Below are 144,179 nucleotides of genomic sequence, written 5' to 3'. Positions count from 1 at the left end.
GAAAGGATCTTATCGGTGGAGAAGAATATTTAATCGGTGGAAATTGGGAGAAATCCCAGATAATGAGCTGAGGTTTAGTGTGTGTGCGTGTGATCGATGCGAAGGTATGAAATTGCAAGGAGAAGGTGAATCTAAGATGTGGATCGGTGGAAAATGACTTACGATGAGGTTCTGCGTGGACAATATGGATCGTGGTGGAAGAGCACTCTCTCTCTCTCGAGAGGACGTAGATGAAGACTACGCGAAATGAAGATGTGATGTTGTGTTGAGGAGAACTCGCGAGGGGAAAATTCTCGTGGCAGCGATGGCGTAAGCAATCCACGCGGCTGAGGCAAAGTGGTGAAAAAATGGTTGTGTGGAGGTGAGAGAGATCTAAAGTGTAAATGGGAAATAAAACATGGAGCGTGAATGGAAGGTGGCTAGAGGAGATCCTTTGGGATTCTCTGGCCTTGACTTTGAAGGTAGAATTGCTCTAGAGTGCTCTCAACAGAATAACAATGCATTATGCTCAAAAGTTTCTTAAAAGAAGTGGTGACATGTCTATATATAGGCCTAAATGTCCCTACTATCTACCACATGCCTAACACATTTTACACATGCTTTAATAAAAGTAAAAGAAATACTACACTAAGATAATTGGGCTTGGGCCCCGTCTATCATCTCATGTATTTGAATTTATTCCAATTTATTTATGCTTCTTTCATTAATTGTTAGGGTTATTCTCCTTTGCCTTATGCTTGTTATCTTAACTCATTCATGGCATGATTATTGATTTTCTTTGATATGGAGACATATAGAGAAACCTAGAATTGGAGAATTTCTCCCATTGGAACTATTACCTAGACATAGGGATAGAACCCTTGGTTGTCTTAAGGTTCCGTTCGTAGTGCAAAATTAATTATTAGGGAGACAAGACATTGTAAACTAGTAATTAAGGATAAGCTTTCTTTGCCCAGACATCGGGTTGTAAGTACTTTAGAAAGTGAAATTAACAATTAATAAAGAAGAAGAATTCATATATGCATGAGAGTTATTGGGTGAAATGTAACCCCCAACAACATCTTCCTCTCATAGTTTAAACATCATTCACTTTTGCGTTTCTCTTCAATTGATCAAAATTGCATTCATATTTACTTTCTTGTTTTTGCATTTAAAACCCTAAATTGTTCTTCGAAGTCTTAATTAGTTGAGTAATCACAGGACTGTTTAGTGTCGTGAGTCTCTTGGGAAATAATATTTGGTCTTACCATTTATTATTACTTGATACGATTTGGTACACTTGTCGAGGTCTTAATAGAAACGCAAAAGTGAATGTTGATGTTGGTATTATGAGATGAAGATGTTGTTGGGGTTTAGATTTCACCTAATCACTCTCATGCATATATGAATTCTTCTTCTTTATTAATTGTTAATGTCACTTTCTAAAGTACTTAGAACCCGATGTCTTGGGGAAAAAGGCTTATCCTTAATTACTAGTTTACAATGTCTTGTCTCCTTAATAATTGCTTTTGTATTATGAACGAAAGCTTAAGACAACCAAGCGTTCTATCCCTATGTCTAGGCAATAGTTCCCATGGGAGAAATTCCCCAGTTCTAGGTTTCTCCGTATGTGTCCATATCAAAGAAAACCAATAATCGTGGCATGAATGAGTTAAAGATAACAAGCATAGAGCAAAGGAGAATAACCCTGAATAACCCTAACGATTAATGAAAGAAGCAAAAATAAATTGGAATCAATTCATACATGAGAGTTTAGAAGTTACATCTTCCCCAACAACAAATGAATTTAGTTCCCTCTTGTCATGGAGAAACTAGATGTACAATGGAATGAGAATGAAAGAGAAACCCTAAAAACCGAAAAGGAGAGCTTCTGCATCCAATTCTGCCTTCGGAGAGCTGAATGTCGCCAACGCTCAACGCCCCCACTTAGGGCGCCCATGCGAGCTTGCGAGAGAAGTGCGCTCAGCGCCCTAGGAAGGGTGTCGAGCCGTGACACGGTTCTTGAGAATTGGCGCTCAGCCTCCCTAAAAGGGCGCTTAGGCGTGAATGCGAGACTTCCAGCATTGAGGGCTCTAGAAAAGGGCGCCCAAGCATCCTGCGAGCTTCTGCAACATTCTCTTCTTGTGCTCTTTTTGTCCTTTCTGAGTTCCAACTCCTTGATATTTTAATCCTCTTCAAATTCATTCCAATTTCCTACAAAATCAAGGGAATTGAGTGATAAAATCCTCAAGTATAACCTAAACTCTCTTATTCACACAAATAAGCTACAAAGATGAGTTCAAGCAAGCTTCTAAGTTAAAAAGGGTTGATTTAGTATCAAAATTGCTTCACAGATAACGATATATTCAACTATTATCACTAAGGTTTCACGAAAACTTGACCTCGCGGGAAGAATGGTCTCTTGGTCTGTTGAGCTTTCAGAATTTGGTCTTCGATTCGAACCGCGCGGGTTAATTAAGGGGTGGAGGAGCATACATTATTTTAAAAGACTCCAGTGGTGTTGTGATCGAACAAGGTTTAATTTTCAAGTTCCAGATTAGTAACAATCAAGCTGAATATGAAGCATTAATTGCGGGACTGACAATAGCAAAAAAGTTAGAAATCACCAGTTTGGAGTGTTGAATGGATTCTCAATTGGTAGTCGGCCATATGAATGAGACCTTCCTGGTCAAAGACAATCATTTATTGCGATATTTTCATAAAGCTAGTGAGTTGTTCAAAATTTTTCCCAAAATAGACATTGTACACGTCCCCAAAGAGGAGAACTCTAGGGCGAACGTCTTATCAAAACTAGCCATTCGAGAAGCAAAGGGCAATTGTCCTCTATTCTCAGAGTGGCGCTTGACAAACCTGTGATTGAGGTCTTTGCTACCGAGATAACGACACATGAAGCCGATTGGAGAGATGATATCTATGCCTTAATAAAAAAGCAAGAAAGTGGAGAGAAGGTTAGTATTATGGACTCCAAATGCATTGCTCGTTTTTTCCTTGTTGGGGAAGACTTGTATAGACGAGGTTATACGGCTCCGCTGCTAAAGTGCTTATCTAAAGAAGAGGCAAACTATGTATTGAAGGAGCTTCATTAGGGTATATGTGGCTTGCATTCTGGCAAGCGCACTCTTAGAGCTCGCGCATTGCGACTCGGGTACTATTGACCAACTATGGAGCATGATTGTGATTTATTTGTAAAGAAATGCAGATCTTGTCAAGAGCATGGCAATGGCATTAGAGTACCTCCTGAATAGTTGCATGATATTGTTTCCCCATGGCCGTTCATTCAATGGGGAATGGACATAGTTGGCCCACTTCCAAACGGTCGCGCACAAAATAAATTCCTCTTATTGGCTGTGAATTACTTTACAAAGTGGATTGAAGTTGAACAAGTGGTGGTAATCACTGCTCAACGTGTGCAAAAATTCATATGGAAACTTATTTGTCGCTTTGGGTTACCTCAAAAGATTATCACTAATAATGGACGATAGTTTATTGATAAAGGACTCAGTGAGTTTTTACAAAACTTGGGAATTAAGCATGTTACCAGTTCCGTGGAACATCCTCAAACTAACAGACAAGTAGAAGCCGCCAACAAAGTTGTGTTGACAGAACTCAAAAGGAGATTGGGTGAAGCTAAAGGTTCATGGGTAGATGAAAACCCTGAGGTGTTATATGGATACATGTGTTCACCGCATGGTTCTATAGGGGAAACCCCATTTAATTTAACTTATGGTCCATATGCAATGCTTCCTGTAGAAGTTGGCGAGCCCTCACTAAGGTGACGCATTGAGGATATGGATCTTAACATTGATTAGTTGAATGTTGTGATGAACAAATTTTCAATCCCCGAAAACGGAGTCAAAAACTTGTTAACATTGATTAATTAAGACTTGTGAACAAATTGTTGTAAGTTTCAAATGCAAAAGACTAAAAAGTAAATATGTATGCATGTGATGATCAATGGGCAAGAAGAAACAAAACACGTGAATTGAAATCTATGGATGAATATGTTGTTGGGGTTTATAATTTCATCCTTTTCACTCTCTTGTATTTAGGAATTCATCATTCTTTTCATTAATGTTAATGCCACTTTCTAAATTACTTTAAACCCGATGTATCGGCGAAGAAAGCCTAATCATAATCACTAGTTTACAATGTCTTGTCTCCCTAGCAATTAATCATGCATTATAGTGAACAAAAGCTTAAAGGCAACCAACTATCATACTCCCATGTCTAGGTTTGTAATATACTGTTGGGAGAGATTCCCCAGATCTAGATTTCCCCGTATGTGTCCATATCGACAAAACCAATAATCATGACATCAAATGACTTAAACAATGCATTCTTTGAGCAAAGAGGAAAATCCCTAACTATTAATGAAAGAAAACATGTATCATAAAAATGATCTTGAAGAACAAATTCCATACAAGAGAGTTTCTAAGGATTTACATTGATTCCCCAACAACAAAATAAGTTTAGTTCACCATATTCATGGTGAAACTAGATGAACAATGGAATGACATAATGAAAGAGATAGAAAAACCTAAGAAAGAGAAGAGGAGAGTCGTCACCATCTCGAATTCTACCCCCAAGGGGTGAAAAGTGTGTTTGTGCTTCGTCCCAGCCAAAGATGCTTGACCTAGGTTAACTAAAACCTTATCTAATATTCTAAAAAATATAGAAAAGTAAGCCCAAGCCCAGAAAAGTGCCGCTCAGCGGTAATAGCGTGTGACCACTTCTTCCCCTCAGCGGTGCCAACGGGTCTTTGAGAGTCTCGCTCAACGGTCATTTGCGCTGAGCGATACTTTCGGTTTCTCTTCTTTTGCACTTTTTGTGTCCTTTTCTGATTCCATCTCTATCTCTTTTCACTTCTTTCATCAATTTCATCTAAAAACCTGCAAAAATAAGGAAATCAAGCATAAAACCTGTCCAACTCTGGTATTTCCAACAATTCAACAAAATCATGAGTTCAAGCTAATTTCTAAGTCATAAAGGTTGTAATTGAAGTCAATTTTAAATATAAAAATAACAGTTTTTCAGCTGTTATCACAACCCCAAACTTAGAACTTTGCTTGTTCTCAAGCAAATAAGATGTAACTTAATCTTCTACCAATCCATTCAATGGTTCACCACATTCAAAAATCCTTCTTTCAAGATAAGTAAATACTCAATTTAGATCATCAACAAGACTAAAATCAAGTTGTGCACATGCTTTCAGTGTTCACTCAATCACATAATATCCAACAAATATTATTTTCATGAATGATCAATCAACTAAGCAAAGATGTTCTTATGTGTTAATGGAATTTATCCTCACTAGATAAAGTGTTTCACTCAAACACACAAGTGTATAGGAGATATTCACTCATTCACTTTACTATCACAATGTCACATGAATCAACTTTGTCTTTCATTTAACCAAATAAAAAACATTTACAAGTAAGCATCATCACAAGGACTTTTCAATGGCTTATAATGTGGTTGGGTTAACAATAAAAATTGGTTTTTCTGGATCGCAAAACCCTTGAGTTAAGAGAATCACAACCATTCTTAATTATCCCCAACTTTCTTTTGCATTGAGCTTTTCTTTTCTTTTTCTTCTGCTTTTCACATACTTAACTTTTGGCTCAATGCATTTTATTTTCCCTTTCTATTTTCCAACAACCCCAAACTTGAACATTTATCAGTACCACAGAATATTTTCAACTTAACTCAAGGTAAAACTTTTCAAAAAGGGTTTTCAAATCATGTTCAAGGATAAGGGTTCAAAGGATAACACACTTAGTGCTCTCTTTTAGTGGGCTAAATTCATGCATCTGGCTAACAAAAGGGTTACCAACAAATGACCTTGATCATATGATGCAAACAAGCAAGTGATTCAATCATAGAAAACCTAGGCAAAGTCATTCATGCTTTCAAAGTAATAACATTCAACAACAACTCTAGAGCTCAAAATCTTACATATAAGCTCATTCACATTCCACATAAACATCCTGCTTAGCATCATAATCACAATCATAACATCATGCATTTGTTCACAAGGCTTGTGAACCACCTGTATAAGCATATAATGTGCACATTCTCAATCATCAATCAAGATCCAAACATCATCAAGCAATACTTATCATGCAATAAGTCATAAGCAAACCATCATAATAGAAAAGTTCAAATTGAGTACATTAACCCTATTCTGAAAACAGAAGCAAATAAGTTCAATATTACAAAACACTAGGTTGCCTCCCAATAATCACTTGTTTAACGTCACGAGCTTGACCCAAAATAGTTCAAGGATCCGCCAACTTCATCACTGTGGATAATTGCTCTACTTCTCCTAAATTATTCTTAAGACGTTGACCGTTCACCACCCAGCTTCTTTGTTGATCACTAGCAGCTGGATCAACTAATTCAATTGCTCCATGTGGACGCACATTCTTCACTATGAAACATTATCTAACCTAGAAGACCTATATGAACTATAACAAGACATCTTTGTTTTTTTTAAAAGTTTTCTTTATGTGAAAGGTATACAAGATTCACACTTACACAAGTCCCAGGTCAGAGAGGGGAGTCATGAAGACTGCTTAAGTACCAAGTCTTACCTTGCCAGAAATGTCTTAGGTTACTACTAGTTACCCTTTAAACAAAAATCGCCTTTAAAATCAAAGAACACAACTCACAAACAAACACATTCAAAGACTAGAATCCTAATTACGAACTCTAATGTGGTAAGGCTTAGAGTTTAATCTCTTTTACCTATCCATCCCTAAAACGTGAACATATCAAAAATTCAAAAAATCAAAACAAATTAAGAGACCAGCGGACTCTAATAACCCCTACGTGAAACACAAATCAAATCAATATTTAAAGTCTACTCCTATGGTGAGGCTTGTAGCTTTGGCTAATCAAGACACATTCACCTGTCTAGCTATGCTAAAATTAAAGCAAGTAAAGTTGCCAAGAGTTTGAAAGAGCACCAAGGACTCTTCCAAAGCACTTGGACTTTATAAAAGGCGTTTTTACAAAACAAGATAAAGCTAACAGTAGGCTAACACAAGCCTATTACAAACAATTTCAACAAATCAAATGCAAAGAAAACAACTATGTTAGGCTGCTACGATCCTGGTCCACTTCATTCAGCTTTGTTGCTCAAATTTTTGTGCTTCTGCTATCAATTCTCTTGGTCTCTCCTGATCAGTTTCCTACAAAGGCAAATGCACAGATCTTCAATCAAAATTTCCTTAGCTAAAACAGATTACACAAGGTGATGTGTATATATATGCCAGTAAGCACTTTCCTTTTCTCGGTCTTGTGCCCTTGATGCAGTTACAAAGAAAATGTCTTTTGCTCTCTAGGAATAAACTACAAGAAAATCTCACCCAATTCATCAGAGCAACCATCAATGCTATCAATTTCCAGCTAAGACAGAAACAGTTAAGCAATCCAAAGGTAGGAAAGTTAAGCAACTCCCCTAATTAAATGGTTGGTCTAGCTTGCTCTAAACTCTACTGAGATTCTGCTGCTGCTTAAAATTCTTGACTCCAAATATTTATCAACTCTGCACACAACAACACACCTATTCTACACTTTTTCCCTGCACTGATTCAGTTCAAATATGCACACAGAAATTACACCAATTCCAGCAAAATACACATAAACATGGATATTAAACCAGATGCAAATGTATGGAGTTCAATCCTTAGTCCAACTGATTAAACAACCAACCCAAGCTAATCAAATCAATGGAGAAAGATTAACATGATGCAATGCAGAAATTGGCAGTTAAAACAGTGTTGATGCAGAAATGAAGAAGCTCAAAACTAATTCAGAGCAGCATTTGCAATTCCTGATGCATCTACCAAGTTCCCATAGGTCTTATCAAATCAAAATCAGCATTCACATTCAAACAATTAATATACCAATGATTCCAGTAGACAATTTATAATCTAAAATGAATGCAATAGCAGATTAAAATGAAAACAATCACAATTGCTCTAGGTTGATCACTCAAACTCCTTTTCCCTACACAATGAACAATCACAAATAGTTAGATTAACAATGAATTCTCTATTTCAAAGTGCCAAGGAATTAGGCCAAATTAGCCTCACTAAACTCACTACACTCAGGTTTCTCTTTTGAAATTTAAAGCACATAAATGAAAAGGTTTGGAAGGGAGATTCTCCCTTGGCAGTTCAAGGCTTGAGAGTCTTTTAGACCACCACCACCTAAGATGCTACCAAGCACAGAAACCTTCTTTCAAATTCCAGAAACCAAAGTATAAAAGCTTCTCAATCAAGAATGGCTAGGCTAAGGTCAAATTTAGAAACCAGAACAGAACAGGACAGCCACAAGCAATGGAATGATAACACAGAAGAGCAACAGACTCAAGATCAACTCTAGACCAGATTACAAAAGCAAACAAAAACTTCAATTAGGAACAGCAGATCAGAGTTTGCACGTGAAAGACAAAACCAGAACAAGCAATAATGACAAACATGAAATAAGGCTATTGTTCAAAGTAAGCACAACAAATAGAACCTAAGAGATAGAACTAGAACAGATTATTAAAGCAAGAAAAAAGACTTAAGTTGAACCAATACTGAACAGATTTGATTTATAAATTGGCATACCAAACTGTTTGACATTGTGCCTCAGAGAAACTTGTTTTATTTTTCATATTTGATGTTCTGAATTAGAGGCAGCTATTGTGAATTGCACTAAGTCCTTCAACTCTTTTTTTTTTAACTTGTAACACTAGGATTAATCCTTAATTGCTTCAAATGTTATTGACTTACAGCTCTTGCTACAATCCACAATAGACTAAGATCAATGCAGTTTACAAATCAACAATTGGTTTCATTGATAACTTTTGACTCTAGCATCAAATTTCACTCTTAACCAAAATTGTAGAAATTGAACTTGAATAACAAAACAACAAACACAAATGACTCTTGAATATGATTGAACTAGAAGCTTAGCAATGAACTAATACCAAGCAGAACAGACACACACTCAAAACATTAACACAAACTTCAAAGAAAAACCAGTTCGGTGTAGCTGGCCAAATCACAAATCTTCTGATTAATCAATGTTCAACCGAGCTAGGCTGGGCCTTTCATTGCTCACTTGGTATGCATGTGTTACTGATTAGGCAGAAACCAAACAAAGCTATCATTAAACATTAACAGATTCAAAAAAACATGAGATTCATTATCTCTACCACTGAAATCTGCCACCAAGGTCATTAATCCAATGTCATTGCTTATATATGGTGAGCAGAACTTACTCAGTGCAGGCAACTCAAACGAATCACAAAACATAAGCAACAACTAGTTAAGCTCGAATTCAAATGACAATTAAAACAAACCACAAGACTAGAACATGACAGAATAAGATTCAGAAAATAAAAGACTCAAACAAATTGGATTCACCGAATAAAATGATAAAAACACTAACTCAAGGTAAAGACTCAAACCCAGAACAAGCAACCTTATCAGAATTTGGAAACCTAAACACATGAAAAAAAATTTGACTGAATGAAGATGCACGAACAAAAGTTAAACACAAGACAGTAAAGAAATTAACTAACAACGCGAAAATGAAAGAAATTAAATGCACAGCGTTAAACCAGAACATGAATCAAGCAGCGGAATGGAAGGACAAACTCAGGATCAAGACAGAATCAAAGCACAAAACTAGAACAAAGACAGAGACACGAATCAACTGAAACAAGAATTGAAACAGAGATACTTACCTTTGACGCGTGAAGCACGGACGAAACCTGGCTCTGATACCAACTGATGGACAAACACCCGAGGAGATGACGATAGAAGCTGTGCGAGCACGATTCGAAGTCCTCGAGCCTTCCTCGACGAGAGAAGACGCATCGAATATGTAAACGAAGCTCTAGATTGAGAGCTGACTCGAAGGAAAACTACTAAACTATGAACAAACTCAAGAAAACCCTAGAAAAGGGGGAAAGCTCAAAATGAACCGATTAATCGGTTCAAACTCAAGTTTGAACGGTGGGAAAGCTAGTTTGCTCAGTGGAAAGTGGATTAAACGGTAGAAAAGGGAAAACAATCGGTGGAAAGTCAGGATCGAAGGTGAAACAAGGTTTTAATCGGTGGAAATTAAAAGAAATAGTGGAAGAAGATGGATTTGTGAGGAAAAAGAGGATTACCGTGATGGAAGCAATGGTTCATGACGATGAGAGCTCTCGAGAGAGAGTGAGATGCTCTGTGATGTGCAAGGGATGCGCGAGAGTGAAAGATGTGGTTTCTGAGATGTGGAGAAATGAAGATCTGTTTTGTGGTGGAAGAAAACGCGAAAATGAAGTGCAATGAAAATGTGGCGATGGTGTGTGCAAGAGAAAGGTTGACGCGTGGCTGTAGAGCGCTGACGCCACTAGTATGAAGCGGATTGGAATAATGGTAACGTGAGAGAGAAGCACGGTGGAAATTGGAAAATGGAAGTGAGAGAGGTGCTTAGAAGATGGCTAGAGGGAGTCTTTGGACTCTCTAGCCTGACTTTCAAGAGAGAATAATTTTTGATGTCAGAAAATTCAATTCTCATTAATCTCAAAAGTGCCCATTACAATAGAGAAGTTGGGTATTTATAGTAACCCATGCTCCTTACAAGCTAACCTATGAAAGGTAAAAATACAAAGAAGGACTACGTTGGGCAGGATTACATCAACAAATCACATAACGTCTAGGCCGTGAGTCCTTTGGGAGAATGATACTTGGTCTTACCAGTTTTATTACTTGATACGATTCGGTTACACTTGCCGAGGGTTAACAACCACACAATGATTTTCAACTTAACTCAAGGTAAAGATTTTCACAAAGGATCTGTTTAAGGCTTGAGGTTCAAAAAGGGTAGAAAACTTCATGCTCTTTTTCATTTGGGTACAAATCATGCATTGGCTAAGAAAAAAGGTAATAAAAAATGGCCTTGATCATGTGACACAAGCAAGCAAGTAGTTCAATCGTAGAAACCTGGGCAAAATCATTCATGCTTTCAAAAGAATAGCTATCTTTCAAACAAATACTCTAGAGTTCAAAACCTCTCAAAAGCTAATTCAATGTTCCACATGCACCAAATAAATATCCTGCTTAGCATCATAGTCACAATCATAACATCATGCATCTATTCCCATATTTTGTGAACAATCACATGTATATCAAGCATCCTGTGCATCATCTCAACATCAATCAATATCAAAGCATCATCACGCAATACTCATAACACACAAATCAATATCAAACCATCACAATCAGATATAGGTCTTAAACTGAGTACATCAACACCTATTCTAAAACTGAAGCAAAATAGAGTTCACAAAACAAAGATAAGAAACATCATGTTCTACTGCAAATAGTATTCATCAGTAAATGCTATCATCATCAATATGAGTCCTCATCTTCATCATCATCTTCATAATCATCATCTTCCATAGTTGAAGCTTCAGTTGCTTGTTAACACTCGACAAGTGTACAAAATTGTATCAAGTAATCATAAAATGGTAAGACCAAGTATCGTTTCCCAAAGGACTCACGACCTAAAGAGTTGTATGATTTCTTGATTAAATAAGACTTGTAAAACAAATTCTTGTAGGTTTAAATGCAAATACCAAAAAGTAAATATGAATGCATGTATTGATCAATTGAACAAAAGAAGAAAAACGTGATTAAAATATATGGAATGATAATGTTGTCGGGGTTTTCAATTCATCATATCCACTCTCATGTATTCAAGAATTCATCCTCTTCATTAATGTTAATGCCACTTTCTAATTTACCTTAAACCCAATTCTTGGGGAAGAAAGCCTACTCCTAATGATTAGTTTACAATGTGTTGTCTCCCTAGCAATTATTCATGCATTACATTTGCACAGAAGCTTAAAGGCAACCAATCCACATATCCATATGTGTAGGCAATATTACTATTGGGAGAATTTCTTCATGTCTAGATTTATCTATATGTGTCCATACAAATAAAATCAATGATCATGCAATTGAATGAGTTAAACAAAGCATGCATAGAGTATAGCAGAAAAACCCTAACAATTAATGAAAGAAAGCATATGAATTAAAGAACCAATTCAATACATGAGAGTTTCAAAGGATTACATCGGTTCCCCAACAACAATGAAGGAATGAAAGATAGAACCCTAGAATCTGAAGAGCGGAGCTTGAGCATCCAAAATCCTCCTCTAAGGGGTGAATAAAGTGTGATTTTGCTTTGTTCTGCCAAAAGATACTAACCCTAGGTCGACTAAAACCTTATATAGACTCCTAAAGATTATAGAAAAATGGCCCAAGGCCCACTAAAATGGCGCTTAGCGGTAAGTGTGGTTCTTCTATTCGACGCTCAGTTGCAGTTTACCCCTCAGCGGTGATTGCGGGACTTCAGAGTGTCGCTCAACGGTAATTTCCACTTAGCGATACTTGCGACTCTTCTTTTATGCACTTTTTCTTCCTTTTCTAACTCCAACTTATGGCTACTTCACTTCTTCCATTCAATTCATCTTAAAACCTGCAAAAACAAGGGAAACCAAGCATAAAACCCATCCAACTCTCTTATTTCCAAAACATAAGCAAAAGCATGATTCCAAGCTAGTTTCTAAGTCATAAAGCTTGTTTTCTATGTCAAAATTAAGTATAAAAATTACAATTTTTCAATTGTTATCACTGCTCCAGCTCCACTAGCCTATGCCTGATCCTCTGGCCATTGCACTACAGTGTTGAACTTATCCATCGTCCACTATCGGCTAGGAGATGTATCATACAACCCTATAATCATCTCAGCAGTGGCCACCTACCCTTTATGCAATGCCTGCATGCTAGACACAATCAGGGACATATACATATCGCTCATCTGAAAAGGCTGTGCATCTTGAGGTGGTTCCTATGCTGGTGGAGGTACCCTCCTATGAACTGTAGGAGGATATGGTGGTGGCACTTGCTGGGCTGCCTCATCCATCATGCAATACTGGCTGTAATATGAATCATCAATCTCCTTCCTTGGTCGCTCCATCGGCGGTGTGGAAGTATTCACCCCAGCTAATTCACACAGATGTGTGATCAGAGATGGATGCCCTAGAGGTGTTTTGTTATTCACAGAACTGGCACAAGTCTGAATCTCATTTGCTATGACCTGCCCAATATTAATATTCAGCCCTTTTAGCACACAATACAGGAAGATAGCCCTATGAACATTAATATCAGACACATGAGAACAAGGCTGAATATTGGCATGAGTGAATGCCATCCAGTATTTTGACAAAGGAGTCAACTGAGATCTCCTAATATGGATGGGTACATCATTCTTATTCCTTTGGAAGCATCCTCTAGGTACACACAATGTCCTCTCCACATCATCAAAATCTACTCCTTCATCCATACTTAATGCAAACTGACATTGTTCACTGCCCATTCAGCATGCAAAAACCTGTTAATAGTATCAGGATCATACCGAATAATATTTCCTCTCACATAACTCATGTAATTCTCTATGTGAGTGTTGCCAAATGGCCTTGCATTGGTGTAAAATTTCTTGACCACTTCTATGTTTGCTGGTTTAGGGTAAGCAACTAGTTTCTCCCATTCTCTTCTTTCTACTTCTTCCCCAAATTGTGGGGCCAAGGATGGTATCCACCCCACTTTTCTCTCCATCAAGAGCCTTCGATCTTGAACTGTCATGAAATGTCGCTCATCCTTATGAGAAAGGAACTTGTTTGAATAGAACCATTCCAGATCCTTTCTCTTGTTTCCCACAGTTTTAACTCTCTTCCCTGATGATGAAGCCATTCAACTCTCTTATTTCTAAAACATAAGCAAAACATGATTTCAAGCTAGTTTCTATGTCATAATGGTTATTTTTTTATGTCAAAATTAAGTATAAAAATAACAATTTTTCAACTGTTATCAGGTGCCACTCTTACACTCTATCATCACAATGTCACATGAATCAACTTTGCCTTTCATTTAAAAACATCAAACACACTCAAAAGCAAGTTATCATCACAAGGACTTTTTCTAGGCTTCTAACATGGTCGGGCTAAGAAAAAAATTGGTTTTTCTAAACAACAAAATTCCTTGAGTTAAAAGAGTGAACAATTTACTTCATGATACAACATTAATCTCTCTTTATCCTTTTATGTGAGAAACTAATCTTGAACTCATTCTCAACTTTACTTGCATTGAGCTTAACCTTTTCTTTTCTTTCTTTTCTTTCTTTTCTTCTCTTTTCTTTTTTATTTTTCTTTTTCTTTTGCTCAATGCTCTTTAAAGATTTTCACAAAGTTCTTACCGATTTCCCACAACTCCAAACTTGAACCATTTTCCATTACCACATAAACATACTCTACTCAACTCAAGGCAAGGATTTCAAAAAGGTTTTTCATATTTAGGCTTAAGGTTCAAAGGGTAGAACAACATTGTTCTTTATTGTGTTCACATATTCGCATTGGCTTATATGGGAGAAGAAAAACATGGCCTGGATCATGTGTAACAAGAAAACAAGTGGTTAAATCATAAAAACTCAAGCAAAATCAATCATGCTTTCAAAGCAATAACACTCAATCAAAAACTCTAGAGTCCAACCTCTCACAGGTTAACTCAAGTTCCACAATTTGATAAACATCCTGGCCAACATATTAATCACAATTGAAATCATGGATATGTTTTTAACACAACTATGAGTAACCACCATCTATGCTTCCAAGATAAAGCAATCATTAACTCAACCATGCATCTCAAAACAATAGACCAAACACAAGACAATATTACTCATCACAAAACAGTTCATCACCAAACACCAAACCATTGCACCATAGTTTATTTAGTTAGCCAAGTACATAGTTCAAACTGAAAACAAAATCAACAAAGTAAAGAAAAGAAAAGAAAAATCCTGATCTAGCAGCATCCATCAATAGATGTTGTCATCTGAATCCTGTGGTCCCGGACTTGCCAGTGCTATGAAGTGCGAGAAAAGTAACATCCTAGCATCCTTCAGTAGATGTTATCATCTGACTCATCATCCTCTGCTATCATCTGAGTCTTCATCATCATCTTCATCCTCTTCATCTTCTTCATCTTCTTCTCCATCATCTTCCTCATCCTCATCATTATCATCATCCTCCATGGCTGCAGCTCCAGATGCTTCATCTCCTCCACTAGCTTGGGCCTGATCAGTAGGCCATGCAACATGGTCATGAAAGCATCTTGAGACATGAACTGGCGCTCATGAAAAGCAAATGTCAGGGTCATCAGTAATGCCTGCTCGCCTCTATAAAGTGCCTCAATCTTGGACTCCATTAGAGACATATACATGTCTCTCATCTAAAAAGGGGCAACATTCTAAGCCTAATCCTGCTGAGCTGCCTGTGGTTGTTTAATCTCATTTGCTATCACTTGTCCCACATTTATGTTTAATCCTCTGAGCACACAATATAAGAAGGTGGCTCTATGTGTTGTAATGTCTGATACATTAGAGCATGGTTGAATGTTTGCATGTGTAAATGTCATCGAATACTTCGCCAGGAGGGTTAACAAAGATCTCCTAATGTGAATAGGCAAATCCTGCCTATTCCTTTGAAAATGACCCCCCTGTATGCATAAGGACCTTTCCACTTCTGCATAATTTACATCCTCTTCAATTGTAGAAGCATTCTAGCATTGTTCCCCTATCTAGACAATGCCTAAGAAAGAATTTATGGTAGCAGCATCATAAGGGATCTTCTTTCCCCTCACATAACTGGTGTATATTTCATAATCACCACCAAAGGACCTTGCATTTGTATAGAATTCCTTACCACTACTATGTTGGCAAGCGCAGGATAGGAAACCAACTGCTCATCATTGAAGACATTGAAAGTCACCTCCTCATCTTGATCTCTCAATGTTAACACTCCATCATCTACATCATTGACAACCTTAGTTGTCTTCATAAATGGTCTTACAAGAATGAGCGGGATTTCCACATTTTCGTCCATCTTCATCACTACAAAGTCCACCGGGAATTTTAGTTTATCAATTTTAACCACTAAATCTTCCACTACACCATAGGGTTTCTTGGTAGACCTATTCGTCATTTGTAACACCATCTTTGTTGGTTTAACCTCAAGACCTCCAATCTTCTTTAGCATAGATAGAGGCATTAAATTGATGCTAGCCCCTAAATCAATTAGGGATTTTGATTAAAAAAATTTTAATCCCCGAAAACGGAGTCAAAAACTTGTTAACATTTCGGCAAATGTACCGAATCGTATCAAGTAATAATAAATGGTAAGACCAAGTATCGTTTCCCAAGTGACTCACGGCACTAAACAGTTATGTGATTACTCAACTAATTAAGACTCTAAAGAACAAATTTTGGGGTTTTTGAATGCAAATGCAATAAAATAAACATGAATGCAATTTGATCAATTGAGGCTAAACAAAAGAATGAATGGATGAAGTTGATGATATTGTTGTTGGGTTTAGATTTCACCTAATTTACTCTCATGCATATATGAATTCATCTTTCTTCATTAACGTTAATGTCACTTTCTAATTTACCTTAAACCCGATGTCTCGATGAAGAAAGCCTAATCCTAATTACTAGTTTACGATGTCTTGTCTCCCTAGCAATTAATCATGCATTACATTTGCATATAAGCTTAAAGGCAACCGGTTCTCCTATTCCTATGTCTAGGTAATATTGCTTCCGAGATAATTCCCCAGATCGTGATTTGTAAGATATATCTCAATAATAGTCCTAGGGAGAGAAGAGGAGAGTTGTCACATCCCCAAATTATCCAACCCTAGGAGTACAAAATCTCTTGATACTTACAAATCATAAGATTTATGCCATACATGAATAAAACATCACAAGCATTTGAGCAAAGAAGAATATCTCTAACAATTAATGAAAGAAGCATATATCAATAATAAGAATAAATTCAAATACAAGAGAGTTTAGAGGTTAAATATTTCCCAACAACAAATAAGGTTTAGTTCTCCATCATCATGGAAGAACTAGATGAACAATGGAATGAAAGAATGGAAGAGATAGAAAAACCCTAGAAAGAGAAGAGGAGAGCCATCACCATCTCCAAATCTACCCCCCAAGGGGTGAAAAGTGTGTTTCTTCAACCATTCCATATGGATATTTAAGAGACCTATCTGCCAGTTGAAGAGCCATTCTGGTAGGTTTGATTTCCAAACCCTCAATTGTTTTAAACATGGATAGCGGCATTAAATTAATGCTAGCTCCCAAATCAATCAATGCTCTTCCAACTTCCAAGTCTCCTATGGTGCATGGAATAGAGAAGCTTCCTGGATCTTTAAGCTTAGGAGGTAATTTCTGTATGATTGCACTGCAGTTACCCTGTACCTTGATAGTTTCCTTTTCAATGTACTTGTTTTTCTTTGTAAGAAGTTCCTTCAAAAACTTTGCATATGATGGCATCTGTTGCAATGCTTCAGAGAATGGTATAGTAATCTCCAGCTTCTTAAACAACTCCATGAATCTTTCCAACTGCTTTTCTTTCTCCTTCCTTGAATAGCTCTTTGGATAAGGAAGTGGGTTTTCAAACTCTTTTTCTTTTTGTCTCTCATCTCTCTCTTCTCTCTCTTTTTTTTCTTTCTTCTCATCTTCTTCTTCTTTCTTTTTCTCTCTCTCAACTCTTTCTTTCCACTCATATGTTTCTTTTTCACTCTCATTTTCTTTCTCCTCTCTTTCTTTTTTTCTCTCCTCTAACACCTTACCACTTCTGATTACAATAGTCTTACACTCCTTTCTGAGATTACCATTTTTCATCTTGTCAACTATTGCTCAATATGGATCTTCATATTTTCGAAAGCAACTTCCACATTCTTACAATAAGATGCATTCGTCTTCAAAAACTGTTGGAAAGTCTCGTCAAGTTTTATTGTCTTCCCAGATGGAGTAAATTGCCTTTGCCATTTTTGCTGCTGCCATTTAACCATTGAAACATTTTGTATTTCTTGTGGTAATTGAGAAAGTGTCATAATTACTTCTTCCAACTGTTGAGAAATAATTTTATTTTGAATAAGCAGGGCATCATTTGATTGTAGCAACTCCTTCTGACAAGGAGCTCCTCTTTCACTGTTTAGGTCATTATCACTTGTAGCCATATTTTCAATGATTTCTGTAGCTTCCTCTGGAGTTTTCCATTTGATATTTCCTCCTGCTGAGGCGTCAAGCATCATCTTGGTTTGTGAACCAAGACCTCCAAGGAAGATCAGGACTACCTCCACTTCGTCAAATCCATGCGTGGGAGTCTTTCTTAATAAGCTTTTATATTTGTCCCATGCATGACCTAGTGATTCCTCCATGCCTTGCCTGAATGATGAAATCTCTTGCTTTCCTTTATTTACCTTTGATTGTGGAAAGTATTTGTTTAGGAACTTTGTCACCACTGCTTCCCACTCTGTAAAGCTTCCTTCTGGAAAAGAATTCAACCAAAGCTTAGCATTGCCTCCTAATGAGAATGGAAACAAGCTAAGTTTGATTGCTTCGTCTGGCACCCCATTTATCTTTACTGTGTTGCAAATCTCATTAAAAGTTGTAAGGTGCTCATATGGGTTTTCGTGAGACAACCCATTAAATTGATTACTCTTCACCAGTTGGATTAATGCTGGTTTCACCTCCATATTAGCTGCATTGACTCTTGGTCTTGCTATGCTATTGAAATGCTGAGGTCCAGCTATATTACTATAATATGCAACAGTTCTTCTGGCATTATTCTCCATATTCTCAGTGCTATGGTCAGAACCTTGTGGTGATGGTTGTAACAGAGTTTCCGGAGAAGGAAAAAGTTCTCTAGATGTATGGATTCTTCTCCTTCGTCTACTCTCGTCTAAGCCTTCAAGAAGAGGTTATGCAGTTTTCTTGCTCCTAGTTTGGATTGCTTCCTGCATACACAAGAAAACAAATCCCTAGAAAAATTGGTTAGCACAAAAAGATATAGAAGAAGATATATGATCAGAGATAAGAAGATAAAATAAAAACAGAAAAAATAAAAACAGAAAATAAAATAAAATAAAATAAAATAAAATAAAAACATAAATTCAAATTTCAAAATTCAAAATTCAAGTCAAAGATAATCAATAATCACACAAATGAACTAGTTAAACCATGAGTCCCCAGCAACGACGCCAAAAACTTGATGACAAATTTATGAACACCGTAAAACGGCGCCATAAACTTGTTTAACAATCGCCAAGTGTGACCGAATCGTATCAAGTAATAAAAACTCGGTAAGACCAAGTATCGTTCTCCCAAAGGACTCACGGCCTAGTTAGCTATATGATTTGTTGATTATTTAAGACATGTTAACAATTGATTGTAGGTTTAAATGAAAAAGACAATAATTAAACATGTATGCATGATTTGATCAATGGAAAAGAGGAATACAAACACTTTAATGAATTAGATGGATGAATATGTTGTTGGGGTTATCAGTTTCATCTTATCCACTCTCATATACTTTTAGGAATTCATCATTCTTTTCATCAATTGGTAATGTCACTCTCTAAATCACCTTGCAAGAAGGCCTATCCTTAATTACGAGTTCATACAATTCCTAGCATCCCTAATAATTAATTCTGAAGTGCAGAAGCTTAATGGAAACCAACCCTCATATTCCTATGTCTAGGCAATATGCTATTGGGAGAAATTCCCCGGATCTAGATTTCCCCGTACGTTCCCATATCGACAAAATCAATAATCATGGCATTGAATGAGTTAAACAATGCAAGCTTTAAGCAAAGAGGAAAAACCCTAACTAATGATGAAAGAAAGTATCTATCTTAAAATAAGATGTTAAAACACAAATTCCATATATGAGAGTTTCACAAGACTACATTGATTCCCCAACAACAATACAAGGTTTAGTTCACCATATTCATGGTGAAACTAGATGAATAATAATGAAAGAATCAAAGATAAAACCCTAGAAGGATGAGTAGGTAGCCTCAGCATCCAAGATCTTCCTCCAAGGGGTGGAAAAGAGAGTGTTTGTTTCGTCTCCAGCCAAAAATACAAACCTTAGGACGTCCTAAAGCTTATATATTATTCTAAAATATACAGAAAATTAGGCCCAAGCCCAAAATAGTGCCGCTCAGCGGTAGGTGCGTGAGTTGTTTCTTCCCCTCAGCGGCATTTTCACCCCTCAGCGGAGCCAACATGGTTTCCTAAGTGCCGCTAGCGGTAAACTGCCGCTGAGCGGTAGTTGCGACTTCTTCTTTTGCACTTTTTGAGTTCTTTTTTGATTCCATATCTATCCTTCTTCACTTCTTTCACCAAATTCACCTTAAAACCTGCATAAAACACTGAAATCAAGCATAAACCTGTCCAGCTCTCTTATTTCACAAAATATGAACAAAAACATGATTCCAAGCTAGTTTCTAAGTGTTAAAGGTTGCTTTTAGTATCAATTTTAAGCATGAAAATAACAGTTTTTCAACTGCTATCACTGATCATTTGTCACGGTTAGTGAACAAGGAGGTCACAGCAAGGAATCAGAGATCTGGGAATCTTTTTCAGATGAAGCACTCATGTATATTCAGCAGAGGTTATGGTTTGCTGATATGGCTAATTTCAAAGCTGCAAAGGTCATGCCAGAAGATTTAACTTGGCAACAAAGAAAGAAATTTTTGCATGGTGCCAAACAGTTTGTCTGGGATGATCCTTATTTGTTCAAGATTGGAGCAGATAATCTTCTGAGGAGATGTGTGACAAATGAAGAGGCAGAAGGAATTCTCTGGCATTGTCATGATTCACCTTATGGGGGGCATTTTAATGGAGAAAGAACAGCAGCAAAAGTCCTTCAATCAGGATTTTATTGGCCAACTTTATTTAAAGATGCTCATAATCATGCTAGAAATTGTGATAAGTGTCAAAGAGCAGGGACGGTCACTAAACGTCATGAGATGCCCTTACAAGGCATTTTAGAGGTTGAGGTTTTTGATTGTTGGGGTATTGACTTTGTAGGACCTTTTCCTCCATCTTTCAAGAGTGAATATATTTTGGTAGCAGTTGATTATGTGAGCAAATGGGTGGAAGCATTAGCTTGTCCTAAAATTGATGCTAGCACGGTGATTAAATTTTTAAAGAAGCATATATTTTCACGATTTGGAACTCCAAGAGTGTTAATTAGTGATGGGGGAGTTCATTTTTGCAATTATCAGCTAGAAAAAGTACTCAAACATTATGGAGTGAAACATAAGGTAGCTGCACCTTATCATCCACAAACCAATGGACAAGCTGAGGTATCTAACAGAGAGATAAAAAGGATCCTGGAAAAAACAGTAACCTCATCAAGAAAGGACTGGTCACTAAAGCTGGATGATGCTCTTTGGGCTTATAGGACGGCAATGAAGACGTCTATGGGACTATCACCGTTTCAATTAGTCTATGGGAAAGCATGTCATTTGCCAGTAGAGTTGGAGCATAAAGCGTTGTGGGCTTTGAAATTCTTAAATTTTGATCCGTATGAAACTCAAGGCACACGTAGAAGGCAGATTTTGGAGCTTGAAGAAATGAGATTACATGCATATGATTCATCCAAGGCTTACAAAGATAAGATCAAATTCTATCATGACCGGAAGTTGGTAAATAGAGTCTTTAATCCAGGACAACAGGTACTATTATTCAATTCAAGATTGAAGATATTCCCTGGGAAGTTGAAAACAAAATGGTCAGGACCATTTGTAGTAAATGGAGTGCATCCACATGGAGCAATTGAAATCCAGCTACTGAAGATCCACAGAAGAGTTGGGTGGTGAATGGTCAACGTCTCAAGCCTTATTTACGGGGAGAAGTGCAACACTTCTCCATAATGATGCAGTTGGTTGATCCTTGAGCTTTATTGGGTCAAGCTAGTGACGTTAAAAGAGCACTTGCTCGGAGGCAACCCAGTGATTTAAGAACTTTTAATTTTTGGTTTGGTGATGTAATTTTGAACTTTTGGGTATTTTTGTTTTGTTATAAGTTTGTTACAGGGTTTACATCTACTGATGGATGTTAGGCAGAAGAGTATCTACTAAAGGATACTATGTTTGTATACACCTACTGATGGGTGTTGGTGAGAAAGATTTGCATCTACTAAAGGGTGCTGGAGGATTTTGGGTCAGGCTCGTGACGTTAAACAAGCGCTACAGATGACAAATTTATGAACACCGAAAAACGGCGCCACAAACTTGTTTAACAATCGGCAAGTGTGACCGAATCGTATCAAGTAATAAAACTCGGTAAGACCAAGTATCGTTCTCCCCAAGGACTCACGGCCTAGTTAGCTATATGATTTATTGAATATTTAAAACTTGTGAACAATTGACTGTAGGTTTTAAATGCAACTGACAATAATTAAACATGTATGCATGAATTTGATCAATGGAAAAGAGGAATACAAACACTTTAATGAATTAGATGGATGAGTATGTTGTTGGGGTTATCAATTTCATCTTATCCACTCTCATATACTTTAGGAATTCATCATTCTTTTCATTAATTGCTAATGATGAAAGAAAGCATATATCTTAAAATAAGATGTTAAAACACAAATTCCATATATGAGAGTTTCACAAGACTACATTGATTCCCCAACAACAATACAAGGTTTAGTTCACCATATTCATGGTGAAACTAGATGAACAATAATGAATGAAAGAAAGATAGAACCCTAGAAAGATGAGGAGGTAGCCTGAGCATCCAAGATCTTCCTTCAAGGGGTGGAAAAGAGAGTGTTTGCTTCGTCTCAGCCAAAGATACAAACTCTAGGAACACCTAAAGCTTATATACTATTCGTAATATTATAGAAAATTAGGCCGAAGCCCAAAAATAGTGCCGCTCAACGGTAAGTGCGTGAGTTGATTCTTCCCCCTCAGCAGCCTTTTCACCCCTCAGCGGCCTTTTCACCCCTCAGCGGAGCCAACGTGGGTTTCTGAGTGCCGCTCAACTGTAGACTGCCGCTGAGCAGTAACTGCGACTTCTCCTTTTGCACTTTTTTATGTCTTTTCTGATTCCCTCTCTATCCTTCTTCACTTCTTTTTCCAAATTCACCTTAAAACCTGCATAAAACACTAAAATCAAGCATAAACCTGTCTAACTCTCTTATTTCACAAAACATGAACAAAAGTATGATTCCAAGCTAGTTTCTAAGTGTTCAAGGTTGCTTTTAGTATCAATTTTAAGCATGAAAATGGAAGAACCCGAGCCCATTAGGGTATTTTTATACCCTAAGTCACGATATGGCCTCTATTTTCAGATTCTTCTCTGCACACACACTCCTAAACACTTTTCCAAAGGTTCTCTACATTTTTCCCTTCATTCCTCTTTAAAAAAATCTCTCGTCCACTCACTTTCTCACTAGTTTTCCATCTAAGTTTGGGGTTGGGAGAGAGCATCATTGATGGGGCTGAGTCTTAGAGCGGGATTTGTTTCATCAATCACTTTTGTTTTTAGAATAGGGTTTGATGTACTCAATTGGAAACTTTGTCTGTTATGATGGTTTGCTTATGATTGTGATTGTTTAATAAGTAATGCTTAATGATGCTTTGATATGGATTGATGTTGAGATGTGCACATTACATGCTTATACAGGTGGTTCACAAGCTTTGTGAACAAATGCATGATGTTGTGATTGTGATTATGATACTAAGCAGGATGTGTATGTCGAATGTGAATGAGCTTATATGTGAGGTTTTGAGCTCTAGAGTTTTTATGATTGAATGCTATTACTTTGAAAGCATGAATAACTTTGCCCAGGTTTTCTATGATTGAATTACTTGCTTGTTTGCATCATATGATCATGGCCATTTGTTGGTAACCCTTGTATTAGCCAATTTCATGAAATTAGCCACTAAAAGAGAACACTTTGTGTTCTATCCTTTGAACCCCTAACCTTGAACATGATTTGAAAACCCTTTGTTGAAAAGCTTTACCTTGAGTTAAGTAGAAAATATTTTGTGGTATTGACAAATGTTCAAGTTTGGGGTTGTTGGAAAATAGAAAGGGAAATTGAAAGCATTGAGCTAAGAGCTAAGAGCTAAGAATTAAGTATGTGAAAGAAAAAAGAAAGAAAAAGAGAAATAAAAGAAAAGAAAAAGCAAAGCTCAATGCAAAGGAAAGTTGGGAATAAGTAAGAATGGTTGTGTTTATATGATTCTCTTAACTCAAGGGTCTTGTGATCTAGGAAAACCAGTTTTCTTGTTAGCCCAGCCACACTATAAGCCATTAAGAAGTCCTTGTGATGATGTGTGCTTGTAAGTGTTTTTGATTGTGGTTAAATGAAAGGCAAAGTCAATTCATGTGACATTGTGATAGTATAGTGAATGAGTGATTACCTCTTATACACTTGTGTGTGAGTGAAACACTTTACTTAGTGAGAAAATATTCCATGAACACATGAACATCCATGCTTAGTTGATTGATCATTCATGAAAAATAGCATTTGTTGGATATTAAGTGACTTTGTGAATACTAAAGCATGTGTATGACTTGATTGAAGTCTTTGTCATGAGTTTAATTGAAGCTTTTACTTATCTTGAAAGGAAGATTTTTGAATGGAGTAAACCATTGTATTGATTGGTAGAAGATTGAGTTACATCTTGTTTGCTTGAGGACAAGCAAAGTTCTAAGTTTGGGGTTGTGATAACAGTTGAAAAACTGTTATTTTCATGCTTAAAATTGATACTAAAAGCAACCTTTAACATTTATAAACTAGCTTGAAATCATGTTTTTGATCATATTTTTATAAATAAGAGAGTTGGACAGGTTTATGCTTGATTTCAGTGTTTTATGCAGGTTTTAAGGTGAATTTGGTGAAAGAACTGAAGAAGGATAGAGAGGGAATCAGAAAAGACATAAAAAGTGCAAAAGGAGAAGTCGCAACTACCGCTCAGCGGCAGTTTACCGCTGAGCGGCACTCAGGAACTCACGTTGGATCCGCTGAGGGGTGAAAAGGCCACTGAGGGGGAAGAATCAACTCACGCACTTACCGCTGAGTGGTAGTTTATCGCTGAGCGGCACTATTTTGGGCTTGAGCCTAATTTTCTGTAATATTACGAATAGTATATAAGCTTTAGGTGTTCCTAGGGTTTGTATCTTTGGCTGAGACGAAGCAAACACTCTCTTTTCCACCCCTTGGAGGAAGATCTTGGATGCTTAGGCTACCTACTCCTCTTTCTAGGGTTCTATCTTTCATTCTTTCATTATTGTTCATCTAGTTTCACCATGAATATGGTTAATTAAACCTTGTATTGTTGTTGGGGAATCAATGTAGTCTTGTGAAACTCTCATATATGGAATTTGTGTTTTAACATCTTATTTTAAGATACATGCTTTCTTTCATCATTAGTTAGGCTTTTTCCTCTTTGCTTAAAGCTTGCATTGTTTAACTCATTCAATGCCATGATTATTGATTTTGTCGATATGGGAACGTAAGGGGAATTCTAGATCCGGGGAAGTTCTCCTAATAGCATATTACCTAGACATAGGAATATGAGGGTTGGTTGTCGTTAAGCTTCTGCACTTCAGAATTAATTATTAGGGATGCTAGGAATTGTATGAACTCGTAATTAAGGATAGGCCTTCTTGCAAGGTGATTTAGAGAGTGGCATTAACATTCATGAAAAGAATGATGAATTCCTAAAAGTATATGAGAGTGGATAAGTTGAAATTGATAACCCCAACAACATACTCATCCATCTAATTCATTAAAGTGTTTGTATTCCTCTTTTCCATTGATCAAATTCATGCATACATGTTTAATTACTGTCTTTTGCATTTAATACCTACAATCAATTGTTCACAAGTCTCAAATAATCAACAAATCATATAGCTAACTAGGTCGTGAGTCCTTTGGGAAAACGATACTTGGTCTTATCTAGTTTTATTACTTGATACGATTCGGTCACACTTGCCGATTGTTAAATAAGTTTTTGGCACCGTTTTTCGGTGTTCATAAATTTGTCATCAGTACCCCACTGTTTTGGGTTGTTATCCCAATGATCCTCACGTTTTTTTACCATCCAAAGACCTACGCCACAAGTTAACACCACTAAAGCCAAAAGGAGTCCAAGAAAAAAGCAAAAAAGAGTCTAAAATGAACAAAGGCTCTTCAAAAGGAGTTTTACTTTGACAAAATCATGAATGCTTAGAAGACAATCAAGAAGTTAAATGGTAAGAAAGAAAGGTTATCACAACAAAAAGAGTTACTTAAAGAAAGGCACTAGAATGGATCACAAAGAAAAACAAAACTACTAGAAAAACACAAGGTGCTTTTGTTCTTTTGCAAGCTAGACCAAATGATGCACTAAGGCAACCTTTTTAAGTCATCATGGTTGCTAGAACAACAGGTAGGGACATGAGTTTCAGCTCCCAAATCAACATCAAAGTGCTCACACAAAAGTTGGTTACATATGGTACATGCATGTGCTTTTACTTTTACTTTTTGCTTTTGCTTTTTGTACTTTTTGTATACTTTTGTTTTGTACCTTTTGTCTACTTTTCTTTTGTACCTTTTGTCTCTTCCTTTTTTTTAATTTTTAGCACAAACACACACCAAATCAGATCTCAAATCTGGAATATTACAAGGAGTTTCAAGTTATACAAGCTTATAGCACCAAAATGAAGAAAACCTACTAGAATCAAATATAGCATGAAACACAAAAAGTGACATAATGGAAACAGTTTTGAAATTTATAACAACAGGTATGAACTCAAATATATAACATAAAAGCACTCAAAGGCACTCAAATGAAACAGTTTTGAAATTTACTCAATATGTATTCTTGGTGATTTTTCAAACATTAAACATGGAAGTAAAGACATGTAAAGGACTAAACATGACTCTAGACAACATCGATGGATTCAAAAATAAAAATGACACAAAATAAGCTTATAAGACCAAACAAAGCAGCAAGGAATGACTCAAAAAAAGAAAAGGCACAAAAAAGTAGCCAAAACTACCAAATACAAACTTGAAAAACGCACATACATTAGCTCATCATCCTTGGACCATTTACCACCACATTTCCGCACCATTCATCCAATGAACACCCCTCCAAGCACATCTCCTAGCTTTGGCCCAACCTAGCCAAGGAGGTTTCCATCATTTCCTCCCTCTTGAAAAGGATTTGCCCTCAAATCTTCAACATGGAACAAGACAAAGTTCCTTATCTTCTTTAGAGTTTTGTGTGCTTCTCCACCAAGGTCAAATACCTATTTTATAACACAACTTAGAACAAATGTTATAATAGTTAGTAAATGAAGAATATAGCTCCCAACAATGATACACCTTAAATCAAATGAATTATCAAGGTCTTGAAGAGTAAAAGCATCTTTGAAGCTTTTATTTGTCTTGTGTTGGATGTATATGTTTGAAAGACTATCGATTCCAACACAAGACTTAATTTTTAGGGATATGCCATCACAATCTTTCTTTAGAGAAGTTATTTTCTACCAAGAATGTGCTAAGTCTCTCATACCAAGACCTAGGTACATGTTTAAGGTCGTACAATGCTTTCTTCAGTTTATAGACATGATCAGGAAATTTAAAATCTTCAAAACCAGGAGGTTTATTAACATACACTTCGTCCTTTATAAAGCCATTCAGAAAAGAACTTTTCACATCCATTTGGTATAATTTAAATTTCATTAATGATGCATAAGCAAGTAATAGTCTAATAGCTTCTAACCTGGCTACCGGGGCATATGTCTCATCATAGTCTATACCTTCGTCTTGACAATAGCCTTTAGCAACAAGTCTTTCTTTGTTCGTAGTGATGTTTCCTTCTTCATCCAACTTATTCCTGAATACCCACTTTGTACCAGTCATTTGGTAATTCTCTTCTCTAGGAATGAGTTCCCAAACATCATTCCTTTCAAATTGGTTCAACTCTTCTTTCGTAGCAATGCACCACTTATACTCTTGAAGAGCTTCATTTATTTTCTTGGGTTCTATTTGAGACACAAAAGCAACGGTTAAACAAAAATTATTTAAGTTATGTTTAGTAGCTACCCCTTGTGAGATGTCTCTAATGATGTTGTCCAAAGAGAGGCCTCATGGTTGTTGATAGCTTCTTTGTTCAATTTCTTGATGCACAATTGGATCTTCAAAAGTAGCATTCTCATTTAAGTAAATTTCTTCAAGGGCTTCCTTAAGTAATCTTCATCACCTACAATGGGCTTCATTGACTCAAGAGGGTTGTCCTCAAGGTCCACAATTTCATAAAAAAACAACATGCATGGACTCTTCAATGATCAATGTTCTTCTATTGAATACCCTATACACTTTGCTAGTTAGTGAATAACCTAAGAAAAATGCTTCATTAGATTTTGCATCAAATTTTCCTAAGTTATCTTTGCCATTGTTTAATACAAAGCATTTACAACCAAATATTTTTAAGTGAGATACATTTAGTTTTCTACCTTCAAACAGTTCATAAGGAGTTAATTTCAGAATAGGCCTAATAAGCATCCTATTCAACACCTAATAAGCAGTACTAACTGCATCAGCCCAAAACTATTTTGGCATGTTAGACTCATTCAATAAAGTTCTGGCTAACTCTTCTAAGGATCTATTTTTCCTTTCAACAACCCCATTTTGTTATTAGTTATGAGTTATGCCATGTTCATCACAAAACTTTTCAAAAGACTCATTTTGAAATTCTCCACCATGATCACTTCTCAAAGTCTTGATTTTCAAATCCTTTTCATTTTGAACTTGTTTAGAAAAAGTTTTGAATGCTTTAAAAGCTTCACTTTTCAAAGTTAAAAAGAATGTCCAAGTAAATCTAGTGTAGTCATCTACAATCACAAGTGCATAATAGTTTCCACCAAAACTCTTAATTCTAGAAGGACCAAACAAATCCATAGGCAATAGTTCTAAAGGTTTTGATGTAGAAATCATGCTTTTAGATGGAAAGAAAGATTTGGTTGCTTTCCTTTTTGACAAGCAGCACATAGTTTGTCTTTCTCAAATTTTAATTTAGGCAAACCAATCACAAGATCTTTAGAAATCAATTTATTCAAATGTGGCATATGAATATATGCAGCCCTTTTATGCCATAGCCAAGGGTTTTCCTCTTTTGCAACTAAATATGTTATGTTATGACTAGATGCACTCTCAATGTCAATCAAATATATGTTATTATGTCTAACACCTTGTAAAGCTATATCAGAAGAATTCTTAAAATAGACAATGCATTTATCACTTTCAAAGGTTACCGTGAGACCTTTGTCACATAACTGACTTATCCTTAGGAGATTGTGCTTGAGCCCTTCAACGTAAAACACATCTTTGACGGTCAATGTATTTCCTCCTCCAATGTCTCCGGTTCCAATTATTCTTCCTTTGTTGTTATCTCCATACGTAACAAATCATTGTTTCTTCTTCTCAAAGATATGAACCTCTTCTTGCCACCAATCATGTGTCTTGAACATCCACTATCAAGGTACCACAATGACTTCTTTGACTTTCAAGATTTCTTCAAGACAAGTTAAGCAAGAATTTAGGTCCCCAATCTCATATGGGTCCTTGGGGTTAGTATAAATAAAGAAACATCATTTCACAGTTTTAAGCCATGCATACTTTTCATTTGGCACACCAAAATGCTTAATGTTGCATTTGTTAGAAGTATGACCATGCTTCAGGCAATAGAAACAACAAACACTATGCAGTTTGTTTTTCACAAAAGTACCTTTTTCAACCCAAAATTTTACGAGTTCTTTTCATTTGAGGTTTCATGTGTTGATGTACATTCTTGATTTTAAGATTATTCATTCTAATGCCATTGTTAACATGTGAAATAGATTTGGTTGCTTTAACAAGTAAGTTGTCAAGTATATCAATGTCAAACATATAACTCTTACAAGACAAGAATTCAATAGGATTTACCACCACATTAGATTCAGACTCTTTCATTTCAAGATTACTAATCTTATTTCTTAGAATCACTTCTTCATCTAATGCTTTTTCATATTTAAGTTTTAATTCATGAAATTCTTTTTTCAACTTCTTATGTGCAACATCCAACTTTTCAGATTCATTCATTAACTCAAAGAAGGCTTTTTGTAAATCTAATTCACTAGTTTCATAGCTAGAATCACTTACTTGACTTCCAGCATCATCAAAATCAGCCATTAAGCAAAGATTTGCTTCCTCATCTAAGTCACTTGAGCATGAAGAACTAGAGTCATTCTCTTCCCAAGCTATGTAAGCTTTCTTCTTTGGGAATTTATTTTCTTTCTTTTCTTCACTTCTTTTGTTTTTGGGACAATCAAACTTGACATGTTTTCTTCAAATCCGTAGCACTTGATGCTTGATGAAGATCCTTGATTGTCCTTCTTTTCACCACTATACTTGTCCTTACCCTTTGCTCTCATGAATTTAGCAAACCTTTTTATCATGAGGCTCATATGTTCTTCATCATCTGAATCATCATCATCATCCCTTATTGAACTCTTCCCTTTGGAGATTTTGGATTTGAAGGCCAAGGTCTTCTTCTTGCCTTGATCTTCTTCCACAATCAATCTGTTCAGCTCAAGCTCGTGCTCATGAAGCTTTCCAAAGAGTATTTCCATCGACATTTGGGATAGGTTTTGGGATTTTGAGATGGTTGTCACCTTCGCTTGCTAAGACCTGTCCAATGACTTCATAAAATTTACATTAAGCTCATCAACATTAAAAGTCTTACCTAACCATGTTAGATGGTTCACGATGTGAGTAAAGCGCTTATGAACATCAACTATTGTTTCTCTAGGTTGCATCCTGAACATCTCATATTCCTGGATAATTGTAGTCTTGCTTGTGCGTTTCACGTCATCAATACCTTCATGAGTGACTTTGAGTACTTCCCACATCTCCTGCGCTGAAATTCTATAGAACTCATCAAGCACCACAACAAAAGATATAATATTACGAGCTTTAATATCTAATTGAGCTCTTCTACTTTGCTCAGCAGTCCGTGAAAATATGACTTTTCTTGTTCAACCCCATCAACAATTCTCACAAGAATGTAAGGACCATTTTGAACCGCTTCCCAGATGCCAATGTCAACAGACACCATAAATATTTCCATTCTGACTTTCTAGAATGAATAGTTATCACCAATAGTTCTGTTGATGGAGGCACCCTTAGCATAAACTTAGTTATGAACGGCCATTTTCAAAAATTTTGAAAAACTATCAAAGCAAGCTCTGAAACCAATTGTTGGAACAACTTGTATCGCGCAGCGGAAAGGTTTTAAAGAGCGTGTATCGGTCAAAAGTCAAGAGGGGAGGGGTAAATTGGTTCTTTTAAAAATTGTGATTTTCTTTTAGGACTTTTATCAAACAGTTGGTAAAGTAAAAGTGCAGAGATAGAGAAAACCACACAAAATGTTTTATCCTGGTCCAAATCTAAAGATTCTACGACCAATCGTTAATCACTATAAACAATGATTAACCTTTTTCCTCTAAAATATAGTTACAAATTACAATCAGATAGAAAATGTTAAAGAATAGAAAACACATTCCTTTGATAAACGAATGGAAGAACTTCAAATCAATCAACTTGAAGAGAACTCCTTCGACCTTAGACACACTAAGAGCAAGCTTCTCATTTTCACAAGACTTGATTTGAGCACACTAACACTTGAGAACTTCCTCAGAGTTTTTCTGTATTCACAAATGGCATAGTTAAACCTCTAAGAGGTTTAGGAAGGTGTATATATAGTCCAAGGGTTAGAAACTAAAAAACCAACTCTCAATTGCTAGTGATAATCCATTACCAAAAGTGCTAATCGATTATTTGTGTCCGTTATGAGGTTTTCAAAACGTAATAATCGATTATCGTGAGCAATAAATGATTATTTGCGCGACTTGGGCAATATTAAATCAAACAGTGATAATTGATTATTTTGTGAAATAATCGATTATTTGTGCGAGCAATTTTTCTATTTTGGCTTGTGATAATTGATTACCACACGAAATAATCAATTATTTGTGCAAGGTTTCTCTAAAATGGAAAACTTCTAAGTGCTCTTTCATCAAAAAGCTATTCCTATACAATTATTTCTACAAAAATGCTTTTAATGTAAATGCCACAAGAGTCTTCAATTCTTCAACTTGTAACATCATCAAAACTTCAATAGCTTCAAGATACCAATGCTCCTCGTTGGTAACATTTATTAACCCAAGATTATTGGTTTTAAGTTTGATGAAACTTTCATATGGATCTTTGATCCTGGTGGAAAGATACACAAATTAACTAAATAATAAGAAAAAGGTTTTTGTCATAAAGGAACAAGAAGATTTGAGGGCAAATCCTTTTCAAGAGGGAGGGGACGATGGCATACCCCTTGCCATGACCTAGCACATTCATGAAGTGTTGGAGGCATCTATGAAAGATGGGACTAGACTCTTTCTCTTGGGCCACCTTAAGTCATCATGAAGATTTAGTAGAGTAAGAATAATTTTGGGCCAAGTAGTCTAGATTTTATTTGGGCTTTGTATTATGAGCCAAGTAGTCTAGATTTTATTTGGGCTTGGTATTATGGGCCTAGTAGTGTAGCATTTCAATTGGGCCTTGTATTTTGGGCCAAGTAGAATAGGATTTTGACCAAACAAGTCAACAAAGGGTCAAGGCCCAAAGTTGACTATGCTTGGACCTCCAAAATGGGTGTGTTGACCAAGGGGTCAACATTTTGGCTAAGCTTGGAGAACAAGGGAGAAGAATTTCGTTTTAGACATGTGGAAGCTTCCCATTGGAGAGTTTTCCTCCTAGTTAGTGGTCATGTGTCACTCTAGGAATGGAGAGTTTTTCCATAGGTAGTGGCCACATGTCACTCTCTCATTTGAGAGGAATTTTGTCAGTTGTCTCCCTCCTATTGGAGAGGATTTCTCCTTGCTCTCCAAGACAACCAAGGTGGATCTTTTAGGTTAAAGTTTCAGCCCATTTTTAGACACCTTAGCCTATAAATAGAGGTGCTCTCCATCATGTAATCACCTTTGATTTAGAGTAAAGTTATGCTGCAACTTTTGTGTCATACTACTCTTTTAAGGTCACCTTAGGCTAGAGCAACCCAAGTGGCCTCCTCTAGCCACCTTCCTCCAAGCGTTGGCCCAACCTCTCTTAGAGAACCACCAAACACACCTTCCATCACCATTGAAACACCCAAAACCATGAGCTATCAACACCTTTCACCACCACCAAATTCCGCAATCTTCATCCATGAACTTATGGCTTGATTTGCTTCTAGATTTGGCTTGTCCTAGCTAGAACATTGTCATCATTCATGGTGGAAGGAATGTTGGAGTGGTCAAATTTACTCCATCCATCGTCTTATTCAGCATGTCTTGATTTTCATTAAATATCTGCAAACGATGGCCATTAACCTTGAAGATTCTATCAGAAGATTCTTCCTTGATCTCCAATGCTCCATAGGGAAACACTTCTGTTACAATGAATGGACCTTCCCATTTGGAGCGTAATTTACCACTCATAGGCCTTACCCTGGACTTGTACAATAACACCTTTTGACCTATGTTGAAATCCTTTTTGGTCACAAGCTTTTGATCATGGAATTTCTTGGTTTTCTCTTTGTAAAACTTGAAGTTTTCATAGGCTGTGAGCCTAATCTCCTCTAGTTCTTGCATTTGGAGCTTTCTCTCTTTCCCTGCTCCTTCCATGTCCAAGTTACAAGCTTTCACAGCCCAATAGGCTCGGTGTTGAATCTCCACGGGTAGATGGCAAGCCTTTCCAAATACAACCCTGAAAGGTGACGTACCTATTGGTGCTTTGTAGGTCGTCCGATGTGCCCAAAGTGCATCATCCAATCTTGTGGCCCAATCTTTCCTATTTGGCTTCACTAGCTTTTGCAATATCTTCTTGATCTCTCTGTTAGAGACCTCAGCTTGTCCATTAGTTTGGGGGTGATATGGTGTAGCAATGTGATGCGTCACCCCATACTTTTTCAACATATTCTCTAACAGCTTATTGCAAAAGTGGGTCCCCTGATCACTAACGATGGCTCGTGGTATTCCAAACCTACAGAAAATGTTAGACCTGCCAAAACTCATAACAACTTGAGCATCATTAGTCCTTGTAGCTATGGCTTCCACCCATTTGGAAACATAGTCTACAACAAGCAAAATATAAGAAAACCCAGAAGCAGAAGGAAAAGGACCCATGAAGTCAATACCCTAAATATCAAATACCTCACAATATAGCATAGGCTATTGAGGCATCTCTTCCCTCCTGGTGATGGATCTGGCCGCCCTCTAACATTGCTCACAATTTTCATATATCCTTCGTGCATCTTTATAGATGGTAGGCCAATATAATCCACAATCCAACACCTTTCTACCTGTCCTTTGCGTGCCATAGTGTCCTCCAAAAGGTGATGAATGACAAAATTCAAGCACATAAGGTATCTCTATGTCAAGAACACACCTCCTTACAACTTGGTCACTACCAATGCGCCATAAGAATGGTTCATCCCATACATTGTACTTCGCCTCACTTTTCAGTTTGGCTTTCTCAAATTTGGAGAAAGATGGAGGAATAGCAAAAACAGGCAAATAGTTAACAATGTCAACAAACTAAGGTTCAGGATACATACCTTTTACAGAAGTCAATGCTAGTAGGACTTCATCAAGAAAGTCATCCTGAATAGGAATTTCATCTTTTTCTTTTTCAATCCTACTAAGATGGTCTGTTACTAGATTATGGGCTCCACTTATGTCCCGAATCTCAATGTCAAACTCTTGGAGCAATAACATCCATTTGATCAACCTTGGTTTGGAATCTGCTTTCTTTAGAAGGAATTTTAATGCAGCATGATTTGTATAAACAATTACCTTGGATCCAAGTATGTATGATCTAAATTTATCCAAGGCAAATACAACAGCTAGTAATTCCTTCTCAGTTGTGGTATAATTTGCCTGTGTAGTGTCCAATGTCCTAGAAGCATAGTATATCACATGTGGTAGCTTCTCATTTCTTTGTGCAAGTATCGCCCCTAATGCAAAGTTTGATGCGTCACACATCAACTCGAATGGCAATGTCCAATCAGGTGGTTGGATGATGGGAGTGGTAGTGAGTGCCCTTTTCAAGGAATTAAAAGCGGCTTTGCACTTCCCTCCAAAGTCAAATGGTACATCCTTTTGAAGTAAGTTGGAGAGAGGATTAGCTATCTTGCTAAAGTCCTGTATAAACCTCTTGTAAAACCCTGCATGACCAAGAAAAGATCGAACCTCTCGTACAGAAGAGGGGTAAGGCAATTGTGAAATAACATCAATTTTAGCAGGATCTACAGATATACCATTCCTGGAGGCAACATGACCCAAAACTATACCTTGTTCCACCATAAAATGACATTTTTCAAAATTCAAAACAAGGTTAGTTTCCTCACATCTCTGCAAAACTCTTGCAAGATTAGCCAAATAATTATCAAAAGATGAACCATACACACTAAAATCATCCATGAAAACCTCAATACAATATTCCAATGAGTCTGTAAAAATACTCAGCATACATCGCTGAAATGTACCAAGAGCATTGCATAAACCAAATGGCATTTTCCGATAAGCATATGTACCAAAAGGACAAGTGAAGGTAGTCTTATGTTGGTCCTCCGGGACTATACAGATTTGAAAATACCCAGAGAATCCATCTAGAAAACAATAATGTGACTTACATGCCAAACGGTCTAGCATCTGATCCATGAATGGCAAAGGAAAGTGGTCCTTTCAAGTGACTTGGTTCAATCTCCTATAGTCAATACAAACCCTCCAGCTATTCTGAATACGAGTAGGAATCAACTAAACCTTCTCGTTTTTAACCACTGTGATTCCAGATTTCTTCTGAACCACAAGTACAAGGCTCACCCAAGTGCTGTCAGAAATGGGATATATAATACCTACTTGTAGCGACTTAGTTACCTCTTTCTTGACAACCTCCATCATTTGAGGATTCAGTCTTCTCTGAGGTTGTCTCACAAGTTTAGCACCTTCCTCCAAAAGTATTTTGTGCATACAAAATGAAGGGCTAATACCAGGAATATCTGCCAAAGTCCAGCCTATTGCTTTCTTGTGATCTCTGATAACCTGTAAAAGTTGTTTTTCCTGCTCATCAGTAAGCAATGCAAATATAATAACAGGGAGTTTCCCATCCCTCTCAAGATAAGCATATTTCAAATGGGATGGTAAAGGTTTTAACTCCAAAACGGGTGGTTGATAACAGTTGAAAAACTGTTACTTTTATACTTCAAATTGACTTCAATTACAACCTTTATGACTTAGAAATTAGCTTGAACTCATGATTTTGTTGAATTATTGGAAATAATAGAGTTCGACAGGTTTAATGCTTGATTCCCTGGTTTTTGCAAGTTTTTAGAGGAAATTGATGAAAGAAGTGAAAAGGGATAGAGATGGAATCAGAAAAGGACAAGAAAAGTGCAAAAGAGGAGAAAATAGAAGTACCGCTCAACACCAATTACCGCTGAGCGGCACTCGCAAGAACCGTTGGCACCGCTGAGGGGAGAAAAGCTGTTGAGGGGAAGAAGTGACTTGCGATACTACCGTTGAGCGGTATTTACCGCTGAGCGGCACTTTTCTGGGCTTGGGCATACTTTTCTGTATTTTTTAGAATAGTATATAAGCTTTAGGACGTTCTAGGGTTTGTATCTTTGGCTGGGACGAAGCAAAAAGACTCCCTTTCACCCCTTGGAGGAGGATTTTGGATGCTAAGGCTCCTTTCTCAACTTTCTCAGGTTCTATCTTTCATTTCTCCATTGTATTTCATCTAGTTTCACCATGAATATGGTGAACTAAACTTATTTTGTTGTTGGGGAATCAATGTAAATCTCTAGAAACTCTCTTGTATGGAATTTGTTCTTTAAGATCATTTATATGATACATGCTTTCTTTCATTAATAGTTAGGGTTTTTCCTCTTTGCTGAAAGCATGCATAGTTTAACTCATTCGATGTCATGATTATTGGTTTTGTTAATACGGGAACGTACGGGAAAGTCTAGATCTGGGGAATCTCTCCCAACAGTATATTACCAACCTATAGATAGGAGTATGATGGTTAGTTGCCTTTAATCTTCTGTTCACTATAATGCATGATTAATTGCTAGGGAGACAAGAGATTGTAAACTAGTGATTATGATTAGGCTTTCTTCGCCGAGGAATCGGGTTTAAAGTAATATTGAAAGTGGCATTAGCATTAATGAAAAGAATGATGAATTCCTAAATACAAGAGAGTGGAAAAGATGAACTTGGTAAACCCCAACAACATATTCATCCATATATTTCAATTCACGCTTTTTGTTTCTTCTTGCCATTGATCATCTTATGCATACATATTTACTTTTTAGTCTTTTGCATTTGAAACTTATAACACTTTGTTCACAAGTCTTAATTAATCAATTAATCACATAAGTATCTAGGCCTTGAGTCTCTTGGGAAACGATACTTGGTCTTACCAGGATTATTACTTACTACGATTCGGTTACACTTGCCGAGAGGTAAACAAGTTTTTGGCGTCGTTTGCGGGGACTCTGGTTTAACCAGTATATTTGTGTGATTTTTTTGATTATTTTTGACTTGTTGTGAATTCTGTTTTTCTGTTTTTATTTTTCTATTTTTATTTTAATTTTCAATTTTCTTTTTTTATTTTCTGTTTTCTGTTTTTATTTTTATTTTTTTTTTTCAGTTTTTATTTCCTATGTTCTTATCTCTTCAATTATATCTTATCTTTTCTACCTTGTTTGCTAACAAAAAGTTTTCTAGGGTTTTGTTTCCTTGTGTATGCAGGGTAATATTCGGATTAGAAGCAAAAAGATTTTTGAACCTCTTCTTAAAGGCCTACACGAAAGTAGAAGGAGGAGGAGAATTCGAACTTCACGTGAACTATTCCCTTCTCCTGAGACACTATTACAGCCTTCACCTCCAAGGTCTGACCATGACACTGAAAACATGCCAGAGGAGAATAATGGCAGACGGACTCTATCAGATTACACCACTTTTGTTGGCCCTCAACATTTTAACAATATAGCAAGGCCAAGGGTCAATGCCACAAACATGGAGGTGAAACCACCGTTAATACAGTTGGTGAAAAGCAATCAGTTTAATGGGCTATCACATGAAAGCCCGTATGAACATCTCACTACCTTCAATGAAATCTGTAACACTGTGAAGATAAATGGAGTGCCAGATGAAGCAATCAAGCTTAGCTTGTTTCCTTTCTCATTGGGAGGCAATGCTAAGTTATGGTTAAATTCTTTTCCAGAAGGTAGTTTTATAGACTGGGAAGCTGTGGTTGCAAAGTTTCTAAATAAAAAATTCCCACAATCCAAAGTCAATAAAGGGAACCAAGAGATCTCTTCTTTCAGACAAGGCATGGAGGAGACATTAGGTCAAGCATGGGACAAGTACAAAAGCTTATTGAGAAAGACCCCCATGCACGGTTTTGATGAAGCAGCAATAGTTCTACTTTTCCTTGGAGGTCTTGGTTTACAAACCAAGTTGATGCTAGATGCCTCAACAAGAGGTAATATTAAATGTAAAACTCCAAAGGAAGCAACAGAATTGATAGAGAACATGGCTGCTAATGACAATGAAATGCATAGTGAAAGAGGAGTCTCTGTTCAACCGAAAGGGGTTCTACAATTGCAGTCAAATGATGCCTTGCTTGCTCAAAATAAAATTATAACTCAACAGTTGAAGAATCTAGCAAAGACACTTGCTCAATTGCCAAAGGAATTAAAAATTGTTATTCAAGTTCAACAACAGATGTGTGAACTATGTGGTGGTGACCATATCAATGGTCAATGTGCTTTTCCAATGGAGGCCCTAGAAGATGTAACTTTCATGAACAATCAGTTTCCGTACCGCCAAGGTAATTTCAATCAAGGTTGGAAATTGATGGACAAATTTATGATCACCAAAATATGATGTCACAAACTTGTTGAACAATCGGCAAGTATGACCGAATCGTTTCAAGTAATAAACTCGGTAAGACCAAGTATCGTTCTCCCAAAGGACTCACGGCCTAGTTTAGTTATGTGATTTGTTGATTAGCTAAGACTTAAGAACAAAATAATTGGATTTTACTATGCAAAAGACGAAAATAAACATGTATGCATGAGGTTGATCAATGGCTAAAACAAAAGACAAGCACTTTCAATGAAATATATGGATGAATATGTTGTTGGGGTTTATCAAATTCATCTTATCCATTCTCATATATTTTAGGAATTCAACATTCAATTCATCATTGTTAATGCCACTCTCTAAATTACCTTTCAAGAAGGCTTCTCCCTAATTACGAGTTCATACGATTCCTAGCATTCCTAATAATTAGTTTATTTAGCACAGGAGCTTAAGGCAACCAATATACTTATTGGGAGAAATTCCCCGGATCTAGACTTCCCCGTACGTTCCCGTATCGACAAAATCAATAATCATGCATTGAATGAGTTAAACAAAGCAAGCATGCAGCAAAGAGGAAAAACCCTAACTAATGATGAAAGAAAGCATAAATCTTAGATTAAGATGCAAGCACAAATTCCATATATGAGAGCTTCAAAAGATTACATTGATTCCCTAACAAACATACAAGGTTTAGTTCACCATATTCATGGTGAAACTAGATGAATAATAATGAAAGAATGAAAGAGATAGAAAAACCCGAGAAAGAGAAGAGGAGAGTTGTCACCATCTCCCAATCTACCCCAAGGGGTGGAAGAGAGAGTGTTTGCTTCGTTTCTGCCAAAGATATCAACCCTAAGACATCTAGGTCTTTAAATAGGACATAAAAATAATAGAAAACGGGTCCAGGCCCAAACAGATCATAAAATCGCATAAAACTGGCCCAAAACTCGTCTGGTTGACTTTTTTCGTATTCTGGTTGACTGGTTGACTTTTTGGTTGACTGGTTGACTTTTCTGGTTGACTGGTTGACTTTTCTGGCTTCTGGTTGACTTTTCTGATTCCATCTCTCTCCTTCTTCACTTCTTTCACTAAATTCACCTTAAAACCTGCACAAAAACACTTAAATCAAGCATAAACCTGTCCAGCTCTCTTATTTCTGAAAATATGGATAAAAGCATGATTTCAAGCTAGTTTCTAAGTGTAAAGGTTGCTTTTTGTGTCAATTTTAAGCATGAAAATAACAGTTTTTCAACTGTTATCAGAAATCTCACCCAAGCGTGGGTCAAGGTCAAGGACAAACTGGGCAATCAGGACAATTTAATAGGCTACAACAACAATGATCATTATGGCAACAAATGTCTACACTCACTGAAAAACATACAAAGTTGGAAGAAACTCTTAACCAGTTTATGCAGGTAATCATCTCCAACCACAACAGCACTCAAGCATCCCTTGGTGGATTTTGTTATCATGGAGATGAAGGATGAAAGGATTCCTATTATTCTTGGAAGACCATTTATGAAAACGGCTAAAGTCATTATTGATGTAGATGAAGGAATAGTGGTGTTTCAAGACCGAGAAAAAAATGAAGTGATTGATGTTTCCAAAGAGGAACAGGGGACGAAGACTAGTTATAAAGCTACATGTCAAGATGTACTCATGACTAATTATACAAGTGCAAAGCCAAGCTTAAAAGGTAAAAATTATTTTTTGTTGCAGGATAAGGAAGAAGAACAAGAGAGCAAAGGAAGGACGGTTCATGATGATTCAAGGCAAACACAACCCAAACCTGGTAAACATGTGAGATTCAAAAACAGGTTATGGATTGTGAAAAACTATAAAGAAGATTGAGTGATAGAAATTGAGTCTCCATAGTCAAGAAGAGTCAAAAAGGTGGACCGGAAGCAGCTGATGAGTTGGTGTGATGATAGAAAGATAGACATCAACATTAAAGATGGAACATGAGCTTTACTGGGTCAAGCTAGTGACGTTAAAAGAGCGCTTTTCTGAGAGGCACCCTAGTTGATTTAAAAACATTATTTTAATTGTTGATATTGGTTGTAATTCTTGGACATTATTTTTATGTTGAAACTTTCAAGGTTAGCATCTACTGATGGATGCTAGGTGGTTAAGTATCTACTGAAGGATACTAGGTTTATTGACAGGTTTGTTACACCTACTGATGGGTGTTGGTAAGGTAAAATTGCACCTACTGATGGGTGTTGGTGGATTTTGGGTCAGGCTCATGACGTTAAACACGCGCTACCTGGGAGGCAACCCAGTTGATTTACTTTGATCTTATTGTTTATTTTGATTCTGCTTTAGTTGCATGATAGGGACTAAATATATGAGTGATTTGAGAACTTAAATGCATGAAGGGAGTGAGAGGCATGAGTAGAATGCACCTACGGTAAGCTAGGAAGGAATAAAAAACATTTGACGCAGGTGCCGCTCAGCGGTAATATTGTAGAATTATTTTTTCGGGTTGCCCTTAGCGGGACCCGAGCCCATTAGGATATTTATATACCCTAGGACGCGATTTTGGGTTCATTCTCATATTTCTTTCCTCTCACACACTTCTAAATACTTTTCTAGGAGTTCTCTACATCTTTCCCATCATTCCCCTTCACAAAATCCCTCTTCCACTCACTTTCTCACTAATTTACCATTTAAGTTTGGGGTTTGGAGAGAGCATTGTTGTTGGGGCTGAGTTCTTCATATTGGTAGAACATTTTCTACTCATCTAGCATCTCCACCCAAGTAAGTCAAGCATTTTTCATTCTAGGGTTCTTGAAAGTATGAATTGGTATGAATTTGAATGTTCAAAGCATGATTTTTAGGGATTTTGATTTATATGCATGATTTGATGAATTAATTGAAGATTGAACCGATTAAAATGCTTGATTTTGGTCTGGAAGTATGAAAATCACATGTGGGTGGAGTTAGGAAGCATAAAAATTGAATTTTTCAAAAATCTACACAATCGCCGCTCAGCGGAAATTTTCGCTGAGCTCGACTCTGCCAGAATTTTTTTTGGCTTCTTTGTCTTGCTGACCTGGTGCACTCGTTGCGCTAAGGGGTTCTTTTGACCCTCAACGGTGGCTTAGCATAGATTTGAGGTATTGTTCAGGGTTTACTAATCATTAACAACATGTTTTGTGGTTTTTTAATTTGAGTTTGATGTAGGGATGGCATCCTCTTCAGGCAAGAGATTGAAAACCATAGCCTCCAAGAGAAAAGACAAGGAACCTGAACAACCTCATTCTAGTAGGTTCCTATCTTGCAAGCATGAGAAGCATCTTAAGATTGTGCAAGATAGGAGACTCCTGATGGAAAGGAAAGCTGGAATGATACCCAACTTTGCTCCTCAATTTGGAGAGCAATTGATGGGAAGAAATTGGAGGAAAATGGCAACATACCCTGCACCAGCCAATATAGCAGTGGTGAAGGAATTTTACACCAACGCCAGAAAGATAGGTGATTATCCAGCTGAGGAGTATCTAAGCTATGTTAGGGGCCACGCTATTAGGTATGATCCTACCTCTATCAACAACTTTTTGGGGACTGAATGGGTTGGAGAGCAGTGTCAGTTTACTCTATATATGGAGGAAGGTACTAATTTTAATGATGTGGAAAGTGTTTTATGTCTACCTGGAGGACACTTCCAAAGGAATAGAAATGGGGCAGTGGTGAATATCAAGAGGACTGATCTGACTTCTCTTGCTAAATATTGGATGGCATTCCCCATGCCAACATTCAGTCATTCTCACATGTTTCAGACATCACTCTCAGCAGGGCACTTCTCCTCTATTGTGTGCTTACAAATATGAGCATTAACATTGGCCAAGTGATTGTCAATGAAATACAAATGTGTGCCAACACGATGAACAGCAAGGCACCTTTAGGGCATCGTTCCTTGATTAGACACCTATGCAAGATAGCTAGAGTGGATACTTCTGCTCCACCATTTGAAAGGCCAAGGAAATCCATTGATGAGTCTTATTATAGGCAGTATTATGGAGGAGAGGAGGCAGCTTAGCCAGTTCCACCACAACATCCTCGCAGAGAAAGAAGACCAGCATAGAGTCAGGCATCTGCAGAGACTTATGAGGCAGAGCCATTCCAGATGAGAGACATGTACATGTCTCTTATAGGTGCATAGATGCAGTCCATCCAAAGAGGACAAGTGGCAACTACTGAGATGATTATTGGGTTATATGATACACCCCCAGCACACAGGTGGACTATGGATGAATTCCATAGTGTGGTGGATTGGCCAGAGGAGCAAATCCAAGGCAACAGAGCTGGAGCAGCTGAAGCTTCAGCCATGGAGGAAGATGAAGATGAGGATGATGACGCATTTGAGGATGTTGAAGACAATGAAGAGGAGGAAGATACAGATGACAACACGGGTTGATGAGGAGTTAAGATAGCATCTACTGATGGATATTGTCAACACTAAAGCAGGATCTTTTCTATCCTTTGTTTTGTAATTTTGAACTTATTCGCTTTTGTTTTTAGAATAGGGTTGATGTACTCAATTTGAAACTTGTCTGTTGTGGTGATTTGCTTGTGACTATTGTGTGATAAGTAATGCTTGATGATGTTTTGATCTTGATTGATGATTAAGAATGTGCATATTATATGCTTATACAGGTGGTTCACGAGCTATGTGAACAAATGTGTGATGTTATGATTATGATTATTGCTAAGCAGGATGTGTATGTGGAATATGAATGAACTGATATGTGAGATTTTGAGCTCCAGAGTTGTTGAATATTATTACTTTGAAAGCATGAATGACTTTGCCCAGGTTTTCTATGATTTAATCACTTGCTTGTTTGCATCATATGATCAAGGCCATTTGTTGGTACCCTTCTATTAGCCAAATACATGAATTTAGCCCACTAAAAGAGACCACTATGTGTTCTATCCTTTGAACCCGTAGCCTTGAACATGATTTGAAAACCCTTTTTGAAAAGCTTTACCTTGAGTTAAGTTGAAATTATTCTGTGGTATTGATAAACGTTTAAGTTTGGGGTTGTTGGAGAATAGAAAGGGAAAATAAAAAGCATTGAGCCAAAAGAGCATGTGAAAAGCAAAAAAAAGAAGAGAAAAGCTCAATGCAAAAGAAAGTTGGGAATACTTAAGAATGATTGTGTTTAGATGATTCTCTTAACTCAAGGGTTTTGTGATCTAGAAAAACCAATTGTTATTGTTAGCTCAGCCACATTATAAGCCATTGAAAAGTCCTTTTGATGATGCTTGCTTGTGAGTGTTTTTGATTGTGGTTAAATGAAAGGCAAAGTTTGATTCATGTGACATTGTGATAATAAAGTGAATGAGTGAATTTCTCCTATAGACTTGTGTGTTGAGTGAAACACTTTATCTAGTAAGGATAGATTCCATAAGAACATCTTTGCTTAGTTGATTGATCATTCATGAAAATAGCATTTGTTGGAAATTATATGATTGAGTGAACACTAAAAGCATATGCACATCTTCATTGAAGTTTTGTGATGAGCTAAATTGAGTATTTACTTATCTTGAAAGAAAGATTTTTGAATGTGATGAACCATTGAATGGATGGGTAGAAGATTGAGTTACATCTTATTTGCTTGAGGATAAGCAAAGTTCTAAGTTTGGGGTTGTGAAAAATATTGGAAAATTGTTATTTTTATACTTCAAATTTACTTCAATTACTACCTTTATGACTTAGAAATTAGCTTGAACTCATGATTTTGTTGAGTTATTAGAAATAATAGAGTTGGAAAGGTTTTATGCTTGATTCCCTTGTTTTTGCAGGTTTTTGGATGAAATTGATGAAAGAAGTGAAAAGGGATAGAGATGGAATCAGAAAAGGACAAGAAAAGTGCAAAAGAGGAGAAAACAGAAGTACCGCTCAGTGTCAATTACCGTTGAGCGGCACTCGCAAGAACCGTTGGCACCGCTGAGGGAAGAAAAGCCGCTAAGGGGAAGAACTGACTTGCGATACTACCACTGAGCGGCACTTTTCTGGGCTTGGGCCTACTTTTCTGTATTTTTTAGAATAGTATATAAGCGTTAGAACGTTCTAGGGTTTGTATCTTTGGCTGGGACGAAGCAAAAACACTCTCTTTCACCCCTTGGAGGAGGATTTTGGATGCTAAGGCTCCTTTCTCAACTTTCTCGGGTTCTATCTTTCATTTTTCCATTGTATTTCATCTAGTTTCACCATGAATGTGGTGAACTAAACTTATTTTGTTGTTGGGGAATCAATGTAAATCTTTAGAAACTCTCTTGTATGGAATTTGTTCTTCAAGATCATTTATATGATATATGCTTTCTTTCATTAATAGTTAGGGTTTTTCCTCTTTGCTCAAAGCATGCATAGTTTAACTCATTCGATGTCATGATTATTGGTTTTGTCGATACGGGAACGTACGGGGAAGTCTAGATCTGAGGAATCTCTCCCAACAGTATATTACCAACCTAGAGATAGGAGTATGATGGTTGGTTGCCTTTAACATTAATGAAAAGAATGATGAACTCCTAAATACAAGAGAGGGAAAAGATGAACTTGATAAACCCCAACAACATATTCATCCATATATTTCAATTCACGCTTTTTGTTTCTTCTTGCCATTGATCATCATATGCATACATATTTACTTTTCAGTCTTTTGCATTTGAAACTTATAATACTTTGTTCTCAAGTCTTAATTAATCAATTAATCACATAAGTGTCTAGGCCTTGAGTCTCTTGGGACATTCATCTGTATAATGGTTAGTTGAAATGCAAATTCCACACTTCTTAGCAATTTGTGGAGTTGAGGTTTTAAACAAACTTGCAATCTTGTTGAGTTTTCTTTCTAGCTTATTCAATCTTTCATCTATCCTCTTTCCATCAACTGCATCATTATCAATTTCATGCACTCCCTTCAACAAAGTCACTGAATTTTCTCTTGTGCCATACTGTTGATTGTCTAGTGCCTTCCGTTCTATTCGATCTATACCATCTTTTGGTGACCTGTCTAAGAAAGATCCTCTGCTTGCAGCATTTGCCCATGACCTATCAGTAGGACTTAAGCCTTCATAAAAGCTTATAATAAAATCTTTCATTTGGAGCTGAGGGCATGAAGAACATAGTTTCTTGTATCTTTCCCAATATTCACTAAGATTCTCTCTAGCTCTCTATCTTATATCTTGAATTTCTTTGCGGATAGTTGATAATCTAGATGCAAAAAAATACTTCTCAAGAAAGAGTCTTTCAATAGTTTCCCAATTTGTAATACGTGCAGAGAGATAATACCACCAATCTTGAGTTGCTCCTTGAAGTGTAAATGGAAAAGCTCTCATTTTAAGGCTCTCTATTGTGATCCTGGGAGATCTAAAATTTTCACACAACATGTGAAATTGTCCCAAGTGCTTGTGTGGATTCTCCCTTGATAACCCATTGAACTTTGGTAAGGCATTTAACAGGTCAGGTCTCAACTCCGACACCTCATTAGGATATTCAATGTTCCTTCGGATAGCTGTATTGTGGGAGGTGGCTAAATGTCTGATGGTTCTTTGTGCCATATTGTTTGGGTTAGGATCAGGTAAAGGATTGGATGGTATGTTTGTGATGGGAGATAATGAAGGTGGAATGACTTCAGATGTAGAAAGTGTTCCCTTAGTAGAACACCCAAATTTCAATCTTCTCCGCAGCTTACGCAAATTCCTTTCGACTTTCGGGTTAATTTGATAAAATTCTCCCAGGTTAACTTTGGTCATGCACTACGCAATCTGCTGGAAGTTGTTTCTCTGTTATTTTTCTTTTTCTTTTGTTCTTGCTTTAGAGAAAGATTTCAAATAAGAGATAAGAGAGACTTGTTGGTTCCACTCCCAAGAAAGAGAGGTGCGTCACAATGGACAACTTAAGTACCAAGTCTTTCCTAGCCAGATTGTATTCACACTAGCTTCAAGTATTTCTCAAGAGAAATTCTTAATTAAAACAAGAATAAAGATTTTTGCTTAAACAAGAATGACTAAAGACTACAAAATAACTCAAATTAAATTAAACGTATGTGCGTTAAAAAAATAAAGATAAAAAAAATAAAAATATAAATAAGAATCAAAATATTCAAAATACTAACCGTACTCCCCGGCAACGATGCCAAATTTGATACGCTGTCGTTGAAGCTATCAAATTAATACTACTTTTCAAGGCAACTTCAGTATTGCCAAGTAGTATTCAAGAAAGTAGATAGGGTTAAAGTAACCTTGAGTCTTCTATCAATGAATACGGAATTGTCTTTCAATATTTCAATCTTATGAATGCAATGCAATAAAGAATAAAAGGAATGTTTGGAGAATGTTTAAAGAACAAATAAGAAACTTAAAAATAGTTATGAATTTCAACACCCAATTTCGTTCGGATTGACTCTAATAGGTTTATTTTATTTATTGTTGTCTTATTTTATTTTATGTTATTTTCTTTCATTTTTATTTTTATGTTATGTTTTAATTTTACTTATATATATATATATATATATATATATATTAATTATTTCACTTTATTTGATTTAGTTTTTTTAAAATAAAAAAGAGAAGAAAAAGAAAAAGAAAAAAAATGAATGAAAAGGTTTTTGGTAATTTTACGTTAAAAGTTAACAAAACAAAAATCTAAGAAAAAAGAAAAAGCAAAAAAAAATAGAAAATGCAAAAGTCAACTAAGCCTTTTAGGAATACCAGACTTTGCTTATCCCCCATTCTCAGTCTAGGCAAGCACGAGTTGAGCTTGTAAACAATTCATACTAAAGATTCGATAAATCTAAATATCTCAAACAAGCACATTTAATCATATTCAGATTTATAAGAAAGAAAGCGAAAGCAGAAAGACCAACCTCCAGCCATTGTTGTATGCTTGCTTAAATTCTGGTTTCTGAACCCTTGCTCTTAAAACACGATGGTGATGTATATGAAGTAAAGAGTAGGCTCAGTGACCTGATATGAAATTTTCTATAGTGCTCCAAAAAACCATCACAGAGTATTTTTTATAACGTTAAAAGAGATTGTTGTGGGAATAATGGCACACCCACACGTTTGAAAACGGTTTTTATTTAAAATGGACCACTTTTAGAATATTAACTGCTTTTAAAATATTAACTGAAAAGGAAACAAAATAAATGGGATAAATATATTCTTAAAATGTAACCTCTTTTCTGTATAAGGATAACATTCTCCCACTTGGTCCATTTTATTCAACCATCAAACGTAATAAGAGATCAAATATATGAATCATGGTGACAGTTCCTCTAATAATGAGTATTATCTCCCATGTATTACGATGTATTTAGTCTCACATCACAAGCTCTTAACTCTAATGAATAAACCATATGTCTATTCTAGGTCACAATTAAATGAGTTTTCTCAAAATAACTAATTATGTGCACAAATAATTGAGAAAACATTAAACTGAATAAGAGTTTTATCAAAATGAAAATACTTACAATGATTGTCATATCATGGAACCAAGTCACATTCGTGTTACATGATCCTTAAAATTCTTTGGTGGCATGCCTTTAGTTAAAGGATCAGCAATCATCAACTCGGTGCTAACGTGCTCAATGACCACTTTCTTTTCTTTAACACGTTCTCTTATGGCTAGATATTTAATATCGATGTGTTTACTTCGACTTCCACTTTTATTATTCTTAGCCATAAAAACAGCAGCAAAGTTATCATAATACAACTTAAGTGGCCTAGCAATTGAGTCCACAACTCTAAGCCCAGATATAAAACTCTTCAACCATACACCATGTGAAGTAGCCTCAAAACAAGAAACGAACTCAGCCTCCATAGTAGAAGTAGCAGTCAAGGTCTACTTTTTGCTACTCCAAGATACAGCTCCACAAGCTAGCATGAAAACATAGCCAGATGTAGATTTTCTAGTATCAACACAACCAGCAAAGTCTGAATCAGAGTAGCCTACCACTTCCAAATTATCAGTTCGTCTATACATGAGCATGAAATCTTTTGTTCCTTGAAGATATCTCATTATTTTCTTTGCAGCTTTCCAGTGGTCAACACCTTGATTACTCTGATATCTTCCTAAAACTCCAACTGCAAATGCAATGTCAGGTCTAGTACAAACTTGAGCATACATAAGACTTCCGACAACTGAAGCATATGGAATATTTTTCATCTGTTCCCGCTCAAGATCATTTTTCGGGCATTGACTTAATTCAAGTTTGTCACCCTTTACAATGAGAGCTACACTTGGTGAACAATTCTTCATGTTAAACCTCTCTAAAACTTTGTTGATATAGGTCTCTTGAGACAAACCCAAATTGCCTCGAGATCTTTCTCTATGGATCTTAATGCCAATGACATAAGATGCCTCTCCCATATCCTTCATGTCAAAGTTCTTTGAGAGAAATTGTTTCACTTCATATAGCAAACCCTTATCGTTGGTTGTAAGCAAAATATCATCCACGTATAATACAAGGAAACAAATCTTACTCCCACTGACCTTTTGGTATATACATTGATCCATGACGTTTTCTTCAAAATCGAATGAAGTGGTAACATCATGAAATTTTAGATACCATTGGCGGGAAGCTTGTTTTAATCCATAGATGGATTTATTAAGCTTACATACCAAGTGCTCATTGCCTTTAGAAGAGAATCCTTCAGGTTGTTTCATGTAAACCTCTTCCTCTAGATCACCATTAAGGAATGTTGTTTTCACATCCATTTGATGTAACTCAAAATCAAAATGAGCTACTAATGCCATAATTACTCGGAAGGAATCTTTCTTAGATACAGGAGAAAAGGTCTCTGTGTAGTCAATTCCTTCTCTTTGAGTGAATCCTTTGGCAACAAGTCTTGCCTTATGTCTCTCAATGTTGCCTTTTGAGTCTTTCTTGGTTTTAAAGACCCATCTACATCCAATGGATTTTACACCATCAGGCAACTGAACGAGATCCCAGACTTTGTTGGATGCCATAGAATCCATCTCGTCTTTCATGGCATCATACCATAGTTTTGATTCTTTAGAACTCATGGCTTGTGAAAACGTTTCAGGATCATTTTCGGCTCCAATGTTGTAATCCGATTCTTGTAAATACACTTCATAATCACTAGAAACTGTTGGTCTTCTGATTCTAGTAGATCTTCTTAATGTTGTGTCAACATCTTGATGAGAAGCTTGTTGTTCAACATTTACTTGTTGCTCCTCATCAACAACTTGATCTATATTATCATTCTCAGCAATTTGTGGAACTTCAATTATTGGCTGTCTAATTTGCTTTTGAACTGGAGGAGCGTGAATGACTACCAATCTTTCATTTGATTGAGAGATTTGAGCTTCATAGTGATCTTTTTCAAGATCAACGTCTTGATTTAAATCACTCCCACTAATCAAATCATTTTCAAGAAACTTTGCATTTCTTGATTCCACAATCTTAGTGTTATGAGTTGGACAATAGAATCTATAACCTTTGGACCTTTCAGCATATCCAATGAAATACCCACTAATAGTCCTTGGGTCTAGTTTCTTCTCTTGTGGATTATAAATTCTCACTTCAGACGGACATCCCCAAACGCGTACATGTCGTAAACTAGGTTTCCAACCTTTGAATAACTCAAAAGGTGTTTTTAAAACAGCCTTAGTTGGGACTCGATTTACTATATACACAGTCGTCTTAAGTGCTTCAGTCCACAAGAACTGAGGAAGTTTTGAATTACTCCTCATACTTCTCACCATATCCATCAAGGTTCGATTTCTTCTTTCTGCTACACCATTCTGATCTGGAGAGCCAGGCATGGTATATTGGGCAACAATCCCATGTTCTTGAAGAAATCTAGCAAACGGACCAGGTGCTTGTCCATTCTCCGTGTATCTACCGTAGTACTCTCCACCTCTATCTGATCTCACAATCTTAATTTTCTTTCCACATTGTAACTCTACTTCAACCTTAAAAACTTTAAAGGCATCTAAGGCTTCATCCTTAGAACGAAGTAAGTACAGATACATGTATCGTGAGTAATCATCTATAAAGGTGATGAAGTATTTTGGACTACTTGTGTCCATATCCGGACAACAAATATCTGTATGAATAATTTCTAGTAAACTTGAACTCCTCTTAGCACCTCTTTTGGACTTGTTAGTTTGCTTACCCTTAATGCAATCCACGCAAGTCTCAAAATCAGTAAAATCCAAAGTACTAAGTACTCCTTCATTTACTAATCGCTTAATTCTCTCAATGGAGATATGTCCCAATCTACGGTGCCATAAAACAGAAGAATCCTCATTCATAACACATCTTTTTAACCTAGCGGAAACATGCATAGAACTATGAGCAGCGTTGTTTTGCAATTTAATAAAGTAAAGACCATCGCATAATTCCCCAAAGCCAATAACTTTGGATTTATTCAATAAAGTAAAACCAGAATCCATAAAATTAAAGGAAAACCCCAAAGGTGCAAGTTGTGAAATAGAAATCAAGTTCTTGGAAAAACTAGGAACATAAAAGGTCTTTTCTAAACATAAAACAAAACCACTGCTTAAAACTAAATTGCACGTCCCAATGGCTTCAACATGTGAACTCATCTTGCTTCCTAAATAGATGTGTTGCTCACTTCCCATCGGTTTCCTTAGGTTTTCCATACCCTACAAGGTATTAGAGACATTGATTATAGAACCAGAATCAATCCACCATGTGTTATGATTAAAACTAGTCAAATTAGATTCATAACAGACAAAAGCAAACAAATTACCTTTCTTTTCAAGCCAATCCTTAAACTTTTGACATTCCTTCTTCATGTGACCCTTCTTTTTACAAAAGAAACATCTGGACTCCTTCTTAATAACTGGCTGAGCAGGAATCTTTCCCTTCTTATTAACTTGGTTCTTCTTATTCTTAAATGAAGTGGTCAAGTTCACCTACTCCCCTTCTTCAATCAATAGCCTTTCTTCTTCTTGAACGCACATGGTCAATAATTCATTAATCGACCACTTGTCCTTATGTGTGTTGTAAGAGATTTTAAAGGGAGCGTAATGGTGAGGCAAAGTGCACAAAATATAGTGCACTAGGAAAGAATCAGACATGGTAACTTCCAAACCTTTTAGTTGAGCCACAATGTCCCTTATGCGCATGATATGATCACGCACTCCCTTAATTCCAATGAGCTTTAAGGATGAAAACTGCATTATAAGAGTGCTGGCAAGAGATTTATCAGATGTCGTAAACTGCTCATCAATAGCCCTCAGTAAATCCTTGACATTCTCATACTGATCAACCGAACCCCGGATTCCAGCGGAAATATTAGTTTTTATGAACGTTACGGAGAGACGATTTGACCTCTCCCATTTTTCATAAAGTTCAATGGCATCTGAAGTGCTAGTCTCAGTAATACCCGGTGGTTCAGGTTTTCTAATAGCATAGTCTATGTCCATCCAGCCTAAATGAAGAAGAACTCTCTCCTTCCAAATCTTATAATTATCTCCTTTCAACTCGGGAATACCACACTTGATATCAGAAATATTCACAGATTGAGAAACTGCAAATTCAAAATATTCATGTTCATTATCATAATTTGAGACTAAAATAAATGTCATGTTTTACCAATGCAAAACATGTCTTTACCAATAAGTCTATTAACATAAAACTTGCTTGTGGGCTAAAGTCTTACTCAATTAGACTCATTTAACCTTATGATAAAACTATTAAATTATATCACATTCTTAATTCCTGTGGGAAATTTAAGAATTATAATAAATATTTTATCCTAATTAATCATACAAATGTAAGGAAAATCCTGTGGGTATATTTCATCACATTATATATAATTAATTACAATTAATGTTTCAATAAAGTGATCTTTATAATATAATTTAATTAATTAAAGATGCTGTGGATACTCTCTAATTATTAAAAATTATATTTATCACTAAACATTAAATTCTCTCTTATATTTAATCTAAATAAAATATAAGAGTCATATTATAAATATATAATATTAAAAATTATTATACTAATATTTAATGTTAGTATAATATCCATGCATTACAGTGCCTGTATACCTAATTGCCTGTATACCAGTGCTATATATATTATATATATTATATATATTATATATATTATACACATATAACAACAATAAGAAAAGGAAGCAGCGTGCATGTATATAAACCAGAAGCAGCGTGCATGTATATAAACTAGAAGCAGCGTGCAGTATTAAAACTCTGGATTAAAACTAAGAAGCGTGAAATATTAATTAAAACCAGAAGGAGCGTACCTTCTTTCAATCTCTAGTGTGCGTATGTATACAGCAAATAAAGAAGAAAAATAAAAACTGAATATAGTTTTCTGAAAGATGCCTAAATTGAAACGCAAAAACAAATGTCGTTTCGATCATCTTCAACCTCCAGCATGGTTCCAACAAGGCGTATTCAAACACGAACCCAATAATATGTGAGGCACAGAAAATTTTCTTCTTTCGATTTAGTTTAAAAAAAAAATTGATAAAACTAAAAACACAATACGCAGAGGAGTGAACCAGACAAGGCAGAGGAAAAACTGCTATGATACCAAATGTAAACAATTCATACTAAAGATTCGATAAATCTAAATATCTCAAACAAGCACATTTAATCATATTCAGATTTATAAGAAAGAAAGCGAAAGCAGAAAGACCAACCTCCAGCCATTGTTGTATGCTTGCTTAAATTCTGGTTTTTGAACCCTTGCTCTTAAAACACGATGGTGATGTATATGAAGTAAAGAGTAGGCTCAGTGACCTGATATGAAATTTTCTGTAGTGCTCCAAAAAACCATCACAGAGTATTTTTTATAACATTAAAAGAGATTGTTGTGGGAATAATGGCACACCCACACGTTTGAAAATGGTTTTTATTTAAAATGGACCACTTTCAGAATATTAACTGCTTTTAAAATATTAACTGAAAAGGAAATAAAATAAATGGGATAAATATATTCTTAAAATGTAACCTCTTTTCTGTATAAGGCTAACAGAGCTCTCTTTCCTGCAACATACCACAACTCACAGCATGTTGTTTCCCCTACAACAAGGTGCTCACAGTGTACAAGCCCAAAAATCCCTACGCAGAGCCACAATAATACATCAAGGGGGAAAGGATCTCTGATTTGCTTTTCCCAACTGATCTAATTTAAACATAAAGAAAGAAAAAGACAAGGAGGAAATCCCAAGTCAAAGGATATGCCCTGATCTTTCGGAAAGCAGTGTGGCAGAGAGGAGCGTTGGTATCAAATTGCATCATGATCTTTTTTTCAAAGGGGCAGTCTCAGTATAAGAGCGAAGAAAAATAACCTTTTGTTCTTTCAACTCCTTTGACCTTTGTTGTCATCTAAGAACCCTTGTTCATGTTCACCATAACTTTCTGGCATTTGTAAGAACATTTGTAACAAAAAGGAAATTCAATTCATGAGAGCAAAGGAGACTAGAACAAAAGGAAAAACATTTTTCTTGAAGCTAAAAAGGTCCTCTTACACTACAAGACTCCCCATTCTCACCAACCATCATTCACTAACCCTACTGGAAAAAAGAAGGCCAACCACAAGGAAGAAGAATCCATGTGAGGCACGAGGTTAACAAAGAGCGAACCAAGCTTCAAGAGGTACACATTGCCTTGCACATCTTTCATCATGTTTTTTAGTGAGTTGTTTGTTGCATTTGATATCTCAGGTTTCATTTGCTATTGTGAATATTACTTGCTATATTATTCATGGTTGTGTATGATTGTTGTGTGAATCCATTCTCCATCATCCAATCTTAAACCATCATCCATACCCTACTGCAACTCTCATTCGCCTAAGCTCCAAGAGAATCAGGAAATCCCTCATACAATCTCGATTCCATTCACCCACAAAAAAATTCCTCATTCATCATAACTCGTCATCCCCTCCCCTTCATTTGGTCCAGCACCTAGAAAAAACACAGAAAAAAAACCACTCACTCACTACCTCTACCACCTTTCCCATCACCACCAGCACCGGATCATCACAATTTAGGAGAGAGCCTCATTCATCCTGTCACACCAGCCATAGTAAGGAAGCTCCAAAAGCAATTACAAACCAAGTCAGATGATGGAATCCTTGCTTCTGTTCATCTCAAGCCACCAACAAAGGAGTTGACCCCTAAGCAATAAGCACACACTGAACAAACCCATAAACTCTTCTTCATTCTTGAACACGGTCCTGCTTGATACTCCCTTCGACATTGTCAGTAGTAGGAGATAAGAAATTCGTTTTTTTTCGAACCTTCTTCTCTCGTTGCTTTAAGGTGTTACGGTCAGGGCTTCCCCAATCGGCTAACTGAGTGTTGAACTCGTAGCCCTTGGTGACGACGACCACGAAGCGAATAGGAGGAGAAGAAAGAACCTGGTGTCATGCCGGCAACGACTCCAACGGCAAGCTGCATCACTAGCACGACCTTTGGTTCACGGCTTAGGGTGGTTGGCCTCGTCGATAGCAGCTTGGGCGTGGTGCGGAGAGGCGAGAGCTTCTCACTTTAGCACGCGGAGGAAAGGTAAGGAGGGAGAGGTCGGCGCGGCGGCCAGTAGCGTCTTTGACGACGATCAGTGACGCTGGCGATGATGACCAGTGGCTTACGACGGCTATTGCGGTGGCTGTCCTATGAGCGCGCCTGAGAGGAGAACGATGCCTCTCTAGGTTTCCTGCTTCGCGGAGGAGCTCAGCTCCCTTTGGATTCAAGGGGAGGAGGAAAGGGACCCTGGGTCATTGAGTGCAAATGGTGAAATGGGGGAATTGTGTAGAACCCCTACGGTTTCTGATTTGGAGTAAAGGGCTCTGGACCTAGCTATTGGGTCGCATCCTCTCCTCCTGCCACCTCCTCTTCTCATCCTGGCACCCCCCTTTCCATTTTCTTTTTCCTTTTCTTAGTTGGGCCTCAAGCCCATAGGCAACTACGGGTCTGTTTCCTCTATGCCGCTACCCTTTTTTAGGTTTTTACCTCCCCATTAACATTTTGGGCCTTTCTCTTTTTAATTTTCAATTTCTTTTATGTCTTCCATTTGCCATTTTGTTTCTTATCTTATTTTATTTTCATTTTATTCTATTTTATTTTATTTTATTTTGTTTTATTTATTTATTTTTCTTTTTTCTCTTTTCTGTTTTAAATATCTACCTACTTTTTAAATATATAAATATTAGAAAAAAAATACTAAAAAAAATATTTTAAATATGTGATCGTCGTCTTTGTGCTAAAAACCTTTTCTCTTTCTTTTATAAAAAATACCAAAAAATATATTTTAAAGGTTAAGTACATGTCTGATAGCTCGCATCGTCCTTGTGCTGAAAACCTTTTCTCTTTCTTTTATAAAAATTACCAAAAAACATATTTCAAAAGGTTAAGCACATGTGTGATCGCTCGCATCGTCCTTGTGTTGAAAACATTTTCTCTTTCTTTTATAAAAAATACAAAAAAATATATTTTAAAGGTTAAGTACATGTGTGATCGCTCGCAGCGTCCTTATGCTAAAAACTTTTTCTCTTTCTTTTATAAAAAATACCAAAAACTATTTTAAAGGTTAAGCACATGTGTGATCGCTTTTAAAAAAAACAATCAAAAAATAACAAAAATAATGTTCTAAAGGTATGAGTACTCGTGTGACCGTCCATGTCAGCCTAGTACTGATTACTTTCTTTTTCTCGAAAATATCAAAAAATATAAAAATCATCAAAAGCTAAAATCATCAACACTTTCAAGCAAACAAACAATATTTCGGCCAAAACTATGTGATCCTTGATTCTCCATAAAAAATGAAGATACGTAGGAGCAAGGTTAGCCCTTGTTAGGTTCCCTTCCCAAAAATCCAAAATTATCCATAATCATTTCCAAACAAACTTTCCAAATAGTTTCCAAAAGAACTACGTAACCCTGATTTCTCATTCTGAATGAGAATACGTAGGAGCAAGGTTAATCCTTGTCGGGCCCAAAAAAGTAAAAAAATATATTTTGTTTTAGGGGATAGTTAAACATTTTGAAAACCACATCATATTCGCGTATTGTTGTAGGATGCTAATACCTTCCCTACACGTAACCGACTTCCGAACCCAGAATCTGGTTTTTCCTAGACCATGCCTTATCCTTTTATGGTTTTTCCGTAGTTTTCCAGAATAAACTATGGTGGCGACTCCAAATCTCTTTTTCAAACTCGTTCTGTTTTTGGATCGTCGTCCCGTCGTGATTCCGGTTGCGACAATGATGAAATAGGCTAATTCCACTCCTTTTCCAAGATAGATTCATCATCAGTTATTCACAAATAATTGTTCAATTGATTATTATTTAAGTTTCAAATTAATTAAAGTACATTTTTAATTAATTTGAGGGCGATCATGCAATTAACCAAAGTAAATGCTCAATCAAATGCAAAACATTTCTAGATTATTCATAATAAATTCAACCAAAATACATTCTCAATCAAATCCTATTGTGTTTAATCATGTTTATTCTTAAATCTCCTAACTAAGTTAAAAACTAATCAATCAAAGTAAATTCTCAATTGATTATAGTTGAAATTATTACTACCAATCAAAGTACATTCTCAATTGATAATAAAAATCATTTAATCATACGAAAGTTTCTAAATTAAATCAAAGTAGATTCTCAATTAAACCTAAAAACCCTAGAACTCTTATAATCAATATGCATATAGATTCAAACACATTATGATGCAAAATCTTTGCTTTTAATATGATAGAGAGATGAAAGACATAGAGAGAGAACAACTTAAATCAATAATCAAAATAAACAATTGCATTAACTCAATCTAACCTCAGAATCCATAATGAAATTACAGAAGAATATTCCTAGATATTTAGCTCTCCATGAATGAAGTTGAATACAAGATGAAAGAAAAGTGAGAGAAGTGGTGAATGAATGAATGAAGTGAAGTCCCCTTTATGCCTCCCCTGGATCTCTTTATATAGGGCTTGATTGGGCTTGGACTCTGATGAATGCATATTTATGCCCACATTTATGCTTTAAAATTCAAATTTTTGATGAATTCATGTGCTTGAATGAGTGATTTAAAGAGGATTTTCTATGATTGGATATACTGTGTTTGGAAATAAAAGGGACTTAAAAAATGATTTTTAGTTGCATAAATTATTCTTGGATATTCTTACATTTATTTTTGCAGTTGAAATTATAAGTTTTATTGGTCCAAATAGCAATTCAAGTTCCAAAATCAAAATTTGTTTGCAAAATAATATACAAATGGGCCAACAAGCAAACTTTACCCTTGCACCTCCTAAAATCCCTAAATACACTCCTATTTCTGAAACAGGCCAACAACCAAGCCCAAACACTAATTCTTTTCTCCTACACCCCCCTAGGTTTCCTGTTCCTACCCCTCCTAAGCCAAACTCCACCAGATTCTGCCACGTCATTAATCCTCTGCACACCAAATACACCAACCACATGCTGCCACATCACCCTCCTCTACCACATCATCATTTTCTCATGACCTATCAGTAGGACTTAGGCCTTCATAAAAGCTTAGAATAAAATCTTCAATTTGGAGTTGAGGGCATGAAGCACATACTTTCTTGAATCTTTCCCAATACTCACTAAGATTTTCTCTATCTCTTTGTCTTATGTCTTGGATTTCTCTATGGATGACAGATAATTTGGATGCAGGAAATACTTTTCAAGAAAGAGTCTTTCAATAGTTTCCCAATTTGTAATCCTTGCAAAGAGATAATACCACCAATCTTGACCTGCTCCTTGAAGAGTAAAAGGAAAAGCTCTCATTTTAAGGCTCTCTATTGTGATCCTGGGAGATCTAAAGTTTTCACACAACATGTGGAATTATCTCAAGTGCTTGTGTGGATTCTCCCTTGATAACCCATTGAACTTTGGTAAGGCATTTAACAGGTCAGGTCCCAACTCCCACTCCTCATCGACAGTTGTTGTCACGCACAACAACCACACCGCCACCACGACCACTATCCACTATCATCTCGTCGGACAACCATTCTCCATCACCGCCGCTCCCCACCATCAACACGAACCTACATCAAAGCCAGACCTGCAAATCCAGAAAACTACAACAAAAACCAGAAGCAATCACGTCGGCATTCATCCTCCTTCATCGCGAGTTCCTCATCAGGCCGCCACAATCTTCATCTTCTCCACCATGAACACACCTTGTTGTTGTGCCACATCCTCGCCGTCATCTCCTTCGCCGAACCCTAGTGCATCAATGTCGCCGCTGCTTCAAAATCCATCATTGCCATCGCGCCTCTTCAAGTTCACCAAACTCGAAACACCATCATCTTCTCCTCCCTTACGTCACCACCATGAACTTCTTCTCCATTGATCACGACGCATCACCTGCAAGAAGAAACCAGATTTAACAACCACACAGAAATCCAATTCAGAAGCCGTGAGCCATCTCCATTCGAAAATCCTGGTGCGAGAAGCAAAAAAGCGTTCTTCATTCACGGTGCAAGTGCAAGTCGCGTGACGGCACAGAGAATTGCCTTGCATCAGAAAACCCTAATTAGGTGAGAAAGAGGGCTGCCACGTGGCAGAATCTCATTGGCCACGCCCTCCCTTAGTTAAAGCTGGTCAACACTGCTTAAGTCTGGTCAAAGCTGGTCAATAAGGGCTTCTGGTGCAATTTTGGAGAATTCTGAAGGGGTAAAGTGTAGATAGAGGAAATTTTAGGGCATTTATGGAATTTTGAAAAGTCAGAAAAGCTTAAAGATAAAATTCAGTTGTTGAATTAATTTAATTTGGGAATATCAACAGAAAATATCTTCCAAATTATGTTATAATTATCTAAATATTTTAGTTATTTAGAAGATATAAGAAAAAAGATTTTGTCAATTGAATATTCAGAGTCCAAGCCCAATCAAGCCCTATATAAAGAGATCTAGGGAAGCAGAAAAGGGACTTCACTTCATTTGTTCGTGCTCTCATAGTCCTCTCACTTTTCTTTCATCTTGTATTCAACTCCATTCATGGAGAGCTAAGCATTTAGAGCTATTCTGCTGTAATTCCATGATGGATTCTGAGGTTACGTTCAGTTAATGCAATTGTTTATTTTGATTATTGATTTAAGTTGTTCTCTCTCTATGTCTTTCATCTCTCTATCTTGTTAAAAGTAAAGATTTTTGCATCATAATGTGTTTGAATCTACATGCATATTGATTATATGAGTTATAGGGTTTCTAGGTTTAATTGAGAATCTACTTTGATTTAATTTAGGAACTTTCATATGATTAAATGGTTTTTACTATCAATTGAGAAAGTACTTTGGTTGGTAGAAATAATTTCAACTATAATTAATTGAGAATTTACTTTGATTGATTAACTTTTAACTTGGTTAGGAGATTTAAGAATAGACATGATTAAACACAATAGAATTTGATTGAGAATGTACTTTAGTTGAATTTATTGTGAATAATCTAGAAAGGTTTTGCAATTGATTGAGAATTTACTTTGGTTAAATACATGATTGCCCTCAAATTAATTAAGAATGTACTTTAATTAATTTGAAACTTAAACAATAATCAATTGAACAATTATCCATGAATAACCGATGATGAATCTATCTTGGAAAAGCAGTGGAATTAGCCTATTTAATCGTAACTGTTTTTAAGTTTCTTATTTGTTCTTTAAACATTCTCCAAACATTACTTTTATTCTTATTGCATTGCATTCATAAAATTGAAATATTGAAAGGCAATTTCGTATTCATTGGGAGACGACTCAGGGTTACTTTAACCTTATCTACTTTTTTAAATACTACTTGGCAATACTGAAGTTGCCTTGAAAAGTAGTATTAATTTGATAGCCTCAACGACAACTTATCAGTAGGTCTCTTAATTTTCTATTCTTTGCGATTTAGGTTTTTTTTTTTCAGGATGTTCTGTTTGATAAAGAGATTTGAGGCGTTTTGGATTTTTGGGTTATTGATTTGTATGTGTAGTGAAGCTCGCGCATAATAGCGAAGTTTCTCGATCTCGCTTCTAGACTCATAGTGGTGACTTGAGGGAGATGATGGCAGTTGCTGGTCGTCACAACAGTGCAAATATGAAAGTTCGCAAATCGTGTTTGGGTTCAATGAAGGATTTCACAATGACGTTGTTCGAGGTGGTGCGAGGCTGATGGTGAACAGCGGTGAAAACTTGTGGTGGTAGTTTGTTGCTTGGAACCTGGATTTCGTAAAGATTCACAATGGTCTGACAATAAGAATAGTGACTTGTGATTGCTGCAATGGTAGATGACAATGGTCCATTAATTAATATTAAACCTTGAAAATATATAAGTTAAATTCGTTAAAAGAGCACAATTATACATAGGACTGCAATTCACTCTTTTCCCTCACAATTCCTATTTTGCAATTTTTGGACTGGGATACAAGGGAGGGACACTTCCTCATCTGGTTTCTATCTATGAAGCTTAGGACCAGGAGTGCATTGATGTTCAATTATGGTAGAGATTAACAATTAGGTTTTTAACATAATTTAATTGAATGGTAGAATGGATATATCAGGTTTTATGGAGGTACATAAAAAATAAATAAATGGATAACAAAACATGACACTTTCTTATTGCATTTTTATGTAATTTTTTTTTACAAATTTTAGTATTTCAGAATTTAGAATGTAAATTTGTGCATTTTAAAATATATAATTCACAATGTATTTTTTATTTTAAATATATAATTAAGAATATAATTTTGAATTTTGAAATATATAATTCAAAATATTAAAATCATATTTTATATTAGTTTAAAATATATTTATATTTTAGATAGTGAAATTCATAATATATATTTTTATTTTAAATTGTGAAATATATAGTTCAAAATATAAAAAAGTTATATTCTAAATTATCCAATTTAAAATAATTTATTTTTATAAAAAGTGTAGTAAAAATGGTGCTAGAAACATTGAAACTTCTATTTAGAAGAAAAATATATTACAATTTTCATAAGCTTAATTAAGTTTGAAGTTTATGATAAATTGAAAAATTTATAATTAAATTTCTAATAAATTTTTATAGTTTATTAAGTAATTGATAAATTTATATTTGTTAATTTTTTATTATGTAATTTTTTTTAAACGGATGATGTGATTATTAAATGAGTGTTATTTTGTTTTGCACCTTTGTTGATTTGTGACTACATATTATTTTATAATTTTATTCGTATGAAAAATATTTAAAAAAGTTATTAAAAAAACTAAATAAGTTAAACATAAGGAAATACAAATAAATGTAAAAAAATATGATTCTAAAATATATGATTACAAAAAAAAACATAAATATAAAAAATAAAGAAATGACGCTAGACTCTGCTGCAGTTGTTCTTGCGGTGCACTACCTGCAGACGATCCTACCTACTTCGCTCTCTTCTTGGTTCTTCTCTTCTCCACTTGTCTCTGTTCTTCTTCTCTTACGCTTGCGAACTTCAATAACTGAATCTCTAAACCGTAATAACCGAAATCCGCTCCCCAAGAAAGATCCGAATGAGGGATCCGAATCTGGAGTTGCAGGAATCGGGTTGGGAGGAACTGCGTAAGGAAGCGCGCAAGATCGAGGGCGATCTCGACGTCAAACTCTCTTCCTACGCCAAACTCGGCGGTCGCTTCACGCAAACAGGTTCATTTCATTCATTGATATCTTAAACTGAATCAACACATATTCAATATTCTCATTGGCGTTTCTACGGTTTCTGAAATTGAATTATAGTAAATAAAATTGATGGATAGTCTCACCCAAGAGGTAATTGGATCTAGAAGTTCTGGTGTCAATGCTTTTGATTTTTGATTTGGTAATTGCAAGTAATTGTTAGTTTCTGTTCGTTGTTTAGTTTTTTTTTTTTTTTTTATGTAGGAACTGCGCAATGGAAATGTTTCTAGTGCATGTGAAGTTCTCGTCTTAGATTGTTTAATTATTATTTAAGTACGGTTATTTGATTATCAATTATTTTTAAGAGCAAAATGTTAGCCAAATGATAAATGATGTTAGCCAAATGATAAATGTTGTTTATAGATAATTAACTCGATGATATTCAGGTGTAATGACTAGTGTTAACATTTACTTTTAGCATCTGCATTTGTGTTTCTGTCTGCCGGTTTTGAAGGTCTCTGCAACTGCATTTCGTGTTTGCTTAAAATCACAAATACAATTTAAATCTCTGCAACTGTATTTGTTTTTCTTCATGTGCTGGAGTCAGTTATTGCCACAAAGAGCTCATGATTGACAGGAAGCTAGGGTTTCAAAATTGGAGATGATGGAGAAATTGTCTATGTGTCCTGATTAATAGTCTTGATGCACTTAAAAATTGAATAGAATGCATTTAGTCTGGCAGTGTATGTTCTCTATGTTTATAAATTATGAGAATATACCTCTTGTTATTAGGTCATGTGGACGGTGGTTCACCACCTCTTGGGTCCAGTAGGTCTTGGAAGTCCATGGAAATGGAAATCCAGTCTTTGCTGGAGAAACTGTTGGACATAAATGATTCAATGAGTAGATGTGCTGCATCTGCCGGACCGGCTACTTCTGTAACTCAAAAGTTGGCTAGGCACAGAGACATTCTTCATGAGTTTACCCAGGTGTGATTAAATTTTGCATAATCTAGTTTAAAGCTTCAACTTTGTATCAGTTCAAAAGGAATGAATGTCTACAAGTATAAATTGTCATAGAAGTATGTGTAGCTCATCATACATGCAAGCATTGCATGGTCTTTGTTTGGTACATGGATGGACATTGCATTGGAATTGACATGATAAGCTTGTAGATTCTAAGAATTGGTTCAAATTTTCATCTTATTTGCAATGCTTGGTGCAGGTTTAGAGAGAAAAATAAGTATATTCTTTTATTAGTTATTTGGCCATACATAGTTGGATTTATGGTTTGAAATTGTTAAAGAAGTTATTTACCCATGGATCCCTCTTCAGAATTTCCTCCAGCAGTCCTTCTAGCCTCCCTTCTTGTCCTCTTCTCAAGACTAAAATTTCTTTGCAATCTACTTTCACTTGGCATTTTTTGTATGTGTCCAAACCACCTTAAGCAATTATTTGTCATCTTTTTCATGATTGGTGCTAAAACAACCTCTTCTAGTATACAATCAGTTCATATTTTGTCTTTTCTGGTGCAGCCACACATCCATTTCGTGAGTTTATAATTCGTTTAGGGTTTTATTTTCTCTCATTATATTTTTACTTTTGTTGTTGGTGTGTCATCAGCTGTACTGAAGTTGTTGACAGCCATCACTTAGTTATAACTGTTTTAGTTTGTTGGGTGTGCTTCTCTGTATAAATATGTCGTTGTAAACAGAACCTAAATCAGGTTAGTCATTTTACACATGTCAATATACTAGTTATTTCATCTCTCTGTGTTTTTGCTTCAATATGGTATCTAGAGATATCGATATGTTTCATTTGCTTCCGAAATACCTTCTCCTCCCCAATCTCCACCTATTGCATCCTTACAACCTTCACACACCAAATTGCAGAAAAACTAGATGATATATATATATATATATATATATATATATATATATATATATATATATATATTTTACTTCGAGGAAACAAATCGAACCAATGATCAAAGCTCACAAACTTCACCATTTTGTTATTTCTCCAAATTTTTCTTCAGAGTTTTGCACTAATGAAGATTGCGACAACAATCACATCAGTATAGAGTATCTTTCATATTTTCTCTCACACCATTGCATTTGTATACATGCATACGAGGTTTGGTTCATACTTTCATCACCAGACACAAAACAAGATGAGGCAGTTTCGATTTGAACTTTGCAATACTACCCTTGATAATTGTCCTGTAAATGAGTATCTTGTTAGAACCAAAGCACTTGTTGATTTCCTTCATGCAGTTGTAGAGTCAACAACATTGAGAGAAAATATGGAAGCTATTCTTGAAGGTCTATGCAAGAATTGGCTTTGGTCATCTCCTTAGTAGAAAGAAGTTGTGTTGGAGAACTTCCTATTGAATAAGTGGAAAGTTTGATTCTTGCTCAAGAACTGTGTTTCAAGAAATACCGAAAGAATCATTCAAATAATACTACATTCTTGCCTTTAGTCAATCTCTCACATACCTCTTCTCAAACTTAGAAACCTGATATTTATCCTAATTTCTCCAATAGTTATGGTCGAAATCCTATTTCTACAAGCCCTAGTTACTCTTAACTTTTGTGAATTTGTTATAGGTCGTAGTGGATGCATCAACCAAGGTGAAGGTTGCAGTAGCAAAAGCAACTTTCAATTTGAAATTTGCTTCAGGTTCAGACATTCATCTTTCTTCTTTTATCAGTGGTTTAGTCAGAATTACCAGCCTCAACAGTTAGTAACTAATATCCATTGTTAGTGGTCACTCCCTTAGAATTCATCTTAGAATCCCTATTCAAACTCCCAATGGTACCAATCTTTAATGGTTACTGGTCCCTCTTCCACCTGACTGGGTTCTTATAGGTTGCATATGTTAGGACTTAGAGAGTATAGGAAAGGAGAAAAAGAATAGAGAAATAAGGAACTGCTGAGCGGTTAAGGGGGGCAGGACAAATGTCTATATAAGAGGAGCTCTTTTATTGTTTTCGCTAGACAGTTAGAAACTTGGCTTGTGCAGACCGGTCTGAGTACCTGGTGAAGGAGGTTAAGCTCCTGATATCTCATTGTATTCTTGTTTCTTGATGTGAATACCATACTATACGTTGATTCAATTGCTTGTGCTATTCTTTTGACTTGAGAGAGAGAGGAAGATAGTTAGGATTCATACCTTGTTTCCTAACAGAATATGACTGGGTTCTTATAGGTTGAGACATTTTCTTCTGTTATTAAGCCATTTACCGTCTGTATCATTATGAATGTAGCTTTGACACCTAAATTCTCTCCGCTACAGTTGGATGTTAATAATGCTTTCCTAAATTGTTTGGTACAAGGGGAAATTTACATGCTCAACCTCAAGGTTTTGAATCATTTGGCAAGTCTTTAAGTCTGCAAATTAAATAGATCTATCTTGGGCTTAAGCAAACAACACGAGCATTATTTGTGAGGCTCAAAATTACACTGCTGCAGTTTGGTTTTGCTAACAGTAAATGTGATCCTTCTTTATTCATCTACTGTAATAACAGACGAACTGTGCATATGTTGGTGATATCATTGTCACAAAAAGTTCTACTTCCACTCACAAATTAGTCACTCAATTGAATGCAACTTTCTCCTTTAGACAACTTGGTTCATGTTGGAAGTCCCACATCAATTATAAATAAGGCCTATTCATAATATATAAGTGGGTGAAAACCTCACCTTACAAGCCGGTTTTATGGGGTTGAGTTAAATTTAAAGTTCATTTTTTAACATGGCATTAGAACCATGAGTTAGAGCCTATCCTAAAGAAGTTAGTTGTTTGTTGGGCCTATCTTTCCACCTGGTATCAGGCTATTATGAGTGTATATGTCTTGGAATGAGTGGATGTGTTGGAAGTCTCACATCGACTAGAGATAAAAACAAGGTTTAATGTCTCCATAGGTCCCTATTTTCGTCCAGAATCTCAAATAGGACCCTTTCTTTTTTGGCGTCTCAATTGGGTCCTTATTTTTGTAAAATTGAATCAATTACAGGCTTGCCGTTAAATTGATCAGACGACGTTAAGGAAGGAGATATGTGACGCGCTGACGGTGTAATTTTAATTGACGTGGCTTTAAAAAGGTGTGTGAAGTGTATTTTTTTTAATTTTTGAATTAAGAAATAGAGTGCACGTTGGGAAAATAAAATTTAAGTAAGGGTAAACTTGAGAAATCAAATTAAATTAATAGATGAGTTTTAGGGTTCTGGGAAACTTCATTCCCTTTCTCTTTTCTTTTCTTAAACCAAAAACTCCAGCAGTGGGAGTATGGCGGTGCACGCAGGAAAATTCTTCCTCTTCCTCTTCTTGATTCTTTGTACCATGGTTGCGGCCTTGTAGGAGAGAAGATCTAATTGTGGTTTTCGGCAGTGGCGTGTTTCGCTTTAGAGCTTGTTTCTCCTTTCGACCTTGTTCGAACTCGCGGAGTAGGAAGAGTAGACGTCTTCCTTCCTTCTCTTCTTCTTGGTTCTGTTAGGGGTTTTGTAGGTAGGGGATAAGCTTACCGGTGGCTAGGACGCGAACCCTTCCACGTGGCACGGTGAGGGTGCGGCAGCGATGGCGTCCCGGCGGTGCTCTGAGGGGGTCACGGAAGCTTTCCTCCTTCGAATCAACCCGCAATGGTGGATGCGGGTTTAGTTCTGACCATCACTCCTGACGCATTGATCTCTGGCGACAACAGCAAGGGCGAGTGATTGCCTTATCCGGCGATGACAACGTCAACGACGAGTTGTGATTGAGAAATTCTTGACTCTACAATTTAGGGTTCCTTTTGTTATCTGATTTTGGAGATCAGGTTTTGCTGAAAGTGGGAAATTAGGGATTTTCTGATGTAATTGAAATTGCAATGTTTGAATTGGGATCTTGATTTCTGTTTTCGTTTCTGAGCTTCAAATTGATTTCTCAGTTGCTGGGTTGCACTTATTTTCTTTCTTTTCCCACTTTGCCCTTTAAGTAAATATGATTTCCCCTGTCTAAATCTGATTTCCCCTGTTTGCAGTCTTTTTTTAATACAAAATACAATTCAAACATGTTTATAATGCCACGTCTAATTAAACTATGCCACGTAATTCAATATTAAACGGACTTTTTCCCAATTTAACGGCAAGCCTGTAATTGATTCAATTTTACAAAAATAAGGACCCAATTGAGACGCCAAAAAAGAAAGGGTCCTATTTGAGATTCTGGACGAAAATAGGGACCTATGGAGACATTAAACCTAAAAACAATTTATAATATATAAGTGGGTGCAAACCTCATCTTATAAGTCGGTTTTGTGGGATTGAATTCGGCTTAAAGTCCATTTCTTAACAGTTCACTTGATTACTTTTTGGGAATAGAGGTCAGACAACAATATAATGGTTCTCTTTTCCTCACTTAAACCAAATATATCGAAGATTTACATGCTGAGACAAATATGATTGATTCAAAACCTATATCTACTACAATTTCTTGGAGCAAGTTGACAAAATCTGGTTAAGATATTCTTTAAGATCCTACATTTTATAGATCTATTGTGGGTGCTTTGACATATATTACTATCACAAGACCTGAGCTAAGTTACTCTGTGAACAAGTATGCCAATTTATGTGAGCTCCTAATGTGGCATTCTCATTTCTATCCTTTATTTGACATCCATGTTAATTTCCTTTTCATTTTGAAGTATTGATCTCAGATATTTCCTTATCATTTTGAAGTATTGATCTCAGATATTTCCTTATCATTTTGAAGTATTGATATCAGATATTTAAACATAGGAACCTGTATTGTGACACCTTCTCCCACTTTTACTTCCAAGTCATATTCCTCTTGTCTCTTACTAAAAAGGCATTCCGTATACTCTATTTACTCTTGCTGAGCTTAGAAGAATTAGGTATAAATAACAAACTAATCAAAGCAAGAGTTAAAAGATAACATACCTGACAACATTTGAATTGGTATATTTAGTTTCTGTTCCTAACAATTTTTCCTAAACTTCCTTAGATTCATTCCTAATCAACTTCAACCGCCCCTTCAGATTGATGCATGTATATCTATTGGCCAACATGCTTATAAGAAGTTCAAATTTAGGCTAGAAGAATTCTTTGGTGAGGATATTTGTTAGGTTAATTTATGCGAATAACCTAATTCGATCCCCTCTTCTCACTTCAATACTCGAACAACAGAAAATGAAAGTATGTATGTATGTATTATTGATTTTGTAAAGTATAGAAAATTACAAGTGTAATCTCCCCCAAAGGAAGCCTATCTTCCTCCACTGGCAAATATGTCCAGTCTTTACTCAAAAGAAATAACCTAATTGATTAGAGTTACAGGAAGACTATTTATAGTGTCTCATTCTTGCGCCCTATCCTTTCTGCTAACCCAACCTGCTTCTACTAATTGTCGTTCGGTACTAGGGTATATATACCATTCGGCCTTTGATCCCATCCTCCTTTCATTTACCGTTCGGTACCCCTCGGCCTCTACTCCCCTCCTTCCTTCTGGATATCGTTCGGTCTATACTTCCCTTCTCCCTTCTGTCTACCGTTCGACATGTACTTCCCTCCTTCCTTAATTTATCGTTCGGTACCCCTTGGCCTCTACTACCCTCTTCCCTTCTGGATATCGTCCGGTCTATGCTTCCTTTCACCCTTCTGTCTATCGTTCGTTTCTACTTCCCTCCTTCTTTCTTGCTACCGTGTGGTCTTCCTCTTTTTTTCCTAACATTATCTTACCCCTCAAAATCAACCTTGTCCTCAAGGTTGAAGTCAACGAGCTGTTATTTGATGTAATGCTATTCTTCTCCAATGGCGCCTTCCAATTCAGGTCTGGAGGCTTGGGTGGTGGCAAATCCTCCTCCACTGTCTTCCATTCTTCCTGGATTCTATTAACTTCCAGCCTTTCATAAATGGACTTAGCAAGTGAAGATTCAGATAATGCCTTGCTAACGAAAGCTATGGGCCTCTTGCTTTGCGACAAAACCACCCCAACCCAGTGCTAGAAGCCTCACACTCCCCGTAGAAGGTTTGGCCAAGATCGGGTAGAGCCCGTACAGGGGCTGTGAGTTTTTCTCTATCCAACTCCACACCTCCTTCAGATATTTTGTGCCCCAAATATCTTCTCTGCTTCTTGCCAAATTCACATGTCTTCTTGCTGACAAAGAGCTTCTACTTAGCTAGCACTTCCAGGACTTGTGTGAGATGATGTGTGTGCTCCTCCCACGTTTTGGTATATACCAAATCCCCCAAAATCTACTTCAATCCTATCTCTTCATTGGGAGTTAAGCCACTCCCTTCTGTCTCCCCTTCCATCAGTTCAACATGGCTTAAGCTCCAAACTAGAGTCAAGGTTTCAATCTCTCTTTCCTTTAGGAGTACCTCTGGAGTAACAACCCTTCTTGTCAAAGTGGGATCCCCCTTGATCTCCACCTCGTTCCTTTCCTGCTCAATCTTCATGCTTAGCTGCCTCCAATCTACTTTCATTTCTCCCAGGGGTGTCAACCAGGTCACTCCTAAAATCACATCCACACCTCCCAACTCCAAGAGATAAAGTTTATCTCTGACTTCTAATCCCTCCAACCCCACGGAAACTCCTATACAACACCCCTTAGTCACCTTTTTCTGCCCATCACCTAAACATACATTATAAGGGGGCGTATCCTCACTTTTCAGCCCCAATTCCACCACCAATCTGGTGGCAATGAGGTTATGACTCGTCCCACTGTCAATCAACACCAATACCCTTGCACCCAACCTCGCAGTTTCATTGTTTTAAACCGCGTTACACCACCTGCATATAATACAGATAACTCCATGGTCTTTTTGTTCGATTTTGGGACTCTCCTCTATCTCATCTTCTTCGTCTTCCTGCCCTTCGCCGGCGTTGGCAGGCCCCTCCGACGATCCCCGATACGTCTCCGTCCCCGCGACTGTACCCGAGCTTGAGTTACATCTTCCCCATGTTGTACCTCCTTTCCCCACTATTAGATGTTAAGTTGTGTGTTTCTGTTAATTGGGCTTAGCCCATTCTGTATTTAAGGTTTAACCCTTATCTTACATTATAAATAAACTACCCTATGTGTATGCTAAACACATAAGGGAGATTTCTCCTAATCTTCTTCACTATATTCAATATGGTATCAGAGCACAGGAATAGTTCCCGCCAACTCCACGATCTCCGGTACCCATCACTGCCGCTGTCGTTGCAGTCGCCGCTGCCGTCGTCGTCGCCGTCGTAGTTCCAGAATCGACCGACGACCACACCATTGGAATCGTCTTGGCCGGGCGACCACCGTGGAAGAAAGATCGCGGCGAACGGACCACCCATGCGCCTCCACGCGCCGCCGCAACAGTCACCGTTGCCTCCGCTTCCCGCCGCACGTGCCGGCGCGCCGCCAGAGAGTTCCGCCGCCGATCAGAACCGCCGTGATCGCCTCCTCGCCCTCTTTCTAGATCTGTGGTCGTTGCGTCAATCGAAGCACTTTAGATTTTTTTAGGGTTTCTCCCTCTCCATGGCTGCCCAACTTGATGATCGGAGTCGGTCTCGCCAACCAGGTAAAGGACGTCCAAAATGTGACCACTGTGGCAAGCTAGGCCACAAAATTGATAGATGTTATGCACTTCATGGACGTCCTCCTTGACCTATAGCAATGGCTAATTCTGATCCACCCCGATCACCGTCTGCAGACCATCCTACTTCATCAAATATCATAAATAACCCTTTACTCTTTCAGGAATTTCTCAGATGGTATGAGGACCGTTAGCACTCTAGTTCCACTACATCTGCTTCTGTTATACGCACAGGTACTCCTTTTGTCGGTTTGACTCACTCTCTCGGATCTTGGGTCCTTGACTCAGGCACCACCGATCATATCACCGGTAACAAGTCCTTGTTTTCTTCCTTGTCATGTTCGATTAATTTACCCTTGGTAACTGTGGCTGATGGGTCTAGAGTCTCATCTCATGGTATTGGTACTGTTCATATTTTTTCGTCCATATCCATTGATAATGTACTTTATGTCCCTGGGTCTCCTTTTAACTTATTGTCCGTAAGTCGTCTAACTCGTTCTTAAACGGATATCAACATCGGTTAACGGATATCAACATCGGTTAACGGATATCAACATCGGTTAACGGATATCAACATCGGTTAACGGATATCAACATCGGTTAACGGATATCAACATCGGTTAACGGATATCCACATCCGCTAACGGATATCCACATCCGCTAACGGATATCAACAGAAATTAAGGTCTATTCTACAGAAATTAAGGTCTCACGCATCATGCTGACCTACCATACTACCGTGATTTATTTATCTTGCCACTTTAATATGATATATCGTGGCCTACTCCCTACCTACTGTTATACTAATTTTCAGCCAAGACTTGATAAAGCTTATATAGGAACTAGAAAGACTTTATTAATTAGAATGTTACTGTAATGAATTAGACATTGATACATTAAAAATTTCTATTACCCTAATAAATTGACTTAAAAGATATTTACCTTATTATTTATTAATTCTCAGGAATTTAGGCGTATCAAAGGGAACATAAACTCAATGAGGGAACATGCAGAGCTTTTGAGTTCTGTCAGGGATGATATTACCGACTTTAAGGTGAATCATGAGTATGATTTGAATTAAATAAATAACACAGATATTTCCGCATAATAGCTGTACTATATTTACCTTCTTCTGGCAGACATCGGGCAGTATGTCACCAAGGATGCAGTTGCTACGGGAGAGGGCTGCCATCCATGGAAATATATCTCATGTAAGTATTTCTTCTATGGAGTATTATAAATTTGTATTCTAATTAAATTTTAATTTGGTGAATATTTCTTTATTGGCCACTGGTGAAAGCTAAATATGCATTGATCCTTTGAAAAGTTACACTATTCGGGACAATCCAGACTTGCTCTAGGGTTTGCACAATTTGAACTAATGTCATACAGTCAGCTGTAGCTAAGATTTGTCATACGATGTCTTCTTTTGTACATTTTTTTTGGCTGCATATCATGAGGTCTTTTAAGTCATATCTAAGGTTTAAACCAAAGTCACAGGCTTACCAGTGTTTAAATTTAACTGGAGATTTATATAATATTGAGTAATCAATATCCCAGTAGTTCTCAAATATAATATTTTCCTTTTCAATAATCATATTCTTCTAGGTATACAAATTATTCTTAAGGTTCCATCAATAATGGCTGGCCAAACTGTAGCATAACCTATTGCATCTATGCAGTCCTTGGTTCCTACATGGTGTGTCATTGATGTTTAGTTTGATATAGCTAAATCTTAAAACATATTGTTCGACTTATAATTATAAATTCTCAAAATTTGCAGTACTGCATCTACCCTTTCAGGAGTAATATCTCATAATAATTTTTCTTTAACAGAAAAAATCTCGGAAACCTTTTTACTTTATATGCGAATGGCTGTCTTCTTTTTGAGATTTCTCCTCTTAGTGCTAACATATTGTCATAATAAGGGGCATTGTAGAAACTCTTTTATTTTCAGCTCTTTTAGATGTGACTCTATTATCTGGATTTTGAGGAAGTGTTGATTCACTTTCCCTGCATTTTGTTTTTCAGATGGATGATGTGATTAGTCAAGCTCAAGCAACAAGAGCTGTGTTGGGTTCTCAAAGAGCCTTGTTTTCTGATGTTCAAGGAAAAGTGAAAGGTCTTGGTGACAAGTTCCCCATGATTCGAAGCCTTCTTGGTATGTTGCAGTTTTTATCTTCTAATTTTCCATTGATTTTCCGATTCGCCTCTGATCAAGTATGTGCTTTTGCAGGTTCGATAAGAAGGCGGCGTTCAAGGGATACTCTTATTCTGTCAGCAGTAATTGCTGCTTGTACGTTGTTTCTCATCATTTATTGGCTTTCAAAGTGACCAAAATATTTTGTAACGCATTATGAATTATGGTAATGCTATCCATTGAATTTTTCCGCTTGTCTGTTTTTTTTATTTTCTGTTTTTCAGAGGAGGGGGAGAGTAGGATTTTTTTTCAACCCACTGTCTAGGAGCCTCATATTTGTATGTCAGTTGTTGACATTAAAAAAAATATTTGATTTTTTATATAAATCAGTATCAAATAGTAAATTCCACATTGTTTCTGGTCTTATGTCAAGTATATATTCTAATTTCCTGAATACTTTTCTTTTAGGAAACCCGCGGGTAACAAGTAGCTTAAGACAGAGTGACCAATGGTAGTAAATTTAGTTCCTGATAACAAACTCAATTTCGTAGCTAGGAATTGGGAAAACCTGCTTTTCGTTGGACTGATTTACCTTCTAGAACAAACAATACGCATTCAACATACTTTCTTACCGTTGCCTACTCAGTAAGTTAGTTGTCTTTGGAAAGTAAGCATTCTTCATTTTTCGTGTTTGATAACTTCTTTATAACACGTTAAAAGTATATAATAAAGAAGATTTAGGATGTTCATGTTGATTTCAATATTAGTTGTTAGTAATGATATATATATATATATATATATATATATATATATATATATATATATATATATATATGTATTATGTATATGTGTGTGTATATGTATATATATGTATGTATATGTATAGTTCTTGTGTTTGAGATATCAGGATATCCAGTTGTGTAATAATAGTTTTTCTCCTATGATAGCATGGGATGGGCCATCGGGTTATATTTACCAAATTACCTGGGGGAAGGGGGTTCGAGTGCCAAATAAAAAACTAACTTCAGATCTGTGATGGGAAAAAGTCATGTCTCCAACTGAGCTTGGAGTAATTAAGAAGGCTGACTTAAGCAATGAGTGAATGAAAGTTGACATAACTGTAGAGTGGGTCTGGGAACTGCACCCTCCAAAAATTTTCTTCACAATTTGTAGTAGCAAGCGTTTTTCTTTTGGATTTTATACAGCACATGATTTGATTGGACACGTGAAGTCACCACTACTACTTGCTTCTTGTCTCTATTTGTCCATAAAACCAGCTTGCCGTGCATGCACTTGCTGGCAATTTTTCTTTCCCTGCTGGTGCGTGGTCCCTTCATGTCTTGATGCTGTTGTGGTCCTTGTTCAACATTCCTATCAGCTTAACAAAGTAATCTGTCTTCTAATAGCTTTTAGATCTCCCCCTGCATGTGCTATCTCATCTTGTCTCCTTAAAAAAATCTGAAACACATTTAATCAGTACGCTATTATCATGTCGGCCTCCTGGATTATGAGGACTTTAATGTTCGATTGAAGACGTATCCCTTGAATTATACATCTCTGCTCATCACAATATTCACTGAAGTCATTATGTGACTCAAATATTTAATTTCCAGTGTTTTGCACCCATGCTGTTATTTGTGTATAACTCTCAACTCATTATATATGTATCCTTGACAAAAGAGGCATGGGAGGGTGAATAAGTAAGTACATAATAGCATAAGTGTATATTATTTTTAAAAGGGTTAAATATGTTTTTCATCCCTTAAGTATCACTAATTTTTGGTTTTAGTCCCTACTTAAAACTTTGATGGCTTTTAGTTCTCATAGTATTGAAACATGTAATATTAGTCCTTAAAAATGGACGGCGTCAACTTTTTGTTGATTTGGCAAACGGCGAGGCCACGTCTTCTTCTTACGTATCTGCCACGTTGCTTCTTCGTCATCTCAATTGGGGGAAAGCTGGGTTCTTCTTCTTCGTCATCTCAGATTAACCAATTCATCGATCCCCTCAGAAATGGACCCAGAAAAATTATTTTCTGAAATTAACAAAATTGACAAGTTCTATGTCCCAGAAATCCAATTAGAAATCGATCCAGAAAGAGAGTTCTCAACAAGCTCCAACAAATACAAATGGGGTAAACCCCATAACCCCCCTGGTACAACCCCAGAAAGCTCCAACTGGTATTCATTTTCTCGGAGCAAACGAGGTTTCAACCAAAAACAGATCAACAAAATACATTTTCACAACATATCAACGAGGTTCTCACCAAAACCAAGCCAACTCCAAAGACACCTCCAGGGCCATGGAAGCTACCTGTCATAGGAAACATACCCCATCTTGTTACAGCAAATAAACTAAACCCTAAGCCGAACCCTTTTCAAACTCTTGCATTCCCCGAGACTGTCTGGGGGATCCTCCCGGAAAACGAATTGTAAATCAAAATCAGCTCCTCCAACACTCCTCCACCGCACAACCTTGTCGGAACCTCGCCGGAGAATCAATTAAACGAAACGTCGAAACTCTACAACTTTGAGTTTTCACCCAACCCACTGAGCAACTACCCAGAGAAGGAGGTTTGTGAGCTTTGTCAAGTTTCCTAGAGATGGAGGAATGAGGCCTACAAGGCTGCATCCTGCTAGCCAGAAGAAGAACCCAACTTTGCTTCCAACTGAGATGACGAAGAAGCAACGTGGCATATACTTAAGAAGAAGACGTGGCCTCACCGTTTGTCAGATCAACAAAAAGTTGACGCCGTCCATTTTTAAGGACTAATATTATATGTTTCAATATTATGAGGACTAAAAGCCATCAAAAGAGTAGGGACTAAAACAAAAAATCAGTGATATTTAAAGAACGAAAAACATATTTAACCCTTTTTAAAAACCTGAAATGAAATATACGTACAGGTGTACACAATGTCCTACGGATACACTGAAAGTGCAGATTAATTGGCTCAAATTTGTTATAACTTAATACTATAATAAATATTAAAAAAAAAGGTATTGTTACGGTGGTAATATCATTTTATAGGATAGAGATCACATTTTATAAAATTAACCAAAGGAGTAAATAAATATGAACTATTAGACGGTAATGTTGGAAGTCATGATAGGAAATGTGTAGTCAGCAAGAGCGGCTCCATCGTGACTGAGCTTTGATGAGTTGCAGTGTTTCTGGAAAATATAGAACTAAAATCCACATGAAGAAGCTGACTTGATGCTATTTATGGAGAATCAGGACACGTGGTCCTGCAGTATTTTGAAGCAGGAAAGAGATGAAGGACGCTAGGTTTCATTTCATGTCGAGTAAGACATGCCCAAGCAGCCAAGGAAAGCACAAAAGCTTGAGGAAGGAGATCAGGTACATCTCTCTCTCTCTCTCTCTCTAATCTATGGTTGTAGTATTGTAGGTTAGAGCAGTAGGGTTCTTAGATAGTTTTGTATGGTAATGGTAGCTGAGGACCAACTACGCATGTACGTTGTTGTTTGACAGTAGGGCCGTACAAAGTTTCAGGCGAACATAAATGTCAAAACAGTGATTGCTCCATAAATGTCATCTTTATTGGATTTCTATCCACACATAGTGTGAGAGAGTGAGAAAGAAAGACAGAGAGTCGCTCTGTGTGTGTGTATGTATTCCACGAGGGACGTGTTGGGATATTTCTTTCTCTTTTCTTCTTCTTCAGTGTTTTCAAAACAGTAAGCAAAAAAATAAGACTATTCAAAATCTAAACAACCCTCCCTTAGAAGCCTTAATTAACAATTTGATTTCAGAAGGTTCACTTTATTACTATATTAGTCATTAAAAATAAAATAAAATAAAAGAAAACCTAAATAATTAATTGAGATTTATTTTTGTATATAAATTTATTACTTATTATTATTAATGAAAAGTGTATTAGTTTTAGGAATTTAAATAATTTTTTTTAAAAATTCAGAAGCTTATTTTAGCGTTTAAGAAAATGAAGAACTAATGGATAGGAATTGAATTAATTATTATTTTATTTATAACTGAATTTAAAGATAAATGATAGACAGACTTTAGAGGCGAAAATAATTTTTTCCTATTCTTTTTAAATTTAATTTTCTTATTTTTTTTATCTGTTTTTCCAACATAAGTATTTTATTTTATTTTAGTTTTAATATAACACTTTTAGTGTCTCTCATGATTATTTTTATTTTATTCCCTGTACTTTTATTAAATATTATATATGTTTTTCTATCAATATTAGCTATATATATATATATATATATATATATATATATATATATATATATATATATATATATAAAATCAGGATTGAGAAAAATTTGCAACCCTCCGAAACCAACCAACCTGAAAAGTAAAATAAGTAAAATCCATTTTGATCAAATTCCGGTTATAAAAGATAAAATATACGAGTAAAAACGAGTTTTAGTTATTAAGTTCGAACACTAACTTCATCAAATGTTTGAGCAAACAATGTCAAACGTTAAAACTACATGATAACAATTTTGTAAATAATGTGTTAAAATTTATGCTTGAGTCATTATGGTTAGACGTAATATTTGATATTTATGTTTAATCACTTTAGGTCAAACGTAAATATAAATTTATATTTGACCAATAAGGGATAGATGTAATTATCAAATTTTATATTTGATTTATAAGGAGATTGACGTAATTATTAAATATTACCTTTGGCCTATTAAGAAACAAACATAATTATCAAATTTTACGTTTGACCTATAAGGGGATATAAGTAATTTTCAAATTTTACGTCTGACCTTTTCTAATCAAATGTAACCCCTCATATGTAGTTCTGATGTCACTTTCATTTTCACTTTCATCTTCATACAACAGTGACAACGAATAGTGCAAACACCCTACGAATATTGTGCTGCATCCATTGGTGAGGTTTTTTTTTTCCTTTAATGTGAATCTCTCCCTCGCTATGTTCATGTTTCTCTTTCTTTTTCTCAATTTTTGAATCCTATTGGAAGTCATCACGAGCACTTTTGAACCTATGCAAGGGGTTTTACGTTCAAGACATGAAAATATGTCCTATAACCATTGCTTGCTGCTACCATAGCGCTTCCACTAAAGTTCTCGTTAACACTATTGGTGTCACTGGAGAATGCAAATGCGAGCCATTGTGAGCTAAAAATGCAATGTAGAAGCACACTCATTGTGCCTCACTTTCCCAGAAATTGTCAACCATATATTGCGAGCTCCACTGTTACCATATCCACATGTGCTTCGGTGGAAATCCACAAAGATCTTCTTACACACATCACAAAAGAGGTTTAGATCGAAGAGGAAGATGGAAAACTCACTCACCTATGTTATTATCTTCATCTTTTGGTATTCTTGCTGCACATTGTTCTTGTGTTAAGAAGGATAAAAACTAATGAAAAAGAAGAAATCTAGAGTGTGACCTTCGTTGAAACATTGCTCACCACTTCACGAAAGATTAAGTGAATCTTGGGATACATGTCAATGTTAAACTTACGTTTGTTATTTTAACAACAAACATAAATTTACATATGTTATTTTAACAGACATAAATTTACGTATGTTATTTTAACAAACGAAAATTTACGTCTTCCAAATTTATGTCTGACCTAAAACGGATGCAAATAGCCAAAAGTGTCAAACGTAAAAAGATTTTTCTATGTTAGTGTTAACCGTATAAAGTCTGATTCTCCTTTGCTGAAAATGAAACAAAAGCTTAATGAAAAGAAATAAGCTAGGAATTAAAAAAAAAAGCTTATACTAACTAAGAGGAAAATGATTTAAGTATTAGAGAGTTAAATGAAAGTGACGATGAAGAGACAAATATGTGTTTGATGACTAATGATGAATTTTCTAACGAAAGCAATGCAAGTTGTACCAGTAGGGACCGGACGTCAAGTAGGGACCGGACGTCTACACAACCGAGCACACGATTTGGCTGTCATCGAAGGATAGAGGCATCAAACCGAACGCACCGAATGCCAAGTAAGGACCGGACGTCTACACAACCGAACACGCGGTTTTGTTGCCATCGAAGGATAGAGGCATCAAACCGGGCGCACCGGACGCCAAGTCGGGACCGGACGTCTACACAACCGAACACGCGGTTTTGTTGCCATCGAAGGATAGAGGCATCGAATCGGACGCCCATACGTCTGGGATTGCAAGATTTACCTCATCATCCGGCCACACTATGGAGGCCGGACACGCCGTGTTACACATGACGCCCGTAAGGGCCGGCCGATCCAAGAGTCGAACTAAGGAGACCGGCCGGCCATACTGCTAATTAGTCAGGTTTAAGGTAAGTTGAGGTTAAAAGCTATTGGGCTGAATTTGGGCCGTGATTAATTTTTCACTAATCCCAAGCCCATAGCGAAAACTATAAATACAGATCCAGGGTGAGTGGTAGACAGGTAGCATTTACTGCACATTTATTACTGTTCGGTAGAAAAACGCCATTGCTCTCAACTGACTTTGGCATCGGAGAATCTTTCGCAGGTCTCCCACCTGCAGATTGAAGAAGAAAATTGAGGAACGAGTAAGGAGGACCGGATATACGAAGGACGAGTGGAGGTGGACGTGGAGATATCAGACGACACAGCCCTACACATCCGAAACACAAGTTATTTTGAATTATAGTATGAAGAAAATTATCATAAGTTATTTGAGGCGTTTAATGAATTCCACGATGAAGTGAAAAAAATTGTTATATCTAAATAATGGATTCAAAGATGAAATATAATATAAAATCATATATGGATGCTCGAGAAAAGGTTTACAAAAATTAATTTTGAAAATATGAATCTATTGCTCAAGTAAAAGGTTGTGAAGATTGCAAGAAACATAAAAAAAGATTTACGTGATGTAGGGCTCTTGCAAAATAATAAAAACTCTTGAAAAATTTACGTTAGGTAGGGCTCTTGCAAAATAATAAAAAAGGATTCAATTTTTTCTAGTAAACTTGTTTGTAATGTTTAGAAACTGGACATGCATCTAATTCATGTTATATCATAAATCATAGAATTCATGAAGAAAAAATATAAGTGGATACCCAAAAGAACACATCAAATGACTAAGGTCCCAATTCACTTGGGTACCTAAAACCTCTGATCTGTTTTTGCAAATAAATATTGAAATCAAGAAATCTATGTGGTATCTTAAGGGTAACTATTCAAGATATATATGATAGGGAACTTAGACAAGTTTATAAAATTTCCTTTAAGGTAAATGACTATGTCATCTATGGAGACAATAATAGAGGTAAAATTCTTGAAGTTGTTCAATAAATTTTTCATCAATAATCATTGAAAATATGTTACTAATGAAAGGGAGCATAATCTTCTTAACATCAATAAACTATGTGATAAATGTCTTAAGATAACCGTTTGAGGTAAATTAATATTTGACTTGTTGTGCTCCATCAAATAAGGTAGTATTTGTTTGAAAAATAATCCAAAATATCTATACGGTTGATTTTGAAAATATATCTTTTGATTTTATGGCATGTTTAATTTAAAAAAGAAGAAGAACCATGACTTTGGCACAAAAGACTTGAACATTCTTCATTACATTTAAGAGTGATGCTTTTTAAAACCTTTAGAAAATTTACCATTGTTATTCAAAATGAAAAGGATTTGAAAATAAAATCCTTGAGAAATGATCATGGTGGTGAATTTTCCAAAATGAATATTTTGAAAATTTTTGTGAAGAATTTGGAATATTGTTAAGACAAAATAGTTTAGAGAGATTGGACCCTCTAACAACCCAAGTTTTGAAGTTTAACAATAAGAAATAAATGAAATATCTTGTTTGAAATAGAAGTGCCTACTTAACCAGAAGCGTCTAACTGTTTGCTCACACAATTGAAAACCTAATGTTTTATACGATAACCTAAGCAAATCGTCCAAATGCTAATACAAAGTCTCCTTGAAATAAGAACATGCAAAACAATGTTTCCCTGAAGAACTATATCATCTAACATGTTGTTTACAACAATGTATGATCAAAAAGAGAAGTCTACATGAAAATTTTAGAAATAATATGCTTAAGGATTTCTATTCATGGAAAGATGAAAAGAAAATATTTCATGAAGGAACCGTTTTATAGGAATATGTGCAAAACAGTAGGATTTGTTCTCAAGACCTCTAATTGAAATATCAATTCTTGAGAATCGTAAAATCACTTAAGCTTAATATCTTACATCAAAAAGCAGTGTCGTAAACAAAAGTATCTTATAAAGAATATCGTCTAATGGAAAGCACGCTAAGATATACATATGAGATAACTTTTCATAAGAAGTCTAATGCCTTACAACGTCTACCATCAAATGTTTTATACATCATCCAACCTTCCTTGAACAATATACTAGAATGATGCATTAATTGTTAACAAGATGTATGACAAGATGTTTTAAACAAACAATACAAATTAACATCTATTAAATGTTTAAAACATTTATTTCATGTATTATAAAATGTTATTTTTCTTGTATACTTTGTCCTTGTTATCCATGTAGAACAAGAATACACAAAGGATTAATCAGAACATTTGTACATGTTGGATAAAGACGATGAGAGAGACAAATAACATTCTAGAATAATTTTCTTGAGGATTTCTACTATGATAAAGCCATACAAGCTACTCTTCAAATTAAAACTCCGATAAAGCATTGTATCTCTGACGAAAAGACTAAAGTCTAACCTCCCACCTAAAGGCTACTCGCTCTCTTAAAATCAACTCAACATCCAACTATAATCTCTAAAAAAAGTATATATAAAGAAGATTAACTGAAGAGAAGAAAGTTGTTTCTATTGAAACAGATGTAAAAAAGTTGTTAAAGCAGAAATATAAAAAAAAGCTGGTATTATCGACAGAAATAATCCGTCGAAAATAGCCAAAATCTATCGATAATACTGTATTTTTGATAGATTATCGACAACCATTTTTTTGTCGATAATACCCTTGTCAGTAATGATTACCGACGGATGTTGACCTTTGGTAATTACTGAAGGAAAAGGTTGTCGGTAATTACCGAAAGAAAAGGCCGTTAGTAATTACTGAAGGAAAAGACCATCGGTAAGTCCGTCAAAAAAATACTTGGCAGAATGAAGTGCCATTTGTATTTGTTATCAAGCTACACAATCAAACCTGCATAACATTTTCATATTCGAAGACAAACCTGCATAACATTTTCAAAGCATAAACAAACTTGCATAATATGCATCCCACAATAATCCAATCACTGATGTAATAAACAATATCACATTAAATATTGGTTTTCAAAGTTAAGAACTTGTATTTGTAATAAAACATAAAACAGGTTCATCTAGACTAAGTACTACTATATGTTTGTAACACATCACCAAGTGTAAAAGATAAAACACAATGTTAGAAGAAGTATATTCAATAATAACAAGATTAATAATCTACATAGTCATCATCAAAATTGTCTTGTTGTTCATCATCTTGCTACTCTAAAGGTGGCTAGACTGGTGTGGGTTGGACTAACGTGGGTTGCTTTGCAACGAAGGGTGATGGAGAGGGTCGTAGTTGGGTCGGAGGGACGGTGGAATGAAACTGTGAAGCTTCAGGCAATGATGTCATGACCAATTGTTTAAAGTTTGTAAACTTGTGTCACAATTCAAAGTATTCCTGGTCATGTCGCTCTAGTGCCTGTGTTAGGCGGACAACGACCTCGTCAATAGTGATGGTGGAAGAAGATGGTTGGTGCTTTAGAGTACCTCTTCTTGCCATGTAATTTGCAGCAAGTTGTCCTGCATTGTACACTCGTCCCCTTTTTTATCCCACCAATGACATCGAACCAACATTGTGTCCTACAAATGTCGTCCTCATCATTATTCTCGTTATCCGCACTAGGAGATGACTCATGTTCAGATCTAACTTGTGAAAGTCTCGTTCAAAATTCTTCCTATTGAAACATTATGCACAATGTTAGTAAATGATATAGTAACATAAGGAAAAATTTTAAAGCAATTAACAGTAACAATGTTTTCTTACATGAGTCCTCCATGACCATTCATCAACAAATTGACTAGTTTCCTTCCGAACATGATTCTGTACAAAAACCTCATCAACATGGAACACTCGTCCCAACTCTTGTGGCTATAACAAAATATGGAGTTATATGTGTACATAAAATATAAAATACATAAGTTATATGAAACAGATACAAAAGTAATGAAGGCTTACCATGCGAATAGCATGTTCATGAACCGTGATCAATCCAACTGTATGCAGGGTCCCACGAAACTACAGCTGAGCGTCAACTAGAAGATTACCGCTGAGCGGAAATTACCGTTGAGCGGCATTTTAATGGGCCTTGGGCCACTTTTCTATAATCTTTAAGAGTCTATATAAGGTTTTAGTCGACCTAGGGTTAGTATCTTTTGGCAGAACGAAGCAAAATCACACTTTCTTCACCCCTTGGAGGAGGATTTTGGATGCTCAAGCTCCACTCTTCAAATTCTAGGGTTCTATCTTTCATTCTTTCATTATTTTTCATCTAGTTTCACTAGGGTGAACTAAACCTTCATTGTTGTTGGGGAATCAATGTAATCCTTTGAAACTCTCATGTATTGAAATTGTTCTTTAATTCATATGCTTTCTTTTGTTAATTGTTAGGGTTTTTCTTTTATACTCTATGCATGCTTTGTTTAACTCATTCAATTGCATGATCATTGATTTTATTTGTATGGACACATATAGATAAATCTAGACATGAAGAAATTCTCCCAATAGTGATATTGCCTAGACATAGGGATAGGAAGATTGGTTGCCTTTAAGCTTCTGTGCGTATGTAATGCATGAATAATTGCTAGGGAGACAAGACATTGTAAACTAGTGATTAGGAGTAGGCTTTCTTCTCCAAGACATTGAGTTTAAGCTAAAGAAAGTGGAATTGACATTAATGAAGAAGATGAATTCTTGAATACATGAGAGTGGATAGGATGAATTGAAAACCCCAACAACATTATCATTCCATATATCTCAATCATGTGTTGCTTCTTTTGATCCAATTGATCAATACATGCATTCATATTTACTTTTCAGTATTTACATTTAAACCTATAAGAATTTGTTTTACAAGTCTTATTTAATCAACAAATCACATAACTGTTTAGGTCGTGAGTCCTTTGGGAAACGATACTTGGTCTTACCATTTATTATTACTTGATACGATTCAGTTACACTTGCCGAGGGTTAACAAGTTTTTGGCGCCGTTACCGGGGACTCGTGGTTTAACTATTCTATTTGTGTGATTATTGATTAACTTTGACTTGATTTTTTTTTATGTTTTTATCTTTGTATCTTTTTGTTTTTTATCTTTATCTTTTTATCTTTTTAGTTTATCTTTTGATCTTTTTAGTTTTTATTTTTTTTATCTTCTTATCTTTTATTCTTAATCTTTATCTTTGTATCTATTTAGTTTATCTTTTCTTTCTTTTTGTGCTAACAATTTTTTCTAGGGACTTGTTTCCTTGTGTATGCAGGGTACAATTCAGACTAGAAGCAAGAAAACTTCGAAACCTCTTCTTGAAGGATTGGACGAAAGTAGAAGGAGGAGGAGAATTCGAACTTCTAGAGAATTATTTCCTTCTCCGGAAACAGTTCTACAACCCTCACCACAAAGGTCCAACCAAAGCACTGAGGATATGGCTAGAGAGAACAATGGTAGACATACTCTAGCAGATTACACCAATGTTGTTGGCCCTCATCACCACTTTAATAGCATTTTAGAGCATTTTCTACTCATCTAGCATCTCCACCCAAGTAAGTCAAGCATTTTTCATTCTAGGGTTCTTGAAAGCATGAATTGATATGAATATGGATGTTCAAAGCATGATTCTTTAGGGATTTTGATTTCTATGCATGATTTGATGAATTAATTGATGTTTGAACCGATTAAAATGCTTGATTTTGGTCTGGAAGTATGAAAATTGCATGTGGGTGGAGTTAGGAAGTGTTAAAAATGCATTTTTCAAAAAACTGCAGAATCGCCGCTCAGCGGAAATTTACCTTGAGCGCGATTCTAACAGACTTGGTTTTTGGCTCCTGATTCCTATCTCGCAAGCATGAAAAACACTTTAAGATTTTTCAAGATAGGAGGCTCCTGATGGAGAGGAAAGCTGGAATGATACCTAACTTTGCTCCTCAGTTTGGAGAGCAACTAATAGGAAGAAATTGGAGGAGACTAGCCACATATCCTGCATCAGCCAATATAGCAGTGGTAAAGGAATTTTACACCAACGCAAGGAGGTTGGGTGATTATTGATGAACCAATATTTTCCTCACTTCACTTAGTTTAATGTGCTAGAATTAGTCGGGGAATTATGCTTAAACGTCCGATATTTTCCTGTTTTTCCTAATTGTGCTTAATTTGATCGGAAATTCTTATTTTAACTAATTTGAATTATCTGAGCTTATTATTTTGCATTATTAATTGTAGGGAAAATTTTGGAAATACAATTTGGGACATTTAGAGAACTAAAAGGTGAGAGGTGTGGATTTACTTTTTGGAGGGCTGCCACATAATTAAGCTCTCCATTAAAGAAGTGTCTAGGACATTATGGTCATTTTAATCTTTGAAAGGGGTGCTTTATTATTGGAAAAAGGGCACACATCCACGCTCATTCTTCACGGTCAAGGGGTGCATCCAGCGACACTTAGAAGCACACATGAAAGTTGGTCCAGGAAGTAGCATCCGGAAGCACGTCCAGCAAGGAGAGCCACACGTGAAGGGGTGTCAAAAGCAAGCAGGTCCAGCATGCTTTGAAGACGTGGTGCTTGGCTTTGGAGGGAGGTGCACACGGAGATTAGGAGTGTCACGGCCTGCACCAGCAGCTTCAACAAGGTCTCCACGGGAATTGAAGCACACGGCCCACACTTAGGAGGTGGCATCCAGCAAGCAAGGGTGTGATGGGCAGCTTTCTTAGGTGGCAAAAGAAGTAAGCACACGTCCAATCCAGCAGCTCCTGCAATTCATTTTTGGTGAGCAACTCACACGCGAAAGGCAATTGGCCCAGCAGCTGGAGAAAAGAAGCACAACATATCACACAAGCAGGGTCCAACAAGGGTAGAAAAAGGAGTGTAGGGTAGGGAGTGAGAGACGTCCAGCCGCCACTTTTGCCGAAGACTCTCCCTGTCTCTCTCGGTCTAGGTTTTTGGGGTAGAGGGCTTTTGTTTTTTTCTCTCTCGGTTTTTGGATATTGGAGAAAAGAAAAATGTAACTTTGAGTGGTTCCCTGGTGGCACCTTGCACACGCTTTTGCTGAGTTCTTCTTTTTGGAATGTTGTTTTATGACATGGGACGAAGGGGAGACAAAAGGCTGGAACGTTTTTTTTTGGGGCTGAATGTGGAGACGCCAACCTCTCGGGTTTTTATTTTCTTGAACATTACACGGTCTGGGTGAAGTACTTTCGTTGAATTCATTGGGAGAGCGTTATTTAATTTTTCATTCAATGAAAAGTGCACACAAAGATTTATGTCCAGCATTGTCCATTCGTGGTGATTAGATTATTTTCTTTTTTTTATTTATTTTCTGTGTGCTGCATTAACTTTGTGCTATTGAAAAGAGTGCATTCAATTTCTTAGAAGAGAGAAGCGTGATTTCAGTAACAACACTTGGGATTTTTCTTTCGGTTTTGGCTTTTATCAATGGAAGATTAGGTGGAAGAAATGATGTGCACGGAAGTGGTAGCAGTAGGTGTCACAGCGTGGGAGAAACACGCACCCTAGGAAGCATGTACTGAGACGTGTGGAAGAGAAGCTGTGCACGGATGGAGTCTTTAATTTCCTTTAAGAATAGTAGTAAGTTGAATGAATGGTCCAGAGTTGGTGTGCACGTTGTTCGAGAATGAATGAAGAATTGGAGTGTTGTCCGTGATGTGGAGCAAGGAAGAGAAGCTCACGGCTTGGATGAATTGAAGAGGAGCAGCATCACGGAAGAAGTTGGCACACGCACACGGTCACATCATGGGAAATTATTCCCCTTGTCACGGCTGGCTGAATTGAAGAAAGGAAGCACATTTTTATTTTGGCTTTAAGAAGAAGAGTTGTTACATTTAGCCTGGGAAGAAGCACAAAAGTGGTGCACGGTGATTTTTTTTTATTTACTTTTCTGGAGCAGTATACATTAACCTTGTCACGGGAGATGGATTCCAGTGCATCTCAGTTTTCATTGTTTATTGGAAAAATGGAATTGGGTCACGGTCTATGGTGGAGAAAAATTTATTTTCTTTTACTTTGTTTGCTTAAAATATTTTATATCATGTTGAGTTGATTTTCTTCTCTTTGGTTGTGAATGCGTAGGATAAATGACAACATTGTGTATTTAATGTTTTAGTGTAACCGTTGCATGTTTACAGCTTGAATGGTGTTTGGGTATTTATTTGTTGTAATTCCCATTTTAATGTTTTTATTCATGTTCGGTTGGGTTTAATTCCCAATTTTAATTTAGTTTATTTCCAATCACAAGAACACTTTCAAACCCCCCCCCCCCCCCACTACGTGTTTGATCTGAGACTGAACCACAATTTGGTCCTTGAGAGACGACCTAGGAGTCAATTCCTAGCACTGTACTGCATTCTTTTATGCACAATTTTTGTGGGAGGTGCGACCCTCTCATCAATTATCCAATTGAGGATTACCTAAGCTATGTTAGAGGCCACGCTATTAGACATCACTGCCAGCAGGGCACTTCTCCTCTACTGTGTGCTCAAGAATATGAGGATTAACATTGGCCAAGTGATTGCCAATGAAATACAGATGTGTGCCACCACGATCAATAATAAGGCACCTTTAGGGCATCCTTCCTTGATTACGCACCTGTGCAAGATAGCTGGGGTTGATACTTTTGCTGCACCATTTGAGAGGCTGAGGAAGTCCATTGATGAGGCCTATTATAGGCAGTATTGTGGAGGTGAGGAGACAGCTCAGCCAATTCCACCACGCCGTTCTCGCAGAGGGAGAGGATCAGCATAGAGTCAGGCCTCTGTAGAGACTCATGAGGCCGAGTCATTCTAGATGAGGGACATGTATATGTCTCTCATAGATGCCCAAATGTAGTCCATCCACAGAGGGCAGGTGGCCACTACTGAGATGATCATTAGGATGTATGATACACCCCTAGCACACAGGTGGACTATGGACGAGTTCCATAACGTGGTGGCATGGCCAGAGGAGAACGCCCAGGGTAGCAGAGCTAGAGCAGCTGAAGCTTCAGCTATGGAGGAAGATGATGATGATGATGACGCATTTGAGGATGCTAAAGATAATGAAGAGGAGGAAGATACAGATGAGAGCACAGGCTGATGAGGAGCTAAGATAGCATTTCCTGATGGATGCTATCAGCACTAGAGCATGATCCTTTCTATCTTTGGTTTTGTAATATTGAACTTATTTGCTTCTGTTTTTAGAATAGGATTGAAGTACTCAATTTGAAACTTTCTCTGTTATGATGGTTTGCTTGTGACTGTTGTGTGATAAGTAATGCTTGATGATATTTTGATCTTGATTGATGTTGAGAATGTGCACATTATATGCTTATACAGGTGGTTCACAAGCTTTGTGAACAAATGCAAGATGATGTGATTGTGATTATGATGCTAAGCAGGATGTTATATGTGGAATGTGAATGAGCTTATATGTGAAGTTTTGAGCTCCAGAGTTGTTGTGATTGAATGTTATTACTTTGAAAGCATGAATGACTTTGCCCAGGTTTGCTATGATTGAATCACTTGCTTGTTTGCATCATATGATCAAGGCCATTTATTGGTAACCCTTTTGTTAGCCAAATGCATGATTTTAGCCCAACAAAAGAGAACACAACATGTTCTATCCTTTGAACCTTTAGCCTTGAACATGATTTGGAAACCCTTTTTGAAAAGCTTTACCTTGAGTTAAGTTGAAAATATTCTGTGGTATTGATAAATGTTCAAGTTTGGGGTTGTTGGGAAGTTTAGAAAGGGAAAATAAAAAGCATTGAGCTAAGAATGTGAAAAGAAAATGAAAAAGAAAAGAAAAAAAAAGAAAAGCTCAATGCAAAGGAAAGTTGAGAATAAGTAAGAATGGTTGTGTTTAGATGATTCTCTTAACTCAAGGGTTTTGTGATCTAGGAAAAACCAATTTTTCTTGTTAGCCAGGCCACATTATAAGCCATTGAAAAGTCCTTGTGATGATGCTTACTTGTAAATGTATTTTATTGTGGTTAAATGAAAGGTAAAGTTGATTCATGTGATATTGTGATAGTAGAGTGAATGAGTGAATACCTCTTATACACTTGTGTTTTTGAGTGAAACACTTTATCTAGTGAGGAAAGACTCCATGAACACATAAGAACATCTATGCTTATTTTATTGATCATTCATGAAAATAGCATTTGTTGGATAGTATGTGATTGTCTAAACACTAAAGCATGTGCACATCTTGATTGAAATCTTTGTGATGATCTAAATTGAGTATTTACTTGTTTTGAAAGAAGGATTTTTGAATGTGGTGAAACATTGAATGGATGGGTGGAAATTTAAGTTGCATCTTGTTTGCTTGAGGACAAGCAAAGTTCTAAATTTGGGGTTGTGATAACAGTTGAAAAACTTTTATTTTTACACTTCAAATTTATATCAAAAGAAACCTTTAAGACATAGAAACTAGCTTGAAATCAAGCTTTTGCTTATGTTTTTGGAAATAAGAGAGTTGGACATGTTTTATGCTTGATTTCCTTATTTTTGCAGGTTTTGAGATGAATTTGATGAAAGAAGTGAAGTGGAACAGAGATGGAATCAGAAAAGGACACAAAAAGTGCAAAAGAAGAGAAACCGCAAGTACCGCTCAATGCCAATTACAGCTGAACGACACTCTCAAAGACTCGTTAGCACCACTGAGGGGAGAAATGCCGCTGAGGGGAAATATGCATCACGCGCTACTACCACTGAGCGGTATTTACCGCTGAACGCCACTTTTCTGGGCTTAGGCCTACTTTTCTGTATTTTTTAGAATATTATATAAGGTTTTAGTTAACCTAGGTCAGTCATCTTTGGCTGGGACGAAGCAGAAACGCACTTTTTCACCCCTTGGAGGAGGATTTTGGATGCTAAGGCTCCTTTCTCACTTTCTAGGGTTCTATCTTTTCACTCTTTCATTGTATTTCATATAGTTTCACCATGATTATGCTTACCTAAGCTTATTTTGTTGTTGGGGAATCAATCTAAATCCTTAGAAACTCTCATGTAATGGAATTTGTTCTTCAAGATCTTTTATAAGATACATGCTTTCTTTCATTAATAGTTAGGGTTTTTCCTCTTTGCTCATAACATGCATTGTTTAACTCATTCGATGTCATGATCATTGGTTTTGTCGATATGGACACATACGGGGAAATCTAGATTTGGGGAATCTCTCCCAACAGTAGTATAAACCTAGAAATAGGAGTATGATGGTTGGTTGCCTTTAAGCTTCTGTTCACTATAATGCATGATTAATTGCTAGGGAGACAAGACATTGTAAACTAGCGATTATGATTAGGCTTTCTTCACCGAGACATCGGGTTTAAGGTAATTTAGAGAGTGGCATTAACATTAATGAAAAGAATGATACATTCCTTAATACATGAGAGTGGATAGGACGAAATTGATAAACCCTAACAACATATTTATACATATAATTCAAATCATGTGTTTTGTTTCTTCTTGCCCATTGATCACCACATGCATACATCTTTACTTTTGAGTATTTGCATTCAAATCTTAATCAATCGGTTTTACAAGTCTTAGCTAATCAACAAACCACACAACTGTCTAGGTCGTGTGTCCTTTGCGAGAACGATACTTGGTCTTACCAAATTTATTACTTGATACGATTCGGTTACACTTGTCGAGGGTTTAACACCTCTGTAAGGCTTGAGTGCAGGAAACCACCGCTCACCGCCCGGGCGCCCCTTTTGGGGCGCTTGGGCGCCAGAAGCACGAAGGTTGGGCGTCCTCTCTAAGGCTTGAGCGCAGGAAACCACCGCTCACCGCCCAGGTACCCCTTTTGGGGTGCTTGAGCGCTAGAAGTGGGAACCTTGGGCGTCCTCGATGAGGCTTGAGCGTAGAAGACCATCGCTCACTGCTCGAGCACCCTAAGTGGGGCGCTTGAGCGCTAGTGACACGGGCTTGGGCTTTGTTTTTGTTGTGTCTTCGCTCTATTTAAAGGACCAGACGTCCTAGGTTTGGTATCTCTGGCTGGAGCAGCGCAACAACACACTCTTCCACTCTCTGAAGGCAGATTTGGATGTGGGAGTTTCCATCCTCTACTTTTAGGGTTTTGCTATCTCATGCTTTTCCATTGTTCATCTAGTTTCACCATGTCTATGGTGAACTAAACTCTATTTGTTGTTGGGGGATGATGTAATCTTGTGAACTCTTATGTATTTGAATTGATTCTTAATAACATATGCTTTTTCATTAATTAACTCCCATTTGTATTTTCCCTTTGGAACTCCAACATTTCTAAAATAGTAGTTTCTAACATTATGACCAATTGTGTTGTAGTAAAAACATGCATTAGTAGTAGGTTTACTCAGATGAATAAATTTCTTTGAGTTTATCTTATTACTTTTAGCCTTATAACCAATACCTTGTCTGTAGATAGCTCTTCCAGATGATCTTGACACAACATCAAGATTTTCTTTGCCTTGAGTAAATTTGGCTAATGTGCTAGTTAAGTAGTCAATTTTCTCAATGTGTACAGGACAGTTACCACATTCTTTCTCAAAAACTTGTATTTCGGTTTTGACTGTCTTTGTAGATTTCAAAGCTTCTTCAAGATCTTTTTCAAGCTTTTCATTATCTTGTACTAGATTATCAATTTTGTATTCATAGTCTCTTCTCTCAAAGGATAATCGATTCACCTTATACTGAAGTCGCATGGCTTCTGCATGTATCTCCTGAAATGCATCCAATAGCATGTGGTACTTGAACTCTAATGGTTCATTCTCAAATTCACGATCAATGTCATCATCAGATTGTGCAGAGCCTGCCATGAAGCATAAATTTGACTCCTCTTCAACACTGTAATCATCATCACTTGAAGAGTCTTCATCACTGTTTTCCCAAGCTATATAAGCTTTCCTTTGCTTACTGTTCTTGTCTTGAGGATACTTCGTGAATTCTTTCTCCTTGTTCTTCAAGTCTGGACATTTTGGTTTTATATGTCCTTCTTTTCCACATTCATAGCATTGAAGAGCGTTGCTTCTTGAGCTTTTCTTTCCTCCTCTTAAAAAACCTACATTTGTAGTTGCAAAATTTTTATTCTTCATGAATCTGTTAAATTTTCTCACCATCATATTCATCATTTCCTTTTCTGGTATATCTCCATCTGATTCAGTTTCAAGTTCAACATTCTTTGTAGCTTTCTTGCTTGTTGCCTTTAAAGTAATTGATTTCTTCTCATCAATTTCTTCTTCCTCCTTTAGCCTTCCAAGCTCCAATTCATGTTCTCTTAGTTTTCCAAATAACGTAGCCATGTTAATGCCGGTCAAGTCTCTTAATTTAGATATTGTAGTAACTTTCAGCTGCCAGCTTCTGTTGAGGCTTTTCAGGATCTTTATGTTGATTTCTTCTTTATCAAACACTTTCCCGAGAGCCATGAGGTGATTGACTATGTGTGTGAATCGTTTCTGTACCTCATAGATAGTCTCACCAGCTTTCATTTTGAACAACTCATACTCTTGTATAAGAGAGTTCTTTCTGGACCTTTTCACTTCATTCGTTCCTTCATGTGTGACCTCAAGAACATTCCACATTTCCTTGGCAGTCTTGCATTGTGATATCCTGAAAAATTCATCCATGGTTAGCATAGAAGCAGTAACATTTCTAGCCTTAACATCATATTGAGCTTTTCGGTTCTGATCTTGAGTCCAATTTCAAAAAATTTTCAAAACAACTTTTCCATTTAAAACATGAGTGGGCTCAGATGGACCATTTAGAGTTGCATCCCAAACTCCTTTATGCACGGATTCAACAAAGATTTGCATCCTTATTTTCCAAAAACCATAGTTGTCTCCAGCAAATAGTGGTGGTCTATTTGTGGATGAACCTTCACCAAAGGTTTTAGAATTGAAAGCTGATAAAAGTTGAAAAACTATTATTTTTAGACTTAATTTTGACCTTAAAGACAACCTTTATGACTTAGAAATTAGCTTGTAATCATGTTTTTGCTTATGTCTTGGAAATAAGAGAGTTGGATGGGTTTTATGCTTGGTTTTTCTTGTTTTGGCAGGTTTTAAGATGAATTGAATGGAAGAAGTGAATTAGCCATAAGATGGAGTCAAAAAAGGAAGAAAAAGTGCATAAAAGAAGAGCCGTAAGTACCGCTCAGCGAAAATTACTGCTAAACGGCACTCTAAAGTCCCGTAGTCATTGCTGAGGGGCAAAACTGCAGCTGAGCGTCAAATAGAAGAATCGCACTTACCGTTGAGTGTATTTTAATGGGCCTTGGGCCACTTTTCTATAATCTTTAAGAGTCTATATAAGGTTTTAGTCGACCTACGGTTAGTATCTTTTGGCAGAACGAAGTAAAATCACACTTTCTTCACCCCTTGGAGGAGGATTTTGGATGCTCAAGCTCCACTCTTAAAATTCTAGGGTTCTATCTTTCATTCGTTCATTATTTTTCATCTAGTTTCACCATGATTATGGTGAAATAAACCTTCATTGTTGTTGGGGAATCAATGTAATCCATTGAAGCTCTCATGTATTGAATTAGTTCTTTAATCCATATGCTTTCTTTCATTAATTGTTAGGGTTTTTCTTCTATACTCTATGCATGCTTTGTTTAACTCATTCAATTGCATGATCATTGATTTTATTTGTATGGACACATATAGATAAATCTAGACATGAAGAAATTCTCCCAATAGTAATATTGCCTAGACATAGGGATAGGAGGATTGGTTTCCTTTAAGCTTCTGTGCGAATGTAATGCATGAATAATTGCTAGGGAGACAAGACATTGTAAACTAGTGATTAGGAGTGGGCTTTCTTCACTAAGACATTGTGTTTAAGGTAAATTAGAAAGTGGCATTATCATTAATGAAGAAGATGACTTCTTGAATACATGAGAGTGGATAGGATGAATTGAAAACCCCCAACAACATTATCATTCCATATATTTCAATCATGTTTTGCTTATTTTGTTCAATTGATCAATACATGCATTCATATTTACTTTTTAGTATTTGCATTTAAATCTACAAAACTTTGTTCACAAGTCTAATTTAATCAACAAATCACATAATTGTTTAGGCCGTGAGTCCTTTGGGAAACGATACTTGGTCTTACCATTTATTACTACTTGATACGATTCAGTTACACTTGCCAAGAGTTAACAAGTTTTTGACGCCGTTGCTGGGGACTCGTGGTTTGACTATTATCTTTGTGTGATTAGTGATTAACTTTGACTTGAATTTTTATCTTTTTGTTTATCTTTTTATTTTTTTTTTATTTTTTCTTATCTTTTTTTTTCTATCTGTTTAGTTTATTTTTTCTATCTTTTTGTGCTAACAATTTTTTCTAGGGACTTGTTTCCTTGTGTATGCAAGGTACAATTCGGAGTAGAAGCAAGAAAACTTCAGAACCTCTTCTTGAAGGATTGGACGAAAGTAGAAGAACGAGGAGAATTTGATCTTCTAGAGAACTATTTCCTTCTCTGGAAACACTTCTACAACCCTCACCACAAAGGTCCAACCAAAGCACTAAGGATATGGCCGGAGAGAACAATAGTAGACGTAATCTGGCGACTTACACCACTGTTGTTGGCCCTCATCACTTTAATAAAATTGCTAGACCGAGGGTCAATGCTGCAAACATGGAGGTGAAACCAGCGATGATACAATTGGTTAAGAGCAACCAATTTAATGGGCTATCACATGAAAGTCCATATGAGCATTTCACCACATTCAATGAGATTTGCAACACTATAAAAATCAATGGTGTGCCGGATGAAGCAATAACGCTTAGTTTGTTTCCTTTCTCATTGGGAGGCAATGCTAAGTTATGGTTGAATTCTTTTACAGAGGAAAGCTTTACTGAATGGGAAGCCGTGGTTTCAAAGTTCTTAAATAAGTACCTCCCACAATCTAAAATCAACAAAGGGAAGCAAGAGATCTCTTCTTTTAGACAAGGCATGGAGGAGACGCTAGGTCAAGCCTGGGATAGATACAAGAGCTTGTTGAGAAAGACGCCCACTCATGGCTTTGACGAGGCAACAATAGTCATTCTTTTCCTTGGAGGTCTTGGTTCACAAACCAAATTGATGCTAGATGTCTCAGCTGGAGGTAATATTAAATGTAAGACTCCAGAGGAAGCCGCTGAATTGATTGACAACAGGGCTACTAATGACAACGAGATGCATAATGAGAGAGGAGATCCAATTCAACAAGAAGGAGTTCTACAATTGCAATCTCAAGATGTCTTGCTTGCACAGAATAAGATCATCACTCAACAGTTGCAAGAAGTGACAAAGAAGCCATCTTTATTACCTTAAGAGATATGTAATATTTTTATGCCTCAAAGGCAGCAGAAACAGTGGCAGCCACAACCTGCTCCATATGAGAATACCACAAAATTGGAGCATACTTTCCAACAATTCATGAAAATGAGTGTCTCTTACTATAAGAATGTAGAGGCTGCATTTAACAATATGAAGATGCACATTGGGCAAATGGTCAACAAGATGGAAGGTCATGGGAAAGATGTAAAGAGTAATTTGAGGGAAGAGTGTAAAACCATTGTTACAAGAAGTGGTAAAGTGTTAGAGGAAAGAAAAATAGAGAGAAAAGAGAGAGAAAATGAGAGTGGGAGAGAAACACTTGAGTGGAAAGATAGTGTTGAGAAAGAAAAAAAGAGAAAAGAGGTAGCCGAGAGAAAACAAGAGAGTTAGAAAAGACACTTCCTTATCCAAAGACTTATTCAAGGAAGGAGAAAGAAAAACAACTGGAGTGGTTCATGGAGATGTTTAGAAAACTAGAGATTACCATTCCTTTCTCAGAACCATTGCAACAGATGTCATCCTATGCAAAATTTTTGAAGGAACTCCTTACAAAGAAAAGATAATACATTGAGAAGGAGAACATTGAAGTGCAAGGTAATTGTAGTGCAATCATACAACAATTACCTCCTAAGTTTGAAGATCCAGGGAGCTTCACTATTCCATGCATCATAGGAGAGTTGGAAGCTGGAAGGGCGTTGATTGATTTGGGAGCTAGCATTAATTTGATGTCGCTTTCTATGTTCAAAAGAATTGAGGGTTTGGAACTCAAACCCATTAGACTGGCACTGCAATTGGCGGACAGGTCACTTAAATATCTGTATGGGGTAGTTGAAGATGTGCTGGTAAAGGTTGACAAATTTGTATTTCCAGTGGATTTTGTTATAATGGAGATGGAGGAGAATGGAGATGTGCCTTCCATTCTTGGGAGACCATTTATGAAGACTGCCAGAGTTTTAATTGATGTGGAGAATGGTAAGCTTAAAGTGAGAGTTCAAGATGAAGAAGTGAATTTTGATGTATTCAAAGTCATGACACATCCTAAAGATGATAAAGCATGTTTTCAACTTGATATACTTGATGAAGTTTATATGGTTCAAGAAAAGATGGTATGTCATTCTTCTCCACTAGAGAAAACTCTTATTGATGCTTGTGAAGACTTAAATGAAGAAGAAGAGAAATTGATTGATGAATGTATGAGGAATTTGGAGACATTGAAGGAGATTCCAATGAAGGATGCTAAGTTTGAGACAATTGATACCAAAGAAGAACTCAAAGCAAAGAAGTTAGAATTAAAGATGTTACCATCACATTTGAAGTATGTTTTTCTACAAGAAGATGGAACAAAGCAAGTCATCATCAATAATTCTTTGCTTCCTAAAGAAGAAGAAAAGTTGGTTGAAATATTGAAAGCCAACAAAGAAGCTATTGGGTGGTCAATCTCAGATCTTAAAGGTATAAGTCCAACTTATTGCATGCATAGGATCTTTATGGAAGATGACTATAGGCTGAGTGCTCAACCACAAAGAAGGCTAAATCTTGTCATGAAAGAAGTGGTTAGAAAAGAAGTATTGAAGCTTTTGGAAGCTGGCATTATTTATCCAATCTCTGACAGTGAGTGGGTGAGTCCAATACAGGTAGTTCCAAAGAAAGGTGGGATAACAGTAATCTATAATGAGAAGAATGAGCTTATTCCTACTCGGACTGTTACTGGATGGCGAATGTGCATTGATTACAGGAAGTTGAATAAAGCTATTAGGAAGGATCATTGTCCTCTTCCATTCATGGACCAGATGTTGGATAGATTGGTGATGGACAAATTTATGAACACCAAAATATGATGTCACAAACTTGTTTTTCAATCGGTAAGTATGACCGAATCGTTCAAGTAATAAACTTGGTAAGACCAAGTATCGTTCTTCCCAAAGGACTCACGGCCTAGTTTTGTTGTGTGGTTTATTGATTAGCTAAGACTTAAAGACGAAATATTTGGATTTTTATATGCAAAAGACGAAAATTAAATATGTATGCATGAAGTTTTGATCAATGGCAAAAGCAAAAGATAAACACTTTCAATGAAATATATGTATGAATATGTTGTTGGGGGTCAATTTCATCTTATCCACTCTCATATATTTTAGGAATTCAACATTCAAATCATCATTGTTAATGCCACTCTCTAAAGTACCTTTTAAGAAGGCTTCTCCCTAATTACGAGTTCATACAATTCCTAGCATTCCTAATAATTAGTTCATAAGTGCAGGAGCTTAACGACAACCAATATAATATTGGGAGAAATTCCCCGGATCTAGACTTCCCCGTACGTGCCCGTATCGACAAAACCATTAATCATGCATCGAATGAGTTAAACAACGCAAGCATTAAGCAAAGAGGAAAAACCCTAACTAATGATGAAAGAAAGCATAGGTCTTAAATAAAAGATGTAAAAACAAATTCCATATATGAGAGCTTCAAAAGATTACATTGATTCCCCAACAAACATACAGAGTTTAGTTCACCATATTCATGGTGAACCTAGATGAATAACAATGAAAGAATGAAAGATAAAACCCTAGAAAGGTGAAGAGGAAGCCTGAGCATCCAAGATCCTCCTTCAAAGGGGTGGAAGAGAGAGTGTTTGCTTCGTTCCAGCCAAAGATACCTAACCCTAGGAAACCCTAAAGCTTATATATTATTCGTAAATTACAGAAAATTAGGTCCAAGCCCATAAAAGTGCCGCTCAGCGGTAAAGTACCGCTCAACGGTAAGTGCGTGAGTCGTTTCTTCCCCTCAGCGGCCATTTTGCCCCTCAGCGGACCTCCCGTGACTTCCTGAGTGCCGCTCAGCGGTAAACTGCCGCTGAGCGGTGACTTCGACTTCTCCTTTTGCACTTTTTGATGTCTTTTCTGATTCCATCTCTCTCCTTCTTCACTTCTTTCACTAAATTCACCTTAAAACCTGCACAAAAACACTGAAATCAAGCATAAACCTGTCCAGCTCTCTTATTTATGAAAATATGAAGAAAAGCATGATTTCAAGCTAGTTTCTAAGTGTAAAGGTTGCTTTTAGTGTCAATTTTAAGCATGAAAATAACAGTTTTTCAACTGTTATCACGGACCTCCCGTGACTTCCTGAGTGCCGCTCAGCGGTAAACTGCCGCTGAGCGGTGACTTCGGCTTCTCCTTTTGCACTTTTTGATGTCTTTTCTGATTCCATCTCTCTTCTTCTTCACTTCTTTCACTAAATTCACCTTAAAACCTGCACAAAAACACTGAAATCAAGCATAAACCTGTCTAGCTCTCTTATTTATGAAAATATGGATAAAAGCATGATTTCAAGCTAGTTTCTAAGTGTAAAGGTTGCTTTTTGTGTCAATTTTAAGCATGAAAATAACAGTTTTTCAACTGTTATCAATTGGTAGGTCAGGCATTTTATTACTTTCTAGATGGATACTCTAGATACAACCAAATTGTGGTAGATCCAAAAGACCAAGAGAAGACAGCATTCACATGTCCTTTTGGTGTCTTTGCCTACAAAAAGATGCCATTTGGGTTATGTAATGCCCCAGCCACATTTCAAAGGTGTATGCAGGAAATTTTTGCAGATCTCATAGAAAAGTGCATTGAAGTCTTCATGGATGATTTTTTAGTCTTTGGAGATTCCTTCCAAAGGTGTTTGGCGAGTCTGGATATTGTTCTCAAAAGGTGTGTTCAAACAAATCTGGTGCTTAATTGGGAGAAATGTCATTTCATGGTAATAGAAGGAATTGTGTCAGGGCACAAGATTTCTGCTAAGGGGATTGAAGTTGATAAAGCCAAAGTAGAGGTCATTGAGAAACTCCCGCCACCAACAAATGTGAAGGGAATCAAAAGCTTCTTAGGCAACGCCAGATTCTATAGAAGATTTATTAAAGACTTCTCAAAAATTTCAAAACCATTGAGTAATCTGCTGCTTAAAGATGTATTATTTGTGCTTGATGAAGAATGTTTGAAAGCCTTTGACATTGATTCGCTACCAACAATGAAGGTTTAGTTCACCATAATCATGGTGAAACGAGATGAAAAATAATGAAAGAATGAAAGATAGAACCCTAGAATTTTAAGAGTGGAGCTTGAGCATCCAAAATCCTCCTCCAAGGGGTGAAGAAAGTGTGATTTTGCTTCGTTCTGCCAAAAGATACTAACCGTAGGTCGACTAAAACGTTATATAGACTCTTAAAGATTACAGAAAAGTGGCCCAAGCCCCATTAAAATACCGCTCAACAGTAATTACCGCTCAACGGTAAGTACGATTCTTCAATTTGACGCTCAGCTGCAGTTTTTCCCCTCAACGGTGACTACGGGACTACTGTGCCGCTCAGCGGTAATTTCCGCCGAGCGGTACTTGCGGCTCTTCTTTTGTGCATTTTTTCTTACCTTTTCTGACTCCACCTTATGGCTACTTCACTTGTTCCATTCAATTCATCTTAAAACCTGCAAAAAACAAGAGAAACCAAGCATAAAACCCATCCAACTCTCTTATTTCCAAAACATAAGCAAAAGCCTGATTACAAGCTAGTTTCTAAGTCATAAAGGTTGTCTTTAAGGTCAAAATTAAGTCTAAAAATAATAGTTTTTCAACTGTTTTCACAACCCCAAACTTAGAACTTTGATTGTCCTCAAGCAAACAAAATGTAACTTAATCTTCCACCAATCCATTCAACGGTTCACCACATTCAAAACTCCTTATTTCAAGATGAATAACTACTCAAATCAGTTCAACACAAAGAATTTAGTCAAGATGCACACATGCTTTAGTGTTCACATAATCACATAATATTCAACAAATGTTATTCTTATGAATGATCAATCAACTAAGCATAGATGCACTTATGTGTACATGGAATCTTTCCTCTCTAGATAAAGGGTTTCACTCAAACACACAAGTGTATAAGAGGTCACTCATTCACTCTACTATCACAATGTCACATGAATTAACTTTGCCTTTCATTTAACCATAATCAAACACATTCACAAGCATGTATCATCACAAGGACTTTTCTATGGCTTATAATGTGGCTGGGCTAATAAGAAAATTGGTTTTTCTGTATCACAAAATCCTTGAGTTACGTGATTCATCTAAACACAATCATTCTTCCTTTTTCCCAACTTTCTTTTGCATTGAGCCTTTTTTTTTCTTTCTTTTCTTTTCCTTTTTATTTTACTTTTCACATGCTTAGCTCAATGCTTTTCATATTCCCCTTTTTAAACCACCCAACAACCCCAAACTTGAACATTTATCAATACCACAAGATATCTTCAACTCAACTCAAGGTAAAACTTTTCAAAAAGGGTTTTCTATCATGTTCAAAGCTAAGGGTTCAAAGGATAGAACACATTGTGCTCTCTTTTATTGGGCTAAAATCATGCATTTGGATAATAAAGGGTAACAACAGATGGCCTTGATCATATGATACATACAAACAAGTGATTCAGTCATAGAAACCTGGGCAAAGTCATTCATGCTTTCAAAGTAATAGCATTCATTCACCAAAAACTCTAGAGTTCAAAACCTCACATATAGGCTCATTCAACATTCCACATACACATCCTGCTTAGCATCATAATCACAATCACAACATCGTGCATTTGTTCACATAGCTCGTGAACAACCACCTGTATATTAGCATATAGTGCACAATCTCAACATCAATCAATATCCAAGCATCATCAAGCAATACTCATCATCCTGCATAAGTCACAAGCAAACCATCCTAACAGATAAAGTTTCAAACTGAGTACATCAAACCTTATTCTAAAACCAGAAGCAAATAAATTAAAGAATTTAGAACACTGGGTTGCCTCCTAGTAAGCGCTTGTTTAACGTCAGGAGCCTGACCCAAAATCCTCCAGCACCCATTAGTAGGTGCAACCGAACATAGTATCCTGCAGTAGATACTTTTTCTCCTGACAAGTTTATAACTAAACAAAAATTCCAAAAGTTCATAATTACATCACCAAACCAAAAATAAAATTTCTTAAATCACTGGGTTGCCTCTTAGCAAGCGTTCTTTTAACGTCACTAGCTTGATCCAATATACTTCAAGGATCAACCAACTTCATCACTGTGGACAACCGCTCTACTTCTCCTCCCAGATAATGCTTGAGACGTTGACCATTCACCACCCAACTACTCTGTTGATCATTGGCAGCTGGATCAACCAATTCAATCGCTCCATGTGGACGCACACTTTTCACTATGAAAGGCCCAGACCATTTTGACTTCAACTTTCCAAGAAAAAGCTTCAATCTGGAATTGAATAATAACACCTGATGTCCTGGATTAAAGACTTTTTTATCAACTTCCTATCATGATAGAATATTACCTGTTCTTTGTAGCTTCTGGATGAATCATATGCATGCAACCACATCTCTTCAAGCTCCAGCATCTGCCTTCTGCGCTTATTTTGAGTTTTAGAAGGATCAAAATTAAAAAATTTAAGAGTCCACAAAGCTTTATGCTCCATCTCCACTGGCAAATGACATGCTTTCACTAGTGCAAAATTGATCTTTAACGTCACCTCATAGACGTCCGTCCACCAAAACTCCAACGTAAATAATTGACCGGTGGCATAAATGTAAATAATTGAGTGTGGAGACGTCCGTCCTAGACGGGGTCGGACGTCTATAATACAGTAGACGTGCGACCCCTCTAACAAACGTTCAAAAGCCTGACGGGAGAGTTGAAGATTCAGCCTTTTGAACGTCCGTCCTGGAGGGGGCCGGACGTCTATATATAGTAAACGTCCGGCACCTCAAGGACGGACGTTCAAAAGGTTGACGGGTTAAACTACCCTGTCAACATCTTGAACCTCCGTCCTGGAGGGGGACGGACGTCTACTATATGTAAACGTCCGTCCCCTTCCAGGACGGACGTTCAAGAGGCTGACAGGGCAGTTGAACCAATCAGTCTCTTGAACGTCCGTCCTGGAGGGGGACGGACGTCTATAGATAGTAAACGTCCATTCCCCTCCAGGACGGACGTTCAAGGGGCTGACTGGTTCAACTACTCTGTCAGCCTCTTGAACGTCCGTCTTGGAGGGGGACGGACGTCTATATATATTAAACGTCCGTCCCCCTCCAGGACGGACGTTCAAGAGACTGACAGGTTCAACTACTCTCTTAGTCTCTTGAACGTCCGTCTTGGAGGGGGACGAACGTTTAATATATATAGACGTCCGTCCCCCTCCAGGACGGACGTTCAAGAGGCTGACAGAGTAGTTGAACCAGTCAGCCCCTTGAACGTCCGTCCTGGAGGGGGACGGACGTCTATATATATTAAACGTCCGTCCCCCTCCAGGAGGGACGTTCAAGAGACTGACAAGTTCAACTACTCTCTCAGTCTCTTGAACGTCCGTCCTGGAGGGGGACGGACGTTTAATATATATAGACGTCCGTCCCCCTCCAGGACGGACGTTCAAGAGACTGAGAGAGTAGTTGAACCTGTCAGCCCCTTGAACGTCCGTCCTGGAGGGCGACGGACGTTTAATATATATAGACGTTCGTCCCCCTCCAGGACGGACGTTAAGGAGACTGATGGATTGAACTACTGTCAGTCTGTTGAACGTCCGTCCTGGAGGGGGACGGACGTCTATATATATTAAACGTCCGTCCCCCTCCAGGACGGACGTTCAAGAGACTGAGAGAGTAGTTGAACCTGTCAGTCTCTTGAACGTTCGTCCTGGAGGGGCACGGACGTTTAATATATATAGACGTCCGTCCCCCTCCAGGACGGACGTTCAAAAGACGTTTAAAATAAGGACTTACTAACCAAAATGCGAACCCGCGAGGAGTTATGCGAACCCGTGAGAGTTCCCTCTGCGCCTTGCATTTCCAGGTTGGTTTTTATCTGTTTTGGACCATTTAATCTTACTTTTATTCCGATTAAATTGTTCAGTGATGAAATATCTTTCATTTGGACCGATTAAAAGTCGTTTTCTGTGCATTTTTGTGCAGTTTGTAGCGTGTTCTTGGGCGGCGTTTTTGGCCTACGTTTTAGGTCGTTTACTCCTCCATCTCCCTCCATTTTCATTTCGAATCTGCTCTTCAGACGTGTTGCAGTGCACAAACAAACGTCCAAACCCGGTAATCCTAAATAACCCGTAAATAACCCTAAATAACCCGTCTAATAAAGCCCTTTCTGCAGTAGTGTATAGACGTTTGAGAGGTTCACAGCGGACATCTATATAGACGTCCGGCTTGACACAACGGACGTCTACATAGACGTCACCCGCAAAGACGTTGGTCGAACATCGGACGTCAAAAAGCCTAAAGAACGGACGTCTATAGCCCTTTCTGCACTAGTGTTTCCCATAGACTAGCTTATAAGGTGATAAACTCATAAATATCTTCATTGCAGTCCTGTATGCCCAGAGAGCATCATCCAGTTTCTGTGACCAATCCTTTCTTCATGCAGCAACTGTTTTCTCTAAGATCCGCTTGATCTCTCTATTAGACACCTCAGCTTGCCCATTAGCCTGTGGATGATAAGGTGCAGCTACCTTATGTCTCACACCATAATGTTTGAGTACCTTTGCTAGCTGATAATTACAAAAATGAGATCCTCCATCACTAATAAGTACTCTAGGAGTTCCAAAGCGAGAAAAGATCTGCCTCTTTAGAAATTTAATCATTTTTGGGACACGCCAATGCTTCCACCCATTTGCTCACATAGTCCACTACCACCAGAATATATTCATTGTTGAAAGATGGTGGAAATGGTCCTACAAAATCAATGCCCCAGCAGTCAAAGACTTCAACCTCTAAAATGCCCTGTAATGGCATCTCATGACGTCTTGAAATTGTCCCAATTCTTTGACACCTGTCACAATTCCTGGCATGATTATGAGCATCTTTAAATAAAGTAAGCCAATAAAAACCTGACTGGAGAACTTTTGCTGTTGTTCTTTCTCCATTAAAATGTCCTCCATAGGGTGAGTCATGAGAATGCTAGAGAATTCCTTCTGCTTCTTCATTTGTAACACACCGCCTCAAAAGATTATCTGCTCCAATTTTGAACAAATAAGGATTATCCTAGATAAACTGTTGGCATCATGCAAAAATTTCTTTCTTTGTTGCCAATTAAGATCTTCTAGAATTACTCTTGCGGCTTTAAAATTGGCCATATAAGCAAACCATGACCTCTTTTGAATGTACATGAGTGTTTCATCTGAAAAAGATTCTCAGATTTATGCTTCCTTGCTAGCAACCTCAGTATTAACCAACCGAGATAAATGATCAGCAATCAAATTCTCACTCCCATTCTTATCACGGATCTCCACATCAAATTCTTGCAACAACAGTACCTATCTGATCAGCTGGGGCTTAGAATCTGGCTTTGTCAACAATATAGTTGCATGATCTGTGTAGACAATCAACTTAGACCCAATGAGATAAGGTCTAAATTTCTCCAAAGCATAAACTATGGCTAGGAACTCCTTCTTAGTAGTAGCATAATTCAACTGGGCATCATTTAAAACTTTGCTAGCATAATAGATTGTGCAAAATACCTTTTCTTTTCTCTGACCAAGCACGACTCCTATTGCATAATCACTAGCATTACACATCAGTTCAAAATTTTGATTCCAATCTCGTGCTATAATCATTGGAGCCGATACCAATTTACTTTTCAAGATATCAAATCCTTTGAAGCTCTCATGTTTTGAATTGGTTCTTTAATCCATATGCTTTCTTTCATTAATTGTTAGGGTTTTTCTTCTATACTCTATGCATGCTTTGTTTAACTCATTCAATTACATGATCATTGATTTTATTTGTATGGACACATATAGATAAATCTAAACATGAAGAAATTCTCCCAATAGTAATATTACCTACACATATGGATATGTGGATTGGTTGCCTTTAAGCTTCTGTGCGAATGTAATGCATGAATAATTGCTAGGGAGACAAGACATTGTAAACTAGTGATTAGGAGTAGGCTTTCTTCACCAAGAATTGGGTTTAAGGTAAATTAGAAAGTGACATTAACATTAATGAAGAAGATGAATTCTTGAATACATGAAAGTGGATAGGATTAATTGACAACCCCCAACAACATTATCATTCCAAATATTTCAATCACGTTTTGCTTCTTTTGTTCAATTTATCAATACATGCATTCATATTTACTTTTTAATATTTGCATTTAAATCTACAAAACTTTGTTCACAAGTCTAATTTAATCAACAAATCACATAATTATTTAGGTCGTGAGTCCTTAGGGAAACGATACTTGGTCTTACTATTTATTATTACTTGATACGATTCGGTTACACTTGTCGAGGGTTAACAAAAGCCAATTTCTAAGATCAGTCGATTGAATGAAAATCGTAATCGACTAGTTTTTCAAAAATTTTATGAAAACCAGCTATAATACCAATTGTTAAAATAGAATGGCTCAATTTCTCACACCAAGAGGGGGTTGAGTTGGTGAAGTATAAAATTTAAAACTATCAAAATCTTTTTCACCAGAAAAGATGCCTTTATACTTTTCTTGAAACGCAAGTTAAAAGATTTTCAATGCAGCGGAAATTTAATCGAATGCGTGTAAAGTATAATCAATTGAATGTAACAGAGTAGCGATAAGAAAGATCAAACGCTGAGTTTTTATACTGGTTCGGCCAACCCTACATCCAATCTCCTTCCAACCACAAGAAGCCAATGCCTTATAATGATTAAGGTTTTTACAACAAGGTTTTTATAGAGACCTCACGTCAAAAATATAAAACACCTCTCTAACCCTCTAATAAAAATATATTTAGTGTACAAAAAGACTAGTAGCAAGAATCCCCTCTCCTACAGTCCAACCCCTTTGAGGCACCCTCAAAGTCAAGAACACAACACGTCCTTCTTCCTATAACCACAACAGGAAACTCAACTCAATCTTCAGCAGATTGTAGAACCTGATCTTGCAGTAAACACCCCAATGTGTAGATAGATCAGACTTTGAAAACTCAACAAATCTTGCTCTTCAAGAAATCACAATTAGTTTATCACCACGGTCAAACTACTTTTTTGAAGCTTTTTCTCTTTATGTAAACTTATCACTTTCCTGCAAAAGAATATTAAAATATTAGAATCACAAAAGTCTCTTACAGAAATCAAATTCGCATCAATATATAGATGAAGTCGTATCAGACGCAACATAATCGACTTTGCTACTAATGTAGTCGAATAAAACCAATTCAATTATAACAGATAATAGCAGTCAAAGCACTTAATTGAATTCACAATTAATGCAATCGAATAACATTTAATGCTTGGTCAACACATTTAAAAATATAGTCGTTGTGACAGTTATATCAAGCATTAACAGATTTCGAAACACTAACAAACTTAATCGAATACATAACGCATGCAATCGATTATGCAACAGTGTTATGCAAAGTTTTGAAAACTTTTATCTTTGAAAAACTCTTACAACACACTTGAAAACGTTTGTGCAAATACACGAGTTTTAATCGATTCACCCCATAATGTAATCGATTTCAAACTGTTGTTTTGCCACACATTTAAAGTTCAACATTTGTGCTTATGGTTTTTTTAATCCAAAGACATGTGTCATGCATTCATGTATAAAATCACATATGTAACACAGTGAAATGCAATGAATAAGACAACAATCAACACAATCATGTTCTCATATACTCATATAACATGTAAGCATAGAACAAGTAACACATAAAACACATGTTATTAATTATGTATTGTCATCATCAAAAACTCATATATTACTGAGATTGTGGGTTCAGCTAAACCAATGCTCCCCCTATCAACAATCTCAACAATAATCTTGTGATAAATGGTACCGATTTGAGGGGAAGATATATGAGTTTGTTTGATATCTTGTTATTTATCTCTATTCTAGATTAATTACTCTTTTCCCCTTATAATATTTTAATTGCATCTGGTAGTCAACAATTTTATAATATTTGAATTGCATTTATTCTCTTATTGAGGGGGAGTCTTTCCACTTGGAACTTTTTGTTTATGATAAAAAAGGGGGAGTGATGCGACTGTCGCGGCCCATCAAATTTGATGTGCATTAAAGAATGCAGTATAGTGCTAGGACATGACTCCTAAGTCGTCTCTCAAGGACCAAATGTGGTTCAGGTAATAGGTCAAACACTTTGTGGGGGGGGGGTTGTGAAGATTTTGAATGCAAGTGAACTAAATTAAAACACGAACATAAACACGGATGTAAACACAAGATTAAAATAGTTGGTCACTTAAGCTAACATCATAACTAAAATATCACAACATTGAGCTACATTGTGCTTAAATTAAAATGAAAAGTGCTTAAATTAAATTAAAAGTGCAACATTGAGCTACACAATTAAATGCAAACTGAGAATGGCGGGCAATTGAAATGAATGCTTAAAGAACATTTAACATTAAATACTTGAAGAAGTAAAGAAAACTAAAACCCCTTGGCACTCTCCATTAAGGACGTGGCAGCTGTTTCCAAGTGAATGAGTTCCCATATCAATTAAAGAAAATTCCTTGCACCTAAGCTGGATGTGACACCCATGGACACACTGTCCAACCGTCACTCCATTAAAAGAATGTTTCCTCTCCCTCCAACATACAACTGCCCTTCCGTGCTCTCTCAAATTGAATTAATATGCGCTTGTGTAAAAGAGATTGAATGTGCTTCCTTACACTACTCCGCTTCATCCAATACTATGCAGCTTGAATTAAATAAAAGAAACTTTAACCCTTGAGCGTGCTGCTGGAACCGAGACGTGACACCTTGCTGCTAGCATTCTCTCATGCCGTTACAACACACCACTTCCTCCAAAATGTCAAAACGAATGCCTACTCCTATTTCCTTTTCCAAAGAAACGTCTCCGAAAACCAAGTGCCCCTAACCCCATAAACGTGTTATGAGATTGGCGATCCTCCATTCCAGCTCAAATTCCCGTGCACCATTCCACTTCTCCAGGACGTCACCGGGTTTGCTTCAAAACCAAAAAGAAAATACTGCACCGTGCTTGCTTATAAAGAAGAGAAATGAGAATGTGCTTCCTCTGTAACGTGTGCTTCATTCTAAAATCCCCTTATCCCGTGACACCTTTCTCCAAAGTAGAAAAGAAATGAGCTTCTAATTTAATTCTCAAACCGTGACATAGGGGATAAATTCCCAAGATGTGACCGTGAAGCTAGCATAGTGTGCCTCCATTCTGAATAAACAAAAATGAGCTTTTCTAAAAGAAATTGGATCCCCTCTCTTCACTGGGCTTCCCTCTCAAAACAAGTGGCGGCCCTAACACATCCCAGCTCTCTCCCGTAAAAGCCCTGGACGCGTCACTTCTACTCAATCACCGTGCTTTATCTAAAATAAAGAAAATGCATTGCTTGTGGATCTTAAAGAAAGGAAACGTGAATCTTCGTGGCAGCTGTGTGATTCTAACTTGAAGACGAAATCAGCCCTCCCATGTGCCATGAATCAGCGCTTCAGTTGGACGTGTTGCTCTCAACAACATTCAACCACTCCATTCATTTAAAACATGAATCAATAGTGCAATAAAAAAAGTGAAAATGCAATCAGGATTCAGCCAAAAGGAATAAAACATAAGCTCTTCTTTTTCTCCATTCAAGACAACGTTCTTCAAAAACCAAAGCGAGAAAAATTTTCCATCATCCATCAGGGGGTGGCGGCTGCCCTAAAGGTCATGTGTCACCTTTTAATAAGGGTGGGGTCCACACAAAAACCCTAAGGTGCCAAGTCATTCACCTCCACTTTTGGGTCTAGTCTACTTTACCAAAAATTGACCCAAAATGTGAGAGTTGATTCAAAAATTGTAAACTACTGAATTACAATTTAATTAATTCTAACATGTCTATGTGGAGAGTCTTGAATTTATTTGCATTCTTCCTGATGTCCCAAAATGTATCTCCAAAAGTTTCCCTGCAATCAATAATGAACATAATAAGCTCAGATAATTCAAATTAATTAAAATAAGAATTTCTGGTCAAATTAAGCACACTTAGCAAAAACGGAAAAATACTGGACATTTAAGCACAATTCCCTGATTAATTCTAGCACAATAAACTAGGTGAAGTCAAGAAATTATTGACTCATCAGAGAGATAAAACTTATAATTAGTGTGGCTATTACTAAAATGTTTGTGTGTTTGTAAGTCTGAAATCTATGCAGGAAATTAGAGATGCTTTTAAACAAGATATATTTTATCATCATAAAAAAGGAGGATATTGTTACCAATGAGTTAAATAATGCATGCTTTGAGCAAAGAGGGAAAACCCTAAGTAATGATGAAACATAGCATGTATCTCAAATAAGATGTTTAAACACAAATTCCATATATGAGAGCTTCAAAAGATTACATTGATTCCCCAACAACAATACAAAATTTAGTTCACCATATTCATGGTGAAACTAGATGAACAATAATGAAATAATGAAATATAAAACCCTAGAAAGATGAGTAGGTAGCCTAAGCATCCAAGATCTTCCTCCAAGGGGTGGAAAAGTGAGTGTTTGTTTCGTCTCCAGCCAAAGATACAAACTCTAGGACGTCCTAAAGCTTATATACTATTCGAAATATTACCGAAAAGTGGGCCTAAGCCTAAAAGACCACCGCTGAGCGGTACCAACACATAGTCAATTCTCCCCTCAGCGGAGCCAGCGGGTGTTCCTGAGTGCCGCTCAGCGGTAAACTGACGCTGAGCGGTACTTGCGGCTTCTCTTCTTTTGCACTTTTTGAGTTCTTTTCTGATTCCATCTCTATCCTTCTTCACTTCTTTCATCAAATTTACCTTAAAACCTGCATAAAACACTCAAATCAAGCATAAATCTGTCCAACTCTCCTATTTCTAAAAATATGAACAAAAGCATGATTCTGAGCTAGTTTCTAAGTTTTAAAGGTTGCTTTTAGTATCAATTTTAAGCATGAAAATAACAGTTTTTCAACAGTTATCACAACCCTCAACTTAGAATTTTGCTTGTCCTTAAGCAGACAAGATGTAACTCAATCTTCTACAAATCAATACAATGGTTCACTCCATTCAAAAATCCTCTTTTCAAGATAAGTAAGTACTTCAATTAAGCTCATGACAAAGACTTCAATCAAGACATGCACATGCTTTAGTGTTCACAAAATCACCTAATATCCAACAAATGCTATTTTTCATGAATGATCAATAAACTAAGCATGGATGTTCATGTGCTCATGGAATCTTTCCTCACTAGGTAAAGTGATTCACTCAAACACACAAGTGTATAAGAGGTAATCACTCATTCACTCTACTGTCACAATGTCACATGAATTGACGTTGCCTTTCATTTAACCACAATCAAATACATTCACAAACATGCATCATCACAAGGACTTTTCAATGGCTTATAATGTGGCTGGACTAAAAAGAAAATTGGTTTTTCTAGATCACAAAACCCTTGAGTTAAGAGAATCATATAGACACAATCGTTCTTATTTATTCCTAACTTTCTTTTGCATTGAGCTTTGCTTTGTCTTCTTTTCTTTCTTTATTCTTTTTCTTTCCTTTTGCACAAATCTAAGCTCTTAGCTCAATGCTTTCAATTTCCCTTTCATAACTTCCCAACAACCCCAAACATGAACATTTATCAATACCACAAAATATTTTCTACTTAACTCATGGTAAAGCTTTTCACAAGGGGTTTTCAAATCAAGTTCAAGGCTAAGGGTTCAAAGGATCGAACACATAATGCTCTCTTTTGTGGGCTAACCATGCATTTGGCTAATAAAAGGGTTACCAACAAAATGGCCTTGATCATATGATGCAAACAAGCAATTGATTCAATCATAGAAAACCTGGGCAAAATCATTCATGCTTTCAAAGTAATAGCATTCAATCACAAAAACTCTGGAGCTCAAAACCTCACATATAAGCTCATTCACATTCCACATACACATCCTGCTTAGCATTATAACCATAATCACAACATCATGCATTTGTTCACAAAGCTTGTGATTCACCTGTATAAACATATAATGTGCACATCTCAACATCAATCAATATCAAAGCATCATCAAGCATTACTTATCAAACAATCAACAATCATAAGCAAACCATCATAATAGACAAAGTTTCCAATTGAGTACATCAAACCCTATTCTAAAGACAAAAGCAAATAAGTTCAGAAATATAAAACCACACAAAAGCATAACTCCTGCTCTAGTGCTGATAGCATTCATCAGTAAATGCTATCTCAGCTCCTCATCAGTCTGAGTTGTCATCTGTATCCTCCTCTTCTTCCTCATCTTCAGCATCCTCAAATGCGTCATCTTCATTATCATCAGCATGATTGATGAGAGGGTCGCACCTCCCACAAAAGTTGTGCATAAAAGAATGCAGTACAGTGCTAGGAAGTGACTCCTAGGTCGTCTCTCAAGGACCAATTTGGGTTCAGTCTCAGATCAAACACGTAGTGGGGGGGAGTTTGTGAAAGGTTTGTGAATGCAAATGAAGAAATTAAAAAATGAAAATTAAACACAACCGAATATAAGTGAAAGCATTAAAATGCATGAAAACATTAAACCGAACAGTGTAACATATAAATATCCAGACACAATTCAAACTATTCAAACGACAATGTTGAGCTAACAAATTAAATGCACATTGGAATAAAGCTTGGAAATTGTAAAATAAAAATTACCACCGATTCAAACATCAACATAGACCTTTTTAGAACTAAAAGAGAATAACAGGCAATTCAAAGAAAATGTTTTTCTAAAAGAAAAATGCAAAGGGAAGCGTGTACACTTGATTGAAAACGCTTCCACCATCCAAGCTGGGCCATCATTCTCCAATCACCAAGTGCATACCAACACTGGAAGCTACATTCTCCCGTGAATCACCGTGCTTCTTTATCACTTTGACACCACACACCTACTCCCTTCAATCAGTGTTCCACCAGCTTGCACCGTTTTCATTCAATGATTAACTAAAGAATTAATAAAACTTCTAGACTTGACCGTGACAAGGGAATAAATTCCCATGACCGTGCACTACTTTGCTTCACCTAATCTACCTCTTCATTCTTAAACAAATAAAAGAAATACATTACTACACCTCCTGCTACCACATGTCCCATCATCTAGACTTTATCCTAATCTACTACTCATTCCATTAAAGCCAAATTAAATGCACCTTGTGCTGCACCAAATGAAATCCCTGTCCACACTTTCAAGTAAATCACCTTCTGAATAAAAATAAAACCGAGAGCCACGTGCACAGTAAAATGCTAGAATGAAAACTTTAATAAAAACAAAATGCTTGAAAAGAAAATATTGAAAATGGCATGTGTAATCTGCAACATAAAAATAAAGTAAGCTTTTTCCTCAAAATCTAAACATTCCCAGCCAAAGAAAAATCTAAACGGTCTTCTTCATCCAAGCCGTAACACTTGGAGCTCGGACGTGGCAGCTCTCCTTGCTACATTCCTTCCAGTGAAAATAAGAAAAATCCGCTAACCGTAACCCTCCATCTTTCCAGTGCTTTTTTTTTTCAGTGAAAGATAATAATGCCTCCCTCCAAGGTGGCGGCTAGGCTCCCCCTTTTATCCCCTTTTCGTTGCAGCCCATGCTTAATTAATTTTTTTAAAGTATTTCTTCCGTACTGGACCGTGCCAATAATGAATGAGGGGGTTCTCCACTTTTTATCCAATTAAGGGAAGGTTGCACCCCACTTTCTACGTGCTTCATTTTAAAAAGGAAGAAGACAAAAACATTCCCATTGCCAAATAAACAAATATTTTCCTTCTCTGAGTGTGTGGGCTTCCTCTCTCCTGTTTGCTTCTGGACCACTGCACCTTCATTCTCCTCGCCACCGTACTGCATGAAGATGCCTCAGTCTTGCTTGCTAGGCCGTGAGCACCTTCACGCGTGATGCCTCCTGGACTCTACTGGATGCACCGCTGCTTCCCATGTGGCTTCGCTGTTGCTGAATGGAAGAAGGCGCTGGATGCGAATCAGCTGGGAGCGTGAAAGAATGGGCGTGTGCTGGACCGCAACTATTGGACGTGCGGCCTGGATGTGTGCGGACGTGCGCTGTGCAGTGTGTTGGACGTGCGTTGTCTTCCACTCTGCTGGACGTTCGTGCTGGATGTGTGCGGACGTGCTGGACGTGCGCTGAAGTGTTGGACGCTCGTGCTATCCGCGAGAAGCCAAATCAGGACGTGCGTGCCATCTGCTGGACGCTCGTCGTGGGCGTGTGCTGAAGCTGCTGGACGTGCGCTGAAGTGTTGGACGCTCGTGCTTCTGTTGGGTGCAGGCCGTGAGCCTCTTTTTCTTCCAGCACCACTTCTTAGCTTCTCCAACCAAGCCCATCTCCATGTGCACTCCCATAATTTAAATCCACACCTCCTCAGATTACTATTTAGCCTCTAAATGTTCCAAATTGTATTTCCGAAATTTTCCCTACAATTAATAATGCAAATAATTAGCTCAAATAATTCAAATTAATTAAAATAAGAATTTCTGATCAAATTAAGCACAATTAGGAAAAATGGGAAAATACCAGACATTTAAGCACAATTCCCCGATTAATTCTAGTATAATAAACTAAGTGAAGTGAACAAAATATTGACTCATCAAAATAGACCACACTTAGTCTTTTGCACTCCTGGGCAAAATCAAGACGCAGATCAGGGAACAGTTCCAAGGACATCTAGGGTATGACACAAACTTAGCACACAGAAAACAAAGACTCGCAAGGAAACAAACAGAATTTACACAGTCCTCAAGAAATCTGGACAGAGAAAAGAAGTAGACATTTCCAACACAGAATGAATCAGAGAAAGCAGATACTCATGAAATCATCCAATCAATTCAAGACATGGCAAAATGATCAATCAGCTCAAGAGGTGAATCAAAAGCAACAGAACCTCACAGATGCACTATCACTATATCTCTCAAGTGTATAAGGTAAAGAATTTCAACTCAATGCACTCAAGAAAGCAAACAACAACAGACTTGGCAAACCTCTAATATCAACACTCAAAACATATGCATGTTCAAATCAAAAGGTCTTTTATGGGTGAAATGGGGCCAAGGACAAGGTAGGATAAATATGGATGAGAAGCTACAAACCAAAAGAAATAGAGGAGCAATGGGGAACAAGTGTAAACACAGTCAAATCACACCCAGACCTCTAATTCAATCCTCTTCTTGACTCCATTATTCACAAAATATTTTTTTTTAAATTTTTTTTTTTATTTTTCTCATTTTTCTCTATTTTTTTTTTCATCCTGTCTCTTTTCTTTTCTCTCTTTAGCACACAACTATAAGAGATGAGATATAAATCATATTTCTGAACACAAAACAAGAAGAGGAAGCAACTAGCCAACTCATAAAAATCCCTAAGGAGACCACACTTGTTCCCAAAACACTTCCAAAGCTCCAAAATTTCCTAAGGTTAAGGTAATCATGGTTTTTCACTTAGAGCTAGTGTATGAGCTTCAAAACAAAGAAATGAGGAAAGTATAGGCTCAAAAGGGTTTTCAAAGAATCAGAACAAGGTAAGCTTATTTGGCTAGAGAGGCTCAAAAACAAAAGTGCCTTTATCACTTCCAAACATGCATATCAATCAAGAATTATCAACAAGAGTCAAGCCAAGGCATATGTGCAAGCAATCAGGAGACATATCACACACAAGAAAGAACATAAAGTGGCTCAAATCTCACACAGGGTAATTCTGTCACAATCAATTCAACTCTCAAAAATCATAATCATCTTCCAAGCAGAGAAAAGCAAGGATTTCAAACAAATAAGTATCAATCAAGTGAAGGAAATGATAAGTCTACAACCCAAACAAAGTCCAGAAATCAAGAGAAACATGTAAAACTGTATACAAGACAAAACAAAAACTACCTAGAAAAGAAAAAAAATTTAACCAAGAAAACAAAAACTAACGAAGAAAATTAAAAATCTCCCCCAATAGACCACACTTAAACTACACAGTGTCCTCAATGTGTCATAAGCATAAGATCAGAAATCATAACAGTCAACAGATCATGGACAAGTGCAATAAAAGTAGGAAAAGGGGGAGAAGAGAGAAAGAAAACTCCCCTGGTCATGGTGGCAGTTGCCAATTTTGGACTTTCAGGGAGATGTCTTCCACCACAGGATCCAGCCAGGAAGTTTTGAGGAAAAATTGCTTCATCCTCCATATTTGATCAAGCAGGGAAATGTCTTCCACAGCTGGATCTAAGAAGAAGTGATTGTTGATGAGTGGGTTCAGCAGGTGCCTATTGATCTTGAAGCTTTTGTCAGTGTCAGCACCTTTGTTGTCCACTGTGGGTGTTTGTTGATCAAATTCATTTGTACCTCCTGCAATAGGGTTAGTGCAATGTGGTTCCAAAGAAACTCATGCAGGGGTATAACACCCAATCCCAGTGTAACAGGCTGAACAACAGATAAACTCTCAGAACATGAATCAATTTCAAATTCAGAAACAATATCAACCACAGATTCAGATTCATGTTCAGTGCATGGAGAATAAACATACGAATTTGATATCAAAAATTGATTCTCATCATGCAGAGAGGGAGAATTAAAAACAGACTCATCAACAATACAATCACCAACATACCTATCAACAGCATAATCATCGACAGCATAGTCAAAATTAGGTATGTTTTCCTCCACTTCCCTAAAGATTGGAAAAGTGGTGGAAGATGAAAATTGTCTACCTGATTCAAAATTACTGCTTATACCTGCCTGGTCCTCAAGATCTTCAGCAGTCTCCTCAAGTGCAAGAGTGGGACCATCTAAAGGTGGGAAAGTATGTGGCGCAGTAGTAAGCTCATGACTCTTCTCCCCATCTTCTATGTTGATGCCACTATCATCATCATCTGGAATCTGAACAGTCTGAAATGGTAACTCTGAATCTTGAGACTGTTCCTCAGTGAGTTGAGTGGCCATCTGCCCTATCTGATCAGTCATACTCTGAATGGCAGCTCCTATTTCTTGCTGGAACTGCATGTTCTCTTGCTGAAACTGAAGGTTCTGCATGGTCATCTGCTCCAACAACTCCTGCAATGTAGGCTCAGAAGTAGAAGGCTGAGGAGCTATTTGAGCAGGAGCATCATATTGCTGACTTTGGTATTGCTGGACTGGTGGAGGCATGAAAGTACTCTGGAATGGTGGTTCTTGATATTGACGCTGTGGAGCATTATACCATCCCAAAGTAGGGTCATTCCATCCAAGACCGTTGCTGTAAGCATATTGCACAAGGGAAAATTTGCTCAGAAACTGATGCTCAAGATATCCCCAATCGGTAACGGATCTCAGAGGAAGAGAGTCTTTCCAATCCTTAGCTGCTCCTTGTAATGAATGCGGAAATGCGCTCAAGAAAATGTAATCAAGAGGGACATCTGGAGGCTTCATTGAAGAGCACATGGTGTGGAGCTCCTCCAAATGTCTGTGTGGGCATTCTCCTGCAAAACCATGAAACTTAGGCAGCAAATGTATCAGTCCAGGGGTGAGATCGCAATGAAGATCATCCTCCTTAAGTGAGACCGGCTCACAAAGAGCACTCTCAGAAATTAGAGGATGAGTCGTATTGTTCTCAACATAGAAATCAGCAGAATATGAATTACAATCAGAGTAACATGCAGAACGAGAATCATAATCAGAGGCACTAGCAAAACAAGCAGTGTTCACGAAATCAAAATAGGTAGACATGGAAAAAGAAGAATACTAAAAATCACGAAACAAATAAAACACAACACATTTATACATGCAACACGCACACACAAAACAGAACATCACATCACAACACAAGACAAAACACAACACACACAAACACAACAAAAAGACCTAAGACTGAACCGTTGGTCCCCGGCAACGGCGCCATTTTGATGAGAGGGTCGCACCTCCCACAAAAGTTGTGCATAAAAGAATGCAGTACAGTGCTAGGAAGTGACTCCTAGGTCGTCTCTCAAGGACCAATTTGGGTTCAGTCTCAGATCAAACACGTAGTGGGGGGGAGTTTGTGAAAGGTTTGTGAATGCAAATGAAGAAATTAAAAAATGAAAATTAAACACAACCGAATATAAGTGAAAGCATTAAAATGCATGAAAACATTAAACCGAACAGTGTAACATATAAATATCCAGACACAATTCAAACTATTCAAACGACAATGTTGAGCTAACAAATTAAATGCACATTGGAATAAAGCTTGGAAATTGTAAAATAAAAATTACCACCGATTCAAACATCAACATAGACCTTTTTAGAACTAAAAGAGAATAACAGGCAATTCAAAGAAAATGTTTTTCTAAAAGAAAAATGCAAAGGGAAGCGTGTACACTTGATTGAAAACGCTTCCACCATCCAAGCTGGGCCATCATTCTCCAATCACCAAGTGCATACCAACACTGGAAGCTACATTCTCCCGTGAATCACCGTGCTTCTTTATCACTTTGACACCACACACCTACTCCCTTCAATCAGTGTTCCACCAGCTTGCACCGTTTTCATTCAATGATTAACTAAAAAATTAATAAAACTTCTAGACTTGACCGTGACAAGGGAATAAATTCCCATGACCGTGCACTACTTTGCTTCACCTAATCTACCTCTTCATTCTTAAACAAATAAAAGAAATACATTGCTACACCTCCTGCTACCACATGTCCCATCATCTAGACTTTATCCTAATCTACTACTCATTCCATTAAAGCCAAATTAAATGCACCTTGTGCTGCACCAAATGAAATCCCTGTCCACACTTTCAAGTAAATCACCTTCTGAATAAAAATAAAACCGAGAGCCACGTGCACAGTAAAATGCTAGAATGAAAACTTTAATAAAAACAAAATGCTTGAAAAGAAAATATTGAAAATGGCATGTGTAATCTGCAACATAAAAATAAAGTAAGCTTTTTCCTCAAAATCTAAACATTCCCAGCCAAAGAAAAATCTAAACGGTCTTCTTCATCCAAGCCGTAACACTTGGAGCTCGGACGTGGCAGCTCTCCTTGCTACATTCCTTCCAGTGAAAATAAGAAAAATCCGCTAACCGTAACCCTCCATCTTTCCAGTGCTTTTTTTTTTTCTTCAGTGAAAGATAATAATGCCTCCCTCCAAGGTGGCGGCTAGGCTCCCCCTTTTATCCCCTTTTCGTTGCAGCCCATGCTTAATTAATTTTTTTAAAGTATTTCTTCCGTACTGGACCGTGCCAATAATGAATGAGGGGGTTCTCCACTTTTTATCCAATTAAGGGAAGGTTGCACCCCACTTTCTACGTGCTTCATTTTAAAAAGGAAGAAGACAAAAACATTCCCATTGCCAAATAAACAAATAATTTCCTTCTCTGAGTGTGTGGGCTTCCTCTCTCCTGTTTGCTTCTGGACCACTGCACCTTCATTCTCCTCGCCACCGTACTGCATGAAGCTGCTTCAGTCTTGCTTGCTGGGCCGTGAGCACCTTCACGCGTGATGCCTCCTGGACTCTACTGGATGCACCGCTGCTTCCCATGTGGCTTCGCTGTTGCTGAATGGAAGAAGGCGCTGGATGCGAATCAGCTGGGAGCGTGAAAGAATGGGCGTGTGCTGGACCGCAACTATTGGACGTGCGGCCTGGATGTGTGCGGACGTGCGCTGTGCAGTGTGTTGGACGTGCGCTGTCTTCCACTCTGCTGGACGTTCGTGCTGGATGTGTGCGGACGTGCTGGACGTGCGCTGAAGTGTTGGACGCTCGTGCTATCCGCGAGAAGCCAAATCAGGACGTGCGTGCCATCTGCTGGACGCTCGTCGTGGGCGTGTGCTGAAGCTGCTGGACGTGCGCTGAAGTGTTGGACGCTCGTGCTTCTGTTGGGTGCAGGCCGTGAGCCTCTTTTTCTTCCAGCACCACTTCTTAGCTTCTCCAACCAAGCCCATCTCCATGTGCACTCCCATAATTTAAATCCACACCTCCTCAGATTACTATTTAGCCTCTAAATGTTCCAAATTGTATTTCCGAAATTTTCCCTACAATTAATAATGCAAATAATTAGCTCAAATCATTCAAATTAATTAAAATAAGAATTTCTGATCAAATTAAGCACAATTAGGAAAAATGGGAAAATACCAGACATTTAAGCACAATTCCCCGATTAATTCTAGTATAATAAACTAAGTGAAGTGAACAAAATATTGACTCATCAATCATCTTCATCCATATCCATAGCTGAAGCTTCAGCTGCTCCAGCTCTGCCGCCTTGGGCCTGCTCCTCTAGCCAAGCTACCACATTATGGAACTCCTCCATAGTCCACCTGTGTGCTGGAGGTGTATCATACATTCCAACAGTCATCTCAGCAGTGGCCACCTGCCCTCTGTGGATAGATTGCAACTGTGCGCCTATAAGAGACATATACATGTCCCTCATTTGGAAAGGTTATGCTTCATGTGTCTCAGCAGATGCCTGACTCTGTGCTTGTCCTCTTTCTCACGAGTACGGCGTGGTGGAACTGGTTGAGCTGCCTCCTCACCTCCAAAGTATTGTCTGTAATAGGCCTCATCAATTGCTTTCCTTGGCCTCTCAAATGGTGGATCAGAAATATCCACCCCAGCCATCTTGCAAAGGTGTGTGATCAAAGAATGATGTCCTAAGGGTGCCTTGTTGTTTGTTGTGTTAGCGCACACCCTTATCTCATCAGCTATTACCTGTACAATATTGACATTCAAGTTCCTGATCGCACAGTAAAGGAGGAGTGCCCTGCTAAGAGTGATATCGGAAACATGAGAACATGGCTGAATGTTGGCATGAGAAAATGCCATCCAATACTTTGCAAGAGGATTCAAGTCAGTCCTCCTAATGTTCACCACAGAACCAGTTCTGTTCCTCTGAAAATGTCCTCCAGGTACACACAAAACACTCTCCACATCATCAAAATCAGTGCCTTCTTCCATACATAGAGAAAACTGGCACTGCTCACTAGCCCATACAATACCCAAGAAGTTGTTGATAGAGTCAGAATCATACCTAATAGTGTGGCCTCTGACATAGCCTAGGTAATCCTCAGTCGAATAATCACCAATCTTCCTTGCATTAGTGTAAAATTCTTTCACCACAGCTATATTGGCTGGTGCAGGGTATGTGGCTAGCTTCCCCCAATCATTTCCCAGCAATTGCTCTCCAAATTGAGGACCAAAGTTAGGTATCATTCCAACTTTCCTCTCCATAAGGAGCCTCCTATCTTGGACCACCTTAAAATGCTTCTCATGTTTGCGAGATAGGAACCTACTAGAGTGGGGTTGTTCTGGTTCCTTTTCTTTCCTTTTGGATGCCATGGTCTTCACTCTTTTGCCTGAAGAAGATGCCATTCCTACATCAAACACAGATTACAAAACCATAAGACATGTTGTTAATCATTAGTAAACCACAAACAACACCCTATTTCCAAGCTAAACCACCGCTGAGGGTAAAAATCACCCCTCAGTGGCACTAGTGCATCAATCCAGTACACAATTCAACAAAAATCTAAAGTCTGTCAGATTGTCGCTCAACGGCAATTTACCCCTAAGCGGTGATTCTGTAGATTTTTGAAAAATGCTTTTTTAACCTTTCCTAACTCCACCCACATGCAATTTTCAATCTTCCAGATCAAAATCAATCAGTTCAATCGGTTCAAACATCAATTAATTCATTAAATCATGCATAAAAATCAAAACCCCTAAAAATTCATGCTTCAACAATCAAATTCATGCTCAAGAACCCTAGAATGAAAAATGCTTGACTTACTTGGGTGGAGATGCTAGATGAGTGGAGAATGCTTTCAAACTATGAAGATGCTCTCTCCCAACCCCAAACTTAGATGGAAAGCTAGTTAGAAAGTGAATGGAAGGGAAATATTTTCAAGAGGAATGAAGGGAAAATTGTAAAGAACCTTTGTAAAAGTATGTAGGAGTGTGTGTAGAGAAGAATCTGAAAATAGAGGCCAAAGCACGACTTAGGGTATAAAAATACCCCAATGGGCTCAGGTTCCGCTAAGGGGCAACCTAAACCCATTCTGCGACACTACCGCTCAGCGGCACTTTCGTGAAGTGTTCTTCTTCTTCCTAGCTTAACCTAGGTGCCTCCTACTCATGCCCCTCACTTGCTCCCTGCAATTAAATTCTCAGATCAATCATGCATCCAAATCCCTATCATGCAAATAAAGCAAAACAAACAAAAGTATAATCAATCAACTGGGTTGCCTCCTAGGTAGCGCTTGTTTAACGTCACGAGCCTGACCCAAAATCCATCAACATCCATCAGTAGGTGCAAATCTTTCTTACGAACACCCATTAGTTGGTGTAACAAACCTAGTATCTTTCAGTAGATACTTAACCACCTACCATCCTTCAGTAGATGCTATACCCAAAAATTTTCAGAAGTAATGTCCAAGTTTATAAAAATTTACAAAACCAAAATAAAATCAAAAGAAAAATTGTCCTCAAATAACTGGAATGTCTTCCAGCAAGCGCTCTTTTAACGTCATTAGCTTGACCCAATAAAGCTCAAGTTCCTTCTTCATGGTTGATGTTCATATCACACCAACCCATCAACTACTTTCGGTCCACTTTTCTAACTCTTCTGGAATGTGGAGACTCTATCTCTATCACCTAATTTTCTTTGTAGTCTTTCACAACCCACAACTTGTTTTTGAATTTCACAGGTTTACCAAGTTGAAGTTGTTCTTTCATCCAGTCATCATGGACCTTTCTTCCTTTCCCAATCTTTTCTTCTTCCTGTACCTGAAACAACAAACAATGTTTACCTTTGACCTTTGGCTTTTCATCTTCAGGGCTAGTCATGAGTACATCTTGATATGCAGCTTTATGATTAGCTTCTTCCTCCTGCATTTGCCTCTCTTCTTTGAAGACATCTACAACAACTCTTCTTGGTCTTGGAGCACCACTACACCTTCATCCACATCAATGATGGCTGTGGCCGTTTTCATAAACGGTCTTTCGAGAATAATGGGTATCTTTTAACTCTCCATCTCCATCACCACAAAGTCCACCAAGAACTGTAGTTTGCCTACACAAACTATAACATCCTCTGTTATACCATAGGGATTCTTGGAGGATCCATCTGCCATTACTAAATTAATCTTTATAGGCTTCACATCAAGATCATCAATCTGCTCAAGTAAAGAATAAGGCATCAAGTTAACACTTGATCCTAAATCAAGTAAAGCCTTCTTTATCCTTTTCTTCCCTATTTTGCATGGAATGGAGAAACCTCCTGGATCTTTTGCTTTTGGAGGGAATGGCTTCTTTTTAACAACTTTATACTCTTTTGTCTCCTTATCTCTACGTCTTTTCTTTGTAGAGACTTCTTCCTCAGGCTTTGTATAAACTGCAATGTGCTGTAATATCTCCTTCCAAGGTACATCATTATCCTCCATCTTGAATATTTCTGTAAAATCAAATTGTTTCTCATGATCTGTTGAAAAGGAAGAATATCTTCACTCTTTATCTCTCTTATCTCTTCTTTCTCTTTTCTCTCTTCTTTTTCTTTTTCTCTCATTTCTCTCTCTTCTTTTTCTTTTTCTCTCTTTTCTCTCTCTTCTTTTTCTTTCTCTCTTTCTAACTCAACTGTTTCAACATTTGCACTCTCCAACACCTTACATTGTTCCCTTGGGTTAACCTCAGTATTAGCCCCAAAATTTTTGTCTGGCCTTTCTTCCAACTGTTTAGTAATCTGACCCATTTGAATCTCCAAGTTCTTAATAGCAGCTTCCGTGCTCTTTTGAGTGGATTCAGTTTTCTGTATGAATTGTTGAAGAGTTTATTCCATCCTTATTGATCTTTCATTAAGTATAGACATTTGTTACCATAAGGTAGGTTGTTGTTGTTTGTTAAATTGCCCAGCTTGCCCACTTTGTCGTTGACCAATGCTTGGGTGTGGTTTCCACCCTTGATTGAAATTCCCCTGACGGTATGAAAATTGATTGGCCATGAAGTTAACATCCTCTAAAGCTTCTGCTGGAAAGGCACATTGACCAATTGATATGGTCACCCCCACATAATTCACACAATTGTGGTTGAACCTGTGCAATAGTCTTTAACTCTTTTGGCAGTTGGGCAAGTGTTTTTGCGAGATTCTCCAATTGTTGAGTTAGTATCTTGTTCTAAGCTAGCAAGGCATCATTGGATTGCAACTATAGAACTCCTTTTTCTTGAATAGGAGCTCCTCTTTCACTGTTTAGCTCATTATCATTAGTAGCCATGTTTTCAATTATTTTTGTGGCTTCCTCTAGAGTCTTCCATTTGATATTGCCTCCAGCTGAGGCGTCAAAACCATTCGTGGGAGTCTTTCTTAATAGGCTTTTGTATCTGTCCCATGCATGACCTAGTGATTCCTCAATGCCTTGCCTGAAAGATGAGATCTCTTGCTTTCCTTTGTTTACCTTTGATTGTGGGAAGTATTTGTTCAAGAACTTTGTCACCACAACTTCCCACTCTGTATAGCTCCCTTCTGGAAAAGAGTTCAACCAAAGCTTAGCGTTGCCTCGTAATGAGAGTGGAAACAGGCTAAGTTTGATTGCTTCGTCAGGCACCCGATTTATCTTCATTGTATTGCAAATTTCATTAAAGGTTGTGAGGTGCTCATATGGGATTTCATGAGACAACCCATTAAATTGGTTACTCTTAACCAGTTGGATTAATGCCGGTTTCACCTCCATATTAGCTGCATTGACCCTCGGTCTTGCTATGCTATTGAAATGCAGGGCCAACTACATTAGTGTAATCTGCAAGAGTCCGTCTAACATTGTTATTCTCCATCTCCTCAGTGTTATGGTAAGAACCTTCTGGTGAAGGTTGTTAGAGATCTTCCGGAGGAGGGAAAAGTTCTCTAGATGTACGGATTCTTCTCCTCCGTCTACTCTCGTCTAAGCCTTCAAGAAGAGGTTCCGAGATTTTCTTGCTTCTAGTTCGAATTGCTTCCTGCATCCACAAGAAAACAAGTACCTATAAAAATTTGTTAGCACAAAAAGATATAGAAGAAGATATAAAATAAGAGATAAGAAAAAAAATAAAAACAGAAAAATCAAATAAAATAAAAACCGAAAAAAAAATAAAAACAGAAAATAAAATAAAATAAAATAAAATAAAATAAAATAAAAATAGAAAATAGAAAATAAAATAAAATAAAATAAAATAAAAAAAATAAAATAAAAAAAATAAAATAAAACAAAAATAAAAACCGAAAAATGAAAACAGAAAATAAAAATAGAAATTCAAATTTCAAAATTCAAAATTCAAGTCAAAGATAATCAATAATCACACAAATAAACTAGTTAAACCACGAGTCCCCGACAGCGGCGCCAAAAACTTGATGACAAATTTATGAACACCAAAAAACGGCGCCAAAAACTTGTTTACCCTCGACAAGTGTGACCGAATCGTATCAAGTAATAACCTCGGTAAGACCAAGTATCGTTCTCCCGAATCGTATCAAGTATATGATTTGTTGATTATTTAAGACTTATGAATAAATTCTTGAGGTTTCAAATGCAAAAGAGAATAAGTAAACATATATGCATGAGTTTTGATCAATGGAAAAGATGAACACAAACACTTGAACGAATTAGATGGATGAGTATGTTGTTGGGGTAATCAGTTTCATCTTATCCACTCTCATATACTTTTAGGAATTCATCATTCTTTTCATCAATGTTAATGCCACTCTCTAAATCACCTTGCAAGAAAGCCTATCCTTAATTACGAGTTCATACAATTCCTAGCATCCCTAATAATTAATTATGAAGCACAGAACCTTAAAGGCAACCAACCCTCGTACGTTGCCATTGGGAGAATTTCCTCAGATCTAGATTTCCCCGTACGTTCCCATATCGACAAAACCAATAATCATGACATCGAATGAGTTAAACAATGCATGCTTTGAGCAAAGAGGAAAAACCCTAACTAATGATGAAAGAAATCATGTATCCCAAATAAGATGTTTAAACACAAATTCCATATATGAGAGCTTCAAAAGATTACATTAATTCCCCAACAACAATACAAAGTTTAGTTCACCATATTCATGGTAAAACTAGATGAACAATAATGAAAGAATGAAAGATAGAACCCTAGAAAGATGAGTAGGTAGCCTAAGCATCCAAGATCTTCCTCCAAGGGGTGGAAAAGTGAGTTTTTGCTTCGTCTCCAGCCAAAGATACAAACCCTAGGACGCCCTAAAACTTATATACTATTCGAAATATTACAGAAAAGTGGGCCTAAGCCCAAAAGACCACCGCTCAGCGGTAAACTGCCATTCAGCGGTACCAGCACATAGTCAATTCTCTCCTCAACTGCACTTTCACCCCTTAGCGGAGCCAACGGGTGTTCCTAAGTGTCGCTCAACGGTAAACTGGCGCTGAGCGGTACTTGCGGCTTCTCTTTTTTTGCACTTTTTGAGTTCTTTTCTGATTCCATCTCTATCCTTCTTCACTTCTTTCATCAAATTCACCTTAAAACCTGCATAAAACACTGAAATCAAGCATAAACCTGTCAAACTCTCTTATTTCTAAAAATATGAACAAAAGCATGATTCTAAGCTAGTTTCTAAGTGTTAAAGGTTGCTTTTAATATCAATTTTAAGCATGAAAATAACAGTTTTTCAACTATTATCACTCTCCACCTCATTCAGTATCCAAAAAGTTGTTGATAGAGTTAGGATCATACCTAATAGCGTGGCCTCTAACATAGCTCAAGTAATCCTCAACCAGATAATCACCCAACCTTCTTGCATTGGTGTAAAATTCCTTTACCACAGCTATATTGGTTGGTGCAGGGTATGTGGCCAATCTCCTCCAGTTGCTTCCCATCAGTTGCTCTCCAAACTGAGGAGCAAAGTTAGGTATCATTCCAGCTTTCCTCTCCATCAGGAGTCTCCTATCTTTAACAATCTTAAAATGCTTCTCATGTTTGCGAGATAGGAACCTACTAGAATGAGGTTTTTCAGGTTCCTTGTCTTTCCTCTTGGAGGTTGTGGTCTTCAATCTTTTGTCTGAAGAGGATGCCATCCCTACATCAAACACAAATTACAAAACCACAAAACATGTTGTTAATCATTAGTAAACCATAAACAACATCCCAAATCAATGCTAAACAACCGCTGAGGGTCACAAAAACCCCTCAGCGCAACAGTGCACCAAGCCAGCAAGAAAAAGAGACCAAAAACCAAGTCTGTCAGAATCGCGCTCAGGGGAAATTTTTGTTGAGCGATGATTCTACAGATTTTGAAAAATCCATTTTTAACACATCCTAACTCCACCCACATGCAATTTTCATACTTCTAGAAAAAAATCAAGCATTTTAATCGGTTCATTCATCAATTAATTCATCAAATCATGCATAGAAATCAAAATCCCTAAAGAATCATGCTTTGAACATCAAAATTCATACTAATTCATGCTTTCAAGAACCCTAGAATGAAAAATACTTGACTTACTTGGGTGAAGATACTAGATGAGTAGAAAATGCTCTACAAATATGAAGAACTCAGCTCCAACAACAATGCTCTCTCCAAACCCCAAACTTAGATGGAAAACTAGTAAGAAAGTTAGTTGAAGAGAGATTTTGTAAAGGGGAATGAAGGGAAAGATGTAGAGAACTCTTAGAAAAGTGTTTAGAAGTGTGTGAGAGGAAAGAAATCTGAGAATGATACCAAAATCGCACCCTAGGGTATAAAAATACCTTAATGGGCTCGGGTCTCGCTAAGGACAACCCGAAAACCATTATGTAGAATTACCGCTTAGCAGATATTTCCGCTGAGCGGCACTTGCGTGAGATGTTTTCTTTCTTCCTAGCTTACCCTAGGTGCCTTCTACTCTTGCCTCTCACTCACTCCATGCATTTAAGTTCTCAGATAACTCATACATTCAGTTCATACCATGCAACTAAAGCAAGATCAAAATAAACAATAAAGACAAAGTAAATCAATTGGGTTGCCTCCCTGGTAGCGCTTGTTTAACGTCTCGAGCCTGACCCAAAATCCACCAATACCCATAAGTAGGTGCAATTTTACTTTACCAACACCCTTCAGTAGGTGTAACAAACCTGTCAATAAACCTAGTATCCGTTAGTAGATACTTAACCACCTAGCATCCATCAGTAGATGTTGACCCAGAAAGTTTCAACATAAAAGTAATGTCCAAAAAATTATAAGCAATATAAAAAAATAAAATAAAATAATGTTCTTAAATTACTAGGGTTTCTCCCAGAAAAGCGCTCTTTTAACGTCAATAGCTTGACCCAGTAAAGCTCATGTTTCATCTTCAATGTTGGTGTCTATCTTTCTATCATCACACCAACTCATCAGCTGCTTCCGGTCCACCTCTTTGACTCTTCTTGAATGTGGAGACTCAATTTCTATCACTCCATCTTTAACAATCCACAACCTATTTTTAAATCTCACATGTTTACCAGGTTTAGGTTGTGCTTGCCTTGAATCATCATGAATCGTCCTTCCTTTGCTATCTTGTTCTTCTTCCTTATCCTAAAACAAAAAACAATTTTTACCTTTGAAGCTTGGCTTTGAATTTGTAGAACTAGTCATGGGTACATCCTGACATGTAGCTTTATAACTAGTCTCTGTCTGTTGTTCCTCTTTGAAGACATCAATAACCTCATTTTTTCCTCGGTCCTGAAACACCACTATTCCTTCATCTACATCAATGATGACTTTAGCGTTTTCATAAATGGCCTTCCAAGAATAATAGGAACCATTTCATCCTTCATCTCCATCACCACAAAGTCCACCATGAATTTTAGTTCTCCAACACAAACCATAACATCCTCTATTATACCATACAAATTCTTTGAAGAGCCATCCGCCATTAACAAATTCATCTTTATAGGCTTGCCTTTAAGATCACCCATTTGTTCAAGTAAAGAATAAGGCATTAAATTAACGCTTGACCCTAAATCAAGTAGGGCTTTATTTACCTTTTTCTTTTCTATGACACATGGAATGGTGAAACTTCCTGGATCTTTCTCTTTTGGAGGGAGTAGTTTCTTCTTGACCGCTTCGTAATTATTTGTCTCCTCTTCTCTATGTCTTTTCTTTGTGGAGACTTGTTCCATGGGTTTTGTATAATTTGAAATTTCTTGCAATATCTCCTTCAAAGGTAAATCACCCTCCAATTGTTTGAATATTTCAGTAAAATACCCAAGTTGTCTCTCTTTCTCTAATCTCTCATAATTTGTTGAAAAATGAAGAATATCTTCAATTTTTTATCTCTTCTCTCTCTTCTTTTTCTTTTCTCTCTACTCTATTTTCTTTTTCCTCTACTCTCTTTTCTTTCTCTTCTTTTCTCTCTAACTCAACTCTTTCAACATCTACACTCACTAGAACTCTACACTCTTCTTTAGGGTTAACCTCTTAGCCCCAAAACTCTTATCAGGCCTTTCTTCCAACTTCTTAGTTAATTATCTGATTTGCATCTCCATACTTCTAAGGGTTCCTTGAGTGCTCTTATGATTGGAGATGGTTACCTGCATAAACTGGTTAAGAGTTTCTTCCAACTTTGTATGTTTTTCAATGAGTGTAGACATTTGTTGCCATAATGATGGTTGTTGTTGTGGCTTATTAAATTGTCCTGATTGCCCAGCTTGTCCAGATTGTCCCTGACTTTCGCTCATGCTTGGATGAGGTTTCCATCCTTGGTTGAAATTACCTTGGCGGTATGGAAATTGATTGTTCATGAAATTTACATCTTCTAGGGCCTCCACTTGAAAAGCACATTGACCATTAATATGGTCACCACGACATAGTTCACACATCTGTTATTGAACTTGAGCAACAGTTTTTAATTCCTTTGGAAATTGAGCAAGTGTCTTTGTTAGATTCTCCAACTGTTGAGTTATAATCTTATTTTGAGCAAGGAAGGCATCATTTGACTGCAATTGTACAACCCCTTTCGGTTGAACAAAGGCTCCTCTTTCACTATTCATTTCATTGTCATTAGTAGTCATGTTCTCTATCAATTATGTTGCTTCCGCTGGAGTCTTACATTTAATATTACCTCCAACTGAGGCATCTAACATCAACTTGGTTTGTGAACCAAGACCTCCAAGGAAAAGTAGAACTACTACTGCTTCATCAAAACCATGCATGAGAGTCTTTCTCAATAACCTTTTGTACCTGTCCCATGCTTGACCTAATGTCTCCTCCATGCCTTATCTAAAAGAAGAGATTTCTTGCTTCCCTTTGTTAACTTTGGATTGTGGGAAGTACTTGTTCAAAAACATTGCAACCACAGCTTCCCATTCTGTAAAACTACCTTCTGGATAAGAATTTAACCACAACTTAGCATTGCCTCCCAATGAGAAAGGAAACAAGGTAAGCTTGATTGCTTCATCCGACACTCCATTTATCTTCACGGTGTTACAGATTTCATTGAAGGTGGTGAGATGTTCATACGGGCTTTCATGTGATAGCCCATTAAACTGATTGCTTTTCACCAACTGTATCAATGCTGGTTTCACCTCCATGTTTGTAGCAATTACCCTCGGCCTTGCTATACTGTTAAAATATTGAGGGCCAACCAAAGTGGTGTAATCTACAAGAGTCCATCTACCATTATTTTCCTCTGTTATATTTTCAGTTCTATGGTAAGACCTTGGTGGTGAAGGTTGTAAGAGTGTCTCAGGAGAAGGGAATAGTTCTCTTGAAGTTCGAATTCTCCTTCTCCTTCTACTTTCGTCCAGGCCTTCAAGAAGAGGTTTAGAAATTTTTTTACTTCTAGTCCGAATATTACCCTGCATACACAAGGAAACAAAACCCTAGAAAAATTTTGTTAACACAAAAAAATAGAAAAGAGAAGAAATAATCAAAAGATATAATTGAAAAGATAAGAAGATAAGAAATAAAAACCAAAAAATAAAAACAGAAAATAAAATAAAAAAATAAGAACCGAAAAATAAAAAACAGAAAAACAGAAAAATAAAAACAGAAAAATAAAAACAGAAAACAAAAACAGAAAAACAAATTCACAACAAGTCAAAAATAATCAAAAATCACACAAATAGACTAGTTAAACCACGAGTCCCCGGCAACGGCGCCCAAAACTTGTTTACCCCTCGGCAAGTATAACCGAATCGTATTAAGTAATAATCTTGGTAAGACCAAGTATTATTTCCCAAGAGACTCACGGCCTAGACAATTATATGATTTATTGATTAATTAAGACTTGAAAACAAATTGTTGTAAGTTTCAAATGCAAAAGACTAAAAAGTAAATATGTATGCATGTGTTGATCAATGGGCAAGAAGAAACAAAACACGCGAATTGAAATATATGAATGAATATGTTGTTGGGGTTTATCAATTTCATCCTTTCCACTCTCTGGTATTTAGGAATTCATCATTCTTTTCATTAATGTTAATGTCACTTTCTAAATTACTTTAAACTCGATGTCTCGGCGAAGAAAGTTTAATCATAATCACTAGTTTACAATGTCTTGTCTCCCTAGCAATTAATCATGCATTATGGTGAACTGAAGTTTAAAGGCAACACACTATCATACTCCTATGTCTAGGTTGGTAATATACTGATGGGAGAGATTCCCAGATCTAGATTTACCCATATGTGTCCATATCGACAAAACCAATAATCATGACATCGAATGAGTTAAACAATGCATGCTTTGAGCAAAGAGGAAAAACCCTAACTATTAATGAAAGAAAGCATGTATCATAAAAATGATCTTGAAGAACAAATTTCATACAAGAGAGTTCCTAAAGATTTACATTGATTCCCCAACAACAAAATAAGTTTAGTTCACCATATTCATGGTGAAACTAGATGAAATATAATGGAAAAGTGAAGGATAGAACCCTAGACAATTGAGAAAGGATCCTTAGCATCCAAAATCCTCCTCCAAGTGGTGAAAGAGTGCGTTTTTGCTTCGTCCCAGCCAAAGATACAAACCCTAGAATGTCCTAAAGCTTATATAATATTCTAAAAATTACAGAAAAGTAGGCCCAAGCCCGGAAAAGTGCTGCTCAGCTGTAATAACGCATGACCACTTCTTACCCTCAGCGGCTTTTCTCCCCTCAGCGGTGTCAATGGGTCTTTGAGAGTGCCGCTCAGCGGTAATTGGCGTTGAGCGATACTTGCGGTTTCTCTTCTTTTGCACTTTTTGTGTCCTTTTCTGATTCCATCTTTATCCCTTTTCACTTCTTTCATCAATTTCATCTAAAAACCTGCAAAAACAAGGAAATCAAGCATAAAACCTGTCAAACTCTGTTATTTCCAATAATTTAAGAAAATCATGAGTTCAAGCTAATTTCTAAGTCATAAAGGTTGTAATTGAAGTCAATTTTAAGTATAAAAATAATAGTTTTTCAACTGGTATCATGTGCCTAAGGGAAACTCTCTATGAGTGAAAAGGAAATCAAGTCATTTGAGAATACATAAAAAGTCCAAGGAAGTTCTCAAGTGTTAGTGTTTCTCGAATCAAGTCTTGTGAAAAGGAGAAGCTTGCACTTAGTGTGTCTAAGGTCGAAGCGGTTCTCTTCAAGTTGATTGAGCAAGTTCTTCCATTCGTTTGTCGAAGATAGGAGTTCTTTTTCCTTTATTTTTATTTCATCTTATTGTAATCTGTAAACAACTTTTTAGTGAAAAAGTTAATCACTGCTTATAGTGATTAACGACTGGACATAGAATCTCTTGATTCGAACTAGGATAAAACATCTTGTGTGATTTTATCTATTTTCACACTTTTAATTTACCAACTTTTTGATAAAAGTCTTTAAAGAAAATCACAATTTTGAAAAGAACCAATTCACCCCTCCCCTCTTGGCTTTTGACCAAAACATGGTCTTTAAACATTTGGTTGCGCGATACCGGTTGTTCAAACATAAATGACATCAAATGCTCAACGTTCAAAAACAACAAAAGCGATAAGAGAAAATACATATTTGTTGCATGCACAATCTACTCTATTCTTTGCATATGAGATACTTTACACGCATCCATAAGTTTCAAATTAAAATATCGGATGTGGATGTTAGAGACAAAAGAGATATTCATAAAATGTTCTTTAGTTGAAGCAGTGTCTAAAAGAACATACAACCTACTTCAAGAAAAGTACTGGAAAAGCATGCATGCTCTGACAAGTTGACTTTAACCAACGGTTACTATACAGGAAGAAAGAGAAGACACAAGAATCAAGGCCAAAATTAGAAGATATTTCAAATGTAAATAATAGGGGATAGAATACAACGAAATATTGATCCTTTGAGAAGCATTTGAAAAGAAAGCACATAAAGAGCTTAAGAAAAATAACATATATGAGCAGAAAAAGAGAAGAGGAGAAAAGAAGAAAAGCAATACTCTCGAGCTTCATTGTAATATTGCTTATTAATTGTAAGAAAGAGAGAAAGACAAAAAAGAGTGATGAGTGCATATTTATGCCCACATTTATGCTTTAAAATTAAATTTTTGATGAAATTCATGTGCTTGAATGATTGATTTAAAAAGGATTTGTGGTGATTGGAATTGTTGGGTTTGGGAATTAAAGAGACGTAAAAAGTGAGTTTGAGCGCATAAAATATTCTTGGATGTTCTTACATTTATTTGTGCAGCTGAAATTGTAAGTTTTATTGGTCCAAATGGCAATTCAAGGCCCAAAATCAGGTTTTATTTGGAAAATAATGTACAGATGGGCCAAACAGGCAACTTTTACCCTTGCACCTTACACACACCCCTCTTCTCTTAACCAAGCCTAATACTAAGCCGAATAGTAACCCTATTCTAAATACACCTCCTAAATTTCCCTACCCATACCCCTCCCAAGCCAAAATTCACCAAATCATGCCACGTGGCAATCCACCACTAACAGATTGAACCACTCAGATGATGCCACATCACTGATCCTTGCACTCACTAGTGAACCAATCAGAACATGCCACCTCAGCCCTAACACATGAGCATCATCTTCCACCCACTGAAACCCTAGCCGTCGTTACACTTCTCGCGCTTCCACCGTCACCACCACTTCTTCCCCTCTAAAACCTTCATCTCCATGCCGCCGTGAAACTGTCGCGCACTCCTCCTCCGAAACTGTCGCCACGACCAACATCCATTGACTCACAACAGCGATTCCCATCACCTTGTCATCGCACCACTGCAAGACGCGCCACCATCATGAAACCGCCGCGCCGCTCCGCCACCAACCTTCAACGCACATCACCATCTTCCTCGCTCTACCAAAATTGCGCCTCGACACTTCAGGCCGCCGCCACTACCTTCCTTCCGCTGTCAACCTTCAAGCCACCACAACGCCTCAACCATGCCACCGCGACACCACCGTCAACCTTCAAACAACGCCACCAGCCTCCATCAAAACCACGAGAACCAACCACCCTGAATCAGGATCTACACTAGCGATCTTCACCAACCACGCCGTAAACCTTTCCGCTCCGCAACCGGACCACCACAGTAAACCCAAAAGCACACGCTTTTTTCTTCCTCGCCACAACATCCACCTTCATCGCGCCTCTCCTCCATTGATGCAAGCTCTGCACCGCATCATCGCACAACCTTTCTTCTCCATCGCGCCACTCAAAAACACGATCTCTCTAGTCAGGAAACCATCGCCACCATCAAACCCCAGCATCGCGAGACCTAGCCGCTGTTATCTCCTTCATTGACGCAACCATCAACACCAACACAGCGCTTCCATCATCCGCGAGCATCTCCTCCAAGGCAGCATCCAAAATGGCCACCACCTGCACTCAGAAAAACCACACAGCAAAACCCAATCCTTTCGCAAAATTGACGAGCAGCTAGCGATACACGGTTCTCTCCATCGGCGCAGGAGCAAAAGGGGAAGCCTTTCCCCGATCTGAAACCATAAGTGTGCAGAAGAGGGCAGCCACGTGTGAAGCCCTGATTGGTGCGTGCAAGTTGGGTCAAAACTGATCAAAGCAGGTCAACAAGTCTCCTATGGTCAAAGGTGGTAAAACATGGGTCTTTCTTGCAATTTCAGAAATTAAAATGGGCTAAAGTGCAGATAGAAGAAATTTTAGGGCTTATGTGTAATTTTGGAAAATTTAGAAAAGCTAAAAGATAAAATTCAGTTGTTGAATTAATTTAATTTGAGAATATCAATAGAAAATATCTTCCAAATAATGTTATAATTATCTAAATCTTTTAGTTATTTGGAAGATATGAGATATAACATTTTGTCAACTGAAGATATTTTGAATCAAAAGGTTCTACGTCCAGTCATTAATCACTATGAAGAGTGATTAACCTTTTCACTAAAAACAGTTTTACAGTTACAATATAATGATTGATAATAACAATAACAAAAACACCTTCCTTCGACGAAAGAACCGCAAGGAAATAGCTCTGCCAACTTGAAGAGAACTGCTCCGACCTTTAATAAACAAAGCGCGAGTTTTTCCTGTTCACAAGACTTGACAATAGAGATGAACTGGCACTTGATAACTTCCTCAGATAGCACTGTATTCTCCGTTACGTAAAGTTCGTTTCTAAAGTGTTTGGCAAAGGTATATTTAGCCTATTGGTCCGAAATTGAAAAGACTCATTTCAGCTGCCAATGATAATCGATTATTGTAAGTGATAATCGAATATCTGCGAGACTTGGAATAGTTTGAATATTGAAATTTCAAACTGGTCAGTCTTCAGTTCTTCAACTCCTTCTACCATTCGGTTTGACCCTGATTACCTTCTACCGTTTGGCTTGTCTTTGACATCGTTCGGTCTTCAACTGCTATGCGTCATTCAGCCTTTTAGTAGTGTTCAGCTTTCAACTATGTTCAACATCGTTTGGTCCTCAGCTTGTGTTCGGTCGGTGTTGGTGATCATCCGATATACAACTGATTTTTCGCCATGTTCAACTCTGTTCGGTCCTGAACTGTGTTCGGCCATGAACAGTATTCTGCCTTCAGCTGTGTTTGGCCTTCATCTGATTGTAGTCATTCAGTCTGGATCTATGTTTTTTCATTGACTGATAGTGGCCGTTCGGTCTTCATATGTGTTCGGCTTGAGTCCTAACTGATTGGTCTTGGCCATGTCTTACGTGCTCTCGGTCATGCCCTCCACTACTCGGTCATAATTTTACCGCTCAGTCATTACTGACTTTAGTTGTCCAGAAGTGCTTTTAAACTTAATACTAGAAGGATCTTCATATTCTTCACTTTGTAGCATCGTCAAAATCATTATCTTTTAAGACATCAATGCTCCTCATTGGTAAACTTTTCAGCGACAAATTTGCTATGATGGTGGTCCTCCTTGCTAATATTTGCAAGCTTATGTTTCATATTGTTATTTGCTAGCTCCCCACATATTTGGTTCTTTATATCGAGATTCTTCACTTTTTCTTGAAGTAGTTAATTGAGCTTTCCTAGACGTGGTATTTCCTCATCTTTTTGTTTAAGTTTCTTCTCCACGACCTCCTCCCTCTCATCATGACCTCAACCACTTCTGCCGACCTCTACATCATCATGGTTGTGGTTTCCTTGCACTCAACTGAGTTACTCACATTCTTTACAAAAAATTTTGAGCTCTACACGTCCTCAGCCATCATTTTCGAGTTGATCCTAAGATCCTCCGAAATAACCTCATCATTGATTGATTTATCTTGTCCATCATCAAGCTTTGCACGTCCTTTCTTGGACTATTCGAGCTCCCCACTTCTGCACTTTGTACAAGCTTTGTAGTCTATCCAACGATCCCAATAATTTGGTCGGGCTTAACTCACCCAAGCTCCCTTAATATTGCTCTAAGCTATGCAGAGGCCCACCAAGCTAACCAGGTTATTCTCAAATTCAATCAGGCTAGTTAGTCTCCAGACAATGACATCCGAGCTCTCTAACTAGTTGTTGTCCGAGCTCTTTGCCACTAACAAAATTCTTATCTCTTCTTCCACATCTTTAACAAGGATATTTGTAACCCCCTTTGTTTCAACCTGACAATACTTTGCAATGTGGCTGACCTTACCATAATTATAACATTTTCTAGATTTGCACTCGTTTGCTAAGTGGTCATGCTTGCCACACTTAAAACACTTCACTCTTAACCGACCTCATTGGCCTTTCTCGTCTCCTCGACCACGTCTATTATGGTGATCGATTTATTTTTCGCTATCATCCCCAAAATCACCTTTGTCACGTCCTATAGGACCTCAACCCTAAATGTTTCGAGTATCTTCCTTCGTGTTATGGTGTGCTTGAAGTGCTTGATCAAATGGCTGAAAGTCCTTCCTTCTCCACTGTTTATGGGCCTTAAGTGACCCTACGAGTTCTTCAACTTTGAGAACTGACAAGTTCTTCGACTCCTTAATGGCATACATGATGTTCTAAAATCATCTATCAATGATTTCAAGATCTTCTCAACGACCCAACGGGATGACATTGGTTCTCCATTCTTGCCAAGTTGATTTGCCACTTTCTCCACCCGAGTTATGTACTCGATCTTCAAATTTTCAAACTCCCTTTGGAGAGTTTGAAGCCAAACTTTCCTAACACAGTTGTCTCCTCTGTATTTAACCTTCGAAAACTCTCATGCTTCCTTCGAAGATGTCGCGTTATCTATCTTCTCAAACCGTAATTCGTCCACCCCATTATTCAAAAGTACAAAGCCAATTTATCTTTCACTCGTGTCTTCTTTAACGCGGTAATCTATGCCATCATCTGGTTTTCGTCGTTCTGGGGTTCTCGGTACGCACTCTTCATTATATCTCATACGTCTTGGGATCCCAACAAAACCTCCATCTGTAAACATCAATTATTATAATTGATTTTCTTCGACAATTGTGGCACAATCATACCATTAACGAATTTTGACATCTCTCTCCCTTTTTTTTTCAAGAGTTCACTCTTTCACTCTCTCTCTCTCACTTGGCACTCAGAGCATAAAGCTCTGGTATTACTTTGTTAAAAAAAATGTGACACGCCCACAAATAATCTACAATATAATTCATTGTGGTTTTTTTCATTGAACCTTGACACTCTTTAAATAGGTGCAAATGAGGCCTTGGGCCAAGTACAAATAATAAAAACTAAAAACACAATATCCATTGACTCAAAATATAAATATACGTAGTCTATTATCTCTATCTTATATCAACAAAATAAAATAATATTACACCTAAATAAATGGAAAATCAAAACTAGTAATCACTATCAAAATCAAACTAAATAATATTAGAGTCAAAATAATAAATAAGACTCAAAGAAAATTACTAAAAAACTCCTAAAGTTTAAGTTTATCTAATAAAAACTACCAATTCATCACATCTTGATTGTGAAAAATCCAATTTTTTTGTTTTAACATTTGGTCATTTCTAAGTATCTTTGAATCTCATCAAGAATGTGGTCATGAGAGAAAAAAAAGTGGTGTATTTTTTTAGCTTCTTGGGGTTCGACTTTATCCCTTTGTAGGACAGTTGATAACGATTGATTAACCGTTATTTGTTATTCAATTTTGACACTAAATGAGCCCTTTTTGACTTAAAAACTTGCTTGAACTCTTGTTTTTAGTTTAAGTTGTGAATAAAGAGGGTTGAGGTTAGAACTTATGATTTTGATCACTAATTCCCTTGATTTTGTAGGATATTGGAAGGATTTGGAAGAGGAGTTAAAGCAACAAGGAATTGAAACCCAGAAAGGACTGAAAAAGCATCAGAAAAGAAGGTCACAGAAGGTCGTAGGACGCCTTGTTGCCCTTTTCTGGGGCCCTCAGCGCCAGAGGCTCACATGGACGCCTAGGTGCCCCTTTCTGGGGCCCTCAGCATTGGAAGCTCGCACCCACGCCTGGGCGCCCTTTCTGGGGCATTGAGCGCCATCCTCCTTGTGTCGCACACCACCTGGGCGCCCTCTAAAGGGCCTTAAGCGCCACTCCTCTCGCACCAACACCCGGCTGCCCTAAGTAGGGGCGTTGAGCACCGACATATGGGCTTGGACCTTGTTTTCTGTTATTTGTCTGCTCTATTTAAGGACTTTCACGTCCTATGGTTTGGATCTTTGGGTAGCAGAGACGTAGAAACACACTTTTTCACTCTTTGGTGGCAGAATTGGATGCGGGAGCTCTCCTCTTCAGTTTCTAGGGTTTTTCTACCACTTTCATTCCATTGTTCATCTAGTTTCTCCATGATTATGGAGAACTAAACTCATTGGTTGTCGGGGAAGATGTAACCTCTAAACTCTAATGTATTTGAATTTGTTCTAATTTAATATATGCTTTTTTCATTAATTGTTAGGGATTTTCTCCTTTGTTCTATGCTTGGGATGTTTTGATCATTCATGGCATGATTTTATGGTCTTCTTTGTTATTGGGAAATACCTAGAAACCATGATCTGGAGAATTTCTCCCAAAAGCAATATTGTCTAGGGATGGGGATAGGAGGTTTGGTCATCTTAAGCTTCTAATCGTAATGCAGAATTAATTATTAGCGATGTAAGGGATTGTGGTCTAGTAATTAAGGATAGGCTTTCTTCGCCAAGGGATCGGGTTTTAAGTAATTTAGAAAGTAACGTTAACAATTGAATGAAGAAGATGAATTCTTATATACATGAGAGTAAGGACGGTGAAATCTAAACCCCAACAACATATTCATCTCATATTATCAATATCTTCCGCTCACTTTTTCTACAATTTACATTTAAAAACCAATGAAGTTGTTTTTAAGTCTTAATTAGTTAAGATATTACATGACTATTTAGTGTGATGAGTCTCTTGGGAAATGATACTTGGTCTTACCATTTATTATTACTTGATACGATTTGGTACACTTGCCAAGGTCTTAACAACAGTGCGGGCCTTAGCACCTTGGTCCTCGATTTCTGCATTCCCAGCATGATTGGTCATCTTTAAAGTTACCTGGTAAGTAATTACAAGCCTTCCATGTATACATTGGTGATTATTATCCATGAAAAACTTTAATAGTTGACAACTTGTTTGGAATAGGGTCTCTAATGTTAAAGTGAGAGGTGATTGAGAAGGTTCGTAAGTAGACATAAGAAGTGTCATCTTGATTGAGAATAAATGTTCTTAGGTGGAGTTGAAACACCTTAACCAAAAGGTCAACTTTATGATTTCGTTTATTAAAAATTTGTAGTTCATATTTGTTGAAACTAGTGAAAAACTATGTATGGGATTAATCTCTCTTGTGTTGAATATGATCCTCTATTTATAATAGAAGAAATATTGGTTAAGCCCAAAATACAAATAAGAAATAATAACAAACCAACTAAAGATGAAAAATAAATATAAAATAAAGATAACATATCTAACTCTCCCCCTCAAGCTAGTGCATACAAATCGTATGCAGCAAGTTTGTTACTAATATGATCCATAAAGACTTAGCAAAAATTTCACTTTCTGGACTTGAGTGATACCAAATTGTTAATGGTTTGCGAAGACAACATACCAACCCAGAAGACTCTCCCTTAGTAACAAATCTGGGAGGTTGCTCCATGTAAATCTCATCTGTCGAATCACGGTTGAGGAATGCATTGTTGGCATCCAATGGATAAAGAGGTCATTGTTGAAGAGACACCACGACTATAAATAAACTAAGAAAAGTCATCTTTTCCATAGGAGAAAAAACATATATGGACGGGTCAAACGCAATTGTGAAAAGGGAGGTCAGAAGAGACAACAAGGAAAGAAGTCATGGATGAACATGAGAGAGAAACCTTAAAAATCCAAGATTCTCCAATCAATGCACTTGAAAAAGGAAAAAGAGAAACCTCGATGCTTTAAATAGCCTAAGAGGAGACGAGACATGCAATATTTGTGAACATGATTGTGTTGTTCATTCGATATCATGTTTAATATGTGATTTTATATGTGTATGCATGACATAAGTTTTTGGAAATGGAAAACTACAAGCACTTTGGTTGAACTTTAATGTGTAGCAAAACAATAGTTTTAAGTCGATTACATTATGGGATGAATCGATTAAAACTCATGTGTTTGCACAAACTTTTATCAAGTGTGTTATGAGTTATTTTGAAGAGAAAAGTTTTAAAAATGTGCTAAGTGATTTTTCTTAATCGACTGCATGCAATTTGTATTCAACTAAGTTGGTTGTTGTTTTGAAAACTGGTTGAATGCTTGACATAACTGTTTTAACGGTCATATTTTTAAATATATTGACCAAGCATTTATTGTGAGTCAACTGTATTAAATGTGCATTCAATTAATGAGCTTGATTGATGTTAGTTTGTTATAACTACAAGATGTATTCGACTACATTAGTAGAAAAATCGATTAAAGTGTTTCTGATGTGTGTATTACTATAAATCTTATTTGAATTCTGTAAGAACTTTTGTGCATTTGACACTTTCATATCTTTTACAGAATGTTGTGTGATCTTACAGAGAAAGGAAAAGCTCCAAGAACCAAGATTGACCATGGTGATCAAAGACTTGAGGTTTCTTGAGAAGCAAGGCTTGCTGATTTGAACGTCTAATCAATCTGCACGACTGGGTATATTATGCGCGATCAGGATTTGCAATCTTTGAAGATTGGCTTGGATTTTCTCCGGTGTTTGCAAGAAGAAGAACAATGTTCTTGACTTTGAGGGTGCCTCAAAGGGATAGACAACAGAAAAGGGTGTTCTTGTTGTTGGTCTTGTTTATTTGTTGCCTTATTTAGATTAGAGTGTTAAAGAGATGTTTTACACTTTTGACGTGAGGTCTCTGTAAAAACCTTGTTGTAAAAACCTTGAGCTTTATAGTGCATTTGCTTCCCGTGGTTGGAAGGACATTGGATGTAGGGAGCTTGGCCGAACCAGTATAAAAATCAGCGTTTGAATTCTCTTATCCATACATTTTTTTATTAAGTCGATTAGGTTGTCAGTATATTCGATTAAGTTTATTGCTGCATTGAACATCTTTTAACTTGCGATTCAAGAAAAGTGTAAAAGCATCTTATTTTGTGAAATAGATTTTGAAAGCTTATACTTTTACACTTCACCAATTCACCCCCCCCCCTCCCTCTTGGTGTGAGAAACTAAGTCATTCTATTTTAACAAACATTATAAATGTGTCACAACATCTACTTTGTAAGGAGGAGAGTCGCCTTATAGAACCATATGAGTTATTTATCACCACACATACTAAATAGGATGGTGTTTAGTTAGATTGGCATACGTATGAAACTAGAGTAAGTCACTCAATTTATTAATGTTATTGTTGAAAGGGGGAGAAATGTAAACCCAATCCCTGTGTGCTTTGTTTCTTATGATGACAAGAATAAAAATGTTTGTATATGGTTCGTTTCTTGCACAACGCTGAAACGTTTTTGATATGCATAATGCATTTATATGTTTGTTTGCTTGAACTGATTGGTTTGCATACTTATTGTGGTCATACATGCATTTATATTTATTGTATGCATCCTCATGTTTTAAATGAAAAAAACCACATGCACAAAGCATATATATGTATGAAGTAATCTATTACAGAGTTTATGTAATCAATTAGTTTCATCATATATCAGCAAAATGCTTAACTATAGCAAACTACAAGTTTTAACTAATTACATTAGATGCATAATCGATTAAAACTCGTGCATTTGCCAACATCTTTTTGTTGAGTGGTGTGATGAGTTTTTAGAAGAAAAAGTTTTCAAAATTTGCTTAACTGTAATACTTAACCGATTATACAATTTACTTAATCGGTTAAATCTGGTACATATTGAAAATTGTTTTCAAATTAAGTCTTAACTGTAAGAACGCTCATATTTTAAAATGTTTTGACTTTCAATAAATGCATAATGGATTACATTATTTGCATAATCAATTAAATTTGTTTTAATGTAAATCTGGCATAGCAATGTTAAATACGTAACTGATTACATTAAATTCATAATCAATTAAAATGTGTCAGTATTGTGAAAATCTTATAAATAGATATCTTGCGCGTTGTTTAAAAACGAATCTTCGAAAATACAATTTCATAACTGACTTTTGATTGTAAAACACGTCCAAGAATCATCTTGAAGAATCGAGGATTAAATCTGGGTTAATACATCAAGATTCTCTCAAGATTTGTGCACAAAGGTTTCTTATCATATCTACACTACTAGAATGTCTACTATGAAGATCAGGTTTATCTTTTTCAATATGTAGATTGAGTTTCTATGCATTTTGTGTCAGAGGAGAGGACTGTGTTTGTTCTCATTGAGAGTTGGGATTGCTCTCAAAGTTTTTCTTAGAGTTTGGATTCCTCTAAGGTTACAAAAAGTTGGAAATTGCTTGCTGGGTAGTGAGAGTGTGAGGGTCTTCACCTCTTGCTTGTTGTAATTGGTTTTGAGTGATGAAGGAGAGTGCATTGAGAGGTAGTCTCGGTATTCTTGCTTGTAAACTCAATCTTTATAATGGTATCCTTAACTAAGGTTGTTGAAGAAGACTGGATGTAGGGTTGGCCAAACCAGTATAAAAATCTGTGTTGATTTTTTTATCCCTTAAACTCTTTTATTGCATTATTGTTTTATTATCTTGCGTGTTAAAAATCATTCTAAAGATTTCCAAAAATATAGTAAAAGAATGTATTTTCATTAAAAACCAATTCACCCCTCCCCTTCTTGGTAAGAGAAATAGGCCTAACATTTCATACAATTAGCACCCGAGCAGGTTTTTCGAAAATTACTCGACAAAATAATCGATTAGATTTTCTATGCAATCGATTAATTTGATATTGATGGCCTATATTTCTCAAACCTTTTGAGAAGGTGCTTCCACAAACAAACCCCCTCTGTTTGCAGGAGAAAACTATCCCTTTTGGAAAATTAGAATGAGAGTTTTCTTAGAATCTGTTGATAAAGGTATTTGGGATGTTGTTATTAATAGACCTTTTGAACCTACAAAACTTATTGATGGAAAAATTGTTTTAAAGAATTTTTCGGAATGGAACCAAGATTAAAATAAAAGAGCACAGTATGATATTAAGGCTAGAAATATTATTTCATCTGCACTTACTATTGATGAGTTTTTCAGGGTTTGAACATGTAAAAATGCAAAAGAAATGTGGGACGTTCTTGAGGTGAGTCATGAAGGAACTGATGAAGTAAAGAGGGTCAGGAAGAATTCTCTCATTCAAGAATATGAGATGTTTCAGATAAAGCCTGGAATGAATATATACGACGTCCATAAGAGGTTCAAAAACATTGTTAATCATCTCATTGCACTAGGAAGGAAAGTCATTTGAGAAGGAGGAGATTAACATTAAGATCCTAAAGCGTTTGAATATAAGCTGACAACCTAAGGTGACTGCCATATATGAATCAAGGGATCTGACTTCCATGAACATGGCTATACTATTTGGAAAACTCAGGGAGCATTTGTTGGAGCTTGGAAGATTGAGAGAGGAAGAAGAA

General features: G+C 37.0%; 2 protein-coding genes and 1 pseudogene across 2 annotated transcripts; 1 reads left to right on the top strand and 2 right to left on the bottom strand.

Moving 5' to 3' along the window:
- Nucleotides 1-51,530: 51,530 nt before the first annotated feature.
- LOC148191008 (uncharacterized) lies at nucleotides 51,531-53,605 on the bottom strand (annotated as a pseudogene).
- Nucleotides 53,606-62,268: 8,663 nt separating this feature from the next.
- GOS12 (golgi snare 12) lies at nucleotides 62,269-73,663 on the top strand. The gene is made up of 6 exons (XM_047298498.2): nucleotides 62,269-62,574; nucleotides 63,337-63,533; nucleotides 72,079-72,168; nucleotides 72,254-72,325; nucleotides 73,146-73,275; nucleotides 73,351-73,663. Exons 1-6 carry the CDS (start codon nucleotides 62,442-62,444, stop codon nucleotides 73,446-73,448), a joined length of 720 nt encoding a protein of 239 aa, XP_047154454.1. The 5' UTR covers nucleotides 62,269-62,441; the 3' UTR covers nucleotides 73,449-73,663.
- A 28,208-nt stretch (nucleotides 73,664-101,871) lies between these two features.
- Nucleotides 101,872-102,296, bottom strand: LOC124825790 (uncharacterized). The gene is made up of 2 exons (XM_047298496.1): nucleotides 102,156-102,296; nucleotides 101,872-102,057 (listed from the first exon to the last, which is right to left on the bottom strand). Exons 1-2 carry the CDS (start codon nucleotides 102,294-102,296, stop codon nucleotides 101,872-101,874), a joined length of 327 nt encoding a protein of 108 aa, XP_047154452.1.
- Between the last annotated feature and the right edge of the window lie 41,883 nt (nucleotides 102,297-144,179).

Source organism: Vigna umbellata, chromosome 11, assembly GCF_029865625.1.
Source record: "Vigna umbellata cultivar VRB3 chromosome 11, Vumbellata_1.0, whole genome shotgun sequence".
NCBI classification, from domain to species: domain Eukaryota; kingdom Viridiplantae; phylum Streptophyta; class Magnoliopsida; order Fabales; family Fabaceae; genus Vigna; species Vigna umbellata.
This window is presented reverse-complemented; position numbering and strand designations above follow the sequence as displayed.

Coding starts and splice junctions, on each gene's coding strand:
- GOS12 (XM_047298498.2), top strand. CDS start 62,442: ATGAGGGATCCGAATCTGGAGTTGCAGGAATCGGGTTGGGAGGAACTG. Junction 72,169..72,253: donor ATGATATTACCGACTTTAAG/GTGAATCATGAG, acceptor TTCTTCTGGCAG/ACATCGGGCAGTATGTCACC. Junction 72,326..73,145: donor TCCATGGAAATATATCTCAT/GTAAGTATTTCT, acceptor TTTGTTTTTCAG/ATGGATGATGTGATTAGTCA.
- LOC124825790 (XM_047298496.1), bottom strand. CDS start 102,296: ATGGAGCATAAAGCTTTGTGGACTCTTAAATTTTTTAATTTTGATCCT. Junction 102,058..102,155: donor CCAGAAGCTACAAAGAACAG/GTAATATTCTAT, acceptor TTTCTTGGAAAG/TTGAAGTCAAAATGGTCTGG.